Source organism: Oncorhynchus clarkii, chromosome 22 (assembly GCF_045791955.1).
Source record: "Oncorhynchus clarkii lewisi isolate Uvic-CL-2024 chromosome 22, UVic_Ocla_1.0, whole genome shotgun sequence".
NCBI classification, from domain to species: domain Eukaryota; kingdom Metazoa; phylum Chordata; class Actinopteri; order Salmoniformes; family Salmonidae; genus Oncorhynchus; species Oncorhynchus clarkii.
Genome location: NC_092168.1, coordinates 29763558 through 29892183, shown reverse-complemented (window position 1 = coordinate 29892183; position 128626 = coordinate 29763558). Strand labels below are relative to the sequence as shown.

The window sequence follows — 128626 nt, the reverse complement described above, 5'->3', positions numbered from 1 at the left end:
CTCTGTTCCCTCCCAAAGACGCATACAGTATAGGTCTGGCTATGTGGTCCCTCCCTAATCTATCCCCATTGGACTCGTCTCTATGTGCTTTGTCTGTTAAAGTGAAACTAAAGAGCAGTACCTGAGCAGGGCAGGGGGAGAGAGAGAACTGAGCACAGAAGAGCTACACATATACATTTCCCACCATAAAGCATGAAGGAGGTGTTATGGTGTGGGGGTGCTTTGCTGGTGACACAGTCTGTGATTTATTTAGAATTCAAGGCACACTTAACCACCATGGCCACCACAGCATTCTGCAGCGATAAGCCATCCCATCTGGTTTGGGCTTAGTGGGACTATCATTTTTTTTTCAACAGGACAATGACCCAACACACCTCCAGGCTGTGTAAGGGCTATTTAACCAAGAAGAAGAGTGATGGAGTGCTGCATTAGTTTACCTGGCCTCCACAATCCCCCGACCTCAACCAAATTGAGATGGTTTGGGATGAGTCGGACCGCAGAGTGAAGGGAAAGCAGCCAACAAGCGCTCAGCATATGTGGGAACTCATTCAAAACTGTTGGAAAAGCATTCCAGGTGAAGCTGGTTGAGAGAATGCTAAGTGTGTGCAAAGCTGTCATCAAGGCAAAGGGTGGCTATTTTTAACACTTTTTTGGGTTACAACATGATTCCATATGTGTTATTTCATAGTTTTGATATCTTCACTATTATTCTACAACGTAGAAAATAGTACAAATAAAGAAAAACCCTTGAATGAGAGTAGGTGTTCTAAAACTTTTGACCTGTAGTGTTCAACTACACTACTACTGTGGTGTACAACCACAGAGGAGATAGGTCTGTTTTACCTCAGGAGGATAATTAGCAGGAAAAAATGTTTGTGTGTTTGTAGCTTGTTGTCAACTGGTTGTCTATCAATGTGAGTGGCATCACCTTCCTGAGAACTCTTGACTCAATTGTCACTCCCAGAAAGAGAAAGTAGTAACTACCTCTCTAAAATAATATTTGTTTATTGTTTTTTGAGAATGGTAATCCGATATGGAATGGTGCATACATGTTTGTTCAGGTAAATATATACTTGAATTCTTGTAAGTCTGGTTGTCAGAGTGTTGGGTTATGGGTAACAGGGTTAGTATTGTTGAGTCTGAAAGAGAGGACTGTGTGAAAAACCTCTCAGACGACTGAGCAGAGAAGACAATGTTCTGAGCACTCTTCCAGCTCACATACAATTACAATCAAATCCACAGGTGGCTGTGTGTGTGTTCTGTTCTGGTTCTGCCTGATACAACAGTCCATTAGCAGTTATAGCAGATGAGGATTCCTTCGGATGGAAACCAGCAGAGACAGCTCACCCTGTCTCTCCCTGCAGCCATATCAGTCCTTGGTGAACATTACCTGGCCATTCATATTGCAGTACATTCCACTACTGTTCATGTGGAAACACTATACATCACGGCCCTATCATGTTTAAAAATAATTATTTTTAACTAGGCAAGTCAGTTAAGAACAAATTCTTATTTACAATGACGGCCTACTGGGGAACAGTGGGTTAACTGCCTTGTTTAGAGGCAGAACGATAGATTTTTACCTTGTCAGCTTTTGGTTACTGGCCCAACGCTCTAACCACTAGGCTACCTGCCGCCCCGTGCCGTCCCATGTATGCCATTCCAGGAGCTGGCAGGCAGGAGTGGGGAGGGGGGTGTCACATACCTTTGTCTTGTCCCATTTACAAACATTGGTGCACCGTGTATGGTTCCCCTCTCACACCCCAATGAGGAATGGCCAGTTCAAACATTTCAAACACACACACACACATCAAGAGTGAGAGTGACAGAATATGGTATGAGCCAGCCCCTGATCACAACCATCCTAACCATCTCATGACATCGTCACAATGTAATATTGTTTCCGAAATGTTTCAGACAGAAGGCACAGTGTTGAGAAGGTCTAAGTCAGTTCTGTGTTTATGTTAGACTTGATTCAGGGAAGGTAAGCTGATCCTAGATCTGCATCTACAGGCAACTTATATCTAGGGCTCTCCGGCATGAAAGATCTGGTCGACTGGTCCAGCAGACAGGATGGTGTGTTTTTAAAACAGTCTGAGAAGTGAGGAAGTTAAGCCTTGGTTCAGTCTCTGTGTTACTGAGAATCCTTGAATGCAGGGTTAATAAGGGATGTCTTTGGAATCAGCTTCCCTTTGTGTGTCATATTTTGAAACCCCTAGGACGTCACAGTCTCTGGACTGTCTTCTTGGAGACAGAGTGAGAAACCATGAGAGTATCCAGTATCCATCTCACCTTGGCCTCATGTGCGACAACATACAGATGGCATTAGGGTTCTGAGTGTGTGCTCCGTTCAGCCATAAAAGATGAAATAAATAAATGGTATACACATCATCTCTCCATGACAACTTCATTGGATGGACATCACCCACTACACACAAAACATGATGAATGTCTACACCTCACGTGTGCAAGACAAGTGTGAATGTGTGTGTGTTTAGCCTGTCAGAGCTCGACCCAGTTTCCTTGCTGTGGGTTGGCACCAATGGTCAGCACTAACAGAGGGACAGCGGGTCATTCACCAAGGCTGGCACACACGCGTGTGTGTTGTGGAAACCTGCCTGGTGTGTGTGTGTTGACCTTGGCTGCTTGTAAGAGATCCAGCTGCCTTTGAACAGGCCTCAGCATTTTACAGCAGGTCAGGGCCATGGAGGGAAGTCATTTACCAGTCTGTTTACCTAAAACACACCGACACACACAGGGACTGATTGTAATTTCTCCAATCTGATGCTAATTTTGTTATTGCTGCTATTTCTGTCTGGTAGAGAGGCTGCCTGTCTGATGTGTCTCTGAGCAAATGTAGGTATCTGATCATGGTGGGTTTGTGTGTACTGCCTCATGGCTGCAGAATGATGAGCAGGGTCTTTGAAAACACACACACACACGGTGACAAACTCAGACATGGTCACACACTTCCAGACACACACATAGAGATTCACTCAGATTTACACACACACACACACACACACACACACACACACACACACACACAGCGTGACAGGATACCGTTGCAGAATTAATGATGTTGCAGACTGCAAGAGAGGGGAGGGAGGACTGTGTTGAGCTGTTACATATTCATAAGGTCATTAAAACTAGACCAGGCCTTTAAAACCATCCATTAACACAGGAGGGCACTGTAACATCTCAATCAAAGCTTGTTCCTTTACCAGTCATGCCAATTAAGCATATTTGATAAAAGTGTTATTATTGTTAACAGAAGGAATGTTAAACTGAACTCAGTGGTTGGATACTACTACAGGAGAAAAGGGGGCGGGGTAGAGAGGGACAGAGAGAAGGGGCGGGATAGAGAGAGGGACAGAGAGAAGGGGCGGGGTAGAGGGAGGGACAGAGAGAAGGGGCGGGGTAGAGAGAGGGACAGAGAGAAGGGGCGGGGTAGAGGGAGGGACAAAGATAAGGGGGCGGGGTAGAGAGAGGGACAGAGAGAAGGGGCGGGGTAGAGAGAGGGACAGAGAGAAGGGGCGGGGTAGAGAGAGGGACAGAGAGAAGGGGTGGGGTAGAGAGAGGGACAGAGAGAAGGGGCGGGGTAGAGAGAGGGACAGAGAGAAGGGGTGGGGTAGAGAGAGATGGACAGAGATAAGGGGTGGGGTAGAGAGAGATGGACAGAGAGAAGGGGCGGGGTAGAGGGAGATGGACAGAGAGAAGGGGTGGGGTAGAGAGAGGGACAGAGAGAAGGGGCGGGTTAGAGGGAGGGACAAAGATAAGGGGGCGGGGTAGAGAGAGGGACAGAGAAAAGGGGCGGGGTAGAGAGAGATGGACAGAGAGAAGGGGCGGGGTAGAGGGAGGGACAAAGATAAGGGGGCGGGGTAGAGAGAGGGACAGAGAGAAGGGGCGGGGTAGAGAGAGATGGACAGAGAGAAGGGGCGGGGTAGAGGGAGGGACAAAGATAAGGGGGCGGGGTAGAGGGAGGGACAGAGATAAGAGGGTGGGGTAGAGAGAGATGGACAGAGAGAAGGGGCGGGGTAGAGGGAGGGACAAAGATAAGGGGGCGGGGTAGAGGGAGGGACAGAGAGAAGGGGGCGGGGTAGAGAGAGGGACAGAGAGAAGGGGGGGGGGTAGATGGGTGATGGACAGAGAGAAGGGGCGGGGTAGAGGGAGGGACAAAGATACGGGGGCGGGGTAGAGGGAGGGACAGAGAAAAGGGGCGGGGTAGAGAGAGATGGACAGAGAGAAGGGGCGGGGTAGAGGGAGGGACAAAGATAAGGGGGCGGGGTAGAGAGAGGGACAGAGAGAAGGGGCGGGGTAGAGAGAGATGGACAGAGAGAAGGGGCGGGGTAGAGGGAGGGACAAAGATAAGGGGGCGGGGTAGAGAGAGGGACAGAGAGAAGGGGCGGGGTAGAGAGAGGGACAGAGAGAAGGGGCGGGGTAGAGAGGGACAGAGAGAAGGGGTGGGGTAGAGAGAGGGACAGAGAGAAGGGGTGGGGTAGAGAGAGATGGACAGAGAGAAGGGGCGGGGTAGAGGGAGATGGACAGAGAGAAGGGGTGGGGTAGAGCGAGGGACAGAGAGAAGGGGCGGGTTAGAGGGAGGGACAAAGATAAGGGGGCGGGGTAGAGAGAGGGACAGAGAAAAGGGGCGGGGTAGAGAGAGATGGACAGAGAGAAGGGGCGGGGTAGAGGGAGGGACAAAGATAAGGGGGCGGGGTAGAGAGAGGGACAGAGAGAAGGGGCGGGGTAGAGAGAGATGGACAGAGAGAAGGGGCGGGGTAGAGGGAGGGACAAAGATAAGGGGGCGGGGTAGAGGGAGGGACAGAGATAAGAGGGTGGGGTAGAGAGAGATGGACAGAGAGAAGGGGCGGGGTAGAGGGAGGGACAAAGATAAGGGGGCGGGGTAGAGGGAGGGACAGAGAGAAGGGGGCGGGGTAGAGAGAGGGACAGAGAGAAGGGGGGGGGGTAGATGGGTGATGGACAGAGAGAAGGGGCGGGGTAGAGGGAGGGACAAAGATACGGGGGCGGGGTAGAGGGAGGGACAGAGATAAGAGGGTGGGGTAGAGAGAGATGGACAGAGAGAGGGGGCGGGTAGAGGGAGGGACAGAGAGAAGGGGCGGGGTAGAGAGAGATGGACAGAGAGAAGGGGCGGGGTAGAGGGAGGGACAGAGATAAGGGGGCGGGGTAGAGAGAGAGATGGACAAAGAGAAGGGGTGGGGTAGAGGGAGGGACAGAGATAAGGGGGCGGGGTAGAGGGGGGACAGAGATAAGGGGTGGGGTAGAGGGAGGGACAGAGAGAAGGGGGCGGGGTAGAGAGAGAGATGGACAAAGAGAAGGGGTGGGGTAGAGGGAGGGACAGAGATAAGGGGGCGGGGTAGAGGGGGGACAGAGATAAGGGGTGGGGTAGAGGGAGGGACAGAGAGAAGGGGGCGGGGTAGAGAGAGAGATGGACAAAGAGAAGGGGTGGGGTAGAGGGAGGGACAGAGATAAGGGGGCGGGGTAGAGGGGGGACAGAGATAAGGGGTGGGGTAGAGGGAGGGACAGAGATAAGGGGGCGGGGTAGAGGGGGGACAGAGATAAGGGGGCGGGGTAGAGGGGGGACAGAGATAAGGGGTGGGGTAGAGGGAGGGACAGAGAGAAGGGGGCGGGGTAGAGAGAGAGATGGACAAAGAGAAGGGGTGGGGTAGAGGGGGGACAGAGATAAGGGGTGGGGTAGAGGGGGGACAGAGATAAGGGGTGGGGTAGAGGGAGGGACAGAGAGAAGGGGGCGGGGTAGAGGGAGGGACAGAGATAAGGGGGCGGGGTAGAGGGTGGACAGAGATACGGGGTGGGGTAGAGGGAGGGACAGAGATAAGGGGGCGGGGTAGAGGGGGGACAGAGAGAAGGGGTGGGGTAGAGGGGGACAGAGATAAGGGGACGGGGTAGAGGGGGGACAGAGATAAGGGGCGGGGTAGAGGGGGGACAGAGATAAGGGGTGGGGTAGAGGGAGGGACAGAGATAAGGGGGCGGGGTAGAGGGGGGACAGAGATAAGGGGTGGGGTAGATGGAGGGACAGAGAGAAGGGGGCGGGGTAGATGGAGGGACAGAGAGAAGGGGGCAGGGTAGAGGGGGGACAGAGAGAAGGGGTGGGGTAGAGGGAGGGACAGAGAGAAGGGGGCGGGGTAGAGGGAGGGACAGAGAGAAGGGGGCGGGGTAGATGGAGGGACAGAGAGAAGGGGGCAGGGTAGAGGGGGGACAGAGAGAAGGGGTGGGGTAGAGGGGGGACAGAGAGAAGGGGGCGGTGTAGAGGGAGGGACAGAGAGAAGAAGTGCTGCTTTATACCGGTAAAGGTTAGCAGCTAAATCAAACCGCAACGCTGGGGTTTTGCCTTGCACTGCAGTGTAGAGAATGTGAGCTGAGCTGAGCTGTGTGTGTGTGTGTGTGTGTGTGTGTGTGTGTTGTCTACACACACATAAAAAAATACTACAGTTTACTATAGAATACTACAGTACTAACTATAGAATTCTGTAGTAAAATGTAGTATACTGTAAAATACTATACTACACACTGTAGTGTTCCTCGGTCATGTGCAGTACTTACTATAGAATGTTGTAGTATACTGTAGTAAATACAACAGTATAATCCGCAAAAAAGCACTGTGGTAAATACTACAGTAATGTCAGAAAAAAATACTACACCTTTTTAAATATAGAAAATACTACAGTATTTAATTTGCATACACATCCTGCCCATTTCCCTCCCCCAAATCACAGTTTGTGACTCCCATAAGTAAGAAACCTACATGCCAAATATACACCATATATTCTGTGACTTACAGGTTATAGAAAAGAGCAGAATTACTGAACTATCTGTTCAGACCCCAGTCTATGCTCGCTCTCGCTCTCTCTCTACTCACTATCTCTCTCTCTCTCTCTCTCTCTCTCTCTCTCTCTCTCTCTCTCTCTCTCTCTCTCTCTCTCTCTCTCTCTCTCTCTCTCCACTCACTATCTCTCTCAATTCAATTAAATTCAATTCAAGGGCTTTATTGGCATGGTAAACATGTGTTAACATTGCCAAAGCAAGTGAGGTAGACAACATACAAAGTGAATATATAAAGTGAAAAACAACAAAAATGAACAGTAAACATTACACATACAGAGGTTTCTCTCTCTCTCTCTCTCTCTCTCTCTCTCTCTCTCTCTCTCTCCACTCACTATCTCTCTCTCTCTCTCTCTCTCCACTCACTATCTCTCTCTATCTCTATCTCTATCTCTCGCTCTCCAGTTCTCTGTATTAGCTGATTATAGTATCTGAGCCCCTGTTGCTGCTCACATGGAATACTGCTGCTGCTGCACATATGAAGATGCTACTGATGCTATAACCACTTTTTCTCACCCTCATCTCTCCTCCTCTCTCTCTTTCTCTTTCTCTCTCTTTAAGTGGCAGTGCAAAATCTGTCAGTTGTTCTGAGTAGCAGCTGAGGCAGTTTTCTTGTCTGTTATTAAACATTGTTTCCAGACGTGTGTGTGTGTGTTTTCTGATCCACTGTGGTTTCATTACAAGCCTGTATTTACTCAGATAAGTGAAGAGAGCGAGAGAGAGAGGGAGAGAGAGAGAGAGAGAGAGAGAGAGAGAGAGAGGGAGACACATAGACTGAGGGAGAGACAGAGAGAGAGGGAGAGACAGAGAGAGAGAGAGACACAGACTGAGGGAGAGACAGAGAGAGAGGGAGAGACAGAGAGAGGGAGAGGGAGACAGAGGGAGAGACAGAGAGAGAGGGAGACACATAGACTGAGGGAGAGAGAGAGAGAGAGGGAGAGACATAGACATAGACAGAGACAGAGAGAGAGGGAGACACATAGACAGAGACAGCGGGAGAGACAGGGGGAGAGACAGACTAGCCCATCTGGTTGTGGCTACAGAAGGAACCTGTTGATTCAGCCTCTGACTGAGGGAAGATAGTGAATCAGTAACTAATGAATAAGTAACTGAATCTAGCAGAACACTGATCTCCTCTACCTTGCTGGCCTCTATAACGCTGACCTCAATCACCCTCTTAAACATCCCATCCCTCTTTCACCTCTTTCTCTCTCCCCCTTGTCACCTGCCCCAGGCCTTGTTTCCTGTACCCTTCTTAGTCTTTATCCCATATTCTGTTTTTCTTTCTTTTTCCTAGCCTTTTTCTCCTCGCTCATGTACCTGTGTGACTGGTGTGAGGTGAGCTTCAGTCAAAACGTCTGGGGCCACTGGAGGGTGTGTATGCATGCCTGTGTATGAGTCCACATGTGCACTCTTTTAAGATTAGCCGCGTTCCACTTTGTCACCCAGACAGCCTCAACAACTCATCATCGACGGCTTCAGCTATCCTAACAATAACATTCACTAGCAAACCCTCTATTAACTAGGACTGACTGTCCTGTCTGTCAGCTGCCATATCTACATGTAGAAAGCTTTGTGTTTGTGGTTGCAGCCCCAGCTCCATCTCCAGCCCCAGCTCCAGCTCCAGCTCCAGCTCCATCTCCAGCCCCAGCTCCATCTCCATCTCCATCTCCAGCCCCAGCTCCATCTCCAGCTCCAGCTCCAGCCCCAGCTCCATCTCCATCTCCATCTCCAGCTCCAGCTCCAGCTCCAGCTCCAGCCCCAGCTCCATCTCCAGCCCCAGCTCCAGCCCCAGCTCCAGCTCCAGCCCCAGCTCCAGCCCCAGCTCCAGCCCCAGCTCCAGCTCCAGCCCCAGCTCCAGCTCCAGCTCCAGTCACAGCACTAGCTCTAGTCCAGTCAATCACCTGTAGCCAGACAAGCCCATTCCGGGTCCTAGTACAGGACATGGTGCACGTGTCCCGTACATCAGCCTGTCAGCTTTCTATTAAGTCCCTAATGGCCCTGAGAGAGAATAATCCACAGTGGATAGACACCCAAGGGATGGGTGGGGGGGGGGGGGGGTCTGATGGAAACACTTGTCCCACTTTCCACTTCTGACCTAAATATCTGCTGCATCTGCTTGCCTTCTCTTCAGTAGCCTGCTGCGTCCCAGATGTAACTGCCAAGAGACAATGGGAGAGAGACGGTGGATTCTCTCCGGATATCTGGCTATGCCCCTTACAAAAAAAATAACGGGAATTCTTCATGTGAGAAAAAAATGCATGTGGTTTTCAGACACGTTGTAACGGCTCTCGTCAAAAGGAGAGGACCAAAGCGCAGCGTGGACAGTGTTCATGATTTTTTTTTCAAAAAACACTTAAACAAAATAACCAAAGTGAAAACATACAGCTGTCAGGTACAGACACTAAACAGAAAACAAGATCCCACAAAACCCAAAAGGAAAATGACAACTTATATGTGATTATGCAATCAGAGACAACGATAGACAGCTGCCTCTGATTGGGAACCACACACGGCCAAAAACAAAGAAATAGAAAACATAGACTTTCCCACCGGAGTCACACCCTGACCTAACCAAACATAGAGAATAAAAAGGATCTCTAAGGTCAGGGCGTGACACACGTGTGGAGTTTTCCCATGTTCATGTTTTCATGTGTACGTTTTTAACATGGGAAAAAAATACATGTGGTTTTCAGACACGTGAAGTTTTCACGTTTATTTTGTAAGGGCGCAGAAAGGTTTCTAGTTTTCTAGTTAGATGAACATTCAATCAAAGGATGTTGCCACAGTGGATGGCTGTGCCTGCAGGTACAGAGTGATTAGAAGTGGTGGTCTAGCTCAGGATATTGTTGAGTGCCTTATGAAAAGGGATCATGACAAGTTGTGTCCTGTGGAAAACACTGTACATGAAGAGAGCAGTAGAACTTCAAACGTAGGCCCACACCAGAACCAAAACAGTCACTAGCTTATGTCATACCTGACACATGTACATTGTTGCTTTCCTCCTTCTCCCCTTACCTCCCTCTCTCTCTGTCGTTCTCTTCAATGCTTCCATGGGGTTAACTCAGTTCTCAATTCAGAAAAAAAAATCTGAAAATGCACTTAATTAATACAAAAAATGTGGCATAGTGGGATGCAGAGCCAGTGTGGTAGTGTGGCAGGTTGAACCCGGGACACGAGAGTACTGAGAGACAGAATAGAACAGCAGCATGTAAAAGCTGGAGCTGCATTTATGTCATCTCTTATTCATCACTAGAGCAGAGTAGCCTACCATACAGGGTCTGGGGAGAGTGTCAGGGAGAGCAGCACACAGAGGCATGATGAAGAAGATTAGCTCAAACAATACAGCAGGCAGGAGCTGAGAAAGCCTTTCTTCCTTCACAATTACAATGCTGGATAGGAATTGGGAAAGTGAAGGAGACAAAAAAAACATTATTTCTCCCAGATCATCATATAGCATTTGTGTAGGTGTGTGTGACATTTAAAATGTCATCTGAGTCACTGGGGGTATTATATGATCCCCAAGCAATTACTGTAGCATTTAGCCCTGGAGAGAGGGATAGTGTGTGTGTGTGGGTGTGTGTGTGGATGTGTGTGTGTGTGTGTGTGACTACTCAGAGACCTAGCTTTCTGTTCATCTGACACCTTCACCCCTTACCATCCTGTCACACACAAACACACATATGCACACACACGCACACACACACACACACACACACACATCTGCCTGACATTACCTGGATTCCTCTCCTGTTTCAGGCCTGTGTTCAGCTAGCAGCAGCTGCTATTTAACTTCCTCTCTGATCCTGTAGTAAAAACAGAAACACTTGTTAAATCCACTTCATCAGTGTAGATGATGGGTTGTGTTTGTGTGCCATTCAGAGGATGAACAGGCAAGACAAAATATTGAAGTGCCTTTAAACGGGGTATGGTAGTGCAAGGCTTGTGTCAAGACCTGCAACACTGCTGGGTTTGTCATCCTCAACAGTTTTCTATGTGTATCAAAAATGGTCCACCTCCCAAAGGACACATAGCCAACTTGACACAACTGTGGGAAGCATTTGAGTCAACATGGGCCAGCTTTCGACACCTTGTAAAGTCCATGCCCTGACAAATTCAGGCTATTCAGCAGGCAAAAGGAAGGTGTTCTTAATGTTTTGTACACTCAGTGTTCATATGCTGTGCATACATATACACAGATGTCTGTAGAATGGGGGGAGCAACAGCAGCAGAATTAGGGGGTAAATTGGAGGTAAACTGGTCTGAAAGTGGGTCAGATATTCTCTCTGTTTCACTGCAGAAATATATGGTGTACTATAGAGGGTGGGGTTGTCTTACAATGACAGGGTTTTACTGTCACAAAGGATGGGGTTGAACTGTATAGTGTGTTATTAGCTCTGCATGTCAACATTCCTGCGTGTATGTGTGTGTGTGCGTGCGTGCGTGTGTGGTGCATGTATGCGTGTGGGGTCTATGGGTCTGGGTGTGTACACTGTAACAGGTTACACCTCCTGTCCTGCAGGTATTTTGCTTTCTGTGACAAAGTACCATACCAGAGTTGGCCTCATTCCAAGGTGTTAGAGGGGTTAGAATGGGATTTAAGCAGTCATAGGGTAAATAAAAGGTCTGACACAGCCATCGATCAGAGACAAAGGCTACAGGGAACTACAGGGTGAAAGACGACTCCACTGACTACTTATAGAACTGTCCCAAAACCAGGGTTGACTTTCTGTTGGCCAACATACCATCAAGCATAAACAATGTTCAGACTGCCAATGAGATGATTTCCACAATGACTCTACTGTAAGGGGGTTCCTGTGGTGAAGTAGAGGCGGACCAAAACGCAGCGTGGTTATATTGATTCATGTTTAATAAAGAAAGATAAACACGACCACTACAAAACAATAAACGTGGAAAACCCAAAACAGCCCTATCTGGTGCAAAACACAGAGACAGGAACAATCACCCACAAACACACAGTGAAACCCAGGCTACCTAAGTATGATTCTCAATCAGAGACAACTAATGACACCTGCCTTTGATTGAGAACCATACTAGGCCGAAACATAGAAATCCCCAAATCATAGAAAAACAAAGATAGACCCCCCACCCAACTCACGCCCTGACCATACTAAATAAATACAAAACAAAGGAAATAAAGGTCAGAACGTGACATCTACTCTATTATGTGAGTCTGTTAAACCAGGTGAGAGTGTCCTACTAGCACAATAACAACACAGTATGTTGCTGTGAAATCCATCCTCATTCCCATTGATTAGAGCCCTGGGAAACAGATGTGATGACTTCCCGCCAAAGCATGTTGAATTCATATGGTTCACACACAAGCTAAACTCACAGGGGTCACATTCAGCCTCACTGTACATGAGAGGAGTCATTGGCATGCTCCTCATTGCTGAGGTAGGCTGGGACATGCCTGAGTAGAATAAGCAATATAGTCATTGATCCTCAATAGGAGCAGGCATGTAGGACCTCAATCTCCAATCTCTCTCTCTCTCTCTCTTTCTTTCTCTCTGTCTCTCTATTTATGTCTCTCTCTCCCTCTATCTTTATGTCTCTCTCTCCCTCGCTCTTTCTCACTTTCTCTCTCATCTCTCAGTGCTGCCTTTTATCCTCTACCTTTCCTTACTCCCTCCTCTCCACCCCTCTCCTCTTTCTTCCCCTCCCTCCTTTCCCCTGATCTCCTCACCTCGTCTGCTGCTCTCCTCTACTTTAACCCTGTGCTCTGCTTTCCCCCGATCTCCTCACCTCGTCTGCTGCTCTCCTCTCCTTTAACCCTGTCCTCTGCTTTCCCCCGATCTCCTCACCTCGTCTGCTGCTCTCCTCTCCTTTAACCCTGTCCTCTGCTTTCCCCCGATCTCCTCACCTCGTCTGCTGCTCTCCTCTCCTTTAACCCTCTCCTCTCCTTTAACTGTGTCCTCTGCTTTCCGTGTGTCCTTGGGCTGAGACTGCCCTCCACATACAGAAGCAAGGTAGACCACACACACTCACTGCATAGTCACAATAAACACACAACAACACATCTAAGTGTGTCAAAGCTGAGTTCTTCCTATTGGAGGTTGTTGCGCTGCAATTTGGCTGAATATAGGCCTAGATACTCAAATAAAATACAATTTTACAGATACTGTGGGGAAGAGGAGACAAACTGTTGTTGCAAAGTGCACTGATGCATTTGACTTGACGATGTTCAGTGCTGTGCAACACCATTAATAAAACAGAGCCAAAATGACACTGTGAACAGAGAACACACAATTCATTGGTTGAAATGACTGGAAATCTTACATAGGCTGTAACAGACTTTTAATAGATAAATCAATGTTATTGGACGTTTATTAATTGTATATAAATAAAGTAAAGTAAATAGAATGGAATCCATCGGTGGGTTGAGCTATGTCTGAAGTCCTCCCTGCCCAGGCACAGTGCTGCTGTGAAACCCTGGCTGGCCCACCCCTAGATGCAGTTGCTAGGCAACCACTCATTAGCACCATGGGTCCCATTGTAGCACTGCTGACTACACTGACATTATTTCAAATAAAATAAAATCTTATTTGTCACATGCTCCGAATACAACAGGTGAAATGCTTACTTACAAGCCCTTAACCAACAATGCAGTTCTAGAAATAGAGTTAAGAAAATATTCACTAACTAAACTAAAGTTAAATAAATATTTTACAAATGAATCAAAAGGTAACACAAGAAAATGACATAACAATAGGGAGGCTATATACAGGGGGTACCGGTACCGAGTCAATGTGAGGGGGTACAGGTTAGTCCAGGTCATTGTGGGGGGGGGGGGGGGTCAATGTAAATAGTCTGTGTGGCCATTTGATTAATTGTTCAGCAGTCTTATGGCTTGGGGATAGAAGCTGTTAAGGAGCCTTTTGGTCCTAGACTTGGTGCTCTGGTACCGCTTGCCGTGCGGTTGCAGAGAGAACAGTCTTTGACTTGGGTGACTGGCGTGTCAGGGAGCTTGGCCCCAGTGATGTACACGGCCGTACGCACTACCGTCTGTAGCGCCTTACGGTCAGTTGCTAAGCAGTTGCCATACGAGGCAGTGATGCTCTCGATGGTGTAGCTGTTTAACTTTCTGAAATCTATTCAGTCTCCTGAGGGGGAAAAGGTGTTGTCGTGCCCTCGTTCAAACTGTCTTGGTGTGTTTGGACCATGATAGTTTGTTGGTGACGCGGACACCAAGGAACTTGAAATTCTGGACCCGTTCCACTTCAGGACTGTGGATGTTAATGGGGGCCCCCTTTTCCATTAGTCCACGATCAGCTCCTTTGTCTTGCTCACATTGAGGGAGAGGTTGTTGTCCTGGCACCACACGACCAGGTCTCTGACCTCCTCCCTATAGGCTGTCTTATCATTGTCGGTGATCAGGCCTACCACTATTGTGTCATCAGCAAACTTGATGATGGTGTTGAAGTCGTGCGTGGCCACACAGTCGTGGGTGAACAGGGAGTACAGGAGGGGACTCCTGTGTTGAGGATCAGCATGGCAGATGTGTTGTTGCCTACCCTTACCACCTGGGGCGGCCCGTCAGGAAGTCCAGGATCCAGTTGCAGAGGGAGGTGTTTAGTCCCAGGGTCCTTAGCTTAGTGATGAGCTTTGTGGGCACTATGGTGTTGAACGCTGAGCTCTAGTCAGTGAACAGCATGCTCACACAGGTGTTATTTTTGTCCAGGTAGGAAAGGGCAGTGTGGAGTGCAATTGAGATTGCGTCATCTGTGGATCTGTTGGGGTGGTATGTGAATTGGAGTAGGTCTAGGGTTTCTGCCATGATGGTGTTGAAGTGAGCCATGACCAGCCTTTCAAAGCACTTCAAGACTACCGACGTGAGTGCTATGGGGTGGTAATTATTTAGACAGGTTACTTTTGCTTTCTTGGGCACAGGGACTATGGTGGTCTGCTTGAAACATGTAAGTATTACAGACTCAGTCAGGGAGAGGTTGAAAATGTCAGCGAAGTCACTTGCCAGTTGGTCCGCGCATGCTTTGAGTACACATCCTGGTAATCCATCTGGACCCGCGGCTTTGTGAATGTTGACCTGTTTAAAGGTCTTGCTCACATTGGCTATGCGTGATCACACAGTCGTCCGGAACAGCTGGTGCTCTCATGCATGCTTCAATGTTGCTTGCCTAGAAGCGAGCATAAATGGCATTTGCTAATTTGGTTGGCTCGCGGCACTGGGCAGCTCATGGCTGGGTTTCCCTTTGTAGTCTGTAATATTTTTCAAGCCTTGCCACATCGGACGAGCGTCAGAGCCGGTGTAGTAGGATTCAATCTTAGTCCTGTATTGACGCTTTGCCTGTTTGATGGTTCATCTGAGGGCATAGCAGGATTTCTTATAAGAGTCAGATTAGTGTCCCACTCCTTGAAAGTGGCAGCTCTAGCCTTTAGCTCGGTGCGTATGTTGCCTGTAATCCATGGCTTCTGGTTTTGGAAATGTACTTTCGGTCACTGTGGGGACGACGTCGTCGATGCACTTATTGATGAAGCCAATGACTGAGGTGGTGTACTCCTCAATGCCATTGGATGAATCGCAGAACATATTCCAGTCTGTGCTAGTAAAACAGTCCTGTAGCGTAGCATCCGCGTCATCTGACCACTTCCGTATTGAGTGAGTCACTGGTACTTCCTGATTCAGTTTTTGCTTATAAGCAGGAATCAGGAGAATAGAATTATGGTCAGATTTGCCAAATGGAGGGCGAGGGAGAGCTTTGTATGCGTCTCTGTGTGAGGAGTAAAGGTGGTCTAGATTTTTTTTCCTCTGGTTACACATGTGACATGCTGGTAGAAATTATGTAAAACTGATTTAAGTTTTCCTGCATTAAAGTCTCCGACCACCAGGAGCGCCACTTCTGGATGAGCATTTTCTTGTTTGCTTATGGCCTTATACAGCTCATTGAGTGTGGTCTTAGTGCTACCATCAGTTTGTTGTGGTAAATAGATGTTGATGAATAATGTAAATGAGAACTCTCTTGGTAGATAGTGTAGCCTACAGCTTATCATGAGGTATTCTACCTCAGGCAAGCAATACCTCGAGACTTCTTTAATATTAGACATCGCGCACCAGCAGTTATTGACAAATAGACACACCCCCGACCCTCATCTTAACAGACGTGGATGCTCTGTCCTGCCGATGCACGAATAAGCCAGACAGCTCTAAATTATCGGTGTCGTTGTTCAGGCACGTCTCGTTGAAACATAAGATATTACCGTTTTTTTATGTCCCAATGGTAGGATAGTCTTAAAACTTCTTTGGGCTAGGGGGCAGTATTTTGACGTCTGGATGACAAGTGTGCCCAAAGTAAACTGCCTGTTACTCAGGCCCAGACGCTAGGATATGCATATAATTGGTAGATTTGTATAGAAAACACTCTGACGTTTCTACAACTGTTAAAATAATGTCTTTGAGTATAACAGAACTGATACGGCAGGAGAAAACCCGAGGAAAATTTATCCAGGATGTGGGATTTTTGTTTTATGTGAGTGGGTTTTCCATTGAATGCCTATTGATTATGTAATGGGTTAGGGCCCAGATTGCAGTTCCTATGGCTTCCACTAGATGTCAACAGTCTTTAGACATGGTTTCAGGCTTGTTTTCTGAAAAATGAAGAAGAATGAGACCTTTTGGTCAGGGGACTATGTAATTATGCAGTAAAGATTTGCACGCGTAACTGTGTGCGCTCTCTTCGTTGTTTTTCCTTTCTATTGAATACGCTATTGTCCAGTATAAATATGATCAATTATTTAGATAATTGACACCCTGAGGATTAGTTCTAAACATCGTTTGACATGTTTCGACGAACTTTACCGGTACTACTAAGATGTATTCGTCTGCATGTTTTGACCGCCTTTGAGCCAGTGGATTACTGAACAAACGCGCCAACAAAACTGAGTTTTTGGGATATGAAGAGGGACTTTATCGAACAAAACAACCATTTTTTGTGTAGCAGGGACCCTTATGATTACAACCAGATGAAGATCTTCAAAGGTAAGTGATTAATTTTATCGTTATTTCTGACTTTCGTGACTCCTCTCCTTTACTACTCCTCTACTCTACTCTACTATGTAGCTTTGCTTTTGTAAGCGGGGCACTGTCCTCAGATAATCGAATGGTATGCTTTCGCCGTAAAGACTTTTTGAAATCTGACAAAGTGGTTGGATTAACAAGAAGTTTATCTTTTAACCGATGTATACCACTTGTATATTTATGAATGTTTATTATTACTATTTCTGTAATTTGAATTTGGCGCTCTGCAATTTCACCGGATGTTGGCCAGATGAGACACTAGTGTCCCACCTTGCCCAATGAGGTTTTAATTGTAGATTGTGCCGTTTGTTTTCCAATGATTGCATGATGGCAAATAATACACAGGGAAGTGGGGGTTTACCTACTCGTCTGCAAATTCTTACAAGGCACCCCACCCTCCTTCCCCTTTTCCTTCGTCTTTTCTTCACGCTGATGATGGAGATTTCTGCCTTGTCATGACAAAGCAGTATATTCTTCGCGTCGGACTCATTAAATAAAAATCTTCTTCCAGTTCGAGGTGAGTAATCACTGTTCTGATGTCCAGAAGCTCTTTTCGGTCATAAGAGACGGTAGCAGCAACATTATGTACAAAATGAGTTACAAACTATGCGAAAAAACAATCAAAATAGCACAGTTGATTAGGAGCCCGTAAAACATCAGCCACCCCTTCCGGCACCATTATTTCTTCATTGCTCTCATCTTCTTCTTCTCTCTCCTCTCTTTCTCAGTACTTAAGCAAATTGTTACCTTTCCTGCCAGAACAATGTTTTTTTATTATTATTATTTTCAGTCAATAAATTCCTCTGAACTTGTCCTGTCCTGGCAGAGCAAGTAGTCTATACAGTCCATATTCCCTAAAAGCACATGGAGCGGTAGGTAGCACATTTTATTCATTTTAATTTTACTAGGCAAGTCAGTTAAGAACAAATTCTTATTATCAATGATGGCCTAGGAAAAGTGGGTTAACTGCCTTGTCAGCTCAGGGATTCGATCTTGCAGCCTTTTGGTTGCTAGTCCAACGCTCTAACCACTAGGCGACCTGTCACCCCAAAAGCTGTTGGTTTCAGATGAGGATACCTAGAGAAAGGAAGGCAAGTCAGAGGTTCCAGTACCTAGCAGTCCACTGTGGGGCTTGCACATGTTATTCCAGTGTGAATGCAGGACCCCTATTTATCTCTCCTGAAAAGGAAAAAGGTTAGCACTTGCAACTTACAACAACTGTTATATTTCAAAAATGTTTCCTTCTGTTTACAAAATACCTGTCTTTTGTCCCATACAAAATAACACAGTTCCCAAAACATGGCCCACGTCTCAATGCATAGAATGTAAAACAGTCACAATTTACAGACCCACATACTTCAGGGGGTTTGAGGTCCCACTCCCAATGACAACGTTCTGTGGTAGTGGCTGAGATCTTCTGTGGAATGGCATTAAATCTTTTGACTTGTCTGTCAGATTGCCATGTGAAAGGTGTTGTGAGAGTCTTCTTGATTCCTAACAGTTCACGCATTCTTTGGAAGACTTCAGATTGGAAGTTGGAGCCTTGGTCGCTGTGGAGTCTGTGGGGCTCCATAGCGACACACCCATTCAGCTGTCAGAACTTCTGCCACTGCTGCGGCTTGATAGTTGGGTAGAGGGTAGGCTTCCACCCACTGTGAAATAGTCTTGAACCACCAATATGTAGCGATTCTAGCATTCTAGCATCCTTGACATAGTCTCTTCCACTGGCTCCAATAGGCATTAGTCGCTGGCCCGAAAGGCGACACGTCCCCCACGATTGGCGTTCCTGTCCTTTCTCAAGCCACCTCTTGACGGGGCCCATGTCAGAGTCAGCCATCTACCCCCACTGAGTGGAGCTCCATAGAAGTAGCTTTGATCATATTACTCCAGTGCTAACCTCTCTACACTGGTCAGTTTCCCTCTCTCCACCAGGATTCTTTGCCTCTAACCTATTATGGGTGCTGAGTCACTGGCTTACTGGTGCTCTTCCATGCCGTCCCTAGGAGGGGTGTGTCACTTGAGTGGGTTGAGTCACTGACGTGATCTTCTTGTTTGGGTTGGCACCCCCCTCGGGTTCGTGCCGTGGGGGAGATCTTCGTGGGCTATACTCAGCCTTGTCTCAGGGTAGTAAGTTGGTGGTTTGAAGATATCCCTCTAATGATGTGGGGGCTGTGCGTTGGCAAATTGGGTGGGGTTATATCCTGCCTGTTTGGCCCTGTCCAGTTTCAACTATTCTGCCTGCAGCTATGGAACCCTGACCGTCACTGGACGTGCTACCTTGTCCCGTACCTGCTGTTTTCAACTCTCTCTCTACCGCACCTGCTGTCTCTAACTCTGAATGCTCGGCTATGAAAAGCCAACTGATATTTACTCCTGAGGTGCTGACCTGTTGCACCCTCTACAACCACTGTGATTATTATTATTATTTAAGCCTGCTGGTCATCTATGAATTTTCCTAGCCACGTGCTTCTACACCTGCCTTGCTTGCTGTATGGGGTTTTAGGCTGGGTTCCTGTATAGCACTTTGTGACATCGGCTGATGTAAAAAATAACTTTAGAAATACATTTGATTGATTGATTCCACAGCGTAATCAGTTATGCTGGGGCCGAGGTCACACTGCACTTCCTGGTGCCTGCAATGGTCATTGTTCTGGGTAGGGTCCTGTACAGTGCAGGGGCAAGTCTGGCGGTATCACGCAGAGAGGCAGCGTTGCAAAGACCCTGGTGAGGCAACGCTTTTCTTCAGGCTGTGTGGGTTCCATCGTCAGACGAAAGGAGGTGCAAGCATGATGACACCGATTCAGTTAATCGTCACTTAGAATGGCATCATTTCAACAAATGTGACCCATCCATTTCATAATGATAAATGATTCATTGTGTATCTGTATCGGATGTTGTTATCATCAAATGTCATCAAATGTATTTATAAAGCCCTTTTTACATCAGCCGATGTCACAAAGTGCTGTACAGAAACAGTCTATGTTATGGAAAGAGCAGGTGTCCTTAATGTTTTGTACACTCAGTATATGTTGTGTATCATTCCCACAGAAAACGACAGAGGGAAGCAGTACCACCCAGCAGTTATGTTATGGCTCAAATTGGCTATCGATAACGCTGCTCATCTCTCTCGTCACATCAGACTCGGCATGTTGTATGTAAAAAGGGCTTTGATGTAAAACAGGCTTTATAAATACATTTGATTGATTGATTCCACAGTGTAATCAGCTATGCTGGGGCCGAGGCCACACTGCACTTCCTGGTGCCTGAAACAGTCATTGTTCTGGGTTTGGTCCTGTATGGTGCAGGGGCAAGTCTGGCGGCAGAGCCTCATGAACAGGACGGTAGCATTTTCGTGGTGGCGTCCTGAATGATGTAAGTTATACTCCCCAAACTTCTCGAGCCACTTCGCCAGTTGACCTTCTGGTTCCTTCATCCTGGACGAGCCCCCGGTGTTACCTTTCCTGCCTCGCCTCCAGACCACAGTCGAGACGGCTCAGGGGAGCCTTCACTTGCTAGCTCCAGGGCCAGAGCAATTCACGGATGCTTTGGGGTAATTCCCACCTTTGTGGATCTTATCCGCTGCTAATGACGAGTTAGTCTGGAGTTCCACGTAAGTAGTTAACATTTATTAAACTTGTACACCATGTGAGGTAGTCTGAATGACCAAATAAAATAGTGGGCAAACGGAGAAAAAAGCGCGTAGCTCAAAGTTTGGTTACATCTCCGCCACCACAACAACTGGGTCAAAAACTAAAGTTAAATTACTACGTTACCCATAATGCACTTCGGTATTTTAAATCTGTACCCCTACTTTACCAACATAATCACATCTAAAGATATTATATAATTTTGTGAGTATTAAAAAAAACAGAAGCTGTTAGTTATATGTTAGTTATAAGTGGTGGAGAGGGTTGAAATTCAGACTTAAACTATTCTGTATTTAAAATTTTAAAAAATAGGTCACTTAAATGTTTCTAACCTAATTTTGCATCATTTTCTAGACCACCATAGTCACTGTCCTGTACTGAATGTAAGGTTTGTCAAATAAACACATGATGCTCTTTCTCCAGACACCCCAGGCATGTGCAGCTCATAGGCAAGGCCCTGACAACAGCTTCTGTCTGAGGAAGGTAGAATAACTTAATAGACCACTGATTGTGCATTGGTGACAACTGAGACTACTGTTAAAAGTGTTTTTCTCTGGCAAATGGCATAACTATTAATCCATTACATTTTTCAACAATAAATAGTTTGACTAAATGGCTGGTTAGATTGAGAGGTGAGGCAGAAAAAAAAAACAGTTTAGCAGCGCGCGCGCGCCCAGCTCCATGGAAGCGCACTTCCGTCCACGCGCACGTCAGCAGGTGCAGACAGAGAGAAGTGGGGTCTCGTGGCTTCATCATCACTGCATCAGAATAACGCCGGTATATAATACTTTTACATCAATATAACATTCTCAGAAGATGGTAGCAAAACAAAGGATCCGTATGGCAAACGAAAAGCACAGCAAAAACATCACGCAGAGAGGCAACGTTGCAAAGACCCTGGTGAGGCGACGCTTTTCTTCAGGCTGTGTGGGTTCCATCGTCAGACGAAAGGAGGTGCAAGCATGATGACACCGATTCAGTTAATCGTCACTTAGAATGGCATCATTTCAATAAATGTGACCCATCCATTTCATAATGATAAATTATTAATGGTGTATCTGATGTTATGTTTTGGCTCAACTTGGCTGTCGATAACGCTGCTCATCTCATTAGACTCAGCATGTCATATGATTCATTTTAAATCGTTCGGATCAATCACAAACCACAGGGCGCAATGAACGTGAGTTCAAGCCCTTCTCCATGTATTGTTATTCATGGACCATAGGTTAACGTGTTGGTATGTTGATCATTGATGGCTGGATGTTTCCTTTATGGTCTGGTGGTCTTCATGCTCAAACCTGTGGTTTGCCACACGGTTTAAAGCCCGCGATTCTCCTGATCAATATTTTCTAAGAAATCAATGCCACGTAGATAACGGTCTAGATTGTCGATTTGGATGGTGTCATCATCTGGCTGTTCAGTCCATAAAGAGAGCCTGAGGTTGTTGATGAACTCTATGGTCCATCTGTATCCTGACTAGCTCCCCCCCCCCCCCCACCCCCCACCCCCACACACACACACACACACATACACACATACATACATACATACGAACACACACAAAGGATGTATGACAGATGGTGATACTGATTATTATGTAACCCTGGAATGTATGTTTCCCTTCCTGTTATGAATAGGTTACACTGTCCTGTATTAGTTTAGATAGAGATACTGTACACTTTTTAAATTGTGTGCTGTAATAGCCTATAGCCTTAGAGAAATGGGAGGTGTGAGTAATTTTACTACGTTGTCATTAGGGATGCACCGATAGGACATTTTTGGCTGATACAGATGTCCGATATTTTCCTTGCCATTTTCCTTGCCAAGAAAAAAACGATACCGATACCCGAAATGTAACATTTTAGCGCCCTTTTAATCATTCTAGTACAGTTAAATAGTTAACACACACATGGACGCAGCGGTCTAAGGCACTGCATCTCAGTGCAAGAGGCGTCACTATAGTCCCTGGTTTGAATCCAGGCTGTATCACATCCAGCCGTGATTGGGAGTCCCATAGGGTGGCGCACATTTGGCCCAACGTTGTCTGGGTTTGGCCAGGGTAGGCCGTCATTGTAAATAAGAATTTGTTCTTAACTGACTTGCCTTGTTAAATAAAGGTTACGCACACACACACACCCACACACCACACCACACTGACAAAAAAGTTATTTTGTTGTCATTTACGTATGTCCCCATTACCAGTAAAACATCATCAAAACCTATTTATTTCACTTACTTGTTGTTCATTTGTTCAGTCTTTTCAGTCTCAACCAGGATTTCATCATACATGTCAAGCAGTGAAGTTTCAGCTGTCTGTCCGTGGCCTCTCTTCCTCGGTGCTCACAGCTGTGTATGTAACATTTCACGTAAACCCTGTTTCTTGTCTGCATCGAAGTAGCGGTCCTTGTACCTAGCATCTAGCATGGTGCAAACACAGTAAAGAGGCTCAGAGAGAATGCTACCAAATTGCTTGTTCACAGCCTCAAGTACTTTTGTAAGTTTTAACCCCCCGGTCTGTCGGCAGTTTGGTTGAGCAGGTGTTTCAGTGCCATGACAGAGGGTATCACGTCTGCTGCAGACGCAGTTGATGAGCTTTTCTCAAGTCAGTTGTTCGAATGGCGCAAGGAGTGTGTCCATGTTTCCATGTTTCAAACATGTTCTCAAATGCCACTGAAATGGCAGCAGCGGCATGAGAACCAGCACATTATTGAGCAATACGTCTTTCCTCAGTATGAAATCCTCGTCGACCCACTGTGATGTCAGACTCAGCATGCTCATGGGGCTGACATCGCTGGTCCAAATGTCAGTCGTGAATCTAATAGCAGTGACGTCCATAGCAAGTAGCTCATGGATGTGCGTTTCAACAATACTGTGTAACTCCGGTAGGGCAACATCTGAAAAATAGTGTATGCCGGGGATCGACCAGTTGGCAAAAGCCAACATCATCCACGACAGAGGACGGTTGACTGTCAAGGGCAATGAATTCCATTATCTTGGCGTTAGTGGATTTCGCCTTCAAGTTGTCTCGCTGAAATTTTCTTACTCTTTTAAATGACTGCTCGACTTGAACTTGTTTAGTTGTTGGAAGTGTGCGCTTAGTATTTTTCTGCTTTTGTTCTGTGTAGCGCTGTATTTTCCGTGGCGTCATTACATCATCTACCTACGTTATATAGGTATGCACGCCATCTACCTACGTTATATAGGTATGCACGTCATCTACCTACGTTATATAGGTATGCACGTAAGCTTTGATATCAGTTTTGCAGATCGGCATTAAACTAGACATTGGGCCAATGTTGGCATTTTTATTGAATATCGTCCGATTCCAATATGCTCACCGATATATCGTGCATCCCTAATTGTCATAACTGCTGAATATAAAGTTACAGTATTTGGTTTCCAATCTATCCACCCTCTAACATTCCTTTTAAGGCTGGCTGATTGAAGGGGTTTACACTGTAATGAAGGGGTTTACACTGTATATTCTAGATAGCTATTGTGTTTAGAGGTCGACCGATTATGATTTTTCAATGCCGATACCGATGCCGATTATTGGAGGACCAAAAAAGCCAATTTTTTTTTCTAAATGTATTTGTAATAATGACAATTACAACAATACTGAATGAACACTTATTTTAACTTAATATAATACATCAATAAAATCAATTTAGCCTCATAAATAATGAAACATGTTCAATTTGGTTTAAATAATGCAAAAACAAAGTGTTGGAGAAGAAAGTAAAAGTGCAATATGTGCTATGTAAGAAAGCTAACGTTTAAGTTTCTTGCTCAGAACATGAGAACGTATGAAAGCTGGTGGTTCCTTTTAACATGAGTCTTCAATATTCCCAGGTATGAAGTTTTAGGTTGTAGTTATTATAGGAATTATAGGACTATTTCTCTCTATACGATTTGTATTTCATATACCTTTGACTATTGGATGTTCTTATAGGCACTTTAGTATTGCCAGTGTAACAGTATAGCTTCCATCCCTCTCCTCGCCGCTACCTGGGCTCGAACCAGGAACACATCGACAACAGCCACCCTCGAAGCAGCGTTACCCATGCAGAGCAAGGGGAACAACTACTCCAAGTCTCAGAGCGAGTGACGTTTGAAACGCTATTAGCGCGCACCCCACTAACTAGCTAGCCATTTCACATCAGTTACACCAGCCTAATCTTGGGAGTTGATAGACTTGAAGTCAGAAACAGCGCAATGCTTGAAGCATTGCGAAGAGCTGCTGGCAAAACGCACGAAAGTGCTGTTTGAATGAATGCGTACGAGCCTGCTGGTGCCTACCATCGCTCAGTCAGACTGCTCTATCAAATCATAGACTTATTTATATCATAATAACACACAGAAATGCGAGCCTTAGGTCATTAATATGGTTGAATCCGGAAACTGTCATTTCGAAAACAAGACATTTATTCTTTCAGTGAAATACGGAACCGTTCCGTATTTTACCTAACTGATGGCATCCCTAAGTCTAAATATTCCTGTTACATTGCACAACCTTCAATGTTATGTCATAATTACGTACAATTCTGACAAATTAGTTCGCAATGAGCCAGGCGGCCCAAACTGTTGCATATACCCTGCAATGAACGCAAGAGAAGTGACACAATTTCACCTGGTTAATATTGCCTGCTAACCTGCTAATCTTTTAGCTAAATATGCAGGTTTAAAAATATATACTTCTGTGTATTGATTTTAAGAAAGGCATTGATGTTTATGGTTAGGTACACATTGGAGCAACGACAGTCCTTTTTCCGAATACGCACCGCATTGATTATATGCAACGCAGGACACGCTAGATAAACTAGTAATATCATCAACCATGTGTAGTTATAACTAGTGATTATGATCGATTAAGTTTAATGCTAGCTAGCAACTTACCTTGGCTTCTTACTGCATTCGCGTAACAGGCGGGCTCCTCGTGAGGCAGGTGGTTAGAGCGTTGGACTAGTTAACTGTAAGGTTGCAAGATTGAATCCCTGAGCTGACAAGGTAAAAATCTGTAGTTCTGCCCCTGAACAAGGCAGTTAACCCACCGTTCCTAGGCCGTCATTGATAATAAGAATGTGTTCTTAACTGACTTGCCTCGTTAAATAAAGTTGTAAAATAAAAAATAAAAAATTTGGCGTCCAAAATACAGATTTCCGATTGTTATGAAAACTTGAAATTGGCCCTAATTAATCGGTCGACCTCTAATTGTGTTATCCACAATAATACACACCACCATCAGTAAGCACATGAGTGCTGTCCAACTGTATGACATCACCCACACCAGACCTTGTAATAGCTTATGTTGGCGAGTCATGTGCTACAGGTCTAGACAGCCATGCTAACTCTGCATAACTCAGATTATTATTAGATCCACTCAGGCCTATTCTGGTGTGACTGTTTAAAAAACACCTACACAGTGATGAGGGCAGGGTTTAAAACCTGATCAGAAACTTGCCCTATTCAGCACTTAAGTGTAAGAGATAATAACATTGTAAGAACCTTCCTCTCTTGGTTGTTTGTTCAACCTGGTTGGTCTTCCTCCACCAAGTTCTGTTTCCTGCAGGGCCATATTCTGCCATGATTTGACCGCCCTTAAACAACGTCTGACCTTGATCGTCATACTAACTTTAACCTTATGTCCGACCTTGTGTTCGGTGTGTGTGGCCAACATTAACCAACATTTTGGGGTTTTAAACAACTAATTGACTGACATAGGTTCAATTATTTGAATTCCATTTTTTTATATGAGCGCAATGTGCACATTACACAGTTTCTCTAGAGATAAATCAGATCATGCCCAACTGTGAATTGTAGTTTCCAACAGGCCAATATTCTACATAGAAAACGTGGTAATTAACTACAATGACTGTATTCCATTGTGCGCCTACTGGCCAGTCTGTGGGCGAGTTCATCATTGCAGCCGACTTTAAAGGCGAATTGAGACTGATTGATCTACAAATCATCTCGCATCCTAAATAACTACTCAATATTATTTGTAGATTAGTCAGTCTGTCACAATTTACCCATGATACACCACAGTTTTGAAGCTATCGAACGCGTCCCATGTGTTTCTTTTATGCCTGCTACATTCAGTTAATGTGGGGAAGAGACGGAGAGAGAGGAAAGTGGGATTGAGAGCTGTTGCTTTGCGAGGCGTCTACCTGAAAATGCATGATCTAAGTGATTGGTAGTTGGTATTCAGCAGTCATGAAAGTGTTCCTTATTTACTTTGAAGAACTACTAAAATAGTGATTTTGTCAGACATCATAGGCAGCCGCTCTATAGAGATGAGATGATGACTTGGAATTAAATCAAAGTCATCAAATAAAACAAATGTAATATACACAAAATAAATATTTTATTAAAGTAATGTGAATAACTGATGGTCAATAAGTGACAAGGGGTAAAGGTCAGATTTTCTACAGCAGTGTTGTGGCGAGTGTAGTGCGCTATTCCATTGTGTGCTGGAAAGGAAATATAGCCAAGTAGGACTTAAACAACCTTGACAAAATCATCAAGAAAGCCAGTGCTACAATTGGCTGCAGCCTGGAATCAATGCGGGACATGTTTATAAAAAGGCTGCAAGCAAAAACACACATGATCATGGACAATGACACACACCCACTCCACCCTAACGCAACACAGGAGGATAAGCTTCAGTAGCAGGTTCATCCTGCGCAGGAGTTCCACAGAGGTTTAGATGGCCATTTTTACCCACAGCCATGAGGCTTTATAACAAGTGTAATTGATTAACAGTTTGATGTCTTCCTATTGTGAACAGTGTTTTTGCTTGTTTTTCCTCCTGAGTAAGATAGAAAACAGCACTTGAAATGGACTTTATTATTTTATAGATACTGAGGTGCATGTACTTTCATGTGTCAATGTCTTTTTTTAATGTGTCCGTCATTGTTACGTGTCCTGTCCTTGTAAGTTATTCATGATTCATGCTGTGATAAAACAATTTCCCAATTTGGGATTACTAAATGAATACCCTACTCTACCATCATGGGACTTTTATGAAATGTTTTATTCTGTGTTGTTACAGCATTCAACCCACATAATACATATTGCATGTCATGTTTAAAACAATTATTGAAACAAATCGAAAACCATGATAATTTGTAATAATCGAAACTGAACCGACCTCAAATGGCACTAATTGCTCAGCACTAAAGACAACCCATATCACTTAGTGAAGTTTTAATGACATTTGACCTATATGTCTCAGTGGTTGAACATTGTTGTTTTCTCTCCCCACTCCCTCTCAGCGACCTCAGGAGGAGAAGTACCCCGTGGGGCCGTGGCTCCTGGCTCTGTTCGTCTTCGTCGTCTGTGGATCAGGTAATGCCCAGATTCTGTGGAGATGTGTGAGAGAACTGTGGAAACTCATTCATTCAATCAGGAGTTCAACTTTCTGTTTCACATTAGCCTTGATATTACTCACGTGGGGAACTAACCAGATTTCAGTTTCTCTTCAGTTCCTGCTCAGTGACTTCACCTGACTGGATGTTGTTCTGTGTAACAGCAGCCACTTTCTCTCTCAGCCATTTTTCAGATCATCCAGAGCATCAGGATGGGAATGTGATCCAGAGGCCCCACCAGACTCCCCTTTCCCCCTCACACCCCTTCACCAGACCTGGGGCTGCTTGCAACCCTACGTTCCTAACACCTCCAGGAGGCCCGACTCAGGACAGCTCTTTGTCCATCAGGGCAGGCCTGGGAGAGGAATGGACCACCCCCCTTCCCCCCTGCCATCCTCGATCACATTTACAGAGTTCCAGGGCAGGAAGATGAAAGCTTTTCTACTGACAGTTTGAACCACAACAACTGGCTGGATGAACCTTGTACAGTGTGTCTTATACCTGCTCATATGTGTGAGTGTATGTGTGTGTGAGAGAGTGTGTGCAGTCCAAGATGTGACTGGCTGCTGATGATGTGCCATACTGCTGTGTTTCTATATTTATCTGTGTTGCGTGAGAACCTTTTTTTAAATAAATGTGACTTTGTTTGGGAAATGTCTGGTTTCAGTTCCACTTTGGCTGCTCCTATCCCAGTGCATGTTGTCTGCAAATTAAGCCTGTTTACAGTGTGGTTAATTTGGGGATTCCTAGCTATTTGTTTCCTGGTGTGTGTACAGTACGTGTTATATACAGTGCAATCGGAACGTATTCAGACCCCTCGACTTTTTCCACATTGTTACGTTAGTCTTATTCTAAAATATATATATTTTTTTAATCCTCAGCAATTGACACACAATACCCCATAATGACAAAGCGAAAATTGGTTTTAATACATTTTTGCAAAATTAATTACAAATAAAAAAACAGAAATACCTTATTTACAAAAGTATTCAGACCTTTTGCTGTGAGACTCGAAATTGAGCGCAAATGCATCCTGTTTCCATTTATCATCCATGAGATGTTTCTATAACTTGATTGGAGTCAACCTGTGGTAAATTCAATTGATTGAATATGATTTGGAAAGGCACACACTTGTCTATATAAGGCCGCACAGTTGACAGTGCATGCCAGAGCAAAAACCAAGCCATGAGATCGAAGGAATTGTCCATAGAGCTCTGAGACAGGATTGCGTCGAGGCACAGATCTGGGGAAGGGTACCAAAACAATGTTGCAGCATTGAAGGTCCCCAAGAACACAGTGGTCTCTAAATGAAAGAAGTTTGGAACTACCAAGACTCTTCCTAGAGCTGACCACCTGGCCAAACTGAGCAATCGGGGGAGAAGGGCCTTGGGCAGGGAGGTGACCAAGAACCTGATGGTCACCCTGACAGACCTCCAGAGTTCCTCTGTCGAAATGAGAGAACCTTCCAGAAAGACAACCATCTCTGCAGCACTCCACCAATCAGGCCTTTATGGTAGTGTGGCCAGACGGATGCCACTCCTCAGTAAAAGGCACATGACAACCCGCTTAGTTTGCCAAAAGGCACCTAAAGGACTCTCAGACCATGAGAAACAAGATTCTCTGGTCTGAAAAAACCAAGATTGAACTCTTTGGCCTTAATGCCAAGCGTCACGTCTGGAGGAAACTTGGCACCATCCCTTCGGTGAAGCATGGTGGTGGCAGCATAATGCTTTGGGGATGTTTTTCAGTGTCAGGGACTGGGAGACTAGTCAGGATTGAGGGAAAGATTAACGGAGCAAAGTGCAAAGAGATCCTTGATTAAAACCTGCTTCAGAGTGCTCAGGACCTCAGACTGGAATGAAGGTTCACCTTCGTACAGGACAACGACCCTAAGCACACAGCTAAGACAACGCAGGAGAGGCTTTGGAACAAGTCTCTGAATGTCCTTTAGTGGCCCAGCTAGAGCCCGGACTTGAACCCAATTGAACATCTCTGGAGAGACCTGAAAATAGCAGTGCAGCGGCTCTCCCCATCCAACCTGATAGAGCTTGAGAGGATCTGCAGAGAAGAATGGGAGAATCTCCCCAAATATAGGTGTGCCAAGCTTCTAGCATCATACGCAAGAAGAATCTAGGCTATAATTGCTGCCAAAGGTCCTTCAACAAAGTACTGAGTAGAGGGTCTAAATACTTAATGTAAATGTGATATTTCAGTTTTGTATTAATACATTTGCTAACATTTCTAAAAACCCGTTTTTGCTTTGTCATTATGGGGTATCGTGTGTAGATTGATGAGGGGAAAAAACAACAATTGAAACAATTTTAGAATAAGGCTGTAACGTAACACAATTTGGAAAAAGTCAAGGTGTCTGAATACTTTCCAAATGCACTGTAACTTATCATCATGGAACCACACCCTTGCGGAACGCAGGTGTCTAAATTCTAGGTGCTAAAGTACCATGACTAATTACCAGGATTTTAATGTCATGCCCTTTCTCCAACTAACATACAGTATCTGTATGAAACGGGTATGTCTTATTACTCAGCTTCTCAACCTTATGTCTTCTTCTGGGGTGGAAGAAGTACCCAATTGTCATACTTGAGTAAAAGTATAGATACCTTAATAAAAAATAGCTAAAGTATAAGTGAGTCACCCAGTAAAATATCAGTTGAATAAAAGTTTAAGTATTTGGTTTCAAATCAACTTTTGATACTTAAGTTTATGTCATTGCTAAAATATACTTAAGTATCAAAAGTAAAAGTATACATCATTTAAAATTCCTTATGTCAAGCAAGCCAGACGGCACAATTATCTATTTTTTAAATTTTAAATTATGGATAGCCAGGGGCACACGCCTACACTCAGACATAATTTACAAAGGAAGCGTTTGTGTATAGTGAGTCCGCCAGATCAGAGGCAGTAAGGATGACCAGGGATGTCCTCTTGGTAATTGTGTGAATTTGACCATTTTCCTGTCCTGATAAGCATTAAAAATGTAACTAGTACTTTTGGATGTCAGGGAAAATGTATGGAGTAAAAAGTATATTATTTTCTTTAGGAATGTAGTGAAGTAAAATTTAAAACAGTACAGATACCCCCAAAAACTACTTAAGTAGTACTTTAAAGTATTTTTACTTAAGTACTTTACACAATTGGTCTCCCCAAACCATCCTACTTCAAGGCAAGTGGCAGATCTTCATTTGAATGGAATGCTGTTCAGTGAGGTGTGGAGTTATACAATCGCTGTTTGTTCACATGAATCATCAGCCTGAGCAAGGCGCTTTTCATTCCCAGTTGTTCGGGAGTTGGGGTGATTTGTGGACCATGTAATCTATGCAGCTGCTAGCTAAGGCCGACCCTGGTGAAAAGCAGGAAGCAAGAAAGAGCTCAACCAATAGCTCGCAGTATACAGGCAGTGCAGCAGTCTGTTTCATATATTCTTCAGTGTACAGTAAGAAGATGTTGCTCGAGTCCAGACACTGATCTAAGGCCAGTTTTACATTTCCCCTCCATAATGGTTAAAGGGTAACTTCCTGAGTTGACCTCGTTTTAGATTTGGTTCATGCTAGCGGCCATGACTGAATTCAAACATGAGTTGGTTTCGGGGTGTGGTTTGATGTGGGTGTCTTGTGTGTGTTCACAGCTGGGAATAGTTAACCAAATCATTTCGCCAATTAGCTTCAACCAGGCTGGTGTGTGACCGTGAAAAATGTTGGTTTGACTTTGGCAGGGTTGGGTAGGTTACTTTCTAAATGTAATCCGTTACAGTTACTAGTTACCTGTCCAAAATTGTAATCAGTAACGTAACATTTGGATTACTCAAACTCAGTAACAATCTGATTACATTTAGTTACTTTTAGATTACTTTCCACATACGAAGCACTAGAAGATGACAAATATGTATGTTACTAAGTGAACATCTATTGCAGGATAAATCAATGTTAAAGTTTACATTGCTGGCCATATATGGATGTTACATTTTAATTTATGGGTTGGTTATATAGACTTCTTCTAACCCGTCGCTTTCTACTACATATAACAACACAATTAAATTATATCTTTACAATAAAAACCAAAGATCTTCAAGAATAGGATTTGGAATATGGAAGCATAGATAGGCCAAATTATTTTACCTGAGCATAACCCCAAAACGAAGGACTTATTTGCCAGTCCTACTCTGTTTATGATTTTGTTGTCATAGAGGACTGATTGGGCTCATTGCTTCGAGTTGAAAAATAAATGCTGCGCTCATGGAATGGCATGAGCTGAACACTCCTGAAATTGTATATGTGAAATAATGATTTTACATGTGAAAAATGTATGCCATATGCTGCAGTTGCTATAGGCCTGTTGTTTACCTTTTTGTTGGTGACACTTTGATATCTTGATAATATGCAGCTATTTAAAGGGCAAATCCAGATGGAACAATAACAAAATGGGCGTCCCGCCTCTGAGGGATGGCCCTGGAGAAATGTAACCACTCTCAGATTAATTGACAGAGCTATGGATGCAAGGACTGACCATCCATGATATCAAAATGATTGTTTTAACCATGTTATGCTATGCATTTACAATGTTGGAGAAACATTGGCGAAAAACAAGGTTATATTTTGGGTTCTCGTGGAGTGTGACAGTTCAACTAAGCACGAGGCATTTATAAGTTATATTCTTCAAGAATCAATGGATATATATACTGTATAAATAATTTATAAGTCCAAAAATGGATGTAGCAACTACAGATTGCCCCTTTAAATCTATGAAAAGTTTGCAATTTTGAGTATGTGTCCATTAGGCCTATGGATTCATATATTTTATCAGCATGAATTAGATTGAGCAATAAAAGCCCCACTTTTATTCCATAGGCTGGGATCCGCACTATGCGGCTGTTGCAAGAGCACGTTTCACTGGCTGTGCACTGGTTTCAAAAACAATGATTGATAGGCAGCTTAAACTTCTTGAATTCAACCATTATTCGGTTCAAATACACATTTAGATGTGTGAACAGCCATCCAAAACAACCACAAATAGTTAAATGAGAGAACAGCAGTGTGATTCACATCAATGCGCTGTGTGGTTACAGTTGAAGTCGGAAGTTTACATACACTTAGGTTGGAGTCATTAAAACTCGTTTTTCAACCCCTCCACACATTTCTTGTTAACAAACTATAGTTTTGGCAAGTCGGTTAGGACATCTACTTTGTGCATGACAAGTAATTTTTCCAACAATTGTTTACAGACGGATTATTTCACTTGGCTTTAGAAGCTCCAGGTTTAAGTCAATTGGAGGTGTACCTGTGGATGTATTTCAAGGCCTACCTTCAAACTCCTAGCCTCTTTGCTTGACATCATGGGAAAATCCAAATGAATCAGCCAAGACCTCAGAAAAAAAATTGTAGACCTCCACAAGTCTGGTTCATCCTTGGGAGCAATTTCCAAACGCCTGAAGGTACCACGTTCATCTGTACAAACAACAGTACGCAAGTATAAAAACCATGGGACCACGCAGCCGTCATACAACTCAAGAAGGAGACGCGTTCTGTCTCTTAGAGATGAACGTACTTTGGTGCGAAAAGTGCAATCAATCCCAGAACAGCAGCAAAGGACCTTGTGAAGATGCTGGAAGAAACAGGTACAAAACTATCTAAATCCACAGTAAAACGAGACCTATATCGACATAACCTGAAAGGCCGCTCAGCAAGGAAGAAGCCACTGCTCCAAAATACTTATTTTCCACCATAATTTGCAAATAAATTCATAAAAAATCCTACAATGTGATTTTCTGGATTTTTTTTCTAATTTTGTCTGTCATAGTTGAAGTGTACTGATCATGAAAATTACAGGCCTCTCATCTTTTTAAGTGGGAGAACTTGTACAATTGGTGGCTGACTAAATACTTTTTTGCCCCACTGTATATCCGTATCGCAGTAGACTACCCCACTGCATAATCTTTGGATGCTGACAGCAGTCACACGATTGGAAGACATAGCTTGGACTGTAGTCTACAAAAGCCTATTCTTTCTCTTTTCCCGCAAATGATCAAACACATTTGGTGTCATCATAGTTGTCTCTGACTTGTGGTCAGGCTCGCAAACATCCTTTATGAATTTAAAAGTAATCCTCTCAGTACTCATCTAGGTTTTCAAAAGTATCTGGAATCTGATTACAATATTTTTGCTGGTAACAGATTACAGTTCCTGTTTTTTTGTAAACCTTTACATGTAAGGCTTTACAAAAACACAGTAACTGTTATCCATAACCAGCAAAAATATCCAACCCTGGACTTTAGGTAGCCCCTCTCTAGGGATAGTTAGGGGCCGTCAATACATTACACAATGTAAAATGGGACAATATTTTCATGTTGCACATCTTTTAGTTGTTTCATTAAACACTTTCAATATTTGGATAAGAATTTCTACTATTTATAGTTGGTTTGATGTTTTTAAGTCATTGAAATTTGGAGATATTGACCTTTTAAAATATTGTAACTTGTGTCATTTACTGCTGGTTCCTAACTAGACCCATAGGGATATCGAATGTCCAACCAAATTGACCATGGGCATTACCATCGGCTGCGCTCCTAATTGATTACTTGGGTGCTGCAAGGTGTGGGCAGGAACAAAATAAACTCACAAAAAACTGTTACGCCACCTTTCATTTCGTGGCAAAAATATTTCTATCCTCTCGCAAATCTCACGAGACAGACTTTGACAAAAAATATCCTACGGATTCAAAATTATTTAAACTACATATGTAAATTAAGGTTATCTATTTAACCATAGAAGCATGAATCGCAAGAAGAGACATGAACAAGTGGATTCTGATTCCTTTAACATTTTTATTGAAAGTTGTGAAGTGCAACTGTAATTGTGTTATGTATGTTTACAATACCTCATCTGGTTTGAGGAAACATGCACAGAACATGAGCTTACAACTTATACATAGAATGCAAAAAATCTATTTGTTTTTCTTTATGATATTCAGAGTACGGTGTTTGTTAAGTTAAAGAGTTGATCAGGAAGTACTTCACTGTCAAAAAATGAAAACAAATGAAAAATTCACAAGGGGTGCAATACTTCAAATAATTTCAAGTGAACAATGGTTTACAGTAACCGTTAATGTTGTAACCCAGGAAATGAATAGTGGATACAGTCGTCTGTCTGTTAAATAACCACCACAGTTCGCCATACTCCTGAATTACAGCATTATAAAGAGACTGCACAAATCTTCAGGCCAGCCCATTACTAGCTCCCTCTTCATTTGTACTTCACCTACATAGCATCTGGTCTTCTCTCCTTATATCACTATATTACACAATACTTACACTAAATATACAGAGATATACATCATGTGGAAATGCCATCAACTCATCTTTGAAAATGCAGCTTAGCCTAACATCTTAACCCCTCAGCTTCATTACATGAATAGAGAATCCACCAAGATAACAGGGTGCAAGGCTGAAGGGCTCAAACTTAAATACAGGGAAAAACCCTCAGCATCACCATCCTTCCTCTAATAAGCAAATGTAGGCTACAACTCCCTTCAACCTCACAGTTAAAATGATGACGTCAATGGAAGTGTCGTGTTCTCCCTCTAGACCTCCTCTCGCCCCATGCCAGATGGGGACTATTACACGATGATAAATCCTCACTGATTATTGAAGTTGTCACAATGAGAGATGCTCTATTCTCCGTCTGTCCCTCTCTGTATCGCGCAGAAAAAAAGAGAACAGCTGCATTTATTTACATTATTAGGATTCAGCGAAGCATGGTGACTCCCATCACCACATCACCTGAAATACATTGATACAGGCACATATAAGTTTTTCTTCCATGTATTTTTGGGCAATGTTCATTCTCCTATAACAGCCTCCTTTTCTCCTCTCATGGGCAGATTGTCTTTGATAGTGTGTTTTAAAGCGCCTTGAAACGACGACACCACTCGCCGCCGCTCCCAGAGTTAAATATGTGCAAATTCTTGTCTTAACAGCGTAGCCTCCTGCAGTGGAGGCCTGGTTGTTCTGCAGTGTTAGAACAGAATATGTCTGAGGACAGTCAGTCAGACCCTGGTTGGTTGATAGGTTGCTTCATCCACCCCTCTCCCGGGGTAGGCGGTGATGCTATGCGGAGGGTCCAGAGTTGTGTGAGGTTGGCTGCAGTTGGGTTGGGGGTAGGGCTGGTGCCTGGGTCTGGGTCGGTGGCTGTGTGGAGGTGGGAGGGGAGCCTGCCTGGGTCTGAGCCTGGAATTGAGCCATCTGCTCTGGGCTGGCCAGGGTCTTTAGAAGGCTGTTCTCCTGCTCAAGCTGCGAGTTCCTCTCAATCAGCTCCTTGATCTGCTCCTTCAGAACCTCCACTTCCTCCCTCACTGCGTACATCAGGTGGCTCTTCACCAGGTCCTGAAGGCACAGAGAGGAACAGAAAACACAGTTTAACATGGCAATAATTACACATACAAAAAAAATACAAAGGCTGTATGGCTCAGTTGGTAGGGAATGGCACTTTATAACACCAGGATTGTGGGTTTGATTCCTGAAGCCACCCATTAATGAAATGCATAATGTGACCATAATTAATAACAAAAAAACAATTTTAAGTTTGTGTTGTGTTTTTCAAATGACCTTAAACATATATCATACTCTTGATATGATGATAAAAATGTAAGCATTGCATTACTGCTGGCCTTTCTATGAGAATTACTATGTAAAACTATGTAACATATATTGTGTATTATTGTAGCTAGCTTCTGTGGTCTGTTTTAATATAAGAAGTGAGTCTGATGTTAACACAATCTGTTGAACATGTGGTGAAAATCAAAAGAAAGATTATGTAGATTATAAGACAAATAGTCCTAGGGTCTAACCCTCCCCTTCCTCTGAAACCAGGACGCAACGTCACCAAACACACAAAATGGCCGGCCCACATATAGGCTTTAGCCAATCGGAGGCCGCGATATTTATACCCAGGCGTCAAAGACTTTGTTTGCCTAGCAACAACGGCAAGCCAAGCACGGGATGGCGTGAGAGAGAGAGAGCGTCCTCAGCAGGCGGGGATCTAGGGACAATAAAATACTAGAACCATGAGGAACTGAAAATAAAAGTCTGCACGCACATCTCCCTGTGTCAACGAGTTTATTCAAATAAATGGTAGCTTCAGGTAGAAATCGAAACTGAATGTTTTACAGAACTGAATCCTTACTACAGATTACACAAATTTAAATAAAGCCATTGTGCTACCACGGTAAACTGGATGGTAAAAGTGCATGTCATATTGAGACGACTTTCAATGATGATACCTGGCTAACGTTAATGCCCCCATAGATACACTTTGGCAAACGACGTATTAAACTGACGTCAAGGCACATAACACCTTATGCTGCTACATAGTTGCCAGAGCATCAAGGTATTCACGAGCCATCATCTATGTAACAACGCCAAAAAAGTGGTTACAAAGAAACGAGGAAATCAAGAGGGACATGTTTCAACTGCAGTAGTAGGCATTTTGCAAAGATAACCAGCAATACATCTGTATTTTGCGTGACTTCTCAGTTCTGCTCGGTTAAGTGGTTATGTAATCCATTCATTAAACTGACTGATGCAACGTTTTCTTCTGAACTGATCATTCTCCGCATGTGTTCTTCGACATACGTTATATATGCATGTGATTTATGTAGTATAGATCGCAGACAAGAAAGGTGAGTTAATATAATATATCAACTTACCATAGCCTGTTCGATTTTGTTGTCGATGGCCACCACACTGGCTCCTGACGAACTGGAAGAATGAAAAGAAAAATGTCTTAACACACTGCATCGGTAAGAATTAATGATTAAAAGGTAGGCATACTGTCGATGTTGCAGATCTAATACCAGCTATTTCAATACACAGTGGAATACAGTATAAATATCCTTATACAGGTGACCACTTCCGCTAAAGATCATTCTGGAGTGGTGTACTGAAGTGTTCTGGGTGTACTGAAATGACCGTAGACAATATTCCTCCCAAATCTTAAGAATATGTTATTTCATTGTCATCCATGTAAAAATTAACCATGGTCGTGTACACATTTAAGGAACAGCATCTCCCGAGCCAACAGTAAGCGAAGCCAACCCAGTAATGCATCATGACGACAAGTCACATTTTCTCTTACTGAACCCAATACAAAAATGGCAGCATCATTAGGCTATACTTGTATTTCAATGATAATAGATTGATAATAGATTGACTCCGTGTATAAACGAAGGTTTCTTTCAGCCTACAGACTATATAAACTGCCCACACTAACCATCCTCCTTGCAGCAAGTCATAGCTATATTTACCTATTGTCGAGCCTGACAGGCGAACTATCCGCGCTCAGCAACGAAGATAAAAACGAAATAGAAAAATTCCTTAACTGGCAAACACCGAGATCCATCGCCACTGTTGTATAGCACGGAGTATTCATGCTATATCACAGATAAACTAAGCTTTAACCAACGGAAAACTCGACGATTATCGTGTATCACATTCTCTACTTCCGTGGTTCGGAGAGGCGGTATTAGGCACTTTGTGTCCCGTCAGAAAATCATCCTATCCCGGGGAGCCTGTACATCTTCCGCTGCACCACAAAGAATATCCAAGGTCAGTTCATCGCAGCAGAAAATCTGCAGCCTGGGACATTTGCATAATTTATCTAAGAAAAACAGGGCTCCGATGCTCCCATTGGTGGAGAGATACTGATATTAGCATAATCTATGTAGGAACGCCCCTACCTGAGGCTCAGCCGATACATTATCATAAATTATTCAGAGATGCGCCCTCACCCGCCGAAACTGGGAAAAACCGGATGAGATGAGGAGGAACACAACAGTCCCTCCAAGACACAAAGGGATGTTTACTTGTCGAGAATTATGCTACCAACAATTGGCTGAATACCATGAATGACTGGCAGCCACAACACGAGAAAGGTGAAAATGAACGGATGTATTTTGTGCATTACAACAACCAAAATGACTAAACCGATAAACAAAATCTAAAGAATACATTCACATATAGTAGAAAATAACCTTTCAAGACCCTTGCAGGTGCAAAAACAAAACACTTCAATGTTAACATACCACCCCCTGGCGGTTACTATGAGAACAAGAGTCCCACACAAGACAAGAATCAAATCAAATTGTCACATACGCTGAATACAACAGGTGTAGACTTTACTGTGAAATGGTTACTCGTGAGCCCTTTCCCAACAATGCAGAGTTAAAATGTATGAAAAGGATAACACTCCAGTGACAGACAGGGTTTACTCCAACCATTAAGAAAATACCCAATAACAACAAGTGAACAGATTCATTCAGATCTCTTCCAGCACAAGTTGTGTATGTGTGCCTGGGACACAGGATTGCCAGACAGACTATAGATGAGTCAGACACTAACCCAATTCATGTGAGGGAAGCCCTCCATCCATCATGCCTCAAATTACTGAGACAAGCCAGAGACGCATGTGCTACATTTTTTAGTGCTTCAGAAATTAGGAGAAGAGATGTCGTGCGTCAGTCTCCAAACAAAAACAATGTAGCCTCACAAAAGACCTATTGACTGTGAGCAAAACACTAAGAAATGGGTAAGTGACTTGACTGGCAAGATGGATAGTGGATCATTTTATAAATGTTCTGGAAAAGACAATGCTAGAAAAACTTAGAAACTGAACCAGTGTTTTCCAACATCTCATTGAGCACCCCGAGCCTGTACACTTATTTTCTGTATTCCAGAACTAGCAAAGTTGATCCAAAGTGGTCACCTAATCGTCAATCACATCATTCGATAAATTAGCCATGTACAATTCATCACAGGGTTTTTTATGGTACAAAAAGGGGCTTAGTGTGGCAGGGGGGTGGCTGAATTTTACAGAACATTTCTCTATGGAGCTGAGACACATGTTTTCAGTTTTAAAGCACATTACCTGCAATTCTACACATTTTGCCATACAGCTGAGAGAAAATGTTTCAATTTTAAAACATTTCATGCAATTCTACAAATGGAGCCGAGAGAACATTTTTCAGTTTTAAATCAAATTTCTGTTTCTTTGCTCACTTCCTCGTATTTACAGACTCAGAAACTATGTTATAGGCTAGTGCCTGTGGCTTCTCCCTGACCCCAAGCTATAGCTAGTCTTTAGATAATTTCAGTCTGAAGTAAGAGATGTCCATTAACTCAATTAAGGGGTTGGTTTTAAATAGCACTTGTTCAGATGCTCCAAGCACTTTTTATTGTATGGGGCAAAAAAACACCTCAGTGTAGCAAGCAACTGGGTGATGTCATGGTAGCCATAATACAACTGGTTGTTTGGATCCTGGATGCTGATTGGACAAGCAGCGTTTCAAGCCGTGGTGTATTGGCCATCACAGACACACCTATGCCTGCTAACAGTTCCATCTGAAAATTATCACTGCGCATCTATAAGAATATCATGTTAATGTTGCTGTCTGAATCATCTCTTGTATTTATCTCAACTTCCACATTATTTCCCCTTGCTTCCAGCCTAGCATTTAGGTTGGTACAGCGGGGTTAATATAAGCCACGCTATCTGCCTGTCCGACCTCGGGAAACAATGTTTCACTTTTGAATTTAGATCTCTGTAGTACCATACATGGAGTGAACGGTGCCAGACAACTTTTTCTGAGCCAATGGAAATTACACATTGTCATTATCATGGGACATATCCAAATAAATGCCAAAAGAAAAAAAACTCAAACGGAAATGCAGCTAGTGTATACCGACATCCCAGGCTCAATTTTTGACGTGACTGAGTTAGCGGAATTTGGCTGGCTAGCGAGCAAGTGACAAGAACGATATCCAGCCTGCATACCATTTTGTTTAGAACGGACGACCAGTCTTTTTGCACAGCAACTATGCAAAAAGAATTAGCGACTGGGTCGCATCTGTAGCAACATGACCAAGAACAACTAAGGACCAGATTTATGTCCGTACTATATCTTCTGGTGAAGGAATTAAACGTTATTAGCTAATTTACTTATCAAATTAAAATTTTGATGAAAATATGCAATTCATTGTAATTGAATATGTGGGGTAACAGTTCTATAAAAACAATAAGGCTATCACGTTGGGCTGAATAACATCATTTACCTGGGATTGTATTGATGATACAGCATTGCCGCTTGTGCCTTATTACTTAATTTTACGCCAGAGAAAGCTCATCACACATCAGCCATCATAGGATAATATCTGTTCAGCGCTGCTGATACAGTGGATTCTTAACGACAGCAAACTACAGATAGAAATATACACTCAGTGGCCAGTTTATTAGGTACACCACCCCGTTCACAAAAATGGTTCTCTCCTACCTATAGTGAGTCACTATATAAAGTAGGCCGACAGGCATTGATGCAATTCAGTTATTGTTCGATTGAACGTTAGAATGGGAAAAACGAGTGACTTAAGCAACTTTGAGCGTTTTATGATTGTTGGTGCCAGGCGGGCCGAATCCAGCATCTCTCAGAAACAACCGGTCTCCTGGGCTTTTCACGCACAACAGTGTCTCGGATTTACAAACAAGAAACATCCTGTCAGCGGCAATCCTGTGGGCAAAAACAGCAAGTTGATGAGAGGTCGAAGGACAATGGCAAGAATCGTGCAAGCCACAAACAGGCAAATAACGGCATAGTACAACAGTAGTGTGCAGAACGGCATCTCAGGAAACACACCACTGGTCAGTCTTTGTCATGGATGGGCTATTGCGGCAGACAACCACACTGGGTTCAACTCCTATCAGCTAAAAACAAGAAGAAGCTGCTCCAGTGGGCACGTGATCACCAACACTGGACAATTGAGTGGAAAAACATTGCCTGGTCCGATGAATCCCGGTTCTTGTTGCGTCGGGATTTGACGTAAGCAGTATGATTCAATGGCCCCATCCGGCCTGGTGTCAATGGTACAGGCTGGTGACAGTGGCATGGGGAATGTTTTCCTGGCGCACGTTAGGCCCCTGGATACCAATTGAGCAACATTTCCATGCCCCAAAGAATTCAGGCTGTGTTGGAGGAAAAGGTGAGTTCGACCTGGTACTAGATGGGTGTACCTCAAACTGGCCACTGAGTGCAAGTCAAATAAATATACTATTTCTTGTTATATAACTTCAGTACTAGGATGTACAGAATACACATGGACATGCCTTGCTCATCACAGAAGTTACAGTAAAGGCCTAAAGGTTGTCTTTAAATATGACATTTGTGGTAATCCATCTACAGTAACTGTCAGTAAAATAGCCTGGAGTTAGTCAAAGAAAAAGCTTCTGTTCTTTGGCTAAAAGTTTTGTCTGAAAAAATGATTGAGTGAACCATACAACGGTAGTGTAGAAATCCTAGTTTCTATATTCATTTGAATGCAAACCAAACTATAAAACGACAATGATGTGGATGAGCATTATGGCTGGCCTACATATGTGCAGCAGACAAGGACTTCAAGGCTTGAGTGTTGCCATCTTAACACTACTCGGGGGGAAGAATAATTAAGTCATTTTCCCAACAATTGTTTACAGATTATTTCACTTATAATTCACTGTATCACAATTCCAGTGGGTCAGAAGTTTACATACACTAAGTTAACTGTGCCTTTAAACAGCTTGGAAAATTCCAGAAAATGATGTCATGGCTTTAGAAGCTTCTGATAGGCTAATTTACAGAATTTCAGTCAAATGGAGGAGGTGTACCTGTGGATGTATTTCAAGTCCTACCTTGAAACTCAGTGCCTCTTTGCTTGACATCATGGGAAAATCAAAAGACATCAGCAAAGACCTTAGATTTTTTTTGTAGACCTCCACAAGTCTGGTTCATCCTTGGGAGCAATTTCCAAATGCCTGAAGGTACCACGTTCATCTCTACAAACAATAGTACGCAAGTATAAACACCATGGGACCACGCAGCCGTCACACCGCTCAGGAAGTAGACGCGTGTTCTGTCTCCTAGAGATGAACGTACTTTGGTGCGAAAAGTGCAATCAATCCCAGAACAACAGCAAATAACCATGTGAAGTTGCTGGAGGAATCAGGTACAACAGTATCTAGGGACTGGTGCACTTCACAAAATAGATGGCGTCATGAGGCAGGAAAATTATGTGGATATATTGAAGCAATGTCTCAAGACATCAGTGAGGAAGTTAAAGCTTGGTCGCAAATGGGTCTTCCAAATGGACAATGACCCCAAGCATACTTCCAAAGCTGTGGAAAATTGGCTTAAGGACAACAAAGTCAAGGTATTGAAGTGGCCATAACAAAGCCCTGATCTCAATCCTATAGAACATTTGTGGGCAGAACTGAAAAAGTGTGTGCGAGCACACTGACTCAGTTACACCAGCTCTGTCAGGAGGAATGGGCCAAAATTCACCCAACTTATTGTGGGAAGCTTGCGGAAGGCTACCCGAAACGTTTGACACAAGCTAAACAATTTAAAGACAATGCTACCAAATACTAATTGAGTGTATGTAAACTTCTGACCCACTGGGAATGTGATGAAAGAAATAAAAGCTGAAATAAATCACTATTATTCTGACATTTCACATTCTTAAAATAAAGTGGTGATCCTAACTGACCTAAGACAGGGAATTTTTACTAGGATTAAATGTCAGGAATTGTGAAAACTGAGTTTACATGTTTTTGTCTAAGGTGTATGTAAACTTCCGACTTCAACTGTACCTCAAAAACACATTACCCTACATGCAACCATAACACTTCTCAAACATAGACTCCATTCACACCTCAACCCAACCCACATCTTACATTCCACACACAAGAAATCTGACCTCGCTGTGTATAGGCTGAGCTGGGGTGATTTATGCGTGCCCTCTTTTTCACACCCTACCTGGGAGGAAAGGAGGGAGAGAGGAAAGGTGGGGTTCAGGGAGGGAAAGAGGGAGGAGGCTGCTGTTGAAGAATGGTCAATCCTTTCAGCAGGGTGTAGCGATTAATACCAGAGACACAGAATTACAGGCACACTAGAGCCAGAGCCTTGCACACAGAGAATAGAATGTAGGGTAGTATGGTTTCATAGGATAGACAACGGCTCAAGTGTAAACACACCTGAGCCGTTGTCTTTCCTATGAAACCATACGGTTTTGTCACAGGAGGTGGTGTAATATCATCACAGGATATTAAAAGGTCAAATACAGCAATTTTGATCTCAATATCAAATCATTTCAGGGTAATAATTAAGTATCGTACTGTGATTTTATTTTTTACCATACTAATTGAAAACAAAAATAGCTTTTTAGCAAAGAGCAACTTTTAAGCAATAATGTTACTGGTACTTTCTGGGAGTGGTCTGGAGGAGAATAGTGAAAACTAGCTGTTGGCAAAGGGGTTTGGAACACTCTTTGTTATTTGGTCTATTATTAACTAATTAACCCTGGCCAAAACTCCATCCCACCATAGTACATTATCATTTTAACAGTATTATTTCAACCCCAGTGTGGAAATATATATAAAGAACACAGGACAATCAAGTTTTTGACTGCACTAAGATCCAATACTAAATGTACAAAATAGGCTACTACATAGTAAGGCCACCATTTCATCCAGTTATTCACATCACATTTTATGTCACATGTGACAAATTACAGTGAAATGCTTACTTACAAGCCCTTAAACCAACAACGCAGTTTTAAGAAAATACCTAAAACAAATATTTAAAGAGGAGCAGTAATATAACAATAGCGGGGCTATATACAGTGGGTAATAGTACAGGGTTGATGTGTGGGGACACCAGTGTCGAGGTAATTGAGGTAATAAACTCAGCAAAAAAAAGAGACGTCCCTTTTTCAGGACCCTGTCTTTCAAAGATAATTTGTAAAAATCCAAATAACTTCACAGATCTTCATTGAAAAGGGTTTAAACACTGTTTTCCATGCTTGTTCAATTAACCATAAACAATTCATGAACATGCACCTGTGGAACGGTCGTTAAGACACTAACAGCTTACAGACGGTAGGCAATTAAGGTCACAGTTATGAAAACAAAGGACACTAAAGAAGCCTTTCTACTGACTCTGAAAAACACCAAAAGACAGATGCCCAGAGACCCTGCTCATCTGCGTGAACGTGCCTTAGGCATGCTGCAAGGAGGCATGAGTACTGCAGATGTGGCCAGGGCAATAAATTGAAATGTCCGTACTGTGGTACGCCTAAGACAGCGCTACAGGGAGACAGCACAGACAGCTAATCGCAACAACAACTGGGTTACACCAGGAACGCACAATCCCTCCATCAGTGCTCAGACTGTCCGCAATAGGTTGAGAGAGGCTAGACTGAAGGCTTGTAGGCCTGTTGTAAGGCAGGTTCTCACCAGACATCACCAGCAACAATGTAGCCTGTGGGCACAAACCCACCGTCGCTGGACAAGACAGGACTGGCAAAAAAGTGCTGTTCACTGATGAGTCACGGTTTTGTCACACTAGGGGTGATGGTCAGATTCGCGTTTATCATCAAAGGAATGAGCGTTACACTGAGGCCTGTACTCTGGAGCGGGATCGATTTGGAGGTGGAGGGTCCGTCATGGTCTGGGGCGGTGTGTCAAAGCATCATCGAACTGAGCTTGTTGTCATTGCAGGCAATCTCAACGCTGTGCATTACAGGGAAGACATCCTCTTCCTTCATGTGGTACCCTTCCTGCAGGATCATCCTGACATGACCCTCCAGCATGACAATGCCTCAAAGCTTTCTCTGATAGTATTGTTGTTTGTTCTTTTTCTTGCACGAAACCTGAAAGGTTCCTTCAGATAATTTACTGCCCGTTCTGTGCGTGATTTCCTGCAAGACAGGAATGTCAGTGTTCTGCCAGGGCCAGCAAAGAGCCAAGATCTCAATACCATTGAGCACATCTGGGACCTGTTGGCTCGGAGGGTGAGGGCTAGGGCCATTCCCCCTAGAAATGTCTGGAAACTTGCAGGTGCCTTGGTGTAAGAGTGGGGTAACATCTCACAGCAAGAACTGGCAAATCTGGTGCAGTCCATGAGGAGGAGATGCACTGCAGTACTTAATGCAGCTTAACCAGATACTGACTGTTACTTTTGATTTTGACCCCCACTTTGTTCAGGGACACATTATTCCATTTCTGTTAGTCACATGGCTGTGGAACTTGTTCAGTTTATGTCTCAGGTGTTGAATCTTATGTTTATATAAATATTTACACATTAAGTTTGCTGAAAATAAACACAGTTGACAGTGGGAGGATGTTACCTTTTGTTGCTATTAAAGTGACTATGCATAGGTAATAACAGAGGAGCAGCAGCGTGGGGGGGGGGGGCAATGCAAATAGTCTGGGTAGCCATTTGGCTAGATGTTCAGGGGTCTTATGGCTTGGGGGTAGAAGCTGTTTAGAAGCCCCTTGGCCCTAGACTTGGCGCTCCGGTACCGCTTGACGTGTGAAGCAGAGAGAACAGTCTATGACTAGGGTGGCTGGAGTCTGACAATTTTTAGGGCCTTCCTTTGACACTGCCTGGTATAGAGGTCCTGGATGGCAGGAAGCTTGGCCACGGTAATGTACTGGGCCGTTCGCACTACCCTCTGTAGTTGCCATACCGCAGTTGCCATACCAGGCAGTGATGCAACCCGTCAGGATGCTCTCGATGGTGCAGGTGTAAAACCTTTTGAGGATCTGAGGACCCATGCCAAATCCTTTCAGTCTCCTGAGGGGGAATAGATTTTGTTGTGCCCTCTTCAGTCATAGGAAAGGCGTCCATCTTTACACACAATTCACAAAACCTTATCTAGTTCTGCAGAACTTGGCTTGTGGTTAGCCTGAGGTGCTCAGTACTGTACTGAGTCCATCGAACAGTGATCCTAGTTACAGCAGCACTGTTCCCACTGAGGCCCTACAGCTCAGTAAGAGGCTCAGTGCGCTGTTCTCTCTTCCTGTCCTCTTTGACTGGAGGTGGCTTTAACCTATTACACAGACTCAAATATATACCTGGAAGTGCTCAGCCTGACCTCAGTCCACACACACACACACACACACACAGCGACCAAAGCTACTTAGCCCTGAGCTATACTGGGCTCCATTCATAAAGCACTAAGGCCATACTAGGACAGGCTTCCAGGAAGCTGTGCTTAACCAATGTTCTGTTCCCTCTCAGTGTCACTGACCTGTAGGTCCCTAGCCAATGACAAGCAACATATAACGGAGATCGGCGGTGACTACCTGGTCAACAGCATTTTCCAATCACAGAAGTGCTTTTTTCTACCTGGGGCAGCAGGTAGCCTAGTGGTTAGAGTGTTGGGCCGGAAAGGTTGCTGGATCGAATCCCTGAGCAGACAAGATAAAAATCTGTCGTTCTGCCCCTGAACAAGGCAGTTAACTCACTGTTCCCTGGTAGGTCACCACTGTAAATAAGAATTTGTTCTTAACTGACTTCCCATATCAGATCCTTAAAGGTAAAAAATAGAGTTGAAGTCAGAAGTTTACATACACTTAGTTTGGAGCCATTAAAACTTGTTTTTCAACCACTCCACAAATTTATTGTTAACAAACTATAGTTTTGGAAAGTCGGTTAGGACATCTACTTTGTGCATGGCACAAGTAATTTGTCCAAATATTGTTTACAAACAGATTATATCACAATTCCAGTGGGTCAGAAGTTTACATACACTAAGTTGACTGTGCCTTTAAACAACTTGTAAAATTCCAGAAATTGTCATGGCTTTAGAAGCTTCTGATAGGCTAATTGACATCATTTCAGTCAATTGGAGGTATACCTGTGGATGTATTTTTATTTTTACCTTTTTCTCCCCAATTTCATGGTATCCAATTGTTTTAGTAGCTACTATCTTGTCTCATCGCTACAACTCCCGTACGGGCTCGGGAGAGACGAAGGTTGAAAGTCATGCGTCCTCCGATACACAACCCAACCAAGCCGTACTGCTTTTTTTACACAGCGCGCATCCAACTCGGAAGCCAGCCGCACCAATGTGTTGGAGGAAACACCGTGCACCTGGCAACCTTGGTTAGCGCGCACTGCGTCCGGCCCGCCACAGGAGTCGCTGGTGCGCGATGAGACAAGGACATCCCTACCTGCCAACCCCTCCCTAACCCGGACAACGCTAGGCCAATTGTGCGTCGCCCCACTGACCTCCCGGTCGCGGCCGGTTATGACAGAGCCTGGGCGCGAACCCAGAGTCTCTGATGGCACAGCTGGCGCTGCAGTACAGCGCCCTTAACCACTGCGCAACCCGGGAGGCGTGGATGTATTTCAAGGCCTACCTTCAAACTCCTAGCCTCTTTGCTTGACATTATGTGAAAATCAAAAGAAATCAGCCAAGACCTCAGAAAAAAATATTGTAGACCTCCACAAGTCTGGTTCATCCTTGGGAGCGATTTCCAAACGCCTGAAGGTACCACGTTCATCTGTACAAACAATAGTACGCAAGTATAAACACCATGGGATCACGCAGCCGTCATACCGCTCAGGAAGGAGAAGCGTTCTGTCTCCTAGAGATGAACGTACTTTGGTGCAAAAAGTGTAAATCAATCCCAGAACAGCAGCAAATTACCTTGTGAAGTTGCTGGAGGAAACAGGTACAAAAGTATCTATATCCACAGTAAAACGAGTCCTATATCAACATAGCCTGAAAGGCCGCTCAGCAAGGAAGAAGTCACTGGTCCAAAACCGCCATAAAAAAGCAAGACTACGGTTTGCAACTGCACATGGGGACAAAGATCGTACTTTCTGGAGAAATGTCCTCTGGTCTGATAAAACAAAAAAATAGAACTGTTTGGCCATAATGACCATCGTTATGTTTGGAGGAAAAAGCGGGAGGCTTGCAAGCCGAAGAACACCATCCCAACTGTGAAGCACAGGGGTGGCAGCATCATGTTGTGGGGGTGCTTTGCTGCAGGAGGGACTGGTGCACTTCACAAAATAGATTGCACCATGAGGAAAGAAAATAATGTGGATATATTTAAGCAATGTCTCAAGACATCAGTCAGGAAGTTAAAGCTTGGTCGCAAATGGGTCTTCCAAATGGACAATGAGCCCAAGCATACTTCCAAAGTGGTGGCAAAATGGCTTAAGGACAACAAAGTCAAGGTATTGGAGTGGCCATCACAAAGCCCTGACCTCCATCCCATAGAAAATATGTGGGAAGAACTGAAAAAGCATGTGCGAGCAAGGAAGCCTACAAACCTGACTCAGTTACACCAGCTCTGCAAGGGTGAATGGGCCAAAAAACGTATTGTGGGAAGCTTGTGGAAGGCTACCCAAAACATTTGACCCAAGTTAAACAATTTAAAGGCAATGCTGCCAAACACTAATTGAGGGTATGTAAACTTCTGACCCACTGAGAATGTGATGAAATAAATAAAAGCTGAAATAAATAATTATCTCCACTATTATTCTGACATTTCACAGTCTTAAAATAAAGTGGTGATCCTAACTGACCCAAAACAGATAATTTTTACTAGGATTAAATGTCAGGAATTGTGAAAAACTGAGTTTAAATGTATTTGGTTAAGGTGTATGTAAACTTCAGACTTAAACAGTATATAAAATAAACCCTATCCTTAACTCCAAAAAATATATATAATAAAAAAATAAGCAGTTAATGTCTCAGACAAGGCAAACTTACTAACTTAGTTAATGTACTCGCACACCAATTCTGACAATATTGCTTCTCTTGTCCATTCAATGTGATGGTGGCATGGTAGATGTTAAACACATATCTAAGATGAGCTAACCTTCATTTTGACTATGTACTTTGTGCCATATTGCTGTATCGTACATGGTTAGGTAGAAGACCTACTGAAGACACAGTAAGGATCTGATCTGGCCCCTATCCAATACACTCACCTACATCATGCATGCAACAACTACATACTGACAAATGCCATGCAACCAGCAGGCAACAATTTAGCAACCATCAAACTGTCAACTGACAAATAGTGACAACGTCAGTCCCCTAAACCATGCAACTATGAAAACAACTGAACAGGCACACAACTATCAACACACAAAAGCATAAGATATCTGCCCTGCTTAAGTTAATTTTGTTCTGTAAAAAACAAGAAAAACAATTAACCCTTACCCTACATAATATATTTACTATGTACCATACATAGTTTTTCCATAACATTATCATACAGTCCATTTTTAAATACTGCCATGCGCACATTCCAATTCCACAACTGTATTAAATTTAATTACCATCCATGTTTCAAATGAAAACAGTAATACCAATCGTTAAACCAATGGTTCGACTGACAAAGCCAAGAGCAAGAGACAATGCAGCTTAGTGTCTTCCTTCCATTGGCTTGTTTCCAGACTCCTGTTCAGTTAGAGCAGACAGACAGAGTCTATACCTCTTCAGTTACAGTATTAAGAGACTAACCCGGTTGTTAGCAGACATGGTAGACAAAGAGACTAGGTAAGTATTGTCAACAGTAGACTAGCTCCAGTAAGGCATTGTTTAGCTCCAGTTTGAGTCTTTCGTTTACCTCTTGAGGTGTTGCTCCAGTTCCCTGAACAGCAGCTTCATGGCCATCTCGTCCCGGCTTTGCACCCGGACCACCAGCTCTCTCATCGGGCTGTCCGTCAACTCTCCTCCAATAGAATCAGATATATTCCTATTTTCTAGTCCCTCGGTCCCTTTCACTCTCTTAAAATCACTGTATATTCCTTCTCTGAGATCCACCAGTCTGGAGAGCATTGGTGGAGATGTGGGGACAAGCCAAGGCTGCGTATGTATGTCTTTAGCCTCTGTGTGCTTCTCCAAGGCATGCCAACTAGCGACTGATTGAGCAAAAACAAGAGTAGGGCACCTGTGACATCACAGTACTGCGTGCAGTCATGTGACCTAGTGTTACATAAACCATCAAAACAGATTAGCTTCTTCCCTGATGAGCACTTCTTCTCCTCCTCCTATCCTCCCCTTTCCCTCTCTCCTCCCCTCCAACAGACAAGAGAGGTGGTTACCATTCTCACACTACACCACCGTTCTCCAAACATTCACCTCTTCTCACTTGCCCTCTCCCTTCTCCAGGGTGGTGTTGGACCCCCTCTGTGTTTAAGAGACCCCTGCCCCCCCCCAAAGGCAGGGTGTCAGGAGGGCCGAGTCCGGCCCATGTATTTGAGCCGGGTCTTATCTTGTCACTTCTCATCAACAGGGTGGGCTAATGGGGGGCTTAACGCCTGCACACACAGAAAGAGTACAACACACACACGCGTCTGCAAACTTAGTCAGCCAGCAGCCTGGGTTAGGGGAATAACACAGACAAGGACAAAGCAGAGGGATTTACCTGTTCAAATACACTGAGGCCTGAGTCAGAGTGGGCTTTCTATTGTTCAGATGTCCAACTGGGGCAGTTTACATTAGCCTGAAGAATACGGACTTGACCCATGATGGGACATCAACCTCTTTCACACGCAACTGACGACACACTTAATAAGCCATCTAATAATTTATACCATATTGATAAACACATTTTCTGTCTACAAGTGCTCTGATTGGTTGGTAAACTCAAGTGAAGGACCATCAAATGGTGATGGGGTGGAACACAGTATGTTATAGAGCAACATACTGTATTGTAATTGTGTTGCTGATTATGCCTGGTTAAAATAACCCTGAGGGGATTGATCCGGTCATATTCTATTGTTTGGTACATTTGTGATTTGGGAAATAGTGGGCTAAAGATGCTACCCCTGATCTGCCAGTCTGATCCTTACCATCTGTGTGTGTGTTTGTATATGTCAACCCAACGTGTATGAATGTGTAGCCTACTTCATACACAACCACCAGTTTATAAATAGCAAGTCCTAAACCATTCACTGACAATGTGAAAGAGATTTTATTTTGTGAAAGAGATTTGGAGAATGTCCCTCAGCTTATACATGAAATATAGGTAGAAAGGGAGAAGGAGAGAGAGACAGGTGCCATTTTAATATTTGGAATGAGAAGAGCAGGTCACACAAGAGTTGTCCTGCTCTCTCCAGCTCTCACTCTCAACAGAGTTGTCCTGCTCTCTCCAGCTCTCACTCTCAACGGAGTTGTCCTGCTCTCTCCCGCTCTCACTCTCAACAGAGTTGTCCTGCTCTCTCCAGCTCTCACTCTCAACAGAGTTGTCCTGCTCTCTCCAGCTCTTTCTCAACAGAGTTGAGTCCTGCTCTCTCCAGCTCTCACTCTCAACAGAGTTGTCCTGCTCTCTCCAGCTCTCTCTCAACAGAGTTGAGTCCTGCTCTCTCCAGCTCTCACTCTCAACAGAGTTGTCCTGCTCTCTCCAGCTCTCACTCTCAACAGAGAAGAATGGACCAGAAACACCGCCTCAGCACGTTACACCATCTCAGAGAGGCGGAGAGAGAGAGAGATGTGTATGAAGTACATGGATCCTGTTCCTGTGCGATGTGTTGGGCTGACCGCACCAGCCTCTGGAGAGCACGGTAGTTGCGGACGGTGCAATTGTTGTATCAGGCGGTGATACAGCCTGACAGGATGCTCTGAATGGTGGAAAAATGTATGAGGGTCCTAGGGGACAAGCTGAACTTCTTCAGCCTCCTGAGGTTGAAGAGGCGCTATTGCATGAAGGCACCATTTCAGGTTGTCAGTGATGTGCACACAGAGGAATCTGAAGCTCGGACCCTTTCCACTGCGGCCCCGTCAATGTGGATGGGGTGTGCTCTCTCTGCTATCACCTGTAGTTCACAATCAGCCTCTTCATTTTGTTGATGTTGAGGGAGAGGTTATTTTCCTGGCACCCTTCTGCCAGGGCTCTCACCTCCCCATCTCATCATTGTTGGTAATCAGGTCTACCACTACTGTTTTGCCATCACCCACTGAATAACTTGTCATTTTTGCAGATTGAAAATGTTTGAGCTAGTATTACAGTAAGTCAATATTTATATTTAGGAATTAGCATGGCATTTAGTCAATTAATATAATGCACCTTTGGATTTTACCCTGGTCTCGAAAGCAAATGGTTAGAACGTTTGTAAAGTTAGGAGAACTTGTTCCGTGAAAGCGAAATTATAGCTGTCCTTTACGAAATTACCCTGTACATTTAAAAATGACCAAATACACAAACTGTTTACAGCAAAACTACTTTCTTACTGTGAACCTGAACAACCTAAATAAAATCTGAATGAGTAAAAACGGTAAATTCCTAATATAATAATCTGTTTTCTGACCGATGCATGCTTAATTTGGATTGGGTTCCCACAGACCTCTTAAACATTTGAACTGGGGACCAAAGCAAATTGGTAAAATGTTACATTCCTAGTTTATAGCAATTCCCATATGTAACATGTGGTCAAGTGGAACCAATAGTTCATGAAAAGGTTCAGATGGCGTTTTACAGCCCACCATTCAACACATATCCCCAAACATTACTAAGATACGTACAGGTTTACTAAGCGGAGTTCTCAAAAGGTGCTCTGCTATGTGGGTGTATGGTCTGATAGGGATAAATGGATAGTCGTGATGGGGGGGAGAAATCGATAGTTTCATATCGTCATATTATTCTGGGATGATATATCGATATCTTACTCCAAGTATCGATTATTTAAAAAAAAACAGATACAAATAATAAACTTGCTACTGTAGGTTTTTTCAAATTTATTTAACCCTTATTGTACCAGGTACAGTGCCTTGCGAAAGTATTCGGCCCCCTTGAACTTTGCGACCTTTTGCCACATTTCAGGCTTCAAACATAAAGATATAAAACTGTATTTTGTTGTGAAGAATCAACAACAAGTGGGACACAATCATGAAGTGGAACGACATTTATTGGATATTTCAAACTTTTTTAACAAATCAAAAACTGAAAAATGGGGCGTGATAAAATTATTCAGCCCCCTTAAGTTAATACTTTGTAGCGCCACCTTTTGCTGCGATTACAGCTGTAAGTCGCTTGGGGTATGTCTCTATCAGTTTTGCACATCGAGAGACTGAAATTTTTTCCCATTCCTCCTTGCAAAACAGCTAGAGTTCAGTGAGGTTGGATGGAGAGCATTTGTGAACAGCAGTTTTCAGTTCTTTCCACAGATTCTCGATTGGATTCAGGTCTGGACTTTGACTTGGCCATTCTAACACCTGGATATGTTTATTTTTGAACCATTCCATTGTAGATTTTGCTTTATGTTTTGGATCATTGTCTTGTTGGAAGACAACTCTCCGTCCCAGTCTCAGGTCTTTTGCAGACTCCATCAGGTTTTCTTCCAGAATGGTCCTGTATTTGGCTCCATCCATCTTCCCATCAATTTTAACCATCTTCCCTGTCCCTGCTGAAGAAAAGCAGGCCCAAACCATGATGCTGCCACCACCATGTTTGACAGTGGGGATGGTGTGTTCAGCTGTGTTGCTTTTAAGCCAAACATAACGTTTTGCATTGTTGCTAAAAAGTTCAATTTTGGTTTCATCTGACCAGAGCACCTTCTTCCACATGTTTGGTGTGTCTCCCAGGTGGCTTGTGGCAAACTTTAAACAACACTTTTTATGGATATCTTTAAGAAATGGCTTTCTTCTTGCCACTCTTCCATAAAGGCCAGATTTGTGCAATATACTGATTATAGACTGATTGTTGTCCTATGGACAGAGTCTCCCACCTCAGCTGTAGATCTCTGCAGTTCATCCAGAGTGATCATGGGCCTCTTGGCTGCATCTCTGATCAGTCTTCTCCTTGTATGAGCTGAAAGTTTAGAGGGACGGCCAGGTCTTGGTAGATTTGCAGTGGTCTGATACTCCTTCCATTTCAATATTATCGCTTGCACAGTGCTCCTTGGGATGTTTAAAGCTTGGGAAATCTTTTTGTATCCAAATCCGGCTTTAAACTTCTTCACAACAGTATCTCGGACCTGCCTGGTGTGTTCCTTGTTCTTCATGATGCTCTCTGCACTTTTAACGGACCTCTGAGACTATCACAGTGCAGGTGCATTTATACGGAGACTTGATTACACACAGGTGGATTGTATTTATCATCATTAGTCATTTAGGTCAACATTGGATCATTCAGAGATCCTCACTGAACTTCTGGAGAGAGTTTGCTGCACTGAAAGTAAAGGGGCTGAATAATTTTGCACACCCAATTTTTCAGTTTTTGATTTGTTTCAAAAGTTTGAAATATCCAATAAATGTCATTCCACTTCATGATTGTGTCCCACTTGTTGTTGATTCTTCACAAAAAAATACAGTTTTATATCTTTATGTTTGAAGCCTGAAATGTGGCAAAAGGTCGCAAAGTTCAAGGGGGCCGAATACTTTCTTGCACTGTATATCAGCTTTTATTTATTTCATCACATTCCCAGTGGGTCAGAAGTTTACATACACTCAATTAGTATTTGGTAGCATAGCCTTTAAATTGCTTAACTTGGGTCAAAAGTTTTGGGTAACCTTCCACAAGCTTCCCACAATAAGTTGGGTGAATTTTGGCCCCTTCCTCCTGACAGAGCTGGTGTAACTGAGTCAGGTTTGTAGGCCTCCACACCCTTTATCAGTTCTGCCCACAAATATTCTATAGGATTGATGTCGGGGCTTTGTGATGGCCACTCCAATACCTTGACTTTGATGTCCTTAAGCCATTTTGCCACAACTTTGGAAGTATGCTTGGTTGCATTGTCCATTTGGAAGACTCCCCCTTTTTCCTCCACACGGTCATTATGATGGTCATTATGGCCAAACAGTTCTATTTTTTGATTCACCAGACCAGAGGACATTTATCCAAAAAGTACGATCTTTGTCCCCATGTGCAGTTGCAAACCGTAGTCTGGCTTTTTTATGGCAGGTTTGGAGCAGTGGCTTCTTCCTTGCCGAGTGGCCTTTCAGGTTATGTCGATATAGGACTTGTTTTACTGTGGATATAGATACTTTTGTACCTGTTTCCTTCACAAGGTCCTTTGATGTTGTTCTGGGATTGAATTGTACTTTTCACACACCAAAGTACGTTCATCTCTAGGAGACAGAAAGTGTTTACTTCCTGAGCGGTGTGACGGCTGCGTGGTCCCATGGTGTTTATACTTGCGTACTGTTGTTTGTACAGATGAACGTGGTACCTTCAGGCGTTTGGAAATTGCTCCCAAGGATGAACCAGACTTGTGGAGGTCTTGGCTCATTTCTTTTGATTTTCCCATGATGTCAAGCAAAGAGGCACTGAGTTTGAAGGTAGGCCTTGAAATACATCCACAGGTACACCTCCAAATGACTCAAATTATGTCAATTAGCCTATCAGAAACTTCTAAAGCCATGACATAATTTTCTGAAATTTTCCAAGCTGTTTAAAGGCACAGTCAACTTAGTGTATGTAAACATCTGACCCATTGGAATTGTGATACAGTGAATTATAAGTGAAATAATCTGTCTATAAACAATTGTTGGAAAAATTACTTGTGTCATGCACAAAGTCGATTTCCTAATCGACTTGCCAAAACTATAGTTTGTGAACAAGAAATTTGTGGAGTGGTTGAAAAACGAGTTAATGACAACAACCTAAGTGTATGTAAACTTACGACTTCAACTATAAGCATCGTGATAATATTGTATCGTGAGGTCCCTAGCAATTCTCAGCCCAATGAGAGGTGTCTGACAAAGCGTGTGCTGATCCACACAGCGGCCATTACATAGATGTGTGTGAGAAAAACAAAGGCTACAGGTATGACTCATGTGGAGTGAAACCAGGCATTAGCAGGTCTAACACACACAAAACACTCCCACACATTATTCTGGGGCATGATGCACCGCCCAAAGACATTTTGAATACGCTCAAAGATAAAGCTGCAGAAATACTAGAGATTCTTACATGAACCATGAAAAGAGGGGCAAAAGACAGAATACAGAGAAAGCAGAGAGAGAGAGGGAGAGGGAATGAGAGGGGGTCAGAGAGAAAGAGGGGAACAGAGAGAATACAGAGAAAGCAGAGAGAGACAGAGTGAGAGGGGACAGAAAGGGAGAGGGAATGAGAGGGGGACAGAGAGAAAGACAGGGAAAGAGAGCCAGAGTCAGTCGTGCCTGCGGCTGTAACAGTAGTCTCCCTCATCAGTCTTTGTGTGGAGTCACTGGGCTGTTGATGAGAAGTGACACATGGGGGGGGTGTGATGTTAGAAGCCTTTACTGGAGCCTAGAACCAACTGATGTTCCCCGCCACACGCAACAACCAACACGGCTGGACCACTCCAGTGTGTGTGTGCGCGTGTGTGCGGTCACTGCGGTGTGAACTGGGGCTTATCCCCAGAGACAATAGCAGAGCTGTCCAAATTGGGGCGATGGGAGAGAAAGAGGGGGCAATGAGGATAGAGGAAAACGAAAGAAGGAAGAGAGGGGGATCTGTACATTGGCCTGGAACATGATGTTCTAGCTCCAGACGGCTAGTCAAGCCAGAACATTACTTCCACTCCAGCAGTTGAGTGAACTGGGAGGGCTGAGCTGGATTTATGATACTGTACACTCACGGGTGCTGTTTGGGTCAGTCACATAGTCATGTTATAGTGCGTTATATGGACCCCCGGAGTGAAAGTCTTAATCAAATAGGATTGGTTGGCCCTTTCACACTATTAACCTCAGGAGACACACATACTTATCTTTAGGACTCTTACTGTCCGCACATACCCAAACACAGATGGGACAGATGGGTGGTTTGATTGTTTCCAAACAGACCAGGACTTCACACTACCAGATAACAGATCCTAATCCACCATCTAGTACATACTGTACACTATCAATCATTTTTATTTCCTGGAATATAAAAGCTGAAAAGTCATCAAAAAAGAACAGTATTTGTAAGTGATGGAACATAGCGCAGGTCCTCATCAATATACTGTCAGTAATCAACTGATAGGATTCACAGACTCACAGACCAATGCACCACACACAGGCTCTCACACACACTGCCAATAGAGGGTTAATCGGAGGGCAGACGTGTACAGTTTATGTAGTGTAAACCAGCCAACTTCTTTACCCACATCCACTGAAATGCAATAGAGACACGCGTCAAATGTCCTATAAATTGGGGACATTGTGTTCCTGCATAAGGAATGTTTCTCTGTTAAATTAGCTGTGTGTGTTCATGCGTGTGGCTGTTCATGTTTGTGTGATGTGCTGTGTACTCCTGTGCAGCTCATGTTCTACTGAACAAGAGTAATCCCTCTTGGCAACAGAGAACAGCTTCAGAGCATAAATACTGCACTAAAACACACAGGCCCCCCCTCCCCCACTCACATACACAAGAGAGAAGACAGAATAGTGAAGTTAGTGAAGTACACTGACTGTAAAGTCCAAAGTCTGATATTTCAGACAAGTGAGGCCAGTCCTTACAGAAGGTTCTAGTGTTGGTCTGTAACCTCTTCAACTAGAACGTCCCCATTTGAATCGTTATTGCCCCAACACTTACTAACTACTAGATTTACACTACCGTTCAAAAGTTTGGGGTCACTTAGAAATGTCAATGTTTTTTAAATAAAACCACATTTTTAGTCCATTAAAATAACATCAAATTGATCAGAAATACAGTGTATACATTTTTAATGTTGTAAATGACTATTGTGTAGCTGGAAACGGCAGATTTTTTTAAATGGAATATCTACAGTTGAAGTCGGAAGTTAACATACATTTACATACAAGCCAAATACATTTAAACTCATTTTTTCACAATTCCTGACATTTAATCCTAGTAAACATTCCCAGTCTTAGGTCAGTAAGGATCACCACTTTATTTTAAGAATGTGAAATGTAGTAGAGAGAATGATTTATTTAAGCTTTTATTTATTTCGTCATATTCCCAAGTGGGTCAGAAGTTTACATACACTCAATTAGTATTTGGTAGGATTGCCATCATTTAAAAAAAAACTTGGGTCAAACATTTTGGGGAGCCTTCCACAAGCTCCCCACAATAAGTTGGGTGAATATTGGCCCATTCTTCCTGACAGAGCTGGTGTAACTGAGTCAGGTTTGTATGCCCTCTTGCTCGTACACACTTTTTCAGTTCTGCCCACAGATTTTCTATAGGATTGAGTCCAGCCAGGGCTTTGTGATGGCCACTCCAATACCTTGACTTTGTTGTCCTTAAGCCATTTTGCTACAACTTTTGAAGTATGCTTGGGGTCAGTGTCCAGTTGGAAGACCCATTTGCGACCAAGCTACAAGTATATTAGAGTGTCACGCTTGAGAAACAGACACCTCACAAGTCCTCAACTGGCAGCTTCATTAAATAGTACCCGCAAAACACCCGTCTCAACGTCAACAGTGAAGAGGCGACTCCGGAATGCTGGTCTGTTTTATTCAGATTTCCTCTGTCCAGTGTCTGTGCTATTTAGCCTATCTTTTCTTTTTATTGGCCAGTCTGAGATATGGCTTTTTCTTTGCAACTCTGCCTAGAAGTCCAGCATCCCGGAGTCGCCTCTTCACTGTTGATGTTGAGACGGGTGTTTTGCGGGTACTATTTAATGAAGTTGCCAGTTGAGGATTTGCGAGGCGTCTGTTTCTCAAACTAGACCCTAATGGATTTGTCTTCTTGCTTAGTTGTGCACCAGGGCCTCCCACTCCTCTTTCTATTCTGGTTAGAGCCAGTTTGCGCTGTTCTGTGAAGGGAGAAGTACACAGCGTTGTACCAGATCTTCAGTTTCTCTGCAATTTCTCGCATGGAATAGCCTTCATTTCTCAGAACAAGAATAGACTGTCGAGTTTCAGAAGAAAGGTCTTTGTTTCTGGCCATTTTGAGCATGTAATCGAACCTACAAATGCTGACGCTCCAGATACTCAACTAGTCTAAAGAAGGACAGTTTTATTGCTTCTTTAAAATCAGCACAACAGTTTTCAGCTGTGCTAACATAATTGCAAAAGGGTTTTCTAATGATCAATTAGCCTTTTAACATGATCAACTTGGATTAGCTAACACAACGTTCCATTGGAACACAGGAGTGATGGCTGCTGTGGGTGGGGTTATATCCTGCCTGTTTGGCCCTGTCCGGGCGTATCGTCGGATGGGGCCACGGTGTCTCCCAACCCCTCCTGTCTCAGCCTCCAGTATATATCCTGCAGTAGTTTATGTGTCGGGGTGCTAGGATCAGTCTGTTATATCTGGAGTATTTCTCCGGTCTTATCCGGTGTTCTGTGTGAATTTAAGTATGCTCTCTCTAATTATCTCTTTCTCTCCTTTTCTCTTTCTTTCTCTCTCTCTCTCTCTCGGAGGACCATGCCTCAGGACTACCTGGCCAGATGACTCCTTGCTGTCCCCAGTCCACCTGGTCGTGCTGCTGCTCCAGTTTCAACTGTTCTGCCTGCGGCTATGGAATGCTGACCTGTTCACCGAATGTGCTACCTGTCCCAGACCTGCTGTTTTCAACTCTCTAGAGACAGCAGGAGCAGTAGAGATACTCTCAATGATCGGCTATGAAAAGCCAACTGACATTTACTCCTGAAGTGCTGACCTGTTGCACCCTAGACAACCACTGATTATTATTTGACCCTACTGGTCATCTATGAACCTCTTGGCCATGTTCTGTTATAATCTCCACCCGACACAGCCAGAAGAGGACTGGCCACCCCTCATAGCGTTGTTCCTCTAGGTTTCTTCCTAGGTTCTGGCCTCTCTAGGGAGTTTTTCCTAGCCACCGTGCTTCTACGCCTGCATTGCTTGCAGTTTGGAGTTTTAGGCTGGGTTTCTGCACAGCACTTTGTGACATCAGCTGATGTAAGAAGGGCTTTATAAATACATTTGATTGATTGATTGCTGATAATGGGCCTCTGTACGCCTATGTAGATATTCCATTTTTATTTTTTTAAATCTGACGTTTCCAGCTACTATAGTCATTTACAACATTAACAATGTCTACATTGTACTTCTGATCAATTTGATGTCATGTTAAATGGACAAAAAATTTGCTTTTCTTTCAAAAACAAGAACATTTCTAAGTGACCCCAAACTTTTGAACGGTAGTGTACCACTCAACAACCTCCCCCTGCTTCCCTCCCATCCTTCCCGCTCTTCAGCTGTCCATCTGTCTGGTCAGCTGATGACTGCTCTGTCCATCTTCTGACTGGAACAGTAGTGGGGAACAGCTACAGTCCGCTTTGGAAGAAGAGAGAGAGAAAGGGAGGGAGGGAGGGAGAGAGAAAGACACAGACAAAGAGCTTTCCAACCTACAGCTCCATGACATAGCAGAGAGCTGAGAGCAGAGGGTAGAGAGGACCTAGCTTCTGTCCCACTGCCAGCTTATCAGCCAGCCCTACCCATCCATGCCCTCTCACAGAGACATGAACTGCTGGGGCTCAGTGCTATACAACCCTTATGACTATCAGACTATACTCATATACACACAGAGAGAACACGAGCTACTGCCCAGAGCCACAAACACGCATCCTATAATGTGCAGATAAAAAGCCACAGCACGCAGAGCATGCGCACACAAGCCTCTCTTCTGAGAGGATTTGAATATGGCTTTTTCCTCACTGCTTCTCTGACATGTTACAGTATAGCCTAATGATGAGTAACTATCTGCACATTATAGGACAGGGACTTGACATGAAGTGGTTTAACTAAGGGCCTAATGCTAGTAGCAAATAGTGTACAGTAAGGAAATAAGCGGTGGTCCATGTTATATAATAATAGCGCTTAGCTCCCTGAACGATCTTACGAGCTCCAATACCCCCGTCTCCATAGGTGTCTGTCATCCCAGAATATAGGAGAAATGACATCATTTCCAAATTAGAGCCATTACTGCTCCCTCAAATCCCCTGGTATTCCCTGTGTGTATCTGTACGTGTAAACCTATAGAGTAGTTGTTAGTGTGACAACTGGTACACTTTCACTTCAACACCAACTAAAACACTTGAATAGCCATTTCAGGAAATTGGATGATTGATGCTAGTTATAAAAGGTGTGTAGTACAGACCTCTAACCATTATCCTTTCTCTCAGTTTCTGGTCTTGAGTTAAAGACATCAGTTGACCAACACCTGAGCTTTGCTTATCTGCCGCTTCAGAGAAGTTGATCATGGAAGTTCATTTGGCGCGGATATACAGCTAAACCCTGGCCTGTAGGACTACAGGCCCTGACCCCTCTCCTTCCCGTGTGTGTTGTTGTATCTTATAAGATGTTCAGAGAGAGAGGAAGAAGCGAGTGGAATAACTAGAGAGACTGCATCAGGCCAAAGGCAGTGACGACAGAGGGCTAACATAAGCACCTCTTAATCCTACAGAAAACACATAGCTCAGTGGCTGCAGATCCATACATGGACTGGGATATACGCACCGTGAGTGTGTACAGTGCATTCGGAAAGTATTCAGACCCCTTGACTTTTTCCACATTGTTAAGTTACGTCCTTATTCTAAAAGGGATGATTCTCCCCCCCCCAATCAATCTACACACAATACACCATAAGGACAAATCAAAAACAGTTTTTTTTAGAAATGTTTAACCAATTATTCAAAATAAAAAACTGAAATACCACATTTACATAAGTATTCAGACCCTTTACTCAGTACTTTGTTGAAGCACCTTTGGCAGTGTTTACAGCCTCGAGCCTTCTTGGGTATGACATTACAAGCTTGGCACACCTGTATATGAGGAGTTTCTCCCATTCTTCTCTGCAGATCCGCTCAAGCTCTGTCAGGTTAGATGGGGAGTACAGCTGTACAGCCATTTTCAGGTCTCTCCAGAGATGTTCAATAGGGTTCAAGTCTGGGCTCTGGCTGGGACATTCAAGGATGTTCAGAAACTAGTCCTTCCTGTTGGAAGGTGAACCTTTGGCCCAATCTGGAGGTCCTGAGCACTCTGGAGGATGTTTTCATCAAGGATCTCTGTACTTTGTGCCGTTCATCGTTCCCTCGATCCTGACTAGTCTCCCAGTCCCTGCCACTGAAAAACATTCCCCACAGCATGATGCTGCCACCACCACCATGCTTCACCGTAGGGACGGTGCCAGGTTTCCTCCAGACGTGACGCTTGGCACTCAGGCCAAAGAGCTTAATCTTGGTTTCATCAGACCAGAGAATCTTGTTTCTCATGGTCAGAGTCCTTTAGGTGTCTTTTGGGACACTCCAAGCAGGCTGTCATGTGCCTTTTACTGAGGAGTGGCTTCTGTCTGATTGGTGGAGTGCTGCAGAGAAGGTTGTCCTTCTGGAAGTTTCTCCCATCTCCACCAAGAAACGCCCTTCTCTCCTGATTGCTTAGTTTGGCCGGGCGGCCTGCTCTAGGAAGAGTCTTGGTGGTTCCAAACTACTTCCACTTAAGAATGATGGAGGCCGCTGTGTTCTTGGGGACCTTCAATGCTGCAAAACATTTTTGGTACCCTTCCCCAGATCTGTGCCGACAAACCTGTCTCTGAACTCTACGGACAATTCCTTAGACCTAATTGCTTGGTTATTGCTGACATGCACTGTCAACTGTGGGACCTTATATAGACAGGTGTGTGCCTTTCCAAATCATGTCCAATCAATTAAATTTACCATAGGTGGAATCCAACCAAGTTGTAGAAACATCAAGGATGATCCATGGAAACAGGATGCACCTGAGCTCAATTTTGAGTCTCATAGTAAAGGGTCTGAATACTTCTGTAAATAAGTTTAATAAATTTGCAAAAATTTCTAAACACCGGTTTTTGCTTTGTCATTATGCGGTATTTTGTGTAGATTGATGAGGACATTTTTATTTAATCCATTTTAGAATAAGGCAGTTACGTAATAAAATGTGGCAAAAGTCAAGGGGTCTGAATACTTTCCAAATGCACTATTTTTGGACCACTAACACAGAGGAGAGTGAGTCCATTTCCAGATATGCTACTTTCACAGAAATCTTCAGAAATGTCTTCGTGTGCTAGTTAGCGCAGACACTGACCTGTGTCCTGGGCAGTAACACACAGATACAACCTCTAGCCTGGATACTACTGTTGAGGCCAATGGAGATGCTGTGTGCATTTGAGAGAGTGTTTATATTATGACATTGAGAGCCCAGAGGTCAGAAACAAGAGAGAGGAACAGAGAAAGAGAAGAAGAAAAGCTAGAAGGATGGAGCGAGAGATATAGCTGTGGTGCGGGGGCAGATGCAGAGCAGAACAGGTTTGAACCAGTCAGCTGTGACTGACTGTTCTAAAGGACAGGCCCTATTACAGCATCACAACACTGCAGGCCAGTTAGGATGCTTTAATCAGATGCCCGCAGCAGTAAGTAACAGCACAGGGCTGGATGGGGCTTGTTGCCATTTAGGGCCTACCATCTAATGCCATCACTGGTCAACCCGGCCAAACTACAGTCAAGTGGTCAGAGTGAAGTCTTAACATTACTGGGTCATTTCACCAATTTGGTGTCTTTTGAGAAGTGTAAAAAAATATGTTTGATTTCATCTATTTTAACATTGTCATGAGCTGTGTTCGAATACCCATACTGTATTCTACATACTTGATGAGTATATACACTACATACTATTAGTTCATATTAGTATACTGTAAACAAACGATATCCTTTCAGTTGAGTGTACTAGCGCTTCGCCTGTCAACTGGAAGTTGATGCTGTTGCTATGCAACTTCTTGCTAGCTTGTTAGCATAACAAATTACTAGCTAGACATCTTACGACTTCATTAACAATGTCCATTGAGAACGCACAACAAATATACCACTTAGCTAAGCTAAGAATTACGTGAATATTGAACTCAAATGTTGGGTAGCTAGTTAGATAACATATAGTTAATAAACTGGCAAGTTCGATGTATTGGTAGCCAACTAACGATGGGTACCTAGCTAACATACCAAGCAACTGCTGTAATGACATGCTATGCAGTTTGCATGGCTAGCGTAGCTAACAAATTGTCAGTCAACATAATGTAACTTATTTCAAAAGTCATTAGTTTATTTCATTGCTTAACATTTTCTTAACATTTGTCATAATTAGTCAAAGCAATGAATTTCTATCCGCTCTCATTGGACTGGCTGCATATTTACCTCAATTTTCTTCAAATCCGAAAATATTGCAAAGCTACGCCCATTGCCTGAAGAATTGCATTACGGGCCCTAAAAGCACGGAAATATAGTGTCCACTGCTTGTATATGTTGTACGACATCCGGGAACTTTTGGCATACTTACTATATCCATACTATGACCAATAAGCATACTACATACTCAATTTAGGTGACAATTAGTAAGGTTAGTGCAGTTAGCATGATTATACCAACACAGCTATGGTCAAAAAATGAAATTGTTTAAACATTTCTAGCCTGTCTCTACGGGCAATAGATGTGACTTGTAATGCTCGACCCGCTCAGTTTTTCGCCACAAAATTGCCGAAAAGCATAGTACCAGCTCACCTGCTTTTACTCAATGATTAGACTATAATATGTTCGATGTTTCTTTTCAATTTCCTTTTTAAAAATGTATAGTTTCACCATATTAAAACGAGAGTTCAGTTCACATAACAGGGTTGACCTTAAAATAAGGGACAGGCATAAATGAATCACTAAATCGTATTAAATAATCAATCATCTTCAGAAATGACTGTCAAAGCAACAAAATAACTACCGAAAGGCTTTACAATGACGGTCAAACTTGGAGACATTTTGGGATTAAGTGGAATAAAATATTTTTAGAAGTGACAGGGTTGATGGAGGGACATGTGAAAATGCTGCAAGTTTTGCAGTTTAGCAAGCCTTTGTTCATATATTGAATATTGAACTTTCTATGTGGTCTATATTAAAGGGCACTATCTAATATAACAGGTGTTTGGAATGGAGTATTTGTGCACAATTTCTATTTATAATATCAAAGGAACACAAAATGCACTCATTTGTGAAATGACCCTACTAACTACATATTTCACTGTTTAATGTAATGGCATAAGGGAACTCACCTACAGGTGGGCAGCAAAAGGGCAGGTCAGGAGAGAACATGGGGGGGGGGGGGGGGACAAAACAACAGATTAACACACAGTATAGTACATGCATACATCCACACATGATTCACAGTTCAACAAGGGTGTGACTGCCACAAGTCAATTCTGAACAGCATTTGGTATACAGTGCATTCAGAAAATATTCAGACCCCTTCCCTTTTTCCACATGATACGTTACAGCCTTGTTCTAAAATTGATTAAATGTAATTTTTCCCTCATCAATCTACAGTTTTTTAGGAATGTTTGCAACATTAAAAATTAAAAACAGAAATACCTTATTTCCATAAGTATTCAGACCCTTTTGCAAAGGGTCAAACTTTCCAGTAAATTTCTGTAATTTTTCAAGAATTTTTTGATGGGAAGTTAAGCCCGGGAATATTGCTTAAATTCATCAAAAAAGTTTTACTTATAATAGTGAACCTTTTTTGAGGGATACACATAAGGCAATTCTAGGTCTTGTGGCATATTTTGGTGAAACTATCCCAAATTCAATGGAATTGCAACCCTCTGCATGCACAGTGCATTCTTCCATCACATGTACAACTGATTCTCAAGATCTTGCACAGAAATGAGATGCTATTGAGCCTACACTACTACACTGTCTGAGCCAAGGACTACATGCTTTCTGGTAAGTTTTGATTACAATACTGGGTGGGGTGAATATATTTTATATGACATACATGGTTCTTTGTTAACTAGTAAATAGTAGCCTACAGCAAAGTGTGTTTAAATCATTTCTAACTTGTTAACAATTTCTGCTAGTTAGTTTTTGCTACCATGTGGGTTTTCACTTGCATCAATCAGCCTGCTAACTGAGGAGTGTTAATTCACCTGTTTCCATACATGTTTAATTTTAAAACATCTTACAAAGGAGTTGTTTAATCTAACTGTTTAACTAATTTATCTGTACATGGAATTCTGTTTTTTTTATTATTTTTATTTTTCCTAATCTTTACAGGAAACGTGCACTATCTGATGTGTGGAGACATTTCACTGCAGCTAATGTAGAAGGAAAAGCGGTATACATTTGCAAATACTGTGCCAAATCATATGTGAAGAACGCAACAAAGATGCCGAATCATCTGGCCAAGAGCATCGTTCCCTCAGTGCTCACAACAACCAACCTGACAAAATTTCCTCTACCTCTATTCTAGATGAAAATGATGAATTGGACACCTTATCGATAGCAACAGCTCATGGTCCTCCTGGAATCAGAATTTTATTTTGACTCAATAGAGGAACGTAGTCAGAGAAATGCTGATGAATGTCTTGCTCGAGCTGTGTATGTAACTGGTTCACCTCTGATGCTCACAAGCAATGTGTATTGGAAGAGATTTCTGAATGTTCTTCGCCCAGCATACACCCCTCCAACCAGAGATGCTTTATCTACTCATTTGCCGGATGCAGAGTTCAACAGAGATCAAGTGAAGGTCAAGCAAATCAGAGAAAGCAGACTATTGCAATCATCTCTGACTGGTGGTCGAATGTTCGTGGGCAAGGAATTATTAACTACATCATCTCCACCCCTCAACCAGTATTCTACAAGAGCACAGACACAAGGGACAACAGACACCGGTTTCCACATTGCAGATGAGCTGAAGGCAGTCAATGACCTTGGACCACAAAAGGTATTTGCACTGGTAACAGACAATGCTGCGAACATGAAGGCTGCTTGGTCTATTGGCTGTGCTGCTCTTGCTGTGAATCTGCTCCTCAAGGACACCATGGCACAGAAAACAATGGGTACACACTACAAGAGAGCCAAGGAAATGGTTAGGTATGTGAATGGTCATCAAGTTATAGCAGCAATCTACCTCACCAAGCAAAGTGAGAAGATTAAGAGCACCACATTGAAGCTGGCCAGCAACACCCGTTGGAGTGGTGTCATCATGTTTGACAGTCTCCTGGAGGGGAAGGAGTCTCTCAAAGAAATGAGGGTCCATCAGGATGATGTATTTTGTAGAGTGGTATACAGCCTAAAACCTATCGCAGTAGCCATTGCACGGATTGAGGGAGACAATGCCATCCTGTCTGATGTTCAGACTCCTCTGCTTGCAGATGTAAGGGAAGAAATCCATACTGCCCTGTCCACTTCACTGTTGCTCAAAGCAGAGGAAACTGCAGTTCTGAAATACATCAAAAAGCACGAAGACTTTTGCCTGAAGCCTGTACATGTTTGACCCCAAGTATGCTGGCACGAGCATCCTGTTTGGTGCAGAGATCAACAAGGCATCACTACCATGTCTCACCACCTTGGCCTGGATGAGGGCAAGGTTCTTGGCAGTCTGGCAAAGTACACTTCCAAGCAAGGGCTTTGGGAAGGAGATGCAAAATGGCAGTCATGCCAACATATATCATCAGCCACCTGGTGGAAGGGACTTTGTGAATCTGAGGGTCTTTCCCCTGTTGCCTCCATCATCCTCCAAATCCCAACAACATCCGTCGCCTCAGAGCGCAACTGGTCCTTGTTTGGGAACACACACACCAAAGCATGCAATAGGCTGACCAATACAAGGGCTGAAGAATTGGTGGCCATACGGGCAAATTTGAGGCTTTTGGAGCATGACAACAAGCCATCCTCAACAAGGTTGGAAAGTGACAGTGAAGATGAGGCCTCAGAGTCTGATGTTCAAAAGGTGGACATTGAGGAGGTCCAGAAGACATGGAAGCCTGAGAGGAAGACAACCAAAGCTAGACTATCATTTTACAGATGTTAAAAACATTTGGATAGACCATTGGGGATCATTCAATATTCCCTTTATTTTGTTATTCAGTGAAATCATCCCATGTGAATAGTCAACTCTTAAATAAAGTTCAATTCGTAACTAAATTGTTTATTTCTATTGTAAGGATTTAATAATTTGCAATTATGTCTACTTATGATAAGGTTTGGCTTATGTTTGTCTCCATATGAAATGGTACATATATCCAATGCAAAAAACATCTACATTTAAATGGTATTAATATTCATTTGCATATATCTCCATTAATTCCCATATATTCACGGTAATTCCCATATATTCCCGTTAATTCCCACAGAAAGTTTCCACTTCTGAATATTCCCCAAAATGTGCAACTCTAGCTATGAGACTTAAAATTTAGCTCAGGTGCATCCTGTTTCCATTGATCATCTTTGATATGTTTCTACAACTTGAATGGAGTTCACCTGTGGTAAAAACCTAATTTTGCTTTGTCATTATGGGGTATTGTGTAGATTGGTGAGGGGAAAAAACAAATCAATTTTAGAGTAAAACTAACGTAACAAAATGTGGAAAAAGACAAGGGGTCTGAATACCTTCCAAATGCACTGTAGGTTTACAATGAATGTAGGCTCTGTGTGTGTGTGTGTGTGTGTCTCAAATCAAACCAAATTTGATTTTGTCTGTGTGTATGTAATACACAGGTAAATAGTGAGGTTAGGCAAGGTGAAGGTTAGGGCAGGCACAGTGACTAGGCCAAAAGGGAGGGTAGAGCAAAACAATTATTGGTAGACCCTGTGTGTAGGCTACATTATACGGTTGGTTACACAATAGAAAATATCTTCATAATAAATGCCCATAGTAGTATAGATACCCGTGCCACAAGTCACCCCACACACGCACACCACACCCTCTTGCTCCCTATCTCGGTTTCTCTATAGTCACCAAGCCTGCTGACACATTCAACCCAGAGCCATAGGGCCTATCCTCACCCAGCCTAATCTAAATCGAAACTACACCATAGCCATAAACAGGCCTATACCTCTAGGCCATGACTAGGTAACGCTGAGTGTTCCATACATTCAGAGGCCAGGGTGTGGTGTTGTCATTGTAACTCAAAGTAACATCATTAGGTAACTGTCCACTGGTCTCCTCCCACTTCACACCAGTACAGCAAATCTCTAACCATACTTAAATAAATACATCTATGCACACATGACCAAGACGCTTAAGAGTCTGCTAAATGGCATACATAATTATTTATTCTTTAGAAACCACCAACAGACCCAGTGGGGAATATGTACACAGAATAAGTATGCGGTTTTCTCTCTCTCCCTCCCCAAAACCAGCAGGCAAACTCAACTCATCAGGGAGATTCTCCAGTGAACAGCAGAGGGAGGAAGCTGATTAAAGGAATGACACAGACATCTGGTGGACGTTAGAGGTAACAGCACAGTTTTCCGATGACAGCAATGACTGTATGTATGTATATACAGTATATATATACAGTGCCTTGCGAAAGTATTCGGCCCCCTTGAAATTTGCGACCTTTTGACACATTTCAGGCTTCAAACATAAAGATATAAAACTGTATTTTTTTGTGAAGAATCAACAACAAGTGGGACACAATCATGAAGTGGAACGACATTTATTGGATATTTCAAACTTTTTTAACAAATCAAAAACTGAAAAATTGGGCGTGCAAAATTATTCAGCCCCTTTACTTTCAGTGCAGCAAACTCTCTCCAGAAGTTCAGTGAGAATCTCTGAATGATCCAATGTTGACCTAAATGACTAATGATGATAAATACAATCCACCTGTGTGTAATCAAGTCTCCGTATAAATGCACCTGCACTGTGATAGTCTCAGAGGTCCGTTAAAAGCGCGGAGAGCATCATGAAGAACAAGGAACACACCAGGCAGGTCCGATATACTGTTGTGAAGAAGTTTAAAGCCGGATTTGGATACAAAAAGATTTCCCAAGCTTTAAACATCCCAAGGAGCACTGTGCAAGCGATAATATTGAAATGGAAGGAGTATCAGACCACTGCAAATCTACCAAGACCTGGCCGTCCCTCTAAACTTTCAGCTCATACAAGGAGAAGACTGATCAGAGATGCAGCCAAGAGACCCATGATCACTCTGGATGAACTGCAGAGATCTACAGCTGAGGTGGGAGACTCTGTCCATAGGACAACAATCAGTCGTATATTGCACAAATCTGGCCTTTATGGAAGAGTGGCAAGAAGAAAGCCATTTCTTAAAGATATCCATAAAAAGTGTTGTTTAAAGTTTGCCACAAGCCACCTGGGAGACACACCAAACATGTGGAAGAAGGTGCTCTGGTCAGATGAAACCAAAATTGAACTTTTTGGCAACAATGCAAAACGTTATGTTTGGCGTAAAAGCAACACAGCTGAACACACCATCCCCACTGTCAAACATGGTGGTGGCAGCATCATGGTTTGGGCCTGCTTTTCTTCAGCAGGGACAGGGAAGATGGTTAAAATTGATGGGAAGATGGATGGAGCCAAATACAGGACCATTCTGGAAGAAAACCTGATGGAGTCTGCAAAAGACCTGAGACTGGGACGGAGATTTGTCTTCCAACAAGACAATGATCCAAAACATAAAGCAAAATCTACAATGGAATGGTTCAAAAATGAACATATCCGGGTGTTAGAATGGCCAAGTCAAAGTCCAGACCTGAATCCAATCGAGAATCTGTGGAAAGAACTGAAAACTGCTGTTCACAAATGCTCTCCATCCAACCTCACTGAGCTCGAGCTGTTTTGCAAGGAGGAATGGGAAAAAATGTCAGTCTCTTGATGTGCAAAACTGATAGAGACATACCCCAAGCGACTTACAGCTGTAATCGCAGCAAAAGGTGGCGCTACAAAGTATTAACTTAAGGGGGCTGAATAATTTTGCACGCCCAATTTTTCAGTTTTTGATTTGTTAAAAGTTTGAAATATCCAATAAATGTTGTTCCACTTTATGATTGTGTCCCACTTGTTGTTGATTCTTCACAAAAAAATACAGTTTTATATCTTTATGTTTGAAGCCTGAAATGTGGCAAAAGGTCGCAAAGTTCAAGGGGGCCTGAGCTCAATCGAGTCTCACAGCAAAGGGTCTGAACACTTATGTAAATAAGGTATCTGTTTTTCTATTTTTAATACATTTGCAAAACACTAAAAACCTGTTTTTGCTTTGTCATTATGGGGTAGTGTGTGTAGATTGCTGAGGATATTTATGTAATCAATTTTCGAATAGCTGTAACGTAAAAGAATGTGGAAAAAGTCAAGGAGACAGAATACTTTCCGAAGGCACTGTAGATGGGATCAGTGGCGACCAGTCATTTGAGCACCATATTTTTAGCTAAAAAATAAATAAAATGTTATTAACGTATTAATGTTATTTTGGCATTAATACGCGTCACATATCAGTTTGCAAAAAAAGTTTCATCATTGAGTTAATAAAGCCCAAACCAACCGTGGTCTCTTTTTTTGCTTTCTTGACTAAGGCAGCTCCAAAATGCAGGTGTTTCAACCTAGCTCCGTGCTTTCTGTGGTGGTGGGGCAGCCAGCGGAAAATACAGAGGGTAGGTGTTGGTAATGTTCTCTAGTTGCGCCGTGATTGGCTCAGTGTTCTGTCACTCACTGTCACCGCCAAGTCTAAGGGTAGAGCTAAAAAATTCAAGCCCCTTGGGTGCTGCCATAGTTACATTAGAAGTGTCCACCCAAGAAAGCTCAAGGTCATTGGCCACAGATACAATTAAGTCAAATCACATATCTACAGTAGCTTTGATTGGAGTTGATTGGAGTGAATTAAGTTCACACTGACATCTACTAGCAAATCCTTTTAAATACTTGTCATATGAAGAGAAATAATGAAGAGAAATATAGATTTCGGTGCTCATCGGCCATTAACATTACACAATAAGTTGGAAATCACAAATTCAACAATGAGTTGTTTGGAAGGAATCAGTGGATAACTGCAAGCATTGCAAAGCAATCACCGGCCTGCTATTCAGTGGAGTGGCAGTGTGGTCCTAAATCTGGGATTAAGGGTCTCTTTTCCAAGCTTAAAATGATAAACATTCAACATTGGCCATGAATTGTGCCGTGCTCAAAACAACTTCACTCGGAACTGGGAAATCTGACTTCAGTGAGTTCAAGACGAATGAGAACTCTGGTGAAAAAACAAGTTCCGACTGGGAACATACATTTTGAACGGTCCTCCAACTCGGAAATGGAAACTCGGGCCTCTTTCTAGAGTTACGACTTGAAGATCACTGACGTCATCATGATTCAACCTTGCCGCCCCCCCCCCCAGAATTCCCAGTTGTCTGGAAAGCACCATAAATACAGAGAACGCCTAAGATTGATGAGAGTTTGATGACAAAATTTGCCCGCGAGGGATCGCCGTGCCACCCTGTTCAAGTGAGCACAGCACCACGAGGTGAGTCCTAAAATGTATTGTATGCTGCTGCATAAATTATGTAATATGCCTCAGAGATATGTATACTGTTGCTAAGAAAGTAATATTAAGTGTATGTTGTGTAGTAAGCTGTAAGTAGCCCATGTGCCTCACCCTAATAATTTGGTCTATTTTCACCTCTTAATTTCACCTACTGTTCTGACTTGGTGGTGCAAATGTAGCTAGTGGTGTAACGGACCGTAGTTGATCCGTACGGATCACCCCCCACGGTTCAGCACGCATGTGAACTGCGGATCAATTGCAAAGTTTAACCATCTTAGTGTGAAATACAGTTTCATGCCGCTGTTACTTTTTAAAGTAATAATTTCCTAAATCTCGATGCAGAGCTGCAGTGAAAAGATAAAGACCGAAGCGTGCTGTGTTTTACTCTGAAGCCTGAAGGTTGATTTGATTATTTATTTTAAAGCAGTTGTGTGTACTGTTCACGTGAACAGGGCATGTTGACTCAATCCTGGATGCTCGCATTGCAAAAAGCAAAGAAGAAATAAGAGCAGTGATAGCCATGACTAGCGGAGGAGCTGAAGAACTGGAAAAGCCTCCCGCTTCATTTAAGTCTCATGTACGGCAGTATTTTGGCTTGCCTGTCAAATATGATGGCGGAAGAAGGGTGGTGGACAACACCATTACGGTGTGTAGGCATTGCGCCACAAGAAAGCTGTATGATCATGGAAATACACGGAGCATGGCCACACATTTAAAGTGTCATCACCCTGGTGTGTCAGTGACGGGAGCCAACTCAGCCAAGAGACAACATCTCACCGCAACATTTAAAGCAGCCCTTTGCTGCAGATTCAGACTGGGCTAAAGCCATCACCAAATCTATTGAGATGTTTATCACTGCAGACATGAGGCCATACTCTGTTGTGGAAAACAACGGGTTTAAAAATATGGTGAAAGTGCTTGAGCCCTGCAACAAAATCACCTCGTGCACCCACTTCAGTATGAAGATCGTGCCAAACAGGAAAATATCAATTGTCGACGAATTATCCAAGGCATCCTCTGTTGCCCTCGCCACAGACGGGTGGACCTCCAGGGCAACGGAAAGCTACGTGACTGTTCACTACACCACAGAGGAGTGGGAGATGTGAAGTCCGGTGCTAGACACATCCCCTCTATGAGAGTCACACAGGCACAAATCTGCTGCATGTAATGCAAGAGTAGAAGCAGAGTGGAAGCTAGAGGGGCCCAATAGCAATACACCAATCACCACAGATAATGCCAAGAACCAAGTAAATGCAGTGAGAGAGGCTGGACTGGCGCCACACGTCGCTTGCTGTGCACACATTATCAATTTAGCATCTCAAAGGGGAATCTCAGTAAACCAGATGGACCGCCTCCTTGGGAGGATCAGGAAGGTGGTTTCCTTTTTCCACCGAAGCACAGCCGCCGCTCATGTGCTTAAGACCAAGCAAGAAATGTTACAGCTACCGACCCAAAAGCTCATACACCATGGTTCATTTCTTTTCACATTTATTTAACCAGGTAGGCCAGTTGAGAACAACTTCTCATTTACAACTGCGACCTGGCCAAAAGAGCAAAGCAGTGCGACACAGAGTTACACATGGGATAAACAAACGTACAGTCAATAACACAATAGAAAAATCTATATACAGTGAGTGCAAATGTTGTACGATTAGGGAGGTAAAGGCAATAAATAGGCCATAGTGGCAAAATAATTCCAATTTAGCAATTAAACACTGGAGTGAGATGTGCAGAAGATGAATGTGCAAGTAGTGATATTGGGGTGCAAACGAGCAAAAAAATTACATGGGGATGAGATAGTTGGGTGGGCTATTTACAGATGTGCTATGTACAGGTACAACACTTAAAGTTAGTGAGGTAAATAGAAGACTTGAGCTTCAGTGATTTTTGCAATTCGTTCCTGTCATTGGCAGCAGAGAACTGGAAGGAAAGGTGGCCAAAGGGGAGTTCGCATTGGGGGTGATCAGTGGAAAAAAAGCTGCTGGAGCGCGCGCTACAGGTGGGTGCTGCTATGGTGACCAGTGAGCTGAGATAAGGAGAGGCTTTACCTAGCAAAGACTTATAGATGACCTGGAGCCAGTGGGATTGGCGACGAATATGAAGCGAGGGCCAGCCAACGAGAGCATACAGGTCGCAGTGGTGGGTAGTATATGGGGCTTTAGTGACAAAATGGATGACACTGATAGACTGCATCAAATTTGCTGAGTAGGGTGTTCGAGGCTATTTTGTAAATTACATCACCAAAATTAAGGATCGGTAGGGATCGTCTATCCTCGCTGATTTTTAGGGGTACAGATTTTGTAGCTCTTTCAGAACATCAGCTATCTGGATTTGGGTGAAGGAGAAATGGGGGAGGCTTGGGCAAGTTGCAGTGGGGGGTACAGAGCTGTTGACCGGGTTAGGGGTAGCCAGGTGGAAAGCATAGCCAGACGTAGAAAAATGCTTATTGAAATTCTCGATTATCATGGCTTTATCGGTGGTGACAGTGTTTCCTAGCCCCAGTGCAGTTGGCAGCTGGGAGGAGATGCTCTTATTCTCCATGGACTTTAGTGTCCCAGAACCTTTTGGAGTTTGTGCTACAGGATGTCACAACAAGATGGAATGACATATTGGAGCGCTATCTTGAACAGCAGGCAGCTGTATACTCTGTACTGACAGACAAGATCCTGAAAAAATAAAGATATCATCACCTTGTCTGATGATGACGTGAAAGTGGCAGGGGAGGTCCTACAGGTGCTCAAACCGGTTACAACCCTATAGAGCACTGAAACTGCACAGTCTTTGTCCATGATCCTACCTCTGAAAACAAGGATTCTACAATTCATGGCCCCAAGTGAGGAAGACAGCACCATCACAAGACATGTCAAGGCTGCCATTAGAGAGCCCTGAACCCCAGATACCCCCCTAATGTACAGGACTACCTTCATAGATCTACTGCACTGGATCCGAGGTTCAAGTCCCTGTCTCACCTAGACCCTGCCCTATGGCGGAGGACATACAGTGACCTCACCACTGAGATTGTGGCCACTGAATAAGTAAAAAAACAAAACAAGAGTGAATTACTTAAACAATAAATATACTGTTGCCTAATCTTAGTCTCTGCTATTGCTATTATTTTATTTGAAATTGTATTAAATGTTATTTCCATAATTATAGTTCTATGAAATATGAAAATAAATAATTTGTTAGTTTAATAGACCAAGCAATTTTTTCTTCAGGGTCAAGCCACAAAGCCGACAGGAGCAAACTCAGAGGCATCTCCTCCACAAAATAATTTTGTCATGAAGGAGCTTTTTGGGGAGACCTTTGCGAGCAAGGACACAGGCAAGACGTTTGCCAACACCATCAGAGGTGGCGGCATCCTACAAGGCAGCAAGCGGCATTCCAGTGGATGGTGATCCACTGGCATGGTGGAAAAGCAATGGAGTGTAAATACTCTCACATTGCCTGCCATAACGGCAAGATGCTACTTGGCTGTGCCTGGCACTTCAGAGAGGGTATTCTCCACAGTAGGGGACATAGTGACTGCAAAGAAGTCTACCTTCTCCCCAGACAATGTAGACATCCTCATCTTTTTGAAAAATAATTTGAAGTTATAAAGCTCAGGTCTGCTTTGCTTTCTTTTTATGTGAACACAGGCAATTTTTTTCATTCACTATTGTTCAAAGGAAGAAGGTATCATGCCTCATATTGCACTTTAATTTAACAATTGAGTATTGAATACTTTATTTTAAGATTTTATTCAAACATCAGAAAGTTCCTTGCTGTAAGTGTTCTTTAAGTAATAAATGGAAAGCAGTTATATGTCTCCCTTTTTTTCTGATCCAAAACATTATCTGATCTGTGACTCAAAACCATGATCCGATCCCCGAGTTTTGTGATCCGTTGCACCACTACATGTAGCCTTTAACCTGTTTTAGAGAAATGCAATCATTGAATATTCTAAGCGCTTTTATTGTCTGCTTATATGTCCCCTTTATTTATCCTACGGTTCTGACTTGGTGTACAGGGAGAACACTAAGAACAGCCCATGTTCTGAATTGTCGCTGTACGTTTCAAAAGTGCTGAATAAATAGTTGTATTGTCCATGATCGTCCTAGCTAGCTCATTAATGTCTTAATCGAAACAGATTGCCTCTTTTCCGCTTGTTGTCCCCTTATGTCATAGTTTGTACATCTCAATTGTCAGTAGAAAGCACATTTGTTAAAGCAAGTCAGCCTTATCAGCTAAGTTTTTTGTTTTAAGGAAGTAAATTAAGTTGAATGAACTACTTCGCTGCCAGACAACGCTCCGCTGATAGCCAGGTGCAGCAAATCAAATCAAATCAAATTTTATTTGTCACATACACATGGTTAGCAGATGTTAATGCGAGTGTAGCGAAATGCAGTGGTAAGATGTTGGGACTGCTGTTGGGACAGCTTTATGAAGGCCCTAACAGTTTGTGGGCACCGTTCTAGAGCAATTAATGTATTGTATAGTGTTGTGTAGTGGCTTTGCTGGCATGCATCCCACATTATTTTTTTTATGTTTGCCCCACCAAGATTTACATGCTGAAATCGCCAATGGATTGGATAGCGTCAATGAAAGCGATGTGCACGCTTCAATGGGGTAGAATTCTGTGTGTCTATCTGGCCATACAGAATGACAAGAAGTTGCCATATGGGGAATCGTAGGTGGCTTGTTTCAAATAGTTTTATCTTGTTTTCAGGTGTTTTGAATGATGTCACATTGTGCCAATATGGCTCAGATTTGCTAGCTAGCTAACCAACAACTAATGTATTTGAGACAAGTGCTCATTGTGCATATTTCTGTTTTCAATAAAACAGTTTACATATTGTCAACAATCTGAGCCAACCTCATCTGTTTTGCCCCATAGTTGCGAACGCGTCGTTTTTGTTGCTAAACAACCAACCCATCTATATGAAATGGACAATGCCACAATTTATTCCTGTGAAGACTCAATAGCGTATTGAAGCTAAATTAAGTTGGCTAAGGTGTACCATGGAGACATAACATGCGCAGTTTGAGCTACTCCAGGAAGTGACGTTGCAGGCTAGCTCAGTGCCCCCCCTCTCATTGAGTAACTCAAGCTGAAGGTCGACTAGGGTACTGCAGACTGCCATTAGCAATAAATTACCCTTTTAACTTCCTCTGTGTACGATTTTAAAATAAAATTGGTTCAAAGACATTCATCTGGTATATTGGAAGCAATTATTGATACCATAATTGTCTTAAAAATAAAAAATTTACATGAAGAGTGCCATTTTTCCATTCACTATACTGCGGGATTCCGTTTTCTGCTAACAATGCCTGCAGTACCGCGGTTGGCCTTGTACACCCGTGGCTTCAATGAGAGGGGGCAGTCGTTCTCCCCAAGATGACAATGACACACACGATGGTTGTTCTACCAACATCAACTTGATCTCTCAAGCTCAAGATGTCTGCCAGTGATGAAAACCGAGGTTTTAGAGGACAATGGAAAACAAAAATAATCATATAGGTACAGTTATGTAAGATAACATTACCAATTCACATAAAAATATTACCAGGGTAACAATTACAATCACTTATACAAACAGTAATAGCGCTTGAACAACAGTCACTGATTCATTCAGGTGGTGAGACATTTATGGCTTCAAGCTTTGACTAAGAACATTAGATGAGTCACAATGCAGAAAGGTTTGAGAACCACTAACTTGAGCCAACAATGTATTTTGCTTGCTTAGGGGAAAAAACAAATCCTGACAGCCACATAACCACTAGATGTCGCCAGAGACTACCAAACACAAGTTTCAGTAGAGAAGTGACTCATGGCTGAAATGAGACCCATTACCTTGGTCTCTCCTCAGTCCTGCCTTGTCATAGATCCATTACCTTCAGAGTCTCTCCTGAGTCCTGTCGAGTCTGCAGATAATACTGACCTTGTACCTAAAAGCTCTACTGACCCTACAGACCCAGTCCACTCTACACATTAGCAAAAATGCTCCTCTCTCCAAAAATACATTTTGTGAACCATGATACATTTTACCTAACCTTTATCAAATCAAAGTCACATGCTTTGTAAACAGGTGTAGACTAAAAGTGAAATGTTCACTTACATAGGTCCTTCCCAACAGTGCAGAGAAATATATATACATTGAACAAAAATATGAACACAACATGCAACAATTTCAAAGACGTTACAGTTACAGTGCCTTGCAAAAGTATTCACCCCCTTGGCATTTTTCCTATTTTGTTGCATTACAACCTGTAATTTAAATTGATTTTCATTTAGATTTCATGTAATGGACATACACAAAAAAATTGTCCAAATTGGTGAAGGGAAATGAAAAAAAAAAACTTTTTTCAAAGAATAAAAAAAAAACTGAAAAGTGGTGTGTGCATATGTATTCACCCCCTTTGCTATGAAGCCCCTAAATAAGATCTGGTGCAACCAATTACCTTCAGAAGTCACATCATTTGTTAATTAAAGTCAAACTGCGTGCAATCTAAGTGTTACATGATCTCAGTATATATATACACTTGTTCTGAAAGGCCCCAGTCTGCAACACTACTAAGCAAGCGGCACCATGAAGACCAAGGAGCTCTCCAAACAGGTCAGGGACAAAATTGTGGAGAAGTACAGACCGGGGTTGCGTAAAAAAAAAAAATCCCAAACTTTGAACATCCCAGAGCACTATTAAATCCATTATTAAAAAATGGAAAGAATATGGCACCACAACAAACCTGCCAAGAGAGGGCCGCCCACCAAAACTCACAGACCAGGCAAGGAGGGCATTAATCAGAGAGGCAACAAAGACACCAAAGATAACCCTGAAGGAGCTGCAAAGCTCCACAGCGGAGATTGGAGTATCTGTCGATAGGATCACTTTAAACCGTAAACTCCACAAAGCTGGGGTTTATGGAAGAATGACCAGAAAAAAAAGCCATTGATTATTGAAAAAAATAAGCGAACACGTTTGGTGTTCACCAAAAGTAATGTGGGAGACTCCTCAAACATATGGAAGAAGGTACTCTGGTTAGATGAGACTAAAATGGAGCTTTTTGGCCATCAAGGAAAACGCTATGTCTGGTGCAAAGACAACACCTCATCACACCCGAGAACACCATCCCAGCATCCAGCATCCCGCTGTGGGGATGTTTTTTCATCGGCAGGGACTGGGAAACTGGTCAAAATTGAAGGAATGATGGGTGGCGCTAAATACAAGGAAATTCTTGAGGGAAACCAGTTTCAGTCTTCAAGAGATTTGAGACTGGGACAGAGGTTCACCTTCCAGCAGGACAATGACCCTAAGCATACTGCTAAAGAAACAATTGAGAATAGCATAATCCCACCGGCACCATGGGGCATTCTGTTCACAACGTTGACATCAACAAACTGCTGGCTCACACAACGCCATATATGTGGTCTGCGGTTGTGAAGGGGGTTGGACGTACTGACAAAATTGACGATGGAGACGGCTTATGGTAGAGAAATTAACATTACATTCTCTGGCAACAGCTCTGGTGGACATTCCTGCAGTCAGCATGCCAATTGCACGCTCCCTCAAAACTTGAGACATCTGTGGCATTGTGTTGTGACAAAACTGCACATTTTAGAGTGGCCTTTTTGTCCCAAGCACAAGGTGCACCTGTGTAATGATCATGCTGTTTAATCAGCTTCTTGATATGCCACATGTCAGTTGGATGGATTATATTGGCAAAGAAGAAATGCTCACTAACAGGGATGTAAACAAATTTGTGCACAATTTATGGGATCTTATTTCAGCTCATCAAACAATGGACCAACACTTTACATGTTGCGTTTATATTTTAGTTCAGTGTAAAAATAAAACAAATGCGGAAGAAATACACAATGAGTAATGAGAACTTGGTAATATACAAGGGGTATCAGCACCGAGTGCAGTGGCCTCAAATGGCAGCTTCATTAAATAGTACCCGCAAAACACCAGTCCTAACTTCAACAGTGAAGAGGCGACTCCGGGACGCTGGCCTTCAAGGCAGAGTTCCTTTGTCCAGTGTCTGTGTTATTTCACCCATCTTGATCTATTTTCATTGGCCAGTCTGAGATATGGCTTTTTCTTTGCAACTCTGCCTAGAAGGCCAGCATCCTGGAGTCGCTGCTTCACTGTTGACGTTGAGACTGGTGTTTTGCGGGTACTATATTTAATGAAGCTGCCAATGTGAGGTGTCTGTTTCTCAAACTAGACACTAATGTACCTGTCCTCTTGCTCAGTTGTGCACGTGGGCCTCCCACTCTACTTTCTATTCTGGTTAGAGCCAGTTTGTGCTGTTCTGTGTAGGGAGTAGTACACAGCACTGTATGAGATCTTCAGTTTCTTGGCAATTTCTCGCATGGAATAGCCTTCATTTCTCAGAACAATAATAGACTGGATGAATTTCAGAAGAAAGTTTTGTTTCTGGGAATTTTGAGCATGTAATTGAACCCACAAATGCTGATGCTCCAGATATTCAACTAGTCTAAAGAAGGCCAATTTTATTTCTTCTTTAATGAAAACAAGTTTTCAGCTGTGCTAACAATTGCAAAAAAGTGTTTTCTAACGATCAATTAGCCTTTTAAAATTATAAAGTTGGATTAGCTAACAACGTGCCATTAGAACACAGGACTGATGGTTGCTGATAATGGGCCTCTGTATGCCTATGTAGATATTCCATAAAAAATCTGCAGTTTCCAGCTACAATAGTCATTTACAACATTAAATGTCAACAATATTTCTGATCAATTTTATGTTATTTTAATGGACAAAAAAAACATGCTTTTCATTTAAAAAAAGACATTTCTAAGTGACTTTTGAACGGTAGTGTACATATAGGTAGGGGTAAAGTGACTACGCAGCAGGATAGATAATAAGCAGTAGCGTATGTAATGAGTGAAAAGAGTTAAAGTAACAGAGACCTAGCAAGAGTCAGCAAGGTAATGCATCACAGTGCCTTTAGAAAACTCACTAAATAGTTCATTAGAGTTGTTGTGCATTTACACTTAGTGTACAAAACATTAGGAACACCTTCCTAATATTGAGTTGCACCCCCCGTTTTGCCCTCAGAACAGCCTCAATTCGTCAGGGCATGGACTTCACAAGGTGTAAAAAGCATTCCACAGGGATGCTGACCCATGTTGACTCCACTGCTTCCCACAGTTGTGTCAAGTTGGCTGGATGTCCTTTGGGTGCCTGGGTGGTGGACCATTCTTGATAAACACGGGAAACTTTTGAGTGTGAGAAACCCAGCAGCGTTGCAGTTCTTGACACACTCAACCAGTGCGCCTGGCACCTACTACCATACCCCATTAGAAAGGCACTTAAATATTTTGTCTTGCCCATTCACCCTCTGAACGGCACACACAATCCATGTCTAAAATGTCTCAAAGATTAAAAATCCTTCTTTAAACGGTCTCATCCCCTTCATCTAGAATGATTGAAGTGGATTTAACAAATTACATCAATAAGGGATCATAGCTTTGACCTGGATTCACCTGGTCAGGTAATGTCATGGAAAGAGCAGGTGTTCTTAATGTTTTGTGTACTCAGTGTAGGTGATGCATGAATGTTTTGAAGAACTATAATTTCCCTGACTATTCATGTGAGCATGAGTAAGTACAGGATGATGTAATGGTTCCTCAACAAAAATAAAGTAATAAGGCTGTGACAATACCAGTGTTACAATATTGTTTCCATGGCAAAAATGAAAACACGAAGCAGATCTTTTGCTCTTTAAAAACCTGCTTTATGTAAAACAGTGTGAGATACAGCTTGGAAAATAAATAAATGGATGGCGTTTGGTTCCGCGATTGCTGGTACCGTCCAGGCCCTAAAAAGTCTAATGTTAAAACGTCTCCTTGTTCTGAACACAACACATCCATCCGAGACATGAGGTGGAATCCAAGACATGAGGGGGAATCCTGCTCCTCTACTACACAGGGATGTGTGGGTGTAGCTAGGTGGGTGTATGTCCAATCCATGCAGCTTTAGAAAAGAACCCAGCACCTTCAGTATGCTCTATGCCTGTGGGTGTGTTCTGTCAGCTGAAAAGACATGTACAAACAAAACCCATTCTCACTCACACCACTAAGAATGAACCAGGTTGGGACATATGATTTCTGACAATGGATCTGTGTAATATTAGGACTTTAACGAGCTCTGACTGAGGTCAGCACGACTCACTGCCAATGACGTCAGTGTGTGGTTGAGACTAAACAGTAGCTTTAAGAAAACCTGTATTGTGGTTATTGCAGGACATAGCCTACATACACCCTGTTCGTAGTCATGTGTATCTGATGCAACACTAAACAGTTGTGAAAGAGCAGCCCTGAGTTGAGGTGATGTATATTTTTTTCTGTTGATATCCTCAACCCCCCCATCAATACTGCATGATACCGGCACTGGAGCTCTGAATGTCAGTGTGTCTGCGTATGTATGTGTACGATGTGGTACAAGCGACTAGGTACCATGAAAACTAGTCATCATAACAATAAACTGATAGTAAATTAACACACACACACACACACCCCCCCCCCCCCCCCAGTGCAAAGATCAGAATGACTGTCACGCCTTCTGTTATTCAGAAGCGGTCACCACCCTCTTAATTTAGATAATAACAAAGCTGTTGCGGTTGCAGCGGTGGAAAGCACCGGAGTGAAAGAACAAATAAAAAGGGAATTACAGGATGTGAGGAAGTATGAGAGAAACAAACTCGGCAGAGAGCCCAGATAAGCAGGTACGGTAAGATGTACCGGGGCAACGCTACAGTAAATGGCACCTGTCAGAGAGACCTATGCCGGCATACAGACAGACAGAACAGCCCCGTCATCATCATCATCATCATCATCAGAGGCTGGTTAAACCTGCTGACTCACTGAACAGGCTTCTGAAGGGTTGGAGTTTAGATGGGGGTCAGATGGCTGACTGAAGCCCCAGGCGATCCCCAGGCGATTGAAGATATACTGTAAAAGAATAGAAGCTGCCGCACTTTTAAACTTTGAACATGCCATGGCAGAACACGCATAAGTTCCCCTGCCTTCTTATGAGAACAAGCAGCCAACAAATCCCTGAAGCACCTCTCTTCACTCCCCCTCTCCGTAACAATGTATTTGAGACAAGTGATCATTATGCAAATGTATTTATGGTTTCAATACAGATTTGGAGAGGAAATAGTTTACATGTTGTCAACAGTCCTTTCATTCTAAGCCAACCGCGCCTGTTTTTCTCCACTGTTGTGCACGCATCGGTTTTGTTGCTAAACAACCCACCCGTCTATACACTATGCATAAACATAATCCAGGAGATTTTCCATTCTGCATGAAGCGTGATTGGGACATTGAGAGGTGGTGCTGCTGCCTGTGTGTGTGTGTGTGTATAGAGGCTTGTTGAGGGTGATGCAGTCACTCTTGGCTGGAGAATGGCTGTGCTAGGGGCTTTAGGCCAGCCAGTCAGTCAGACAGACGGTCTGTCCCACTGCCATCTTACCTCATTCAGACAAACTCATAATGACTAGCTATCCCTCATATATTGCACAAAATGTTTTGCCCTATATGGCTCTGGTCAAAAGTAGTGCACTATATGTCGAATAGGGTGTCATTGGAGACAGACAAAGGGGTATGGAGAAGTGCTGGCCAGCCAGGGAGAGAGAGGGGGTAGTCAGTGGTGTGGTGAAGGGTGAGGACCTGGCAGCCACAGCACTGATACTAAAACAATGACTGAATGCTAAGCTAAGGGCTAGAACAAGGGCTACTCAGTGCTGAAAGCAAGAACAAGGGATGAGCATGCTGCAGATGGGTAAGCTAAAGGCTAATGTAGGTTGCGCCTACATGGGGGTTGTGGGTTGCGCTGTATGATAATGCTGACATGCTAAAAATACGTGTTTTAAGAGATTTTAAATATGTCCAGTTTTGGCCCCCTTCAGGTTCTCTAGCAGCCTATTCCAGAGGCTGGGGGCACAGTAACTAAAGGATGCCTCTCCATGCCTCCTTGTCCTAGGCTTTGGGATAGTTAAAAGGCCAGAGAAACGGCTGCACCTTGGCAATGTTTCTCAGGTGGTAAAAATATATTCCTAATGTGGGATTGGAAATGGAGTTCAGAATCTAAAATAACGACTAGGTTTTTTACCTGGTCTTGTGTCTTCATTACCCGTGAATTAAAACGTGAGGCCAGATTGTAAAAATAGAGGATGATAATCCTGCAATCCATGTGGTTAGGATGAATCCAGTCTTTAAAAAAAAGTGCTGGTTGCTCCCACAGCAAATCAAAGTCGACACAAAAAGAGACATTCCTGTCATTCCAAAGTTTCTTTAGGTACTCCTTTAAGGCAAAGAGTCAGCTTAAGCGTTCCAAACACCTTCAGTAGCACGAGAGGGGGCCAGAAAAAAAATGATTTCCTGTGCTAGCGCGGGTCGTTAAAAAATATGTTTGTAGTCCTGACTCACATCGCCTAAAACAAAGGTTTGCGAGTGTCCAGTCTCCCATGGCTTAACATCTGAGCGTTTGATTGGGACAGACTCAAAATCTTTGCTATAGGAGGAATTTAACTGAGATCGGGTTTGCCTGGGTTATAGCAAGGTCGGTGTACTTAGAAAGCAGGTTTTCCTTTTCTCTCAGCCAAGCTAACAGCCGGAGGACCTCTCCCTAAGATGTTTGATGGTGGTGCATTTAGGGCAGACACATCCCTGTCCATTTTCCACTTCCACCTTATCTGCATTTTGTGATTGTGTGGAAATCATCTCACACCTGAAGCATTTATGCCGAGCCGTGGATAAAAACACTGGTGGGCTAGGACAGAGAGCTGTTAGCCTGGTCCATTTTCACGATGGCTAACACTAACTGCTACTTAACAGGAATCCCGGACACAAACCTGCGTTCCCAGCTGTAAAGGCGGTCCACGTCGCAGAAGCAGTAGCAATACAAACTTCAGCTATGATTCAAAACCATTAAATTAAAACTATTTCATAAAAACAACAAACCGAGTGTAGACAGTACACTGTTCTGTTGCGTGCTTTGCTGAAATCTGTTGCTTGATGACGTGGTAGCTAATATCTAAATGGCAGCTAGAACCCAAACAGGTGTTCAAGAATGTGTGACTACATACTACCGATTTGAGGCAGCTCATTTAGGAGGGAAAATATGGGAGTTTGCAAATTCAGAAGAACTTTCTTAGACTATAGGTTAGGCAATGAGAGACAAGAGTGGGAGAGGTAGAAAGAGGGGGATAAAATAATTTTGTGCCAGACCAAGCCATTGTCGCCCAATGACCTAATTTCACTTGGCTGGGCCGGGCAGGCCGTCAAGGAGGGATCCCTGGCTTGGTTAGACAGGGCCTGTCCAGCCAGTGACACAAGGAGGAGAAATGTCATTGTGCCTGCTCACTAGAGCAGCAGAGCCACATGAGCACTCATTTAAGGTTGCAGCACATCCACAGAGGGGGGGGGGGGGGGGGGTTCAGGCAGATCGAGACAGTGTGTGATGTGCAAAGTCATTAATCGCAGGTGTGTGTACCTTCCTGGTCCTGACTTGACAGCGTATTGGTCACAGGAATTTCAGGCATGATTCAGCATGTTCGGAAAGCTGACAGACTAGTAGAGTCCATCAACACCTCTCAATACTAATATAAGGAGAGAAAGAGCGACAGACATCGAGACAGAGGGCATGGGAGACAGAGCGCAGAGAGCGCGAGACAGAGAGAGCGAGACAGAGCAGCTCATTTAGGAGGTTAATTTGGTCTCTGAGACAGAAGGAGTGCGCAACCACAAGACAGAGTGGACCACCACAGACAGACATGATGACAGAGCGCAACCGCGACAGAGTGAGAGCGCAACAACTAGACAGAACGAGAGCACGACAGAACGAGACAGAACCAGAGCGCAGCAGAAGGAGACAGAACCAGAGCGCAGCAGAAGGAGAGACCGAGACAGAGAGTGAGACAGACACTAGAGAGGGGACAGAGCGAATGACTCACACATGAGTCATTCACTTTATTCACAATAACTGAAGTTTAAATGAAACGCTGCTCAAATTAGAAGAGCTCCAATACAATGTGATCAAACCCGGTCAAGAAGGTAAAAGGCCTAAAAGGAGGAGCTGTGCCTGTTGAAAAGCTTGACTCTAAATGGTGTCCCACATCTACTTGATATAAAGGTGGTTCCTCCTACTCGTATCCATTGGTGAAGGAGGGTGTTATGCTATCTAAAGCTTTAAGGCCTCTGAGATGAAAGGTCAACTACAAACACAGGCCATTATTGTCCATTATAAGCCATTAGCATTAACAAGGCCTACACACGCGCACACCAATTGATCCCCTTAATGGCTAGAATAAAAATAGAAATCATCAAAAGAGAGATAAAACATCAGAAAGCAAAGGCACATCTGCACCTGGATCAAATAGTGGTATTAATTGTCCACTAATACTATGCAACACACAGACACACACGTTGCTGCTCTGCTGTGTTCTCTGGGCTGTGTTGTATAGGAGAAGAGGGAGAGAGACGACAAGAGAGAGAGGCTTCAGCATAATAAATGTTGTTTACATTGAAGCGCTTTCCAAAGAGAGAGGCTGGCTAGGTCTGAATCTATTAACAGAGCCCTGCAGCAGCACAGACAGTGGAGTATTATAACAGAACTTAGGGCTCAGACACCAATGGCGTTTCCTGGCCGAGAGTACTTAGTAGGTTTGGGCGGTATGCACATTTTCATACCGTTTCTCTACCATACCGGGGTATACGGTTTTACCGAATGTGCAGACAAGAGGCACCATTATTACTATTTTTTGTGGAGACGCACAAAACTATTTAGGCAACAGGGATTTCGATCCAGGTGGTGATTTGTGTAGAAGGTGGCGAATGCATAGAATTAAGAATTAGAATACTAATTTAATAGGATCTCTCTCATTTAATTTCTCTGCTGTAATCAAGAAGCTTGACATCGAGCCACTTAGCCAGCAAGTTAGTGCAGGGGTTCTGAAACTAATTCAGCCTGGGACCCAAATTAGAAATGCAGTGTTTTCCTGGGACCCAAGCTTAGGAAAATAAGCAACTATACATACATATCAGTACATTTCATTGCACTTACGCCTAAATTCAAAAAGGCACTCGCACATCTGAGCAATCATTTTTGCAGGTGCATGGTAACAGTTGAACAAGATGAAGGAGAAAGGAAACCGCACACTGCTCTTAATAGTATCACTGATCTTTAATAAGCTTACGTATCGGCCTCAGCACTTATTTGTTTTTCCTTCGCCTCCAACGCCTTTCGATGCGTGGAACGGATGTGGGTGGGGCTAGGTCTTCATAAGGGTGCTATTTTTTTTTTAAACTCACAAAAGCTCTGACGAAGGCCGTGAGGCCGATACGTTAGCTTATTAATGATCAGTGATACTATCAAGAGCATTGTGCGGTTTCCTTTCTCCTTCATCTTGTTCAACTGTTAACGTAAACTCAGACTTTTGTACATCGCGCTGGTCCATACAATTTACCTTATTAAAAAACGTAATACTTCCAGATCAACTGTAATATTAATACCATTGTAAAACACAATTTCTCCCCTTTCCAACAAAATCAATGACAAGGCCTTCATGGTGCCCATCTCTGCATGATTCAAGAAGGCAATGAGCTCCGTCGGGTCTTTTTAGATTTTAAATGGTGGGTGGGGAAGAGAAACCTATTGCATGATAGTGAGAAGGAGAGATGTCGTGTGGGGCAGCGGCTTTTTTCACTCGATCTGTCCAACTTGTCACCTTATCGCCTCTAAAATGTAAATAATACACTATAAAGAGTTTATAATATGTGTCATTACACACCTATTTGAAGGTGTGTGTCAAATTTGAGTCGGGTTTTTAGGGGGGTGCTAAAGTGATCTTCAGAAGTAAACAGTGGCTTTTGAGAGTCATGATCGCTTGCAGTGATGACGCAAAAAATGACTCGGTAACCCGCTTACCCTGTCCCTTTCTTGTTTTTAAACGGTGAGAGAAGTGTTACACCTGGTGGAGAGAGGCTGTAAGATAGAATTATTAGCTTTATGCGTGCTGTACGTTACGCCATGACAGGTCACGATATAACGTACAGCGTCAGAGGGGTCAGTTTTTTCAACTTTTCTCAAATACTATATAGAGCCATTACCATGTCAATCAACGCTTGAATAGAAACGTAGTTCACACCCCAGATTTTGATGTCAACACAGTTGCTACAGTCCCATTAGTTGTTTTCTTTGCAGCCTCGTTTGAATGTCGCGGTTACGCACATTTGTACAGAATGGGGTTAGCGTACGTTACCATGCACCTGCAAAAAAGATTGCTCAGATGTGCAAGTGCCGTTTGAATGACTGTTTTTCACTCTGAAATCTTGTAAGTAAACGCAAAAAGAAAAAGTAGTACCAAGTATACAATGGATCCACTACGAGAGATCAACTCACTTAGCACGCATTGTGCGAGTACCCTTTCATTCACACAAGACGCCAACAAGATTATTTTCCCTACCTCCAACATGGACTACCCAGTTCCGCACTCGACTGTCGAACTTCAAATCCAACTCCAGAGAATCCGAAAAAAATGTACTTGTTTGTTCCTGCATGGCACCACTCTTAGCGAGTATTGGCGCAACAAGCACATTCCAAGAGGACTGAGAATACAGAAGGAGCCTACAATAGGGAAAAAAGACTAAACGTTTGTTCAGAAATGGGGTGAAATCCTCAAATGTTCTATAGATTTAATGCTATTAATTGTTGAACATGTGTCGAAGGAAGTAAAAGTTGAAGTTAAGATTAGTGAGCATGAGGTTATAATGGAGATTCTTGGTAAACATTTCACAGCCATAGACGACAAGATCAATCAGTCCATTGGGAAATACAGAGACTTTCTACAAACAACAAAGATCAAGAAATATCAGCGAGACAGAGGACAACCAGCTCAACCAGGTGCATGGGAAGGCCCAAAGACAGGAGCACAGAGAGGCCGACTTAATGACTCACCACTGATCGGGGGACGAAGAAGCAGGTGGACAAGGAAACTTGGACACAGAGGCATCCACTAAGAGTGAATTCCCTACAGACAGCGACTCCAGCTACCGTTGCACACAAATCTTTTTAGCCCGGAAGCAACACAAGGCTCCACGAAAGGAAAGAAACGATGTAGGAGAGGTAAGTGGTCGAAGGAGGGGACCAGGAACACAGGCCGTGGACACGGAGCTACAGCAGGACACGGTAATTAACCTCTCCAAAAAAAGACCTTACTGAGGCACAAGTCTCAGTCTTATCTAAGGGCCTCTCTTTTCAACCTATATGTACAGATAAGCAGATCTACTTTCGTATCGAATGGTTTAAATTCTTTCGCAAGACAATACGAGACAAACAAACCACATTCAGAAGAATCTCACTAGAACAGAAGAACAGGTACTTAATTAATGAAAGATTAATCTTTGGTTATTAAACCTGCAGATAAGGGTGGTTGTTTTAGACTATGAAAATAAAGAAATTCAGAGACAACTCAGCAATGAACGTTTCTATAGAAAACTGAGTGTTGATCCCACACAGGTGTTCCAAAGGGAAATCTGCTCTAATCTAGAGCCCTATTAAAACAACCTTCTCAAAACCTGAATATGAATAACTTTGCTGCAAATCTGCCATACGTTCATGCCTGTACATTTTACCGAAATTATACAAACCTAAAACACAGGGCAATTATCCAGGCAGACCAGTGGTTGCAGGAATAGGCTCAATGCTAGAGCCCTTGTTGATCTTTGTAGACTCTTTTATTAAAACTCATGTGCAAGCATTGCCATCATATGTGAAAGACTCCATAGACAAGATCTCACCAATAACGGGTTTAACAGAAGACTGTATTTTGGTCACATTACATGTCGAGAGTCTATACACCAGCATTCCCCATGTGGGGTGGCTGGCAGCTCACTATTTGGGAGACAGAGATACTTATGAATATCCACCAACAAACTATTCTAGAGCTGAATATGTTTTGACATCACTATTTCAGGTTTGATGATGAAAACTACCTCCAAACGAATGGAACATTGATGGGCTCCACAACAGAGAATCAGTGAACATAAAAGTTCAAATCAGGAGAAACGACAGGGATTATCCAGTCGCAGTACATTTTAATGACCTAAAGCATGAAATGTCTACCTCTAGATTTTGTGGCGTAGAGAAAGCTAAGATATCAGACAGGGGAGGTGATATCAATAATACTCTGAGTAAAAGAGAATATTTGGGGATTTTCACCCTCCGGAGATTATTTCCTAAAGGTTTTAATGATGAAATGTCTATGTATGTTACGTTGTGAATTTGAACATGAATTAGGTCCCTATTTAAGATTACTCTGTTTTTCGTACAATGTACCCAATGATTAATGAAAACTTGATATGTCCTCATTGTGGTTTTACAGACGTGTTTAATACATCTTATCACACAGATGTAGACCAGACACACATGACACAGTCCTAATGAGAGGTGTGTGGCTGGTTTAAGTTCAACATGCATGTCTATTCTGAGCTCTGTTTTTGACAGTGCAACACTGACTCGCATAGGTATGTGGTGCCAAACTGGATCAGAACATCTACTGCTTTCTCAGTCAGGAGACCGCTTCTTGCTGTAGATGAGCAACCCAGAACTGTGCGAGTGGGTTTGCCTCAAAAAGCATCTCGCTTCAATCAGTTTATTCCAGTTAAGAATCAAATGTACTTTTTATTTTAACAGTAACAGTTCCAACCTGGACTAGCTTAACAATACTTTCTACAGAAAGATCTACAGTAGGCCTGATCATTTTTCATCTGTACTGTTACTAAGGGTTGCACAGTAGATAGCTTGCTTTGGCTAATGTTAGCTATTAGCTGTGTACAAGGCCAGGGGATTGTTTGAAAGAACTCACATCAACTACTATGAGAGTTAGTACTCCCTTATTTCTGCTTATCATCACCTGTTAAAATGACAACGCCTTGCTAGCTGACTTACTTTTCCACTGTCGAAGCACTACTAAGCACTTCCCCGCACAAAACGCTCCTCGTAATAAGTTTGTATGAAAGAGAGAAACTCATCGCTGTATTTGCGGTTCATGATAATTGAGCTCAGTCAGAACATGTGGCTAGCATGAGTCCATTTGATGACAGCGGTGAGTGATGGTGGGTGGGAATGATATGTCAGTGGCTGACAGCGCATCATTTGCTGCTGAATGACAGCGCTGCATGGTATGTGTTGCGGCGTGATCTTCGCGAAGCACATCTAACGCAACTGCCAAACTGAGCAGAGACGGCTGCTAAGCAGAGAGAGCACTGGACAGAGAGCGCAGATGCACTTGGCCAAAAATTTACTCTGACACGACGCAATCCATTTTGGGTCGCGACCCATACTTTAAGAAAGGCTGAGTTGGCAAACCAAATGCATAGCTGGAGCCCTGAGCTGGATATAATTTATATATTTCTTAGTTATAATTACCTTATTGTTATAGGCAGGTGCGTAGCACGCATCCCCGTGAGGCGGGGGTGACCAACCCATTAAAAAAAACAACAATAAATGATATCAATATATCACACACACAGAGAACAAAAATAGAAACACATAGTAAAATCTTTGAAAGTCACAGTAGATAAGGAAATATGTCAATTGAAATAAATTTATTAGGCCCTAATCTACGGATTTTTTATTACTTTGAAAACAGATATGCATATGTTGGTCACAGTTACCTTAAAAAATTAAAACCAGCTTATGGTAGAGAAATTAACATTCAATTCTCTGGCAACAGCTCTGGTGGACATTCCTGCAGTTAGCATGTCAATTGCACGCTCCCTCAAAACTTGACATCTGTGGCATTGTGTTGTGTGACAAAACTACACATTTTAGAGTGGCCTTTTATTGTCCCCAGCACAAGGTGCACCTATGTAATTATTATGTTGTTTAATCGGCATCTTGATATGCCACGTGTCAGGTGGATGAATTATCTTGGCAAAGAAGAAATGCTCACTAACAGGGATGTAAACAAATACAGTACCAGTCAAAAGTTTGGACACACCTTCTCATTCAACGGATTTTATTTATTTTGACTATTTTCTACACTGTAGAATAATGGTGAAGACATCAAAACGATGAAATAACACATATGGAATCATGTACTATCCAAACAAGTGTTAAACAAATTAAAAGATTTCTTCAAAGTAGCCACCCTTTGCCTTGACAGCTTTGCGCACTCTTATAATAATAAGAATGGTCCACCAACCAAAAGACATCCCACTAACTTGATACATCTGTGGGAAGCATTGGAGTCAACATGGGACAGAATCCTTGTGGAACACTTTCAACACCCTGTAGAGTCCATGCCCAGACGAGCTGACATGCTGTGTAGACCGGGAACTCGCGCCTGTCCACATGCGCCATCGCATGCATGTTGTTTTGTCCATCCACACCAGATGCAATCAGGACACGCAGATTGAAATATCAAAACGAACTCTGAACCAACTATATTAATTTGGGGACAGGTCAAAACGCATGAAACATTCATGGCAATTTATCTAGCTTGCTGTTGCTATAAACATCGGGTCATTATTTTACCTGAAATGCACAAGGGCCTCTACTCCGACAATTAATCCACAGATAAAACGGTAAACCTAGTTAGTTTCTAGTAAACCTAGTTAGTTTCTAGTAATCTCTTCTCCTTCAAATCTTCTTCTTTGGACTTTATATGGCGGTCGGCAACCAACTTTAAGGTGCATTACCACCGACAACTGGACTGGTGTGTGAACCTCAGTTCAACTTTCAAAATCAGCCACATGGATATATGCTCCTAAAAATCAATGAGGAGATGGCAGAGGCGGGACTTGCAGCGTCAAAAATATAACCAAGTACCATTTTAGAGCTTGGCTACGCAGATGCTCATTGACACACGCAAGCAGTTTGGATGCAATGATTGAATAACCTGTGTGGTGAGGGGGTAGAAAGAGAAGATATCTAATAATAGGCTACTTTGAAGCAAGGTAAGACATGCCACATATGTATGAAAACATGCAGGATTCAAACAAATAAGTCTACTTTTTAAAAATGCATAGCCTACTGCCTCCAGCTCATTGCACAGTGGTGTGTGACGCATTGATGAAGACTGCCTTCTGTTGCCATTTGAGATGCTGCAGCAGCTCTCCCACTGTCTGACACATTTTCCACTCAAAGGCTCTGTTTGCTGTATGGGTGTGAAGTAAGATACACTGTTGTCTACACACACACATCAATTTAATTCCACTAAATTATGCAAATTAACCTATAGACTGATAAGCATCAAATGTATTTACATCGACTGGTGTTTCCATCAATTAATAGGCAAAAAAGCATTATTTTGCACTGGGATTTTTTTCTTCTCCCGGACAATTGGCCGGCGGCAATTTAATTTGTTGCCTATTCTATTTTATTTTATTTATAGGCCAAATAGGCCAAAAGCCGGCTATTACTGGCAAACGGAAACTGGTAGTATACTTACACAGACAGTAATACGTATGCTGCATGAAGATAAATAATCCAAAACTATTTCCCAACTAGGACCATAAATATAGCATTATAGAGTCTCTCCACTCCACCCTGTATTACCAAGCACAATGTGCATGCTGCTATGGTAGTCTAGTAGGAGCCCTATAATCAATGTTTGCAGACCATGACAAGTTTGTTAGCATCCAATAAAGCAGAAGAAATAATTAGCATAAAGCCAGGGATCTAAACACAAGCGGTAAACACATAAATCAGTTTATAAAATCCAATACTGCGGTCCACACACAGCTGGGACAAGACAGTCAGGACAGGTGACAGCAAGAGACTGCTGATTACATTTTGGGTCCCAGATCATGTTTCAGTCCTGATAAAGCAGTAGTTTGTCTTAGAGCGCTCCAGGAACAAAGACACACAGCCAGACACAGACCATGGGTTGTGTTAGCCTAACTCAGGATTCTGTGTTTCCAAGCTGAAAAGGAAAGATAAATCGCAAGAAAAAAGATCTTGCTGCGTTTGATAAACGCAGATCTAAAATGCTTCTTATTGTAAATTCTACTCTGCTTCAGTCTCCAAATGTTGTGCTTCAGTTGCACATTTCCACTCAGATTAAATATATTCCCTCTCATCATTGGATCACCAGACAGCGCTCAGACTGTGTAGGCTAGTTTTCTCCGGTAGCAAGATAAAATGCAAGATTAACTTCAAGGAAATATTAGGACATGGAGCTGGCTACATTCTTTCTATGAAATATTATGGCCATGCACTGTTTTTGCGAAGAACGCCAAATAGCATTGCACTTCTGTTGTCATCTTATGAAAAGATTTTCTGCCAAATGTCTTTCACTAATGTATTAGAAAAACTAGTTGCATACGTCTTATCACTATTGAAGCAACAAAAAACACTTGACTTTCAATATGAAACGCAAGTGAAATGTTTTTCTGATGGTCTGCATTTTGAAAATGTTGATTTCTGAAAGCTAATGGAGCGCATGAACACACACCTCAGAGCAGCGGGAACAAAAGACACCAGGAAGAGATGGACCTAATCCCAATGACATCATTGAAAAGCAAAGGCTCCTGGGAGAACAGAGACAGGAAGCTCTTTTCAGACCCAGAGAGATCACAGATCCCACGGGAGAGTTTCTCTGTAGCGGAGATGACATCAACATGGACACACATTCAGACACACACACATTTGCATCATTGGGAGATGACTTCAACCCCCTCTGAGTGAAACAAATGTGAATATGACTTAAGACATTCCCACTGACTAAAAAAAATATATCGCCGCAGAGATGGTTAGCTGCCGTCTTATGGGCTTCCTAACCAATTCTGCTATTTTGCGTTTTTTACACTGATCAACTTTTTTGTACATAATATTTCCACTATAATTTTATATGACCAAAAACAGCTTCTGGACATCAGATCAGCGATGGCTAACCTCGATTTGGTTTCTACTTCAACGATTCGGCAGTTGTGGATGTACTGCTCATCCTGGACCAGGCCCTAATCCCTAGGACTCGAAAGGACTCGAAAGAGATGGAGCGAGAGAGGCAAACAAGCGGGCTGACGAGACTACTTTGAGTAAAAATATTGCCTCCGTACAATCACTAGAGAACAAACTTGACGAGCTCCGTTCAAGACTATCCTATTAACGGGACCTGAAGGAACTGTAATATCCAATGTTCCTCAGAGTCGTGGTTGAACATGGAAATGGATAATACACATCTAGCTGGTTTTCTATGTCTCGTCAGGACTGAACGGCAGCTTCGGGTAAGGTGTGTATTTCGTTAACAAAAGCTGGTGCGCAATCTCTAAAATTAAAGGTCTCACAGTTTTGCTCGCCTGAATTAGAATACGTCACGATAAACTGCAGACCATAATATTTACAGATACATTTTTCAAAGCCGTCTATTTACCACCACAAACAGATGCTGGTACTTAGACCGCATTCAACGAGTTGTATACGGCCGTAAGCATACAAGAAAAAGCACATCCAGAGCCACTGCTCCTGGTGGTGGTGATTTTAATGCAGGGTGTTACGAACCCCCTTTTCCCAGCAGTCTGGGGGAGGGAAACGAGACCCGTAACATATCTCATGCAAATCACAACAATGAAAAGGAACCGTGAGAACTAAAAGAAATCCACAGAAGAAAAAAAATGATCTACCGTCAAACACTTTAGGTTTATTGTCAAACAAACGGTAATGGGGTGTGGGAAAAAGGGACTGAGCTGGACCCAAGGAAAGAAATAATAAATATCCAAAAAACCCTAAGCTAGTCTTACTGGGTAAAGACCAGCTAGCTAACTAACCAATAAAATACAGGGGGTGGTCCACGCAGTTCTAACTAGGGTATTTAGACAAAGTTTTCCTACGGGTAATGTATGCCCAAGTGCGACTTGGCTGGTTATCCCCTTTTCCCACCAACAAACCAACAATACACCACAGCAGAACATACTCACATGATAACAGACAATGTGAGATGTATCCGCACAAACTAAACTGTGGGGTATGAAAGAATGTGGTCTTCAGCAAATCCAAAGAGCGAGAGAGCGAGAGACTGTGGGAAAAACAACTGACTGGGTTTTCAAACCAAAGGAAAGGGGATGTGATTGGGTAAGGGAAACAGGAGAAGGTGTCTTCAGATTGATGTGACTGACGATTGCCACCTGTTACTAGGACAGAGGAGAAATACAAATACCCCACAGGATACCTGTTTCCGTAAGACAGGGAAACTGAAACCTGTCGTACCTCACTTTTGCCAGCATGTCACCTGTGCAAAGAGTCGAAAAATACTCTAGATCACCTTTAATACACACACAGAAACGCATACAAAGCTCTCCCTAGCCCTCCATTTTGCAAATTGGCCATAAATCTATCCTCGTGATTCCTGCTTACAAGCAAAAAAAAAATCAAACAAAAAGAACCAGTGACGCGATCAATACGGAAGTGGTCCGATGAAGCAGATGTTAAAACCTGTTGAGGACATGGCAGATTTACACCCCCTTTGGAGAAATTGGGTACCCCTAGTAAACTGAAAAAAAATGTGTCAAAAATTGCTAATATATGCATATAATAATTATTATTGGATAGAAAATACTCTAAAGCTTCTAAAACCGTTGGAATTATGTCTGTAAGTATAGCAGAACTCACAGGGCATGCATTCTTCCAAACTAGTTTTGTGGTCATGAAAGTTGGAGCAACTTTGACGTCATCGCCCCCCCCCTTCCCAACCACTTATGGATCTGGGGACACTTTCTATCTCTTCCACTAGATGTCCTCATTCTGTAGAGCGTCTAATCGTTCAAATCGCGCGAGAATTGGCCCTATGGGAGTGATTTGAGTAAGTGCCGCGAGAAAAAACCTGTGCGTTAGGGCGCGAATTGGTCACAGCCATTCCTTTGTTCCAGCACTCCTGGGAAGAGCAAACGATGCCCGGTTGAATTGAAATTTGTTTTGTGTGTTAAAAACATCATAAAGCTTGCTTCTGCACTTAGTTTGACCTGTTTAGTCGACATATAATATGTAATTTTGAAGTTTTGATGCGCAACTTTTCCGGACCAGCTGATGTTATTAGCAGTAGCTAATACAAAGACGCAAGACTTGAAACCAAACGATGTATTGGGTAAGTATGAACCCTTCCAGAACATTCTGAACGAAGACCATCGAAGGTAAGGGAATATTTATGCTTAAATCTGTGTTTCTGTTGACTCCAACATTACGGAGAAATGTAGCTTGTATCTGAGCGCCGTCTCAGCATATTGAATAGTGTGCGATTTCTGTAACGTTAAAAATAAATGTAACAAAGCGGTTGCATAAAGAAGCAGTGTATCTTTCGAAGCTACAGGACTGTTTCGCAAGCAGAGACTGGAATATGTACAGGGATTCATCTGTTATAATCTGCATTTCAAATGGCACCCTATTCTCTATAGTGTACCTACTTCTGAGGTACTTTAATAGCTTCAGACAGAGCTGGTGTAACAGTCAGGTTTGTAGGCCTCCTTGCTCGCAAATCAGTCATCGGTGCTTCGACCCACAGTGACCGTGCGTACAGTTGAAGTCGGAAGTTTACATAAACTAGTTTAATTGACTCCAACCTAAGTGTTTCAACCACTCCAAAAAAATCTTGTTAACAAAACTATAGTTTTGGCAAGCCGTTCAGGACATCGAATTTGTGCAAACAAGTCATTTTTCAAACAATTGTTTACAGACAGATTATTTCACTTATCCCAATTCCAGTGGGTCAGAAGTTTACATTCACTAAGTTGACTGCCTTTAAACAGCTTGGAACATTCCAGAAAATTATGTCATGACTTTAGAAGCGTCTGATAGGCTAATTTACAACATTTGAGTCAATTGTAGGGGTACCTGTGGATGTATTTCAAGGCCTACCTTCAAACTCAGTGCCTTTTTGCTTGACATCATGGGAAAATCAAAAGAAATCAGCCAAGACCTCAGACATTTTTTTGTTGACCTCCACAGTACTGGTTCATCCTTGGGAGCAATTACCAAATGCCTGAAGGTACCACGTTCATCTGTACAAACAATAGTATGCAAGTATATTGGTAGCATTGCCTTTAAATTGTTTGACTTGGGTGAAACGTTTCGGGGAGTCTTCCACAAGCTTCCCACAATACGTTGGATGAATTTTGGCCCACTCCTCCTGACAGAGCTGGTGGCACAGTCAGGTTTGTAGGCCTCCTTGCTCGCAAACGCTTTTTCAGTTCTACCCAAAACCTTCAATAGGATTGAGGTCAGGGCTTTGTGATGGCCACTCTAATACCTTTACTTTGTTGTCCTTAAGCCATTTTGCCACAACTTTGGAAGTATGCTTTGGGTCATTGTCTCTTTGGAAGACCCATTTGCGACCAAGCTTTAACTTCCTGACTGATGTCTTGAGATGTTGCTTCAATATATCAACATAATTTTCTTTCCTCATGAAGCCATCTATTTTGTGAAGAGCACCTGTCCCTCCTGCAGCAAAGCACCCCACAACATGCTGCTGCCACCCCGTCATTCACGGCTGGGATGGTGTTCTTCGGCTTGCAAGCATCCTCCTTTTCCCTCCAAACAACGATGGTCATTATGGCTAAACATTTCTATTTTTGTTTCATCAAACCAGAGTACATTTCTAAAAAAAAAAAGTACGATCTTTGTCCCCATGTGCAGTTGCCAACCGTAGTCTGGCTTTTTTATGGCGGTATTGGAGCAGTGGCTGCTTCCTTGTTGAGTGGCCTTTCAGGTTGTCGATATAGGTCTCGTTCTACTGTGGATATACTTTTGTACCCGTTTCCTCCAGCATCATCACAAGGTCTTTTGCTGTTGTTCTGGGATTGATTTGCACTTTACGCACCAAAGTACGTTAATCTCTAGGAGACAGAACGCTTCTCCTTCCTGACGGGTTGACGGCTGCGTGGTCCCATGGTGTTTATACTTGTGTACATTTGTTTGTACAGATGAATGTGGTACCTTGAGGCATTTGGAAATTGCTCCCAAGGATGAACCAGACTTGTGGTCTTGGCTGATTTCTTTTGATTTTCCCCGTTATGTCAAGCAAAGAGACACTGAGTTTGAAGGTAGGCCTTGAAATACATCCACAGGTACACCTCCAATTGACTCAAATTATGTCAATTAGCCTATCAGAAGCTTCTAAAGCCATGACATAATTTTCTGGAATTTTCCAAGCTGTTTAAAGGCACAGTCAACTTAGTGAATGTAAACTACTGACCCACTGAAATTGGGATACAGTGAATTATAAGTGAAATAATCTGTATTTAAACAATTGTTGGAAACATTACTTGTGTCATGCACAAAGAATATGTCCTAAACGACGTGCCAAAACTATAGTTTGTTAACAAGAAATTTGTGGAGTGTTTGAAAAAAACTAGTTTTAACTCCAACCTAAGTGTATGTAAACTTCTGACTTCAACTGTATATCTACCTCAATTACCCCGTACAGCAACTCGTTACTGCTACCTCTTGTATACATGTTTTTCTTACTCTGTATTTATTCCTTGTGTTATTATTTTTTTCCTCCATCACTGTTAGTCTACACTTGTTTACAAAGAACATGACAAATACATTTTCTTTTGATGGATCAGCATTCTAAAAGGCAAACAGATGAGGCTGTGGCCTCAGTCAGACAATTACTGCTGCGTCAGATAATATATTCTTATCTGTTGAATGACAGAGTGGAAGTGATTCAGAGCTAGGTGGTAGGTGAAGACGTAAAGCTTCATGGTAGGTGACACCCACCAACTAGTAGGCTAATAGTGACATGCTCCAACATGTTTTCTCCAAGTCATAACTTAAACATTCTCAAGGACCTGCATAAAGAATCATTGGATGTCTGAGTGCTTTTCATATTTCAGTTAGTGACCATCTGATGACATGCTCCCCACTTCACTCCAGTCTGTTCCAAGTTCTCAGTACTGGTCTAAACTGGTCCAAACTGGGCTGACCCGAGCCACTTTCTCTCTGTCCCTGGTGTTAATTTGGGAGCTAATCTAGATGATCTCCACACAATGACAGCCTCACACAGACTCACTCCTATGGCTCCCTGCCCTACTGCCACATCACATTCACAACAGAGACAACACAGATAAGCATCTCCCTATTCAACACCATAGTCCTCTCCAAATTTGTCACCAAGCTAAGGACCCTGGGACTGAACCCCTTTATCTGACACTGGATCCTGGACTTCCTGGCAGGTCGGACACAGGTGGTAAGAGTAGGTAACAACAACTCTGCCATGCTGACCCTTAACACAGGGTCCCCTCAGGGGTGTGTGCTTAGTCACCTGCTATACTCCCTGTTCACCCAGGACTGTGTGCTGACTACGATGAATAAGCCTACAGGGAGGTCAGACTTAGCAGTGTGGTGCCAGGACAACAACCTCTCCCTCAACGTCATTAAGACCAAGGAGCTGATCGTGGACTATAGGAGAAAGAGGTTAGAGCACGCAACCATCTACATCAACTGGGATGTTGTGGAGAAGGTAGAGAGCTTCAAGTTTCTTAGTGTCCACATCGCTAAGGACTTAACATGGTCCACACACCCCCGCACAGTCACGAAGAAGGCACGGCAGCACCTCTTCCTCCCCAGTAGGGTGAAAAGATTTGGCATGGGCCCTCGGATCCTCAAAAAGTTCTACAGCTGCACCATCGAGAGCATCTTGACTGGCTGCATCACCGCTTCGTATGGCAAATTCACTGCCCCTGACCGCAAAGCATTACAGAGGGGTGCGGACAGCCCAGTACATCACTGGGACTGAGCTCCCTGGCATCCAGGACCAATATACCAGGCAATGTCAGAAAATTTCTAAAGACTCCAGCCACCCAAGCCATAGACTGTTCACTCTGCTATAGTCCGGAAACAGTACAGAAGCATCGGCCCTCGGACCAACTGGCTCCGAGAAAGCTTCTACCCGCAAGCCATAAACTGATAAAGTCAATTAATGGAACCCAAACTATCTGCACTGACCATCTTGCACTGGACCTACACACTCACTAGACCAGGGGTCTCCAACCTTCTCTAGCATGGAAGTTACTTTAAAAAAATGAAACGTCGCAAGCTACTTATTTGTATCTAGCTTTCAAATAGGCACATTGTTTTCTTCTCCTCTGCATCTCTTCCCAGGTCCTTAATGTACAAGAGAAAGTAGTGCACTGTTCTGTTAATATACCTAGTAAAATAATGGTTAATAAACTATTACTAAGGGGGCCCTAGGGCTGGGCAGTATACCGTACTTTACTAATCAAATCAAATCAAATCAAATTTTATTTGTCACATACACATGGTTAGCAGATGTTAATGCGAGTGTAGCGAAATGCTTGTGCTTCTAGTTCCGACAATGCAGTAATAACAAGTAATCTAACTAACAATTCCAAACTACTGTCTTGTACACAGTGTAAGGGGATAAAGAATATGTACATAAGGATATATGAATGAGTGATGGTACAGAGCAGCATAGGCAAGATACAGTAGATGGTATCGGGTACAGTATGTACAAATGAGATGAGTATGTAAACAAAGTGGCATAGTATAGTATAAAGTGGCTAGTGATACATGTATTACATAAGGATACCGTCGATGATATAGAGTACAGTATATACGTATGCGTATGAGATGAATAATGTAGGGTAAGTAACATTTATATAAGGTAGCATTGTTTAAAGTGGCTAGTGATATATTTACATCATTTCCCATCAATTCCCATTATTAAAGTGGCTGGAGTTGAGTCAGTGTCAGTGTGTTGGCAGCAGCCACTCAGTGTTAGTGGTGGCTGTTTAACAGTCTGATGGCCTTGAGATAGAAGCTGTTTTTCAGTCTCTCGGTCCCAGCTTTGATGCACCTGTACTGACCTCGCCTTCTGGATGATAGCGGGGTGAACAGGCAGTGGCTCGGGTGGTTGATGTCCTTGATGATCTTTATGGCCTTCCTGTGACATCGGGTGGTGTAGGTGTCCTGGAGGGCAGGTAGTTTGCCCCCGGTGATGCGTTGTGCAGACCTCACTACCCTCTGGAGAGCCTTACGGTTGAGGGCGGTGCAGTTGCCATACCAGGCGGTGATACAGCCCGCCAGGATGCTCTCGATTGTGCATCTGTAGAAGTTTGTGAGTGCTTTTGGTGACAAGCCGAATTTCTTCAGCCTCCTGAGGTTGAAGAGGCGCTGCTGCGCCTTCTTCACGATGCTGTCTGTGTGAGTGGACCAATTCAGTTTGTCTGTGATGTGTATGCCGAGGAACTTAAAACTTGCTACCCTCTCCACTACTGTTCCATCGATGTGGATAGGGGGGTGTTCCCTCTGCTGTTTCCTGAAGTCCACAATCATCTCCTTAGTTTTGTTGACGTTGAGTGTGAGGTTGTTTTCCTGACACCACACTCCGAGGGCCCTCACCTCCTCCCTGTAGGCCGTCTCATCGTTGTTGGTAATCAAGCCTACCACTGTTGTGTCGTCCGCAAACTTGATGATTATATACCGGTATTGATGCACGGACCTGTTTGGGTTTCTACTTTACCTTCTACAACGGTATTTTAAATGTTTGGTTTGTTAAATGTGATACTCCGTGTGTAACGTCCATTTTTATAGTTTACGCTACTTGAGTCATCCCTCTCCGCACTCTCTCTTTCCAAGCAGCTTTCCACACAGACCTAGTCCCACCTCATCACTCAAGGAGCGCATGTTGTTGCTTGACCACAAGACACTTTTGTTCAGTCTGCATGGTCAATGCAGCACATGCAATAATGTTGATGACAACGATGTGGTTTCCACTTTGATCTTAATATAACGCGATAAGCATTCTATAATTACAATATTAGTTTGTGTTTCTTACATCTGCAAACAGCTAGATGGTATTTTCTTAGCAAGTTAAGCCAAATCGTGTTAGCCACTAATGCTAATCGCTAGTTAGCTGGCTAGCTAATAATAGTACTGAGTCAGAGCAAACGTAGCTAGCCAATACAGCCTGACAGCAGTACTGGTGGAGGCCTAAAATCAGCAGGTTGTTTGTGAAACAGTATCTTCTAAATCAAAGAGGAATAGGCATAGCATGAATAAAAATGTAATGTAGCCAAAGACTATAGGGTTCCATAGGAAACACTGAACATCACTTTGGTTCCTACCCTGTCACAATAACTCATCCATGGCATTTTTATTTGTTCATGTCAAACACTGTATTCAAAGTGCCCACTATTATTTATATTCTAACTATAGAATTAAAATAAACATATTTCCATGACTCCAAAAGTTCACCCAAGTGTTTGATCTAAATCGCAATTGCAACATTTGGTTAAAAATAAGACCTAGTGTTTTTGCCCATATTGTGGCAGTGTGGAAATTATCTCAAATGAGTGCAGGAAATGCAGAAATTGGTGGAAATGCAGGAAATTATTTAAGGTTGAAGTTGAATTGGACAGTATAAAACAAATCGGAATGGAGAAAGACCCATTGAAATCATTTAGAATATATGTGTTGCCACCCTAGGGTCACGCACTATTCATAAAACAAATGTAGAACTTTTATTAATCAAAAACATAAAATACCATCAAATTTAAAGAATACCATATATTTTGGCAATATCGCCAAAAAAACTTACATTTTTACTGAACATATTTTGGGAAATATGGTTTTAGATTTTGTTTTTCACTCTTAAAATTACAATTGTTCATAGTGAAATGTTGATTTCACGGCAACGCTTACATTCATTAAAAAAGAAAAAATTATGGGGGGGGGTCTGGAAGAAAACGAATACATTAAGATTTTTAAGTGTAATTCCATGATTAAGTGTAATTACATGACCCTCCAGCATGACAATGTCACCAGCCATTACTGACCATTCTGTGCGTGATTTCTTGCAAGACAGGAATGTCAGTGTTCTGCCATGGCCAGCGAAGAGCCTGGATCTCAATTCCATTGAGCACGTCTGGGACCTGTTGGCTCGGAGGGTGAGGGCTAGGGCCATTCCCCCCAGAAATTTCCGGGAACTTGCAGGTGCCTTGGTGGAAGAGTGGGGTATCTCACAGCAAGAACTAGCAAATCTGGTGCAGTCTATGAGGAGGAGATGCACTGCAGTACTTAATGCAGCTGGTGGCCACACCAGATACTGACTGTTACTTTTGATTTTGACCCCCCCTTTGTTCAGGGACACAGTATTCCATTTCTGTTTGTCACATGTCTGTGGAACCTGTTCAGTTTATGTCTCAGTTGTTCATACAAATATTTACACGTTAAGTTTGCTGAAAATAAACGCAGTTGACAGTGAGGACGTTTCTTTTTTTTCTGAGTTTACATACCACTTTCAGTCTACAACATCTTCCATTAACTACCTCTTATTGTAGTATTAAGAGTCACACACATCATGCAACACTCACAAATCTACATAGTGGCTCAGAGGAGGGCTAAGATGGCATGTTTCCTGCTGTCTCCCGGAAGAGAGAGAGAGAGCGCGAGAGGAGATCCCCCCCACATGAAGACAAGACACTGACAGTGAACTGTATATGAGCTACAGTGAGGTTAGAGCAGGCCATTAAAACAAACATTACAAGCTGCCTGCCCTGTCCTGCCTGGCTGTCTAGCAGTCATTAATCTTTTGGACCGGACAAAGACCGAATGGCCTGGCTCTGCTCATTAGAACAAAGAGGAGTCCTGGCCTATGACACAGTGTTGCTGGCTGCTCTACGACAGTCATTTATAGTCTACATGGAGAAAAACTTGCATCACAGAGTTCTTCTTCAGGTGACCTTTTCTTCTTATGCCTTAATTGGTTTTCACAGCACCATTAGCCTACATCATGACTGCCCAAACCTCTTCCTGGAGATCTACAGTCCTGTAGGTTCAGTCCAACCCTAATTTAACACACCTGATTCAGCTAGTTAAGATCTTGTTGAGCAGTTAATTAGTAGAATCAGGTGTGTTAAATTAGGGTTGAACTGAAAACCCACAGGACAGTATATCTCCAGGAAGAGGGTTGGGCAGCCCTGGTCTACATGGAAGAGGAGTGACATGTCCTTTATAAAACAATGACTGCCACTTGTATCAGTCATGGTAAACTAGAAGAAACGACGGAATAGCACCAAAACAACAACACAAAACAACACTGCAATTCACTGTGAGAGGTTATCATCATTATGTCCAACAACAGAGATAGGGCTGTGAATGTTGTGAAAAAACTCCTGGTCCTAATAAAGAGATGCATATCAGTGAAAATGAGAAATCTGCTAGCATAAGAACAATCCAATGTGTCTATTATTGGCTAAGGACAAGTGCTGTGGGTACTTGCAGGGTTTGCAACCAAAAGGATAATGCGATGAAACCTTGTGTTATGAATGGGATCCAACTAAACAGAAAAAAACATCAGCAATATGACTCCATATGCCTTGCATTTGACAGTGGTAAAAATCAGGCCACTATGAGCATTACGAGGACGAGAGGGAAAACGGTGGAAGGCATGTTGTCAATTAGCCTAGTACAATCGAGGCAGAACAGTCATTCAGAACAGTCATCTAATACAATAGAGGCAGAACAGTCCTAGTAGGCAGTCATTTTCTCTCTCTCCTAACACTGACACCCTGGTTGAGTGTGCAGCAAATGTAAATGAGGTTACCACTGAGCTAGGGTTAATTAAACAATATTATGGTAGTTTCAGATATCAAAAATGATTGACAGTCATCGTCGATGGTGACGACATTGTGATGTGACAGACGATGAACAGCCTATTTCAACTTGACTGGCACCAAGCAGTAAAGAGCAGAATGCAACAGAAGAATGTACTAAGATTTACCAAAGCAGTGCAAAATTCAGTCAGAAAATGTGTTCGTTTTTTCTCTCAATGTCAGATGTCCTGGGCCATATAGTTGGAACCTTTTTTATGTTTGTTTTGTGGACGCTCAAGTGTCTACTTATTTTTAAAGTAAAATGTTGTATTTTATCTCCACTGGATATGAATAGGACTTCAGTTCTTATGCATCCCGACTTTCTCCAGCCGTGATACTTCATGATCAAACAATACATTAATCTAACGGCGAGCTAAGCGCTCTCAGAAAGTTAAGTTGCTTTTGAATAACCTAAAAACATAATAGGCAGATAGCCTAGTGGTTAGAGCGTTGGGCCAGTAACCAAAGGTTTTCTGGAACGAATCCCCGAAGTGACAAGGTAAAAATCTGTCGTTCTGCCCCTGAATAAGGCACTGTTCCCAGGGCACTGAAGACGTGGATGTCGATTAAGGCAGCCACCCACACATCTCTGATTCAGAGGGGTTGGGTTAAATGCGGAAGACACATTCCAGTTGAAGGCATTCAGTTGTACAACTGACTAGGTATCCCCTTCCCCATAATAATGAGAGAAGTAGAACAAACACCAGAAAGATAGAAAAATAGAATGAGTAGTTTGAACAAACCTTAGTTGAGCAAAGCATAGTCTACCATACAAGAAATGATGCATGCATCCCTCTTACTTGTCGTTGCAAACCAAATGGCCAAAAGCCATACTAATTAAAATAGCTTATCAAAAGCATTAAGACAAGGTAAAGCTATTTCCCAAATAGGCTATTCTAATAGTGTTTAGTGTCTTAATGTTGCAGCTTTCAAATGGGAACAATTGTGTAAGTCAGAGTCTATGGGCGATTCTCTATCACAGCTTTATTTTGAATGACAAATATCACATGCAACAAGATGTGAAATTGAGCAAAAAATATCAAGATGGAAAAATATATGGACAAGTAAAAGCTGAGCAAAGCTTATGAAGCAAAGCTTAGACTATAATAAAAATGACAAAACTAGGCATGTAAAATAGACTCTAGAGTGTCCACTATATAAAAAAAAATGTAATAGGTTTTGGCTATATGGCCCAGATCAACAGACATTGAGAGAGGGAAGAAAAAAAAATCTTAACATTTGCAAAGCTGCGGGCCAAACGGAATACCATGAGTGCTTGAAGCATGTGCTGACAAGCTTGCAAGTGTCTTCACTGACAAATCAAATCAAATTTTATTTGTCACATACACATGGTTAGCAGATGTTAATGCGAGTGTAGCGAAATGCTTGTGCAACCTATCCTTGACCTGGTCTGTAATACCAACTTGTTCAAAGCAGACCACCATAGTCCCTGTGACCAAGAACATCAAGGTAACCTGCCTAATGACTATCACCCCATGTCATGAAATTCTTTGAAAGGCTGGTCATGGCTCACAACACCATCATCCTGGACACCCTGAACCCACTGCAATTCCCATACCGCCCCAACAGAGCCACAAACGACTCACTCATTCCACATGCTTTCACCCACCTGGAAAAAAGGAATACCTATGCAAGAACGCTGCTCAGCATTCAACACCATAGTTCCCTCCAAGTTCATCACTTGCTTAGTCCCTTCCTGTACTCCCTGTTCACCCACGACAGCATGACAACACAGGACTCCAACGTCATCATCAAGTTTGCTGACGACGCGACGGTGGTAGGACTGTTCACCGACGACGAGGCAGCCTATAAAAAAAAAAGTGGTCAGAGACCTAGCAGAGTTGTGCCAGGACAACAACCTTTCCCTCAATGTCAGCTAGACAAAGGAGCTGATCGTGGACTATAGGAAACGGAGGGGCGAGCACACATCCATCCACATCGATCGGGCTGTAGTGGAGCCGGTAGAGAGCATCAAGCGTCCACATCACTAAGGTCCAAACTAGAGGTCGACCGATTATGATTTTTCAATGCCGACACCGATAATTGGAGGACCAAAAAAGCCGATACCGATTAAAATCGGTCTATTTTTATTTATTTATAATAATGACAATTACAACAATACTGAAATTACACTTATTTTAACTTAATATAATACATAAATAAAATCAATTTAGCCTCAAGTAAATAATGAAACATGTTCAATTTGGTTTAAATAATGCAAAAACAAAAGTGTTGGAGAAGAAAGTAAAAGTGCAATATGTGCTATGTAAGAAAGCTAACGTTTCAGTTCCTTGCTCAGAACATGAGAACATATGAAAGCTGGTGGTTCCTTTTAACATGAGTCTTCAATATTCCCAGGTAAGACATTTTAGGTTTTAGTTATTATAGGAATTATAGGACTATTTCCCTCTATACCATTTTATTTCATTAACCTTTGACTATTGGATGTTCTTATAGGCACTTTAGTATTGCCAGTAACAGTATAGCTTCCGTTCCTCTCCTCGCTCCTCCCTGGGCTCAAACCAGCAACACAACGACAACAGCCACCCTCGAAGCAGCGTTACCCATGCAGAGCAAGGGGAACAACTACTAGAAGGCTCAGAGCGAGTGACGTTTGAAACAATATTAGAGCGCGCTAACTAGCTAGCCATTTCACTTCGGTTACACCAGCCTCATCTCGGGAGTTGATAGGCTTGAAATCATAAACAGCGCAATGCTTGACGCACAACAAAGAGCTGCTGGCAAAACACAAAGAAAGTGCTGTTTGAATGAATGTTTACGCGCCTGCTTCTGCCTACCACTGCTCAGACAGATACTTGTATGCTCAGTCAGATTATATGCAAAGCAGGACATGATAGATAATATCTAGTAATATCATCAACCATGTGTAGTTAACTAGTGATTATGATTGATTGTTTTTTTATAAGATAAGTTTAATGCTAGCTAGCAACTTACCTTGGCTTACTGCATTCACGTAACATGCAGTCTCCTTGTGGAGTGCAACGAGAGAGAGGCAGGTCGTTATTGCGTTGGACTAGTTAACTGTATGGTTGCAAGATTGGATCCCCCGAGCTGACAGTGTGAAAATCTGTCGTTCTGCCCCTGATCGAGGCAGTTAACCCACCACTCCTAGGCCGTCATTGAAAATCGCACCTAATTAAATCGGCCAACCTCTAGTCCAAACACACCTACAAAGTTGTGAAGAGGGCACAACAGCGCCTCTCCCCCTCAGGAGGCTGGAAAGATTTGGTATGGACCCTCAGATCATCCACACTTCTACAGCTGCATCATTGAGAGCATCTTGACTTGCTGAATCACCACGGCAACTGCAAGGCACACGCCCGCAAGGCGCTACAGAGGGTGGTGAGTACGGCCCAGTAGATCACTGGGGCCGAGCTCGCTGCCATCCAGGACGTCTATACCAGGCGATGTCAGAGATTGTCAAAGACTCCAGTAGATATGGCCTGAAAATCATATCAATTTTTTTTTCTCCAATTTATGAGTAATTCACAATATATACTGTGCCTTCCGAAAGTATTCACACCCATGAAATGTTCCACATTTTGTTGTGTTACAGCCTGAATTTAAAACGGATTAAAATAGATCCCTTTGAGCATAGTGACGTGATTAATTACACTTTGGATGGTGTATCAATACACCCAGTTACTACAAAGACACAGGCGTTCTTCCTAACTTATTTGCCGGAGAGGAAGGAAACCGCACATTGATTTCACCATGAGGCCAATCGTGACTTTAAAACAGTTAGAGTTTAATGGCTGTGATAGAAAACTGAGGACAGATCAACAACATTGTAGTTACTCCACAATATTAACCTAATTGACAGTGTGAAAATGAGGCATATACAGAATACATATATTCCAAAACAGGCACTAAAGTAATACTGCCAAAATGTGGTAAAACAATTACGTTTTTGTCCTGAATACAAAGTGTTATGTTTGGGGTCAGTACCTCTCTCCACATTGTCAAGCATAGTGGTGGCTGCATTATGACATGGGTATGCTTGCAATCGTTAACGACAGGAGAGTTTCAGGATAAAAAAAGTAACAGAATGGAGCTAAGTACAAGCAAAATCCTAGTGGTTAACCTGGTTCAGTCTGCCTTCAACCAGACACTGGGAGATGAATTCACCTTTCAGCAGGACAATAACCTAAAACACAAGGCCAAATCTAGACTGTAGTTGCTTGCCAAGAAGACAGTGAATCTTCCTGAGAGATAGAGCTTGAAAATAATAAATGGGCAAATATTGTACAATCCAGGTGTGGAAAGCTCTTAAGACAATTAGCCAGAAAGAGTCACAGCTGTAGTCGCTGCCAAAGGTGATTCTAACATGTATTAATTCAGGGGTGTGAATACTTATGTAAATTAGATTTCTTTATTTAATTTTCAAACATTTAAAAAAATATATGTTTTCACTTTGTCCTTATGTGGTATTGTGTTTAGATGGGTGAGCAAAATAATTGTATCCATTTTAAATTCAGGCTGTATCAACAAAATGTGGAATAAGACAAGGGTCATGAATACTTTCTGGATCTAGAGTTTTCAACGTTCACTCCACATAAGCTTTGTTGCACAACTAAAAGGTTAATACACTGCATTTCAAACAGTCAGGAATAATGTAATGAATTCAGGGCTTTTATAACTAGGCTAAATATAACCCTTCAACTATAAGACGCACTAATCATTTAATGATTTTATCAAAATAGCTTAACCTGCTTTTTTGCAATAATCACTGTTCTTAAGTCTATGAAAAGGACAATTTTTGTTACAAATTTAACCAGAACCATGCACATCCACTAATGGTGACCAACGTCTTGTAGCAGGCATAGAAAATGAACACAGGTCTCAAACAATCTCTCAAGCACAAGCTAACGTGCTAGTGATGGGCCAGCCAATCTTTATATTTAAAGTCAAGCCAACTTTATATTCGCTTGCTAACAAAGTAGAACAGTTGAACTGTTATGAATAGGCTTACATCCTCCTGTCGGTCTCCAACTGTTCGAACCACATAGCCTGTTCACTTTGTTTAGACTGTTGAAACCAAGTGGCCTACCTAGATAAGAAGATGCTTATTTCTCAGAATTAGAACAGATTGCCAATTCTGTTAAAACAGACTAAACAGCTAGCACATAAGTCTGTTGCAAAAATGCTGCTAGTGGTACGTGGTACCGCAATACCACGCGCAACAGAGACTGAGCGTACATTTTCCACAATCATGTTCATTCATACTCTCGTTTTGGTATGGTCCGCTCTACATAAAAAGGGTATCATTAGAAAGGTTAACTTCTCTATTACAGTAAAATAGTATCTCTGTTTCAGTGTCCATATGATACATTCTGTTGGACCAAACCTCAAATGTAAATAGAGAGTTTAAACTGCTTGTGGTCAGAGAGGAAGTAGTGATCTTTCGTTGTGGTTGTTGATGTGAGTGACAGAGTAAGGAGCTTGGTGTCTGTGTGTGAGTGGGAAGGTGCGCCGTGCAAATTAATTGAATATATTGCCCAGCCCTAGACTCCAGCCACCCGTGCCATAGACTTCTCTCTGCTACCGCACGGCAAGCGGTACTAATGTACCAAGTCTGGAATCAACAGAACCCTGAACAGCTTCTAACCCCCAAGCCATTAGACTGCTAAACAAGACTGCTAAATAGCTAATCAAATGGCTATCCAGAATACCTGCATTGAAACACATAACATGCGCACACATGCATACTGACGCCACACACACACATACGCTGCTTCTACTTTCTATTATCCATAGTGTATTCGGAAAGTTCAGACCTTGACTTATTCCACATTTTATAACAATACAGCCTTACTCTGAAATTATTCTTCTTTTTTATTTCCCCCTCATCAATTTACACACAATACCCCATAATGACGAAGCAAAAACACGTTTACACATTTTTGCAAATGTATTAACAAAAAAAAAATTAACAAAAAAGTGAAATATCACATTCACATAGGTATTCAGACCCTTTGCTCAGTACTTTGATGAAGCACATTTGACTACAGCCTACAGGATTACAGCCTCGATCTTCTTTGGAATGATACAACAAGCTTGACACAGCTGTATTTGAAGAGTTTCTCCCATTCCTCTCTGTAGATCCTCTCGAGCTCTGTCAGGTTGGATGGGGAGCATTGCTGCAGAGCTATTTCAGGTCCCTCCAGACATGTTAGATCGGGTTTAAATTCGGGCTCTGGCTGCGCCACTCAAGGACATTTAGATACTTGTTCCGAAGCCACTCCTGCATTGTCTTGGCTGTGTGCTTAGGGTCATTGTCCTGTTGGAATGTGAACCTTCACCCTAGTCTGAGGTCCACTCTGGAGCAGGTATTCATCAAGGATTTCTCTGTACTTTGCTCCGGTCATCTTTACCTCGATCCGGACTAGCCTCCCAGTCCCTGCCGCTGAAAAACATACCCACAGCATGATGCTGCCACCACCATGCTTCACCGTAGGGATGGTGCCAGGTTGCCTCCAGACATGACGCTTGGCATTCGGGCCAAAGAGTTCAATTTTGGTTTCATCAGACCAGAGAATCTTGTTCCTCATGGTCTGAGAGTCTTTAGGTGTCTTTTGACAAACTCCAAAACGGGCTGTCGTACCATAAACGCCTGATTTGTGGAGTGCTGCAGAGATGGTTGTCCTTCTGGAAGGTTCTCCCATCTCCACAGAGGACCTCTGTCAGAGTGATCATCGGGTTCTTGGTCACCTTCCTGACCAAGGCCCTTCTCCCCAGATAGCACAGTTTGGCTGGGCGGCCAACTCTAGGAAGAGTCTTGGTGGTTCTAAACTTCTTCCATTTAAGAATGATCAAGGCCACTGTTCTTAGGGATCTTCAATGCTGCACTGCCAACTGTGTAATAGAGGTCGACCGATTAATAGGAATGGCCGATTTCAAGTTTTCATAACAATCGGAAATCGGTATTTTTGGGCACCGATTTGGCCATTTTTTATGTGTTTTTTTAACACCTTTATTTAACTAGGCAAGTCAGTTAAAAACACATTATTTTCAATGACGGCCTAAGAACGGTGGGTTAACTGCCTCGTTCAGGGGCAGAACGACAGATTTTCACCCTGTCAGCTCGGGGGAGCCAATCTTGCAACCATACAGTTAACTAGTCCAACGCTATAACGACCTGCCTCTCTCTCGTTGCACTCCACAAGGAGACTGCATGTTACGCGAATGTAGAAAGCCAAGGTAAGTTGCTAGCTAGCATTAAACTTATCTTATAAAAACAATCAATCATAATCACTAGTTAACTACACATGGTTGATGATATTACTAGATATTATCTAGTGTGTCTTGCGTTGCATATAATCTGACTGAGCATACAAGCATACAAGTATCTAAGTATCTGACTGAAAGGTGGTAGGCAGAAGCAGGCGCGTAAACATTCATTCAAACCGCACTTTCTTTGCGTTTTGCCAGCAGCTCTTCGTTGAGCGTCAAGCATTGCGCTGTTTATGACTTCAAGCCTATCAACTCCCGAGATGAGGCTGGTGTAACCGAAGTGAAATGGCTAGCTAAGTGTTTCAAACGTCACTCGCTCCGAGACTTTGAGTGGTTGTTTCCCTTGCTCTGCATGGGTAACGCTGCTTCGGGGGTGGCTGTTGCCGATGTGTTCCTGGTTTGAGCCCAGGGAGGAGCGAGGATAGGGACGGAAGCTATACTGTTACACTGGCAATACTAAAGTGCATATAAGAACATCCAATAGTCAAAGGTTAATGAAATACAAATGGTATAGAGGGAAATAGTCCTATAATTCCTATAATAACTACAACCTAAAACTTCTTACCTGGGAATATTGAAGACTCCTGTTAAAAGGAACCACCAGCTTTCATATGTTCTCATGTTGTGAACAAGGAACTTAAACGTTAGCTTTCTTACATAGCACATATTTCACTTTTACTTTCTTCTCCTACACTTTGTTTTTGCATTATTTAAACCAAATTGAACATGTTTCATTATTTACTTGAGGCTAAATTGATTTTATTGATGTATTAAGTTAATATAAGTGTTAATTCAGTATTGTTGTAATTGTAATTATTACAAATTTTTACATTTTTAATTTATTATTATTATTATTATTTTTATTTATTTTTATTTTTATTTTTTTAAATCGGACGATTAATCGGTATTGGCTTTTTTGGTCCTCCAATAATCGGTATCGGCGTTGAAAAATCATAAATCGGTTGACCTCAACTGTGTAACCTTATATAGACAGGTGTATGCCTTTCCAAAATGTCCAATCAATTGAACTTACCACAGGTGGACTCCAATTAAGTTGTAGAAACATCTCAAAGATGATCAATGGAAACAGGACGCACCAGAGTTACATTTCGAGTCTCATAGCAAAGGGTCTGAATACTAACGTAAATAAGGTATTTTTTATTTATTTTTTCATCTAAAAACATGTTTTGTTATTATGGGGTATTGTGGATATATTTCTGAGGAAAACAAAATGTGGAAAAAGTAAAGTGGTCAGAAGCCTTGACGTTTTCCACATTTTACGTTATAGCCTTATTCTAAAATGGATTTAAGAAAACTATTGCCTCGGCAATCTACACACAATACCCCATAATGAACCCGTCTTTTATTCCTTGTGTCACTATTTCAATTATTATTTTTTAAATCTTTACTTTCAACTCGTAAGTAAGCATTTCACTGTTAGTCTACACCTGTTTTTTACGAAGCATGTGACAAAAAAAAGTATTTGATTAAAGGCCTACTCTACACAGCCTATTTCCATAGCCTACTATTAGAAATATAGGCTACAACCTACCTACCACGTATAGAATTAGGTAATAAGGCCTGATAAGAGAGGAAGATTAGGCAAAAATGCAAATCAATGAAAAATGATCCAGTTCTGGGGAAATCAGAGTTGTTTGCCTGCAGCCGGGACCTTGATGATTTACAACCCATCACACAGCCAGCTAGGCTTCTTGACTGTCACTTGCAGGTCGGCACACACAGACACACACCTCTTTCGTGCCACAGCTCCAAAAGAAGGAAGGCAAATAAAAAAGATTTGGCTCCAAAATATATTTTGTCATTTTGTCATCCTTTAAAGATGTATTTTTCTGTTTCGTTTTTAACCAAACAAATATTGGCCAATATAGGGCGATACCTTCATATATCAATGTTTTATGGGTACTTATATCACAATAGGACAAAGTTTGACATGGCCCAACCCTACACTGAGTGAACATTCATTCCTTCCCGCTGCCTGCGCTGGTTGGTTGTGCTGTGCTGATTAACTCTGACAGTGGAGCTGCCTGGGCTGTTTAGGCGTGTCACTGACACAGCCAGTCATCATTATCAAACATCATCCTACTGACATCTGTTACAGCAAGCTGTCAAGTACTGAAAAAAACTAGGCCTATACATCTAACCAACATCAATGACCATACTACCCCCATTTGCAGAAAATGTAATTGTATTTGTCAAAAACTCCTTGATTATCCTGAGGTGACTAAGGCTAAACTCAATACAAGTCAATGTAAAGTTATTATTTAAAGAAGGTAAACAGCTGGTTAGGAGGCTAATTCACCAAGACAATCTGCTCATTTGTGAAAAGGGATTTGGGCTGCGAGCTCAAATGCTGCGTTTATTAAAGACTATAATCCACATTATCCTCCTAGATTACACATTCCTCAGAGTACACCATCATGTGACAGGAGTAGCCATCCCTCAGGTCCAATATAGCTACGGCTGAGGAGGTGAGCCGCAGCCCAGGGGTTTCTAACAGTAGCAAAGACCTCCATATGACCACGTCTAGCTGGCTGTAGAATACTCAAAACGATTAAGACAAAGTTATTGTTGGTCCAAAACCCTGGTTCACTACACTTCTCTACAAAGTTGGTGTGCTCTAAACTGATCACAGAGGTACCATATTCCAGAACCTTTACCCAAACTCCGTCTCTAGACAAAGTAAAAAAAATTAAGAAAGTTGGTAACCTAAAAGCTGTTAAATTTCAGCTGCAAAGCACATAAAAAAATAATTCTGCACTAATCTCAAACACGGACTTCTAAACGTATTAAAGAGTGAAATTCCATTTACTTTCCCTCACACTCATAGCGCTGCCACTGACCAATGGTCAGTTAAATTAAATGGTCTTTTAGATAAAGCATGAAAGATTATGTCTGCTAGTGTGTAAAGCTTTACATTCAAATCAACAAGTTAACATTACATTATTTAACATAAGTAGCAAGTTTCCGGACAGTATTGCAACTACCTGCATTATCCTACCTCTATCAGATCATTAAATGGCATGTATCAGATCATTTTGGGGCGGCAGGGTAGGTAGGTTGCAAGTTCAAACCCCCGAGCTGACAAGGTACAAATCTGTCGTTCTGCCCCTGAACAGGCAGTTAACCCACTGTTCCTAGGCCGTCATTGAAAATAAGAATTTCTTCTTAAAACCTCTTGAAGCTAGGGGGCACTATTTTTAATTTTTGGAAAAATAACATTCCAAAAGTAAACGGCCTATTTATCAGGACCAGATGCTAGAATATGCATATAATTGACAGCTTAGAATAGAAAACACTAAAGTTTCCAAAACTGTAAAAATATTGTCTGTGAGTATAACAGAACTGATATTGCAGGCGAAAGCCTAAGAAAAATCCAATCAGGAAGTGACTCATGTTTTGAAACCGTTGTGTTCCTATGCACCCCTATTGGCCATTGAAAGGGATATCAACCAGATTCCTTTTTCTACGTATTCCCTAAGGTGTCTACAGCATTTTGACGTAGTTTCACGCCTTTATGTTGAAGAATGAGCGTAAACGACTACATTGCGTAATGTAGTCATTTTTCCTCTTGCTCCTACTGAAAAGCCAATTGTCCCGGTTGATATATTATCGAATAGATATTTGAAAAACACCTTGAGGAGTGATTATAAAAAACGTTTGCCATGTTTCTGTCGATATTATGGATATAATTTGGATTTTTTTTAGCCGTTGTCGTGACCGCTATTTCCGTTGGATTTCTCAACATAATGTGACCAACAAACTGAGGTATTTTGGGTATAAAAATAATCTTTATGGAACAAAAGGAACATTTGCTGTCTAACTGGGAGTCTCGTGAGTGAAAACATCCGAAGCTCAAAGGTAAATTATTAATTTGATTGCTTTTCTGATTTTCGTGACCAAGCTTCCTGCTGCTAGCTGGACATAATGCTATGCTAGGCTATCGATAAACTTACACAAACGTGCTTTTTACACAAACTTGCTTTGGCTGTAAAGCATAATTTCAAAATCTGAGATGACAGGGTGATTAACAAAAGGCTAAGCTGTGTTTCACTATATTTCACTTGTGATTTCATGAATATGAATATTTTCTAGTAATATTTTTTGACCTATGCTAATTAGTGTAGTTGATGACAATTCTCCAGGATCCGGGATGGGTAGTTCCAAGAGGTTTTAACTGACTTGCCTAGTTAAATAAAGGTCCAATTAAAAAAATTAATTAAAAATTAAATGTTCATGAACCCTAAACCACCTTTTCCCTGCAGTAAGACATCTAAGTGCTGAGTGTGTATGGCAATCCAGCCTCTCCTTGTTTCCTCTCATCTGCACTGATTGGAAAGGGTGAAAACAATATTGTGGTAGCAGAAAGTGGTCTATGCAGCAGACAAAGATGGATCTGTGCGACATCTGTCAAAAGCTGACAACTGGGGCACTGAGAGTGTGTGTGTGTGTGCACGTAAATATATATATCACACACTAAATGCAGTCACTGCAGTCTGAAGTAGTCAAAATGTCACCTCCAGCTGAGCACTGCACTGTCTAGTGTCTAAGGTGGAGGAGGGGCAGATTAGCATACAGCTCTCTCAGACAGTGGGTGCGCACACACACTGTTTTGTCTACCATCTCACCAGCAGTCTGGCATCCCATTCACCCACACACGGTGCTGCCGTGGCGACCTGGATTCCCCCAATCCAAACTAGCTCAACCACCACAGCACAAGTCCTAGCAACCACAGACACTCAGCAGGTTGCACCATTCCATTAGGAAGTACCCAATGATGTAAAGTGCATTCAGAAAGTATTCAGACCCCTTGACTTTTTCCACTTTGTTATGTTACAGCCTTATTCTGAAATGTATTAAAAACATTTTTTCCCCTCAAACTACACACAATAACCCATAATGAGAAAGCGAAAACAGGTTTAGAAAAGTTGGCACATTTATTAAAGATAAAAAAACAAATAACTTTACATAAGTATTCAGACCCTTTGCTGAGAATCAAAATTTAGCGCAGGTGCATCCTGTTTCCATTGATCTTCCTTGAGATGTTTCTACAACTTGGAGTCCACCTTTGGTAAATTAAATTGATTGGACATTATTTGGAAAGGCACACAGCAGTTTATATAAGATCCCCCAGTTGACAGTGCATGTCAGAGCAAAAACCAAGGCATGAGGTCGAAAGGAATTGTCCGTAGAGCTCCAAGACAGGATTGTGTCCAGGCACGGATCTGGGGAAGGGTACCAAAAAATGTCTGCAGCATTGAAGGTCCCCAAGAACACAGTAGCCTCCATCGTTCTTAAATGGAAGAAGTTTGGAACCACCAAGACTTTTCCTAGAGCTGGCCGCCAACCATCTCTGCAGCACTCCACCATTCAGGCCATTATGGTAGACCGGCCAGACAGAAGCCATTTCTCAGTAAAAAGGCACATGACAGCCCGCTTGGAGTTTGCCAAAAGGCACCTAATGGACAAGATTCTCTGGACTGATGAAACCAAGAAAATGCCAAGCATCACACCTGGAGAAAATCTGGCACCATCCCTACGGTGAAGCATTGTGGTGGTGGCAGCATCATGCTGTGGGGATGTTTTTCAGTGGCAGGGACTGGGAGACTCGTCCGGATCGAGGGAAAGACGAGCGGCGCAAAGTACAGAGAGATCCTTGATGAAAACCTTCTCCAGAGCACTCAGGATCTCAGACTGGGCGAAGGTTAACCTTCCAACAGGACAACAACCCTAAGCACACAGCCAAGACAACACAGGAGGGGCTTCGGGACAAGTCTCAATGTCCTTGAATGGCCCAGCCAGAGACCTGAAAACCAGAGACCTGAAAATAGCTGTGCAGCGACACTCCCCATCCAACCTGACAGAGCTTGAGAAGATCTGCAGAGAGGAATGGGAGAAACTCCCCAAATACAGGTGTGCCAAGCTTGTAGCATCATTCCCAAGAAGTCGAGGCTGTAATCGCTTCCAAAGGTGCTTCAAAGTATTAAGTAAAGGCTCTGAATACTTATGTAAATGTAATATCATTTTCATTTGATTAATTTAATCAATTTTAGAATAAGGCTGTAACGTTAAAAAAATTGGATGAAGTCAAGGGGTCTGAATAATTTCCGAAAGTACTGTATTTTAACCCTGGATTGGCCATTGAGAGGCTTTGAAACCACCAGTTAGCAATATTGACACTCCCCAGTAGGAATGAATGGAATTCTACAGTATTTCAGTTCAACATTTAAAGGACAAAATTACAAGTATTTAAGTATTTGTTGTTGTATTGGGGACAGTAACAAAAAAAATAAACCTTTAAGGAAAATGATATTGTATATTTGTGTGTGTTTTATTTGATGTTTAGTTCACATTCTATCATTTTAAAGAATGCATTAAGGTGTCTGTAATAGAATACATGTGGCAAAAACTAAAGTAGACAATTGCATTTGTCTTTGTCTTTTTATTTTTTTTTACAAACGGTTAGGGGAGTGCCAAAATGGAGGCACGTGGCTTCAACACAGCGCCCCCGATCAGTCATCTAGTGTATATATACATAATTGGTAGTACCATGGTTCCCCCGATTCCTCCCTAAAAAGTGCATTCACTGCTACAATGCTAGAATGCAACGTCATGTTCAGAACACTGTGTTTTAAGGCCAACACTGACTAAACATTTCATGGTCTGAATGCCATTCAGCACATCAGAAACAACATTAGGGAACAAACTGTTTGCTGCGGATAAATGAGAAAACATGGGACCATCTCTTTAGTTATATTGTCTGTATCAGCAGGCCTACTACTGTAGTGGATTAGTGGATATGTTTAAGAAATATTGTTCTATACCCCAAAATCAAATCAAGCAATCAATTGATCAAAAACTTATACTAATGGCTTAGATTTGGGACTCACCCATCATCGTCTCCGTCCACAGCTTTGAAGAGTCCGGCAGAAGCGGTTAAGGCACTGACCACGATGGCGGCAGGGTTACTTTCAGTCCCCAGCCCTGTGCCTATCTCAGAGCCACCCTCCCCAGCCAGCTTGGGCAGGGCCTGTGCCAGCAAGGCAGACTGGTGCTGGAAGAGCAGGCGCTGGGCATCCTCCAGCTGGGTGGTGGTGAAGGAGGGCAGGCTGGCATACAGGGCGCTGGCCTGGGCAGCCACAGCCTGGGGCATGCTGACCCTGGGTGGCTGGGACTGGAGTTGAGATTGGGCCAGTCCACTGCTGTTCTGGGGCTGGGGGACGTTCTGGGGGTTAGAATGAGGCACAATGGAGGCTAGGCAGCCCTGGTTAGGGGGGACAGGAAGCTGGGTGGCAAGTCCTTGGGCTTGGCCCGGGAGTGATTGCTGCTGTTGTTGATGTTGGTGGTCCAGGGGGAGAGGGTGTCCTTGTGGCTGCTGCCCAAACCCGGGCACTCCTGGGCCCATCTGAGGCATTAGCCCCGTTCCTGCCGCAGAGGCCTGGAGAGAGGTCTGCTGGGGCTGCTGTTGGAGCAGACCCTGGGGTTGGAGCATGGAGCCAACCACCTGCTGCTGCGGGACTCCCATCTGCCCGGGTCCAGGCAGGGCCTGTGGGAGAACAGGTTGGGGTAGGCCTGCCTGGGGATGAGGGTAGTCTGGATGCATACCTCCAACCTGGCTCAGCCTGTGCACTGGGGCTGCATGGGAAGGGACAGAAGGCTGCTGGGGAAGAGCATAGCTCATCTGCTGCTGATGCACCCCCACTAGTCCCTGAGCTGAGGCTGGGATAGAGGCTGCCTGGGCGTAGGTGAGCGGCTGTTGGGGCATGGGAGTGGTAGAGTGGCCTAGGGTGGTCTTGAGGCCAGCCATGTTGATTGTGGCAGGCTGATGAGCACTGGCGGGGACTGAGGGAGCCACAGTGGTCAGCAGGTGAGGCTGGGACACCCCCATGGGGAGGCTGGGGTGGGAGGTCTGAAAGGCCTTAGGGGGGTTGGAGTAGTCCTGGTAGTGAGACTGGAGTAATGGGGTGCCTCCGGCCTCTCCACTGCCAACGTTATCTGTGTAGTGACTCAGTGTGCTGACTATGCTGTTCACTGAACTCCCACTGATGCCCTCTCTCTCCGACCCCCCTGTCACAATCTCAGGCCCGCACGGTCGCATGCTCTCCACACCCCATCCACTAGGAAGAGAAACTTCAGAGAAAGAGGGGGCAGGGGCTGAACCTGGGGTCTCCTTGTCATAGTACTCAGTACATGTCCATCTGCCCTTTTTAAAAGGCTCCGAGCTGGAGTCAAGCTTGACCACTCTGAAACGGGAGCTGGTGGTGGCAGGAGCTAGGGTTGGGGCTGGCTGGGAGGAGGGGACTGAGGCCGAAGCCATGCCAGAGCTCTTTCCTGGCTGGGGCATGGCAGCTCCTCCACCCTGGGTGCCACTGGAGGGCCCCAACACCACAGAGGCAGTGGCAGCAGCAGAATTCATTGTGATGCTTGAGTTCACAGTTCCAGAGCTTTGATTTTGTATCAAATTGATATTGGGGTTGGTGTTGCCAAAGCCACTCCCCATCAAACCTCCAACCCCACCACTGCTACTCATCACACTGGGGGGGAAGCCACCACCACTGCTGCTAGCGCTGGTGCTAACACCCCCCATCACAGGCACATTGGAAGAGATGTACATATCCACAATACTAATATTGCTGGTCAGGGGATTAGCTATGCTAATGGTAGCACCAGCAGTAGAGCCATGCATTCTAGGGAGAGGGACAACTGCTACAGGCTGAGCAGCAACACTGGCAGAACCCACTGAAACATTTTCCAGAAGGACCCCCATGGCAGAAGGCATCTTTGAGCCACCACCAACTCCTCCAGACGTGGGGGTTGAGTGGGGGGCTGAGGAAGGAGGCTGAGCCAGGGTCTGGTGAGGATGATTATGTTGCCCCTGCTGATGGTGGTAGTGGTGATGATGATGGTGGTGGTGCACATTCCCGTTAACCATCCCGCCGTGCTGGGGTCCCTGGATTAAGGAGTGGGGGGGCTGGTTGGGGGAGACTGCCCCGGGTGTGACCGCCTCATGGAAGTTATTCAGTGTCTCCTCCGAGGAACTCCTCTCACCCCCAGCCATGTCGTTGGCCTTAGAGAGGGAGACATCCAGGATCTCTGAAGAGGAAAGATCCTCCGTATGAGACTCATCCAGATCATCATAGCTCTCGGTGTCTTCTGCTATGCTGTTGTTGGTGCTCACAGAGATCTGGGCTGGGGTCACGCTAGTGATCTGGAAGCCGCTTTTCTTCTTCACCTGTGACCCAGAGGACAGAGCCTGGGGCTGTGGCTGGGAGTGCAGGTTCAGGCTGTGGGGAGGGTGCGGAGGCCCAGGGGAGGATGATCCAACAAGGGGTTGAGACTGCATCAGGAGGGGGGATTGGTAGTCTTCAGCGGGGACGTGGCTGTTGCTAACAGCCGAACTAGCTGGTGTTGACATGGGGCCACTCCCGGCGCCAGTGTTAATGTTACTACCCCTTCTAGGAAAATTCGCCGGGTGCGCCATCTTTCTGACGCTGCCAGAGTCTCCTGCAGAATCAGGATGGTGCATTTTGAAAGATTCCAGGGGGTAGCGGCTAGACTCTGATAGTCTCGTCTAACGTTACAATGTTTTGGGGCCGCCGTTTTGACAAAGATTAGGTCAAAAGACTGATATTTAACAATATAATATCAGCTGACAATAAATAAATCCGTCTTAAATACAAGGTTCGATTATTTAGCTTTTATGGGTATATAAACGTCCCCTCTCGTGACGGAGAATGCTCGCGTTTGACAGTCGATTGGCGAGCAGAAATGCTAACAAGCTAGTTGGCTAACGTCAGCTGATGGGCTTGTTATCCAGTCACATACGCGTATTTTCTCACACACAAGCCAGCATTTCGTCGTTTAATATCTTATCTCAATAGGTAGCTATCTAAAATAAATAGCTATAACAACACAAAGAGAGTATGCAGTACACATCCAAAGCGGGAGCTGAGATAGAAGTGTAACGTTAGCTCGCTCCATCACTATCCACACACTGTGGAGAGTCGCATTATTTAATTTCTCAGAAGCAAAAAATAAAATAAACAAGCAATCCTTTACCGATATAAGGTTATCCTTAGGAGAATATATCCACTTAAATGTCTCGCAAAACAGTTTAATCCATTCAGACAAGTCTTTGTTATAGTCCAATGTTTGCTGTATCACTCCCTGTTCCAAGAGCCATCTACAGCCAGTCCGCCTTCTTGCACTGTGACTCGTGCTGTCGGAGTGTGACGAGACCAAAGGGGGAGGAGAGAACTTGCTAACATGGCGACCGCGCATGCTCACTGACGCCCAGACTAGCCAGACATAAAGCAGTCTGGGGATAAGAGGGTGGGGGAGAACAGGGGAGAGACAGACAGGCAACTCGCAAAAACTAGCTTCAGAAGACCTAGAAGAGATCATGTTCCGGAAAATACCGATGGACACAGACGATGGAACTAAATGACTCTTGCAGAATATTCCCATTATCCTTGGGCAACTTTACTGCATACATTTTATGTGGTTAACATCATTTCAAATAGGCTTATGAGATAGATAGGGAAATGTGTTATTATCCGTGTCATCATGCCAATCACATTATTTTCATGAACAGTAGACAAGAGTATCAACATGAGGTGAGCAATCACTCAAAGTATATATGTGTTCCATCAGCCATGTATAGTTATGCAGTTATCATAGGGCCACAGACTTCTGTTTTCCCTTTAATGTCTGACCAAAAGGAAATGTTTTGGTCTGAACAACACAAACAACAAGATCAGTTGTGTTTTTACTGTGAAACAAAAGGCATGAAGAGAGGTACTGGACTATTCTGCAGACAAAATGGAGCTACCAGACACATGTGTTCACTGCATTGAGGATTATTCTACATGCAGGGCTGCAACCTGGTCTCAGAGCATTTTGTATTATTCTGTACCTAAATCCATGAAATACTATTTAGTATGATATGTTAAGTTTCGTATGGTATGTATTAATTTGTGGATGTCCATCACCCATTACGTATAATATATTACGAATTTGCAAAAGTACTATGTTACAAATTTTGAAAACGTATCATATGTTACGAATTCTAGCTAGATTGCTAACGTTAGCTAGGCTAGGGGTTAGGTTTAAGGTTAGAGTTAAGTTTAGGAGATAGGTTAAAGCAGAGGTGGGCAACTCCAGTCCTCGGGGGCCTGATTGGTGTCACACTTTTTCTCCATCCCTAGCAAACACAGCTGATTAATCAAATTGCATTCTAAACTGAAGATGATTAGGTGATTATTGGAGTCGGGTGTGTTAGCTGGGGCTGGGGCAAAACTGTGACACCAATCAGGCCCTCAAGGACTGGAATTCCCCACCCCTGGGTTAAGGTTAGGGGAAGGGTTAGCTAAAAGGGTTAAGGTTTTTTTATATATATTTTTTTTAAATGTAACCTTTATTTAAATCAGTTAAGAATAAATTCTTATTTACAATGACAGCCTTCCCTGGCCAATGCTGGGCCAATTGTGCACCGCCCAATGGGACTCCCAACCACGGCCGGATGTGATACAGCTTGGATTTGAACCAGGGACTGTAGTGATGCCTCTTGCACTGAGATGCAGTGTCTTAGACCGCTACGCCACTCGGGAGCCCAGCGGGAGCTTATGTAACAAAACCAAACGTAACATATTCTAATTTGACCATCTCGGATTTACTATCTTACGTCTAGTCTATGAGACCAGGCTGAGGTATTGTGTGTATTGTGTTGGTACTCCAGGTCAACAACCCCTCCCATTTCCAGGAAGTGTGTTCTGGTTGTGTGTGTATTTGTGCCTGTGTGTGTGTGTGTGTGTGTGCGCCTCAACCTCCCTGCGTTCCTGTGCTTTCTGCTTTATCAGAACAGACCCACCTGTTGTTGTGAATGTCTTCGTGAATAACAGCAGATAGTCTGATCCCATCTGGATGTGCTTTGTTTGGCCAACCCCTCTGACTATTGTTTCGTCAAGACATTCTCCTCTCCTCCTATTCCCTCTCCTCTCCTCCTCCTATTCTCTTTCCTCCTCCTATCCCTAACTCCTTGACTCAGTCACAGCCACCAACTAGTTAATTAAAACACCAGAAGGCCTTTCGGATTGTTACACTGTGGGATGCTTTATGGAGTATATGAGAGATTTGTCGAGAGAGAGAGATACTGTATGTGTTTGGAGGGGAGAGAAGAGAGAGGAAGATTTAAGTGAGTGAATGAAATAATGAGAGAATCAGAGAAATGCGATATGGGGGAGATAGTGAGACAGAGACAAAGAGAGAGAGAGAGAACATGTGCCCATTGTGGGTGACTGGCAGGCAGGCAGGCAACAGCAGGCTATGACCAAACCGCGCAGGCAGACAGACTGTGTCCATCCATACAAATGACGGAGGGAGAGAGAGAGCCAGTGAGAGGCGAGTGCAATGTAAGCGTCTGGTGCAGTCAGCAGCTTTAAATCACACTGGCACTTCACAACAAAACACACTGAGCACTATTGTCCTGCCCTAACAATAATGCTCAATGTATACACCTGGCACGGCTTTCATTTTGTAAACACTAATTTCTGTGATAGGAATGACTAAGGTGTTCCTGTACTGTACATGTATGATCTCTCTGTGATGTATTACTCAACTTGCAACACAACAGTAGGTCTACTGTAAATTGGGCACCTCTGTAACCCAGGTTTTTAACCTTCACAGGACAGTCAGTCAATCAACACGTTGCTGGACACAATAAATAACACCTCAATGTGTTCAAAGGCAAACCAATAGGCTATACTGCATTTCACAGCTCTTGATATTAGGGAGGCTGTTGTGGATGTAGTTCAGTTCAGCATACTGGTGAACAGAAGAGGAATTTCTGAAACAACAGGGGCTTAGGGTCGGGAGAAGAGCGGGCAATGCCCAGTGATACGGTCTAGAGTGCCAGTCCCAGTCCCTCTGTCTGGACCTTGTGTCCACTCAACCTCCCGTTTATGTGTGTGTGTGTGAGTGAGTGAGTGAGTGAGTGAGTGAGTGAGTGAGTGAGTGAGTGAGTGAGTGAGAGAGAGAGAGAGAGAGAGAATGGGAACCAATGGCTTATTTGTTGGACAGTCCGCCTACCAGAAAATATGTCTGTTGTACTCAGTACTTTAAATACCCTATGGCCCCGCATATTCATTCATTACTTTTTCTTCTCACGTAGGCTATAGCCCTGGCTAGTGTAGTATATAGAGCCACATTGCTACAGAATATACTAAAATATTTGGTATCTTTATCAATTCTTTAGTTGAATAGCACAGGGGCGGACTGGGACAAAAATTCAGCATTTTATCTACACCATCCCATATCACTGTGTGCACCGTCAACTCATATCACCACCATACCCCCGGTGGGCCACCAGCCAAACACAAATACACCCTGACCCTATACGCCTTTAGACACAGGCAGTAGTGCTGCCACTTAAAATTACTGCACGGTGTTTCTCAACCATTTCTGTACAAGTGACTGGTGAGAGGGACCTCCACTTTTTTTTTATCTAGCTCATGATTAAAACGAATACAATATGTAAAAACACCACTGGAGATACATCTCACCACTATAACTGATCCTCTGCTCTAGACAGCTTGTCTGCCTCCCTGTTGTGCTGTCTGTCTCAGCATATTCTCTGCTGTCACTATGTACTTCTTCTTGTTCTCTGCCTGTCTGCTTAAGCCTAGTGGTTAGAGAGTTGGACTAGTAACCGGAAGGTTGCAAGTTCAAACGCCCGAGCTGACAAGGTACAAATCTGTCGTTCTGCCCCTGAACAGGCAGTTAACCCACTGTTCCTAGGCCGTCATTGAAAATAAGAATTTGTTCTTAACTGACTTGCCTAGTTAAATAAAGGTAAAATAAAAAATAAAAATACATTATCAACGTCAAGCTAACAACTTTGGCTATATTGCAAATTAGTGCCTGTCATATATGTTCCCCTGAATCAACACCTTCCATGAGTGTTAATTACTATTACAAGGCTCCAGACTAACATTTTCCACTGGTATCACCAACTTTTACACTTGGTGGTACCAGACCATGATTTGGTCAGACCCAAATCATGAGTAATTCATAGTGCTTTAAAGGCCCAATACATCGGTTTTTATCTCAATATCAAATCATTGCACAGTATTATTCCAGCCTCGTAGTGTGGAGGGGGGTTTCTACTAAGCTAACATATGGAATCGTTTAAAGATGGTCATACCATGGATCATTAAGCTATTTGATTTGGAATTTTAGGACCAATGTAGGTATACAAATATATATATATTTACTACTATAGCCCATAGAAACACATTGAATAACATATTCATAAATTAAAAACAGACAGTCCAAAAAAAAATCATAAGGAATTGAAAATGTATGAACTAATTATTTTTCTCACCCATCTACACACAATACCCCATAATGGCAATGTGAAAACATGTTTATAGAATATTTTGCAAATGTATTGAGAAGGAAAGAAAGATCTAATTCACATAAGTATTCACACCCCTGAGTCAATACTTTGTAAGCACCTTTGGCAGCGATTACTGCTATGAGTCTCTAAGAGCTTCCCACACCTGGATTGTACAATATTTGCCCATTGTTCTTTTCAAGCTCTATCAAATTGGTTGCTGATCATTGCTAGACAACCATTTTCAGATCTTGACATAGATTTAAGTAAAAATTGTAACTCGGCCACTCAGGAACATTCACTGTCTTCTTGATAAGCAACTCCAGTGTAGATTTGACCTTGTGTTTAAGGTTATTGTCCTGCTGAAAGGTGAATTCATCGCCCAGTGTC

The 128626-nt window shown here is 43.0% G+C and overlaps 2 protein-coding genes across 4 annotated transcripts; one reads left to right on the top strand and one right to left on the bottom strand.

Annotated features, from left to right (window-relative positions):
* The first annotated feature begins 21293 nt into the window (after positions 1–21293).
* Positions 21294–28580, top strand: LOC139380255 (stress-associated endoplasmic reticulum protein family member 2). Its single transcript, XM_071122797.1, has 3 exons — positions 21294–21459; positions 27834–27906; positions 28110–28580. Exons 1-3 carry the CDS (start codon positions 21376–21378, stop codon positions 28148–28150), a joined length of 198 nt encoding a protein of 65 aa, XP_070978898.1. The 5' UTR covers positions 21294–21375; the 3' UTR covers positions 28151–28580.
* A 6161-nt stretch (positions 28581–34741) lies between these two features.
* LOC139380750 (TSC22 domain family, member 1) lies at positions 34742–124068 on the bottom strand. 3 transcript variants are annotated; one of them, XM_071123745.1, is made up of 3 exons: positions 120735–124068; positions 37641–37692; positions 34742–36318 (listed from the first exon to the last, which is right to left on the bottom strand). In XM_071123745.1, the coding sequence occupies exons 1-3, from the start codon at positions 123368–123370 to the stop codon at positions 36043–36045; spliced, it is 2964 nt and encodes a 987-aa protein (XP_070979846.1). In that variant the 5' UTR covers positions 123371–124068; the 3' UTR covers positions 34742–36042. The 3 variants fall into 3 exon arrangements, with proteins under 3 accessions (XP_070979846.1, XP_070979847.1, XP_070979848.1); XM_071123746.1 differs by lacking the exon at positions 120735–124068 and adding an exon at positions 50390–50712; XM_071123747.1 differs by lacking the exon at positions 120735–124068 and adding an exon at positions 38238–38588.
* Positions 124069–128626: the final 4558 nt, after the last annotated feature.

What these genes read in the sequence shown, in the direction of transcription:
- LOC139380255 (XM_071122797.1), top strand. Translation starts at nt 21,376, where the DNA reads ATGGTAGCAAAACAAAGGATCCGTATGGCAAACGAAAAGCACAGCAAA. An exon ending in GCAACGTTGCAAAGACCCTG is followed by an intron (nt 21,460 to 27,833) that starts GTGAGGCGACGC and finishes ACTCCCTCTCAG; the next exon opens with CGACCTCAGGAGGAGAAGTA. An exon ending in CTTCGTCGTCTGTGGATCAG is followed by an intron (nt 27,907 to 28,109) that starts GTAATGCCCAGA and finishes TTTCTCTCTCAG; the next exon opens with CCATTTTTCAGATCATCCAG.
- LOC139380750 (XM_071123745.1), bottom strand. Translation starts at nt 123,370, where the DNA reads ATGCACCATCCTGATTCTGCAGGAGACTCTGGCAGCGTCAGAAAGATG. An exon ending in GTGGACGGAGACGATGATGG is followed by an intron (nt 37,693 to 120,734) that starts GTGAGTCCCAAA and finishes TCATTCTTCCAG; the next exon opens with TTCGTCAGGAGCCAGTGTGG. An exon ending in ACAAAATCGAACAGGCTATG is followed by an intron (nt 36,319 to 37,640) that starts GTAAGTTGATAT and finishes CTGTGCCTTCAG; the next exon opens with GACCTGGTGAAGAGCCACCT.